This window comes from Hydra vulgaris, chromosome 09 (assembly GCF_038396675.1).
Source record: "Hydra vulgaris chromosome 09, alternate assembly HydraT2T_AEP".
Taxonomy (NCBI): Eukaryota; Metazoa; Cnidaria; class Hydrozoa; order Anthoathecata; family Hydridae; genus Hydra; species Hydra vulgaris.
Genome location: NC_088928.1, coordinates 57121147 through 57261326, shown reverse-complemented (window position 1 = coordinate 57261326; position 140180 = coordinate 57121147). Strand labels below are relative to the sequence as shown.

General features: G+C 29.0%; 1 protein-coding gene and 1 long non-coding RNA gene across 2 annotated transcripts; both read left to right on the top strand.

Moving 5' to 3' along the window:
• The first annotated feature begins 70180 nt into the window (after window positions 1-70180).
• Window positions 70181-70669, top strand: LOC136085606 (uncharacterized). The gene has a single exon (XM_065806929.1). The coding sequence runs from the start codon at window positions 70181-70183 to the stop codon at window positions 70667-70669; it is 489 nt and encodes a 162-aa protein (XP_065663001.1).
• A 7493-nt stretch (window positions 70670-78162) lies between these two features.
• Window positions 78163-124942, top strand: LOC136084884 (uncharacterized). The gene is made up of 4 exons (XR_010640921.1): window positions 78163-79079; window positions 120722-122768; window positions 124350-124434; window positions 124717-124942. It is a non-coding gene; the product is annotated as an uncharacterized LOC136084884 (long non-coding RNA).
• The last annotated feature ends 15238 nt before the right edge of the window (window positions 124943-140180 follow it).

Here is a 140180-nt window from a genome sequence, read left to right as displayed (position 1 = left end):
AATCCAAAGATGTAGATGCACATTCTCCTATATCTTAAAAGTTTCACAGTTTTTTACTATTTGCAAAAGAATGATTGAAATAATTTGTGCACAGTGTTAGCTGGGAGAAAATTACTTGAATTGTCTGAATATTTATGTAGATTGAATACCGTAATATTTATGTAGATAAAACCCTGAACTGAGTAGGTTTTACCAAAATTTTTTTTTTTTTTTTTTTATAAATCGTCGCGTTGGTCTGACAAGGTTCAAGGTTCATGACATTTTTTCCAAAATTGAGATAATGACTTAATCGGACTGTTTGTATCATGAAAAACAAATTAAATTAAAACTTTCTAAATAAACTAAAATTTAATAAATAAACTAAAATTTTCTAAACTAACTATAAAAAAAAAAAAAAAATAGAAGGCTTTTAAAAGGTAAAAATCTTTTTTAAAATCTATTATTTATTATTCAGCCTTCTCAAAAACTTACCGTAAGTCGATGTTAGTACATTTTGCTGTCCATATCCTTAATTGTCAGTCAATGTAAAAGCGTTTAACTGTGTCTAGCCCCTAACGGTCAGTCATACATATTTATTACCCATGGCTAATAAACATGCATGACTAAAGTCATGCATGTTTATTACTCATCTCTAACGGTCAGTATATGAATGTATAATCCCAGCTAACACAAAACGTTCGACGAACGTTCGAGCACGTTCTTCAACATTCGCAACCTTCGTTGAACGTTTTGTGTTAGCTGGGATTTTGAATATAGTTGATAAACAAAATAATATAATTTTAATTTACTACATCGTATACATTAGTTATATTAAAAAAAATTGAACAATTTGTAATTAAATGTTAATTAGCAATCTTTAAAAACAGGCTGTATTATAAAAAAGAAAAGGTTTTTAAAACGATTTAAAAAAACTTTTAAAAGTTCTGTAAATTAAAATAGTAATGTTAGAAACGAAACTATTTGTTTATGAGAAAAAGTAAAGTGTGATTAACTTGGCAGCATATTATACAACAACCTAAAAAAAAATACTGAGCATTATGGACTGAACAAGTGGTGGACAATACCAGCAAGCATTTTTCTAGTGCCTTTTGCAAAATATTGAATGTAGTGATATGGGAAAAGCTATATGAACAATTTAGTTACTTGGTCTGACTGCTGCGTCCCTCAAAATCGGAACAGTATAATATTAAACAGTGTGTTACATTTTTAAAGGGAGATTCCTTGCATTAACAAAATACTTCCTTCCTAGTATTTATGTGTCCAGAAAATGGATTTTGTGCATATCTAAATTTTAAAGCTCACAAGGATAGCTGATTATTATAGTCCACTTGGATTGATGCAAGTTAACGGAAAAAATCCTTATCATTATTAATGTTATTCAAATAAATCCTCAAGACTTCAAGGACTATTATTTAACAGCAAAGCTATTTAAATACAAGTTAGTTCCTTTTTCTAACATTGTTGTAACGTAACATTACTGTGCTAAAATTATCTATCCATAATTGAAATGAACCTATAACTTGTGCTAATGTTAAATATAATAAAAAATCTTAAGAAAAAAAATGCTCCCACTCGCCCATCAACTTCTAGAGTTTTAAATGTTAAACCAAAGGTTTAAACTTGTACAATTTAAGTCTGTACTTTATTTTGTTTCTCCAAGACCGAGATTACTAACCAGTGGTTCTACATCTATAAAATAACAGGATGCGATAAAAAGTTTTTAAGCTTTTAAGCCATAATGTAACGGTTATTAAATATGATAATATGATAGTAACCTTTTTTTATACTATTGCTTCAGTTACAAAATTTGAAAGTAGTTAACAACTCCAATCACAAAATTTAAAGTAGCTGAAATGTTTCTAACTACCGTTAAAAATGCAGTTACAACCTTGTCATAGTAAAGATATGACTTCACTATCACAAGGCTCTAACTTCATTTATTTATTTTTCAATTAAGAGTTAAACATTTTTTAGTTAAATATTTTTTTTTTTTTTTTTTTTTTTTTTTTTTCTTTTTTTTTTTTTTTTCTTTCGCTGCTTATATAAAATAAAATAATAAAATTACAATGAAACTTTTACGTTACACAAAGAATATATATAAGACAGACAGGAGCTCAAAGAAGATACGGATGACTGGTGTCACCACAATCTTTTCATAGAGCCCCTTTACAATAACATTTAAAGCCCACATGGCTTTAGTAAATTTACAATAAAACATTTTTTCTGAAAATTACTACGTGAAGAATAAAACTCAATAACATAATTTACAATAACATTAAATAACATTTAAAGCCCACAAGCCTTTAGTAAATTAACAATAAAATATTTTTTCTGAAAAATACTAGGTGAAGAATAAAAACTCATATATACATCCTCATATATACACATACACATACACAAACACATATGCAAACATACTTACACACACATATATAAACATCCACGCATAAATATCAGAAGTTTAGGAGATGCAATTTCATTTGTCGTTTAAAAGAGGAAGTGCTTTTCAAATCTTTTATATTGTTATTTTTTAACTGATTCCATAATGACGGACCTTGATTAATAATTGAGAATTTTGACACTTGCGATTTTACTCTGCTCAATTGATAGTTATGGTTGCTATTTGATCGAAGATTGTATTTTTGTGAAAACGCCAATGTAAAAATATCAGAAAATACTTTTGGCAGCAAGTTATTCTTATATTTATACATAAATATTAATATTTGAAGCGAATTAAGTTTTGATATATTTAACACATTCATGTATTTCATTACAGGGGAAGGGTTTTCTAATCTTTTTAAATAGTTAACCGCTTTACATGCGTGGTTTTGTAGCCTCTGTAATCTTATTAATTTAGTTTTGTGTGTGTTAGCCCAAACAATATTAGCGTAAGAGAGATGACAATGAACAAGACTGAAGTAAAGCATTTTGCGTGATTTATAATCAAAAAAGGCCCTAGATTTATATAATACACTTATAGCAGAAGATATTTTTGCTTCAATAAGACTAATATGTTTTTTCCATGATAGGTTCTCATCAAATATTACTCCCAAAAACCTTGTATAATTTACTCGATTTATTTCATTTTTATTAATTGACAGTTTTGGCAATTTTAACGGAAGATTAGTTGATTGTCTTATTTTATGGAAGAGAGTAAAACTTGTTTTTTTACAATTTAATGATACCCTATTAGCTATAAACCATTGGTTAAAGCTTTCCAGTTCAGCGTTCATTGTTTCGAACAATATTTTTACATCAGAATTGCTGTAGAATAAATTTGTATCGTCTTCATACATAATTGACGATATTTTATGAGAAGCTTTATTCATATCATTAACATATATTAAAAATAATAAAGGTCCCAAGATCGATCCCTGTGGGACACCGCAATCAATATCAAGAGCTCCTGACTCCTCCAGGACAACAAACTGTTTTCTATTAAAAAGATAACTTTTAACCCACTTATATGTTAGGCCTTTAATGCCGTAATGCTTTAACTTTGAAAGCAAAATTCCGTGATCAACGGTATCGAATGCCTTAGAGAGATCGATAAATACTCCAAGTACTTGTTCCCCTTTATCAAAGCACATAGATATTTTATTAGAAAGTTCAATAATAGCGTGTTCAGTAGAGCAGTATCTCTGAAATCCAAATTGATTTTTGTATAAAAGCGTATTTAATGTCAAGTAATCATAAATTCTATTAAAAATTACCCTTTCAAATATTTTTGAAAAGACAGGGAGTAGTGATATAGGGCGGTAATTGGAAACAGAAGAACAATCACCATTTTTAAAAACTGGGTGAATTTTAGCTAATTTTAATTTATCAGGAAATATACTATTCTCAAATGAAAATGCTATTAAATAAAATAATGGTTTACTTATACTATCCATAACATAGATAGCTACATTACTAGTAATGTCGTCATATCCACATGACTTGTTACGCTTTAGTTCAAATAGTGCTTTGTTAAACTCGTGTTTATTTATTTTTTCATTAGTTATGCTAGTCGCGGGTTTATCTCCCAAGTATTCATCAAACATTTTAGTCGACTGAACAATATTAGATGCAAGAGAGGCGCCTACATTAACAAAATATTTGTTAAATTCTTGACATATATTTTTTTCACTTGTTATAGTTTTGTTGTTAATAATTACTTGTTTTGGTAAGCAAGAGAGTTTCTTTTTCTCTCTTCCAGTTACTTCATTTATAATAGACCAAGTTTTCTTGATATCAAACTTGTTTTTATCCAGCTGATTAGAATAGTACTTTACTTTAGCTTGTTTTAAGTTATTTTGATAAAACTTTTTATACGATTTGTACGCATTTTCGTCAATTTCCTTTTTAGATTTTAGGAATTTTATATAAAGCTTTTGTTTTCTTTTTGATGATTTTATCAAATTATTTGTCATCCATGGGTTTTTAAGTTGTTTATTTTTTATTTCAGTGGTTAATTTTGGGCAGACATTGTCATAAACATTTTGAAAAGTATTCAAAAAATTGTCGAACGCGCTATTGGGGTCTGCTGAGGAATAGACATCTTCCCATCGCTCTTCGTACAACTTCTTTTTAAGTTTATCTAGGCTTTTAATACAAAGATTTCTTTTAGTAACAAATACTTTTTTATTGCCGTCGTTACATGAAACTCCGTGCGCAATGTGATAGATAGGAAAATGATCAGAGAAATCTGAAATAAAAATGCCAGATTCGAAATAAGTATCTAAAAAATTATTAGTTAAAATATTATCAATTGAGGACGAAGTAGTTTTTGTAATACGCGTTGGCTTAAAAATGGTAGATATAATGTTAAATTCAAGTAGTAAATTAAAAAAGTTTTTTGTATTTAAAAACTTTTCATAACACATAGCATCCAAGTTTAAATCACCAGCGAAAAAAATATGCTTGTTCTGAATGCTCATTTGCGATATAATTGCTCTAAGGCTATTTTGAAAGTTAATTTGCTTACCGCATGGTGGTCGATAAAGCGAGGAGATTAAAAAAGGCTTACCAGTTTTATTTAGAATTTCAATACACAAAGTTTCAATATGTTTGTTTGCTTTACAAAATGTTTTTTTTGCTTTAAATACAAACTTGTCAAGAATATAGATTGCAACGCCGCCTCCCATGCTTCCAACACGTGGTTGACTTATTATTTTGTATGATGATAAATTGTACAAAGAATTTTCTGACAAAGGCATTTTTGCATCTTCCCAAGTTTCTGAGATACATATAACATCAAAAAGATAGTTTATAGAGTAATAAAAATGTTTAAAAGCCTCAAAGTTTTTATTCATTGATCTTATGTTTATACTTAGGATACTAAAATCTTTATTGTTTTTTTCTCTATTAAACTCATCAGGTTTATAGTATGAGTTGTCGAGACAACTAATATTTATTTCAGTCAAAAAACTATATTCATTTTTGTTAGCTCTTAAAAAGTTTAAAACTGGAGACTCTAAGTTTTCAATATTAATTGTTATATTATTCTTGTTAGTTGAACTCATTTCTTATTAGATCGTTTAATAATTTTTAATCAAGTCAATAAGTAATATAAAAATAAAAACAATAAAAATAAATTTGTTTTCACTTATCTTTGTTTGACGTCGCATTGCTTATACTCGGCATTTCTCTTACGATCAGGCGGTTGTATACTACCTTCGCATATTTTCCCTGACTTCGATGGATTTTTGCTTGTGCAAATAATTCTTTGCGGATTCTCATAGTTTCTTCACTAAAGTCTTCATTAATAAAAATATTTTTCCCCTTAAGATTTCTTGCCCTAGCCAGAACGTTTTCTTTTTCCTGCCAGTTTAATAATTTGAAACAGATAGTGATACTAATGGTATACTAATGCTTATATTATCATGAGTAAAAAATATTATCAATTGATACTAATAAATTTTTGTTATAGGAACATAACAATTTTTGACATCCATTAAATCAAAACTAATCACGGATCAGTTAAAACCTTGTCAAACCAACGAGACAAAATATATACCTAAATATTTAAATTTTTTTCAAAACATTTGGTTCTTAAATTATTATGTTTATTTTAATGATTCTGAGGTTAACACTACTCATTGTATTTTTCCTCTAAAATCAATTTACAAAATGTTGCTTTGCATCGGGCGGGCATGGCCTTGCATTTCTGAGGTCTTGGTCAAACTATATAAGACCCAGATGTTTTTTTTTTAAATAAATGGTGTTTTTAAGGCAGTTCATCAATGTTCAAAATCTATAGAACTAATTCCTGATGTAAACATCATAAAAGGTTTATAATTCGGTACTTTTCCGATCAGAAAAATAAATAGGAAATTTTATAAAAACTATAAAATAATAAAAACTATAATGCTTTACTAAAAATATAAATAACTACAAATGCTTTTTTGAAAAAATTGTGAAAATCTTAAAAAACGTCACTGGCTGTTTATTTAAAAATAAATAATGACTGTTTAAATGCAAGTCAAAGAAATTATTGGCAAACAAAAACTTTGCTCAAGTTCTCTAAATGAATATAGTTAATAAAAAAAGTTTAGGAATCAAGAACTACAGCAATGAACTTAATATGTTATTTATCAAAATCTATTCAAAATTAGCAAACAAAATTCTTTATAACGATGCTTCTTAAACAATATCTTAGTAACATCAAATAATGGCATTATTTTCAAAGAATTACCTTCAAAATTATTTTATGTAGAATGTGAAAAAGCCCTAAAAAGCCAAATGCTAAAAAAATTTATTTTCAATGAAGTTGCTGAATTCTTGAGCATTTTTCATAAAATTGTTCGCAACGTAATCATCTGAGTTGATTTCTGTCAACATTTTAATTGTTACCACACGACATACTTTAAAACAGGTCACGGCAATCAATACTACAAGCATTGTCTTTATACAAATGGCGTATCTGACTGATGCCTATTTTCTTGACCGCTAAAATCCAGAAAATTAAAAAATAGGTTTTTGTAAGTTTATTTTAAACCCAATAAACGTATAGAAACTATTTTTTAGTTATATATCATAGTCATTAAAATGGGTGATGGGAATAGTCGAAAAATGAACTTCAGAATAGTGTCGAATATATTAAAAAGGTCTAATGTCGCAAATGAACTTTATGAATAGAGTTGAAAACAAAAAAAAGAATAGTTTCGCAAATAATTAAATCCAGCAATTGCTTGTTCGTTTTGCTCATCTTTATAGCATACGTCTTTTAAAAAGAAAAAAAAAAAAAAACAAAGAATAACGAAGGAAAAAGTTGCTACCAGACCCCAAACTCTCAGTCGATGTAGCGGCACTCATTTGCAGCAGAGGCTATAAGGTAGTCAGTGTATTTACTGAAGCTCCCGGCAGCAGACTATTTCAGTATGACATTAGACATTTTATCTAAGCACACATTTATAGTAATTACTAGTTTTTTGTTTGTTACTATTCATTAAACTCCGTTAGAACATTCATTAAGTTCATTTGCGACACTACTCCTTATTTTCGTTTTCAACATTATTCCGATTTTACTATTTACCACAGTATTTATTAAACTCCTTTGCAACATTTCTCCTTTTTTATATTTTTGACACTATCCATTAAATTCATTTGGGACATTATTTTTTATTCTGTTATTCGACAATCAATAATGCGACAATTTGCAGCAATATTTTTTTACATTTTTGACAATCAAATTTGCGACATTAAAAATTTGTGGCAATCAAAATTTTGCGACACTATTCCGCCACACCATTAAAACAAAACAACGATCTTAAAAACTAAGCCATATATTTAAAAACAGTAAAAAACTTTAAATTAAAAAAAAATCTGGTACATACATACATACATACACACATACATACATACATACATACATACATACATACATACATACATACATACATACATACATACATACATACATACATACATACATACATACATACATACATACATACATACATACATACATACATACATACATACATACATACATACATATGTATGTATTTATACATACACATATGTATGTATTTAAACATACATATATGTATGTACATACATTCATATGTGTACTTTTTTAAATTCATTTATTTAGCCGACAGATTTTGAATTTTGAAGAACAATATTGTAAATTACAAAAGTTATGACCTCGCAAAGTTTATACCCCACTTCCCTTATTTTGGGGTGTTCGGAAAATTTGCATGGTCATTACTTATGTAATTTACAATATTTTTCTACGAAATTTAAAATCTGTCAATAAATTAAAATTTAGTTTAAGAGAGTAAAGTTGAAAATTTTACTTCATCAGTTCCCTCACGTCTAAGTTCATAACCAAACATATTTATTTAACAAAAAGAAATTAAAAAAAAAATTAATATGAAAAATAATAAAAATTTAAATTAAAACAAGATTACATTTTTTTTTTCCTCTCTCTCTCATTTAAGAAAAAGAATAAATTTAAATTATCGTTATTAAAATCAATAAATGCTGCGAATTTTTTTTTTAAATTAACCTCCCCAAGGCCCAGAAGGCCACTACAGATGAGGAGGCTATTTAATTGTGGTTGTAACCCTCTCTCAACTCTATTACTCCGAAACACGAACCTTGACGAACAAGACCCCTGCGCGGAGAAACAAGTTAAGCGTAGTATAACCAGGAACGTGATGGGGATCGAACTCGGAACCACTCGCTTGTGAAGGGAGCGCTCTACAACTACACCACTACCTCATATAATCTTTATAATTACTTTTTTATAATATAATTGACTATAATGTATATATTTAAAGACTTTAGACCTTTTCAGACAAATAAAGTATGCATTAGTAGATAATTTTCAAATATAGTATATTTAAAGATAGTTTTAAAAATAATTCTGTTTGTTCATTATTTAAAAATAATAGTTTTAGTTTTTGTTTAAACTGTTCAAGAGTTGTAAGTGTTTTAATATCATTACCAACTATCTTATTCCATAGATTAGGTCCTCTAATAGTTATTGAGAACTCGGTGGGCTCATATGTAGTTTTGGGTTGAACAAAGTTATTGAACAAAATATATTTAGTCATGTATTTGTGTTGAAATTTGTTTATCAATGGTTTAAAGATATTTGGAATTGTATTATTATTAGTTTAATACATAAAAATTAGAATATGATATATAACTATTTGGTACAAATTTAAAATTTCAAGATTGTTAAACAATGGTCTTGAATGTGAGAGGCTGTGTGCATTGATAATAATCTAGTTGCATGTTTTTGTTTGCTAAATAGCTTTTTTGCCTTTATTTTATTGGTGCTGCACCAAGCAATATTTGCATAATTAAGATAGGAATGAATAAATGAATAATATATGTATTTCAAACATGATTGATCTAAGTATGGTTTTGCTTTATAGAGCAATCCGATATTTTTAGAAATTTTAATCATGTTTACGTGGTCTTTCCAATTTATGTTTTTATCTAGAATTAAACCTAAAAATTTCATTGAACATTCTCTTTTTACGATGTATTCTCCAATAACAAGTTTTGGAAGTGCAAGAGGGATTTTATCTTTTTTATGGAGGCGATAAAAAATATTATACTTAGTTTTAGTTAAATTAATTGAAAGTTTATTCATATTTAGCCATTCGGTTAGTTTTAGAAGTTCAATGTTGACCACTTTAAATAATATTGTTATATCACTATGAGAATAAAAACAAGACAGAGTCTAGAATATTAGAGGCTTTGCTTAAGTCATTAATATGAATTAAAAGTAAAAGTGGTCCTAATATAGACCCTTGAGGAACGCCGCAAGTAATATTCATATTGTTACTTTTTTCATTGCCGAATAAAATATATTGTTTTCTATTAGATAAGTAGCTTTTAAACCAAGCCATGTTTATATTTTTAATTCCGTAGTTTTCTAATTTTTTAATTAAAATGATATGATCAAAAGTGTCGAATGCTTTACTAAGATTTATGAAAACATCTAAAGTGAATTTGGTTTTTGTCAAAACATTGAAAATAATTGGAATGAGATGAAGAACTGCATGATCAGTATAGTGCCCTGTTTTGAAGCCAAATTGTTTGTTATAAAAAATATTATTTTTTTCTAAAAATGAGTATAATTTATTATACATAATGTGTTCTAGTATTTTTGAGAAGCAAGTAGGAATAGAAATAGGTCTATAGTTAAAGATATTAGTATCATCTCCAGATTTAAAAACTAGTATTATCTTTGTAATTTTAAGTTTTTTTGGTAGATTCCTTGTTTAAACGAAAGATAAAATATATGCAAAAGAATTTTTTTAATATAGAAAATACATTTAATTATAACATTACTACTAATATTATCAAATCGTTGTGCTTTGAAACTAAGCACAAGGATTTAATAATTGTAATCACTTTGCAAGTGATTCAAAGTGAACTCTATATTTTTTATACCTTAATTCATTTTCATAAGTTCTTTTTTTCAGAAATACTTCATACAATCGTTTTTATCTTATTTTTGATGATTTTGTTATTCCTGGTGTAATCCAAGGGTTTATTGATGTTTTAGTTTTAATAATTCTTGTTACAATCGGGAAAGCTTTTTTTTTTTTTTTTTTTTTATTTACACTTTTGCCGATAAAAAAAAAATTTACAGTCGTAACTTATAAAAAAATAATTACATGACCGGGGCTAGAAGAAGACAAATTTAGTCTTATCATTAAGCTTTATCATAATATTTTTTGAATATCCAAATAAAACGGTTATAAGCGGTTATAATTGTTTTTAAGCGGTATCTGTGGTTTGAATTTGTATAATTTCGCCCAGTTTTCAGAAAATAGAGAATTATCATAAAATTCCATAGAAATGTCATTATACATTTATTTTGTAATTTTTTTTTTTTTGAGGGGTGTGTTCGACGCCTTTATGTGCTAATATAAATATTAGGAAATGATCTGGTATATCGGATGTTATTATTCCAGTTTTTATTTTGTTTTCTTGTATATTCATTAATTATTATTTGATCAATTGAGGTTGCGTTTTTCCTAGTAATTCGTGTAGGTTTATTTATTGTTGGAATGAATCCATTTTGAAATACGATGTTCACAAAATGTGTGTGTGTGTGTGTTTTAGGGCCTTGCGAATTGCTTTGATTCGATTCGCGAATCAAGTGTTGCTTCGATTCGAGATTTGATTCGAAAAAAATGCTTCGATTTTTATCGAATTATTTATTTCCGGATTTTTCCGATCCATTTCATAGACATACGGCACTATCAGAGATATTTATATTTCATAGATATACAGTACTATCAAAATAATTTCATTTATCCAAAAATAGAGTAATCAGAGTAAATCAGAGATAGACGTATACCAAAAACAACTTGTTTTCGTTTTTTTTGAAATGTGTGTTTAAAAAAATGAGTGTTATGAAAAAAAACTCGGATTTCCTTATATTGCTAATTCGACTCGCGATTCGATTCGATTCGCGAATCATGACCTGCTTTGATTCGAGACTTGGTTCGAAATTAAAAATGCCAATTCGCAGGGCCCTGATTTTTTTTTTATTTTTTTTTTTAATGTTAAATTACCTTCTTAAAGCCGAGAAGGCCACTACAGACAAAGAGGCTACTTAGTTGTGGTTATAACCCTCTCTCAATTCTATAACTCCAAAATACGAACCTTGACGAACAAGGTCGCTGCGCGGAGAAACAAGTTGAGTGCGGTATTACCAGGGACGTGGTGGGATCGATCTCGGAAACCTCTCGCTTATGAAGCGAGCGCTCTACTACTACACCACTACTGCATTAATTATATGTTATATGAATAAAGCATTAATTATGTGTTATATGTATTATACAATATACTATATGTATTATACGATAAAAATGATTATATATATACATATTTATATATATATATATATATATATATATATATATATATATAAACCTAATGGTTTAAATTTTTTAAAATTAAATTAGGATTTCAATACAAGGTGATTCAGCTGCTTAGTGAGATAAAATCAGTTTCAAATAACCATCATTTTAAATATAAATGTAAAGTTACTCTAGATGAAAATCTATTACTTATTTAAACACTGTAGAAAAATTTGATGACTTGAGAACAGAATATCTTTAAATGAAAATCTGTTTAATTTACTTGTAAGTATTTTATTTACAATTTTAATAAAATTTACTTGTAACTATTTTTTAAACTGTCAAACTAATTTTATAAAATGTAATTCTGAAAATTGCAAAATCTAAGGTCAACCAAGTTAGTCGGGTAGGTACATGGGACTTAACAGTATTTTATGGGACTAAACAGTATTTTATGGGACTAAACAGTATTTTCTATCTTAAAAATGGTTTCGATGAAAGTCATAAATCCATATATTTCTTTTTGGTTTTATACTCTTAAAGGACGAAAGTAAATAAATTAAAAAATTTAAATAACTTAGTTTTACGTTTACAAACCTCAAACATAGGGCATAATTTTTTTTTGCTAATTAAATTACCGTTAAGGAAGTTCAACACAAAAGTTTTCCAAGGAGGCATGTTATTGTTAAAATGTACACTTTGCAAAAATGTTCGGTTTTTGAAAAAAAATATTTCTGTTTTATTTTTTAAAATTTTTTGTGGAATAAAGAAAACTTCGTTTAAAAAATTGCAACTCTTCGAAAAATTTGGAAACTCCAACTCTTGCGTCAATAGACGACATCGTCTATTAACACAGGAGTTGGAAACATCAAGAATTGGAATCAGTTCATGTTTAACTTCGATGACTTCGACGACGAACTCATCCAAGTTAAACATGAACTGTTTATGATAATGATTGATGGGAATAATGCTCAAGTGTTAACGAACACATCATCAAGTGCTACCTGTACTGTTTACGGAGCAACTCCCAGACAAATAATGATCTATTAAAAATTACAACGTTATCTAGCCACGTTGATTGTTTACGTCGGTTAATACAACGCTGATTTTTAGTTGATCGGCATCGTGACCAATAAAATTAAAATTCCATTGTTAAAAAAACGTTTTCTTTTGACTGTATATAGTTATAATCTTTGAATAAAGCAGGTAAGCACTGGTTAATTCAATATGATCACGGACATATTAAAAATCTTGGTGTTGGCCTCAGATTACCAACACGATGAAAAACTTAAACAAAGTTAAATAACTAAAACTTTGGCTACTACAACTTCATAATTTAAAAAAAGTTTAAATTTTTAAAATAACAACTGAAAACTATTTTTTTTATTAGTAATTGATAATTCTTCCGATTCTAAAATGAAAATGATATTATGATGGCAATCACCTTCAACTTAACAGCCGCTGGCCAAAACAAATATTAAACTAAAACTAAATGCTGTTGTCTGAGTTTTAAAATAAACTAAAATTTGAAAAAAATATACAGATATGGAAATGGTTTTCAACTTTTTTTAGGTTGACTATTGTTTTAAGACCATTAATATGAAATTCTGAATTTCATCAAAATACGAATGAACTTTATTTAAAAAGTTTTGCAAAAGCAAAAATGTTAAGAATTTGGGTTGGATATGAATTTTAACAAACTTATTTACGTAACATGAAGTTATAATAATAATTATTTGGTTTATTTAACATCCAATGTAATTAACAAGGTAAAAAGAAAAGTAAGAAAGTTATTTCTGGTGATTTCACTTAAGAATTTTTTCTTCCAGAATTTGTTTAAAAAATCCTCTTTTCTCTTTTGCATTCCAGCACTCTATTGCATACTTCAAAGTTTGTTCAACTTCGGAGGGAATTTCACTTTTAGAAAGTGCTATTTTAACCTTATTTTTATTTTGAATTAAATTTCGAAAATTTAACATTTGAAAACGGACTTGGATATCATCAACAACCGAGTGTTGAAACAATGGATGTTTCAGTTGTGAAAAGAAAATGTCTGCAGTTGATTTATTATTAAGAAGACTAAGAAACCAGTTTTATTTACTTTTTGGATTACTTTTTGAAATTTCCTAGATTTTAGCAAATTTGTATAGTTCTTACTGTATTTGGAAGCATTTAGAGCACTCCTTTCAATAATATCTAGCCTTTTCATCAAAACAGAATTATTTTCACATAGCTCCATACCATAAGTTAAGGTAGGGACTGCCAATGATTTATATATGTAGTAAATAGAACTTGGGTGGGCAAACCGGATTCCAGATTGAATAAGAGTTTGAACAACAGCTTTAAAGTTTGAGATTTTTTTAATCAACATTTGTATAACTGAGTAAAGCAAAAATTGAATGTTTAGTATCCCATGTGAATCTCAGATATCTAAGTTTATTCTGAATATTTTTTTATTACCAGAAATTGTTATCGTATTGGTCTGTATTGTGCTTTACCTGAAATCAAGAACTTAGGGGACCAGAGAGGGTAGGTTTTAATGTTTAATATAATATTGGTTCATATGCATAAGAAATCATTTGCAATTTTTATTTTATTGTAATAAAATAATTATGAAACAGATAAACGCGTTTTATAGAAGTCTTCAATTGTATCCTATAAATGTTTTAAGTATATATCTTGTTTGTAAAATGTCTTTTTTGCGCAAAAACTGAATCGTAAAAATTAAAATTTGTACCACTTAAAATAACTGAAAATTTCTTATTAAAACATTGTAAATATGATTACTGTGGGTGTTTAATGAAATGCTAAGTGAAAAAAAAAATTATTTTGTGCAACTAAAAAGTTAATTCATATTAAATGTTGTCTGAGGATGAACAATTTTTGTTTGCTTTCAAAGTTTTTATTACACTATTAATGTTTAATATAATACTGGTCCAAACGTTTATATTGCGAATATATACAATATCATTCAATAATATCTTATTTTATTTTTCTAAACGGTTTTATTGATTTCCAATCTGTCTATTATTTTTTAAAACCAAATCTTGTAATCTGTTTTTGAGTCACTTCCTGATTATAGATTTTCTTCAAATTTTGTGAACATACTCTTGCTTGATATCAATTCAATATTCAATTATTAGATTTACAATATGTCAAACAATTTGGTTAATTCTTATTAATTTCCTTTCTATATGGGAAGAAAAATAATAATTTATATATGAACGGGTCATTTTAGAAACACCATATGTCATTTTTGCACAAAAAATGATGAAGCACGGAATCATGTTATGTGAGGGTAGATAAATGTTATATACATGTCAAACATTTCAGTCAATACTTTATATAGTGCTGACTGAAAAGTCTGACTAATGTGATTTCTCAAAGAAACATGTATCTACCCTTAGGAAACACGGTATCGTGCTTGACTCATTTTTGTCTAAAAAAGACTTATGGTGTTTCTAAAATGACCCGTTGATGTGCAGTTTGCTAAACATTTGGGTCTTGGTGATTTAACTGGAAAACGTTTGCCAAGGATACCGGAGGGTCCTGGATTGAAATACAGTCGCTGGGGACTTCTTTTTCTACTTGCTTTTCAAGTTTAAAATAACTTTGCCTCATAAGAATATTTATTGTATGAATTTTAAAATTTATTTAGTTTTGCATATTGTGGATTTAATATAAAAGCAAAAAAGAAATTTTAAAAAATTGATTGCTAAGTTTGAGAATGAACAAAGAAAAAAATAGCATCGGGTTTAAAAACATTGTTTTTACGTAGACTTCTTTTACATAGAATTCTTTTAACTTCATTTTAACAATGCAGATCAGGGCCGACGACGCGGGTTTCGAAGTGGAGGGCACTAGAGGCCTTTTAAATAATCATCAGTAGTGCTGTTTTGGTATTATTGCAAGATTTACCAAAACAGCACTACCGATGATTATTTGAAAGGCCTCGAGTGCTAATAGTTTTAATATATATAAAAAAATATTTTGTATTAGTAAATATTTTTTGGAAATTATACTGTTTTTAATAAAAACAATTTGAGTAAAAAGATTTACTGGATTTTGTTTTTCTTTCACTGTAAAGTTATTAATATACATATATATATATATATATATATATATATATATATATATATATATATATATATATATATATATATATATATGTATATATATATATTAATAACTTTAACGTTTACCTATGTTTTAATATTATATTATAATTTTTAATTTTAATGTGTAAACTATAATTATGAATACGATAATTATTATTATAAAATATACAACTTTGATTTAAATTTTTTTTATATATAACGTTTTAAATCAGAGAAGATATTCTTATCTTTTTTTTTTCTTTTTTCTATTTATTATCGATTATTCGCAATTTTACTAAATAATGGATGAGGAAATGGAGAAGTAGGAGGAGATTTACAAAGTTTGATATAAAAAGTTACGCGAAAAAACAATTTAATAGACTAAATGATATGTCTTTAATAAAAAACGTTTTATAAATATTTTAATAATAAGAAAATGTTGAAGTAGCTTCAAATGTATGTATTATTTCAATTGACATTGTGAGTTATCATTTTGACTTTTTTTGTATTTACAATAAAGTTGTCTTAAATCTAAAACTGGTTTGTAAGTGTTATTTGTTTATGCTTCATAAGTATAAATGTGTTTATTTCTGAAAAATTATCTTATGATCAAATCATCAGTACTTTAATAGTTGCTATTCTTGTATCTTGCAGAATGTATGTTTTTTCAATGGACACGCTGGTCAGTATAATGTTAAATTACTTGTTTTACTCTACTATCAATCTTTAACTATGGAAACCTAATCCACAAATACAGGTGTTGAAGTAGGATTTTATTTTATATTTCAGAAATTGACACTTTCAATTGTAAAAACTCCAAATATAAGTATGCTATTGTTTATGTCAAATTAGAATGTTTTGCAAAAGTTTGCAGTGATTAAAGCCTGAGAGCTAAAACATCCCAAAAAGGTTTCTAGCCCCAACTCTCAATACAAGGGTAATGAGTTAATAAGTTATTTTAATTTAGTATCTTTTATTAAATTTTAATTCATTAACAGGTTTTAAATTTCATTTGATAAAATTAGCTTTTGAAAGTTATGACAATGTAATTTTTCCAACCTCACCAAAATGGAGGGATTGTAAACATAAACTTAAATTATTAGAGATAATTAGTTAAACTAATTTAACTAATTAAATTAATTAGCGATAGGGCGCGAAAATTTTTAAAATACAATTTTTTATATGTAAACCTGGTATCATTATCGCTGTAAAAATCAAGACAACAAAATTTAGCAAAATCATTTTTTTAACAGTAATTAGCAAACAAATGTTCAAAAAGTTTAAAGTGCACTAAAAAATTTTTTTGTTAAAAGCAATAATTCTAATAAAATAACTGTTACTTAAAAGTAATGTTTTTTAATAAAATAATGTTTTAGAAAGTTTATTTAAGAGACCAAACTTCATAGAAAAATATAATTTTGAACCGAAATTACCGACTATTGAAAAAACTTAGTTAGTGACACTAAGCATATTTAGTTTGTTTTAAAAGAATAACACAAAAGTTTGTTTGCCTTTCCACATGCATTTACAACTGCAACACTTTAGATATTGATTGCTGCGTTTGCTCCATTAAAGATGGTGATCCTGATGCTGTTGCTATCAGCTTGACTTAATTTTTATCCATATCTTCATTTATAATTAGTTGTGAATATGTATCACTAAAAAATTTTTCAGTTAACACTGTTATCAAGGATACTGCCGCCTTAGGCAAGTATGAAAGCTCCATCAAATCTTTTTTTGGACAACCGTATTTTGTTCTTTGTTTCGCCGTGCTAAAATTCTTATTTTTAAAGAATCATAAAATTTATTTAATTTATATAAGAAAAATAATTATTGAGAAAATTAGACAAAAAATACTTTAAGTTAGTAGTATGGTTTTTTTTACAGGATTACTTTCGATTTTACTAAAATTGAAAGATTGTTGAAATATTCTGTAAATCTGTAATTTATTAGCAATTGGTAAAAAAATATAAAAATAAATAAAAATGCATTGTTAAAGTTTTTTTTAAATTCAATTTATTAACGATAGTCGAGTTTTCAATGTCAATTGCCAATTTTTCAAAACAAGAAACCTGTGATATATCTGGTAATAACTTAATGCTATTTATCAAACTATTCATCATTTTAAAAATGTATAATTAAAATCCGGTTTTGAAATTTTTTAAGATGAGACAAACCGATGTTCAACTTTTTGATATTACTCTGTTGTAACGCAGTAAACAGCAAAATTTGTCTTATATTAAAGAATTTTCCTCGTCAGTGTGAATATAAGAAAGCATCTTTAACATAAAAAAACTTACGATACAATTTGTTTTACGACACAGTTTACATTTACATACATTTACGATACAGTTTACATACACTGTTAAAAAATCTGCCAAGCCAAGGTACTTCTAGTACATTTTTAATTACCATTTTAGACATCGATTTTTAAAAAAGATTTCTATTAAAGTCTATATATGTGGGCTTGAAATATTATCATCAGAACATATTTCAATATTATCATTAAAACAATTCCCTTAGAATACAATTCTTTTCAATATTCTAAGACTATTTTATGCTCAAGCAAGCTAAGAGCAGTTGCTGCGCAGTGAACCAAAAGGTCAGAGGTTCAATGCCGGCTCTGGACAGGTAAGCGACATTGGCAAGGAAGGAGGCGTAAATTTTTTATGTAAGTGCTCCTTTATGGTGCACTGTGATTTTTATAGCAAGGTAACTCATAAAAATATGCCACTAAATGTTAACAAAATAATTAGCGACTACATATCACAAACAGTTCAGCAATGACAAAAATGAGTTTCCCAAACCCAAATCATTGTCATTGCAAAATGATGTCTGCGTAGAATTGAAAAAAGTTTTCAAAATCGAATATTTGAATTTTTTAATCTTGTTCATAACTAATTTAGAATCAGATTCCATACTTTAAAAAATCTCTAACAAAATTAATCAAAGAAAAAAAAAAGAGCAATCTTTGAAAGAAAGAGCAATCTTCAGTTACAATTTTTAAAAACAGCAAACACTACTGGATTCTCTGTATAACTGTTTGGTAATTGTTAATTAGATATAAATGTTATATTTTAACATATGCAATTACTTATATCCTGTTTATTTTTTTATTTTTTAAAGATTGGTCAACAAAACTTGTTTTCTTATTTTTCAAAACTGTAATTCGAAACTTTTTCGAGACCCTATAGGATTCAAATTCCCTAGAGGATTCGAATGAGTTCAACTGCAACAAATTGTAACAATAAAACTTCTCACTTATAAAATATTATTTATCAAAAAATACATTTTAATGAAGATATAAAAAAGAAACATGAACAGTAATTAGACGCAACAATTTATAATCATAAATAAAATATAATCTAACGACGTCCTGCATCATAACATCTATTTAGTGATAAATTAAACATTGAGATAAAAAGTGTTATGAATAAAAGAAAATATTTTATATATAAATTGAGATAAGACTAATCGTTAATCTTATCTCAATACTCTTCAAGTCTAATCTTCTTCCAGTCTAATGATTCAGAATATAAGTCAAAGTTTTCGAGAGTTAGATTAAATCTAACTCTGTAAAATATTCGACTATATTTTGAATCACTAAACTTGAAGAACTTTGTGGTTTTTTTGAAGTTTCCTGTCAAAAAAATATCTCTGTTTAAAAATTCTACTCAATTACTCTAAACAGACTGTCAATTTTTCTGATTGAGTAAATACAATTAAATATGGATCATTTAATTTTTCAAAATAAAAAAGTTCAGATTTAAACATTTTGAGTGACTGGTGTTTACTATCTTAGCCGGCCTATTACCAACTACTATGATGCAAAGCTTGTGTTGTTTTAAATTTTTTTTAGAAATTATTTACCGCAAAAAAAAACAACAAAAAAAGCTGTAATCTTTTTGGGAAACATGGCAAATTTAATAGTAAATTCTCCTAACGTTTGAGAATAAAACAACACTTTTCAGACGGTCAACAGTTATATGTAAAGCAATTTACAAAAAAACTACAAAGCTTCGGGGTGAATTAAAAACTTTTTACTAAGTTAATATGTAAATAAATTAGTTTTTATTTGGATTCGTTTGAAATATCGATTTAACAATGAATAATCTTACTAGTTATCTTGATAAAATTTTATTTTTACCGTACAGTTGTTTTGTATTAAATTACATACTCATGTTTTTAATTTGATATATGACTTTATTAGTTACATTTTATTATGATATTTGTGCAATTAGTGATAAGTGGAGACCCTTAGAGTCCAAGGCACTAAGCCTAAGAGTCTGGAGGTCCTAAGTAGAGGCCCAAAGGCTTTCTGTTTATCGTATAAACTTCATTTTTAAAATGTAGCACAAGTGTTATCAATGTTTCAGAAATTAAATAACATGATCGGCTTTTTTTGGAGCCACTCAATAGCTTGGGTCCCTCCACTAGCTTGAGACCCCCGTCTTCGCTTTCTTTGCGCACCTTATATTATACCATATAAATTAAAACTTTTTTAAGAATTTAAACCATATAAATAGTTATTTACATTTTTAAATTAAGTGAAGAGTTCGAGGAGCAAATAGTTACCTAAAGCATTTACTCAGAGATTACTGAAACAGGAGAAGAATTAATATGGTAGAGACTTGGAAAAAAAGAAAGAAAGAATGAGCAACCAAAAAATAATGGAAGTGGCCATGTTGAGTGCGTCGGAAGAAAGTTGCAGCTAACTCTATAGTTTGTACAGTTTGTATGCAATGGTTTCATAAGGATGTAGATATTGAAGAGATGTTCTCTAAAGATTGTTGGTTTTGCGTGTAGAAAATGTACTTTTGGTCAGTATAGAGAAGAAGGTAAAAAAGGGATTGAAATAAAAAGTGGAGAAATATAGAGTGTGTTAGTGAATCTTGTTATCTTAGAAATACAATTGGATCAGCTGGTGGAGCAGAGAAAGCATCTAGGGCAAGAGTAAAGCCTGCTTGGGCCAAGTTCCGAGAATTATTTTCACTTTTATCAGCAAGAGGTGCTTCATTAATGGCTAAAGGAAAGTTCTACAGCACATAAGTCCAGAGTGTTATGATGTATGACAGTGAAACCTGGACAATGAAGGTTGATGATGTCCAGCTTTTAGAAAAAACAGATTTAGATGATGATTAGATAGATAGATGGTGTGAATTTAAAATTTAAAAGACTATTGTCTTTTAAATTTAAAATTCATCTCACTGATCTGTCAAACAACTCACAATCGGTGCAAAGAACTGTAAAACATTCATCTGAACCTTAAAAAAAGTTTATGGAAGAGTGAGAAGGCATAGTTGCACTCTGGTTAAAAACTAGAGCAGAATGGAAATTAGGAGAAATGCGACCATTGCATACTTTCTTCAAAGTAATTTTATCATCTTTTATGTTACAAAAATAGAATGAAAATGACAAACATTTCTTTAAAATACAGTTCGTTGTTCCTTCCAATATGAGAAAAATAAAAAGTTTTTGTATTGCACTAATAAATACTTAAAATTAGCCATACGAATGGCGCAAAGGCATGAGATAAAAGTTGTAGCTTCCATTAAACTAACCTAAATTAAATCAAAATCAGAACTCTCTGTGAACACTCTTAAAAAAAAAAGAATCTTTCAAAAAAGAATGGTTATAATTATTTTGAGAAAAGAGACAAATTGTCGAAATTTGAAGTGATTTCCCAAAATTATCTTGAGTTCAATTTAGCTAATTTTTTTGTAACCGTGATTTTATATAGATATATGTATCACATAAATCCCAAAGTGAACCATTGTGTTCAAAAAAAAAATTATGCTTAGATAGTGGCTTATTAGTTATTTTGGCTTGACTGCGACGTTGTTTGGTTTTAGATACCGAGTTGGCAATTATTTGCATAACTTTTTTTTAGGTTCTATTTTTTGTTTTATATAAAAAATTATCATTAATAAATTTTATTTCTTCACAAAATTAATTTTATAAATAACTTTATAATTTTATAAAAGGGAAAAAAAAAAGATCTTAAAAAACAAACTTTTATTTTTTAAAATTAAAAATTTATTCAAATAAAATAATAAATAAAATTTACAAATTATTGATGAAATGCGGCTTGTCAGACCGCTTTATGATAAAAATACAGTCTTTAGCTTTAAAATAAAGATCGTCATTAGCTTTCAAACCATCATTAAGTGATATAATAATGATAGTTCATGTTTAAGTTATTTACGCTCCATGGTATGACCACATGGTTGGTGAAGAAGTTGTTTATTTTCGCGCAGTTTCGAACAAGTTGTGCTTTGAGTTGTTTGGTGTGTCTGTGAGCTCGAAATATGTACTTTGAGGACGTTCAGTTTGGTTGACACTAGGAACCACAAAGTTAATTATGTTAATTTTGCTCCTTGATCTCCTCTTGCTCGTTGTTCGGTTAGCGCTCCCAGGTTTAAACGTTATAATTGCTAAGTGTAGGATAAGTGCATTATGAATCAGATGTGGATATTTTGTAATTGATTATTTAGTAACAGTTATTAACCATTAAATTTCATGCCTTCTCCCTTCAATGACTGGGTACTCACTAAGTTTATTGAACGTTTGAAAGGCGAGTTTATACTCACTAAAGCAAGCCTATACCAAAGTATTTATGTAACTTGTGTTTTGAATATATAAATATTATTAACTTTTAAAATATCCTTTAATTTAGGAATTTTTATTACAAGCAATAGTAGAAATAGTAGGTAAATAAAATGTCATTCCGTTTAAAAATTTTTTAAACGAACGTGACGTAAACAAACAAGTAAAATTAATTATTTTGCACACTCCTACCATGTCGTAGTTGAAATGCAATATTTATAGCAAATAAGGAATAATATCCGGAAAGATATGAATATTTATAAAATCAAGTCGTTTTGATACTAGGGTGTATGAAATCATCACCACCACACCCACCTCTATTGCTAACAAACACCTGTCATATATTTTGGTGGTTTCTATAAATTTAAAACAACTTTTTTGTATATTTGTAATGCTTATGTCTTTAAAAAAAACTTTTTTTCTGAAATATGTGTTCAGTTTTATACGGGCAAGGGGTGGTTTGGTGCCCCCTCTGTCCATGTGAAGAAAAAAATTATTTTGACCACAGTTGCTTCAACAAATCCATAGAAAAATCGGTAATTAAACCGTCATAACTTTTGAACAAATAGTTCGATTTTGATAGTTTTTTCACCTTTTCACCTATATCATTAGAATACTGTAATAATCCTCTTTCTAATGATATATAACACATAATTTTTGAATTTTGCGACGTTTCTCGAGCTCGCTTAAGAGACGATCATGGCATACACCTGTAAACTTTTTTTTTCTAGTTAAATAAAGATTTACCTGTGGTTTCAAAGATTCCTTTGGGTGTGCATATGGGTTTATATCTCAACTCCAAAAAAATTTCAATTGCTACTTTTATTGCAAAACCTATCATTGGTTGAGGATTTTGAGAACAATTTTTGACTAATGGTGTACACTCTCTGCTTAGTTGCCGATTAAAATAATTGTAGTTCATAAGATTGTTTTTAAAGCACTTTATTATTCTCATAATAAAAAATATATGCTACAAGACATGCGACATCAGGAATATTGTAGAAAAATACTAAAAACCATCTTTGAGTTGATCTTTGTAGTATTTCTTCCATTTTATTCGTTGTGTCTACTTTTTTTCAGTCTTTGAGCGAGGTATAAATTTTAATAATTTTAGGTTTTTTCTTTGCAGTATCACGAATCTTTGCTTCCTGGTGCATTGATGAAAGCGTAATTGCTACCTTTCTTTGTGTGGCACATGGTAACTTTTTCATGCAAATTAAACACAGTGGATAATTACCTTTTTGTTTTCAATGCAGTCATTGCTAGTGGAATGCATGGCTCATTTTTATTCAAATTTATCCAATAATTGTTAAATCCCATGAAAGTAAAAAATTTGCCAATGGCAGAGTAGTGAGGTAGTTATCCATTGTCTACCGGATCTTTTTTATGGTGCTGCTAAATCTTCGAAAACTCTTTCACCAATATTTTTTTCCCAACCAATACTGAATTTTCAAGTGCAAAGCTGTCAATTGAGTTTATACAAATTTTCAGCACCGCATAACCACCATACTTTGATTCCATACTTGGCTAGTTATGATGGAATATACTAAATGAATTTAGTTCGGCTCCGGTATGGGTAAAGTTGCTTATAATGTTAGCTTAATTACTATTGAGCATTGTTCTAATTTCTCATATTGGAGCTGCTTTATCACACTGCATACTCTGAGCACGAGTGTTAGCATCATCAAATTAAATAAAACGAATAATATTTTAGAAGAGAATGATGTCCGAGTAATTGAATTGTCAGTATTCGAGTTGTTGGCGTCAGACATTATCAAAATAGTGAGGAATGCATAAAACTCCTAAAGCTCAACATTTTCCCGCGCTAAAGTACTTTTTTCCTGAATTTTTTTCACTATATGCTGAATATGTTATTTTTTTAATTTATTTGTATGACGTAAGTTGTAGCTGTAGTTTGCTTTTTTATATGTATGACGTAAAATGATATCAACCATTTCTAGAGTAAAAACTAATTTCAATGTGTCAAGATTTGACAGTGTGTTGGTGTTCTTAATAGGTCTATTATTCTAATAGATCTCTTTTGTACAATATTAATCATTGCATTTTAATGTTTATTTATTGGTGTCTGAGCCCACTAAGTACAATCTTTAACGGTCATTCCTGCCCCACAAACTGTCACTTCTATTTAATTTTCTTTACCTTCATCATCTTCATCGAGTGCGTTTTCATCTACTCTTATATTGAAGGAATTTGGAAATAGTATAAAAAATTAACTAAGCAGTAAAGCTTAACCTAAATATTTCAAACATAAAAACTGTCGTACAAGCTTACTTTTAATTTTTAAATAAGTAACTTTAGCAAAAGAAACTATTAAAAAAAAAAATTAAAAATATTCATTTAGCAAAAAGAAAAAGAAAATCTATCGAGTTTTCTTGATAGATTATTCACTCGATAGAGTTTTCTCGAAGAGTATGAAGTCTAACGAGTTCATACTCTTATCTTTATATGATAATAAAATGCTTTGAAATGTTAAAAGTAATAAAATACTATTAAAAATATAAAGAAAAATAGAAATTAAACTTTTTTTTTTTCAGAAAAACTGAAAAAGTTAAAAAACATTTAAGGTAGGAACAGTATTTTTCAACAAATCTCTTAAACGGTGCATCAGATTTGCATAAGTTTTTCACTACAGGTGGATGCACCCCAAAAACCAAGACCCCTTAAAAACAACACAATCATTTGAAAGGCTATGAAAATTTAAATCTAAATTTTGAATCAATCGAGGGCATTTTTTTACGACAATTTCAAACTTAAGAAATGAAGGAGAAATTTGAATTTTAACAAAAAATAACGAAACGAAATTCAATCTAGTTTATATTTTATATGGATCTTACAAGTCATTTTTTGCTATTCCATTTATCTTTTTTTTATCAAATCATTTGTATCTGAAGTTGTAGTGCAACTTGTATAAAATATTTAAAAAGATAGAGTTTAACATATTAAAATAACTTTTATTCTAGCAATCGTTGATAAAAATATTTCTAGATTTCATCCATATAATTTGCAATTTGCATTGCTGCATACGAACTTCATTATATTGAGAAAGGTTGGACACAACTAATTGTATTCAACCTTGAAGCATGCTCCAAGCCAAAAGCTTTCCAGTTTATATCCACACAATTTCATTGAAGCATACAAGTTATAATGAGCTTTTTAAATTCATCTTAAATTTTTGTAACATCTTGTTTTTTCTTTTCTTTTTTTTTTTCTTTTTATGCTTTCAACAGTAGAAGCATTATTTTCTGTGATTGGTTTATGTACTTAGGTAATACATATTTTTTTTTTTGAGTATTGTAGTTTAACCTTTTTGTTCGTCAAAAAACGCCAGATATTTCTTCCTGTTGGAAACTTCTTTCAAGAAGTTTATTTATTTGTGCCATAGCTTGTTTGAATTTTGATATCCAATAATTGTTTAAAACACTTTATCAGGTGAAGAGATTAACGAGAAAGAACTTAACAGTAGTAAAGAAATTAACAGAGAGCTCTGTTTTCCTGGTTCATTTTGCACAAAATTACCAATCTATATATTTTTAGCAACATTCGCTTTTCTAGCAGATCTTACATGTCATTCTTTGCTATTCCATTTGTCCCGCATTATTAAAGCATCTTTGTTAAAGGAACAGTTGTTTCCATGTCAGAAATCTGAAAGAGTCATCCTTCTTACGAAACTCGCTGTGAATGCTCTTATTTGCTTTGCCAAGAAGTTGAGTAACTCCTGTTGTGTCTGGTGGAATGAGAAAAAGACGAATTCTTCTGGATTTGAAAAAAAAATATATAAAAGGTCTAGTCTTGTGCTATTTCCATCTGATATTAGGACAATAAATCACTTAACATTTATTCATTTAAGTAGAAATCAAACTCTTTCGAAGCCGTAAAAAAAAAAAAAAATGAAATGATTATCTTATTTTGTGACCGACAAATATGGAATTTGCTTGCTGCTTCTGTTGGAACAATACAACTAATAAAATCTGTACATCTAAATATCACTCTAAAGTAACGATACCAGTAATTGACCATTTAGAAAAAAAATTGTTAAAATAAGCCCTAGTATGAAACAACGTTTTAAAAAACAGCGGGAAAATACTTTCTGACCATTTGGTTGCACATACGTAAACTGAGCAAACATTTGACAGTTTTGAACAAAGATGGCTTGCATTCAAAGTTTATTTGCTATTATTTTATCTATTTTTTTGAGTTTTCTTCTGCCATTTGCTTAGGAGAAGCCGCAAATAAAGTTAATTCTAAAAGGTAAGTACCATTTATATTCAGATTGCATGATTTTATTTTGAAATAGGTATGTTTAATATTAATTAAATGTTATTTATTTTCTGTTTACTGCCATCTGTAGTCAGTTAAGGGGGTGGTAATATATTCAATGAGAAAATTTTAATAATTTAGTAATTGACCAGGGGTGGTTGCAGTGTTTCGAACATTAAAAGAGAATTGGAAGCAACATGTTCATGAGTGACGCACCAATCATTTAGATGACCTCATCTTGAAGAAGATTTAGCTAAACTACTAAAAGAAATAGTAGACACGCATGCTACTCATTCTGTGTTGATCAACGGTTTCCGCAAGTGTAGTCTCACTAAATAAAAAAAATAACATTACTGTGTAGAATGTTGCGTTAAATGACGACATACATTCACATTTGAAGTATGTTAAGCAGAGATTGCAATTCTTGAATGAGAGTACAGAGAAAGAAAAAATTGGAATTATTTAAGCCATCTATAGTTAATTGGAACGGGATCCTTCTGATAGATCACTTTTTCTGTTGTGGAAAAAAACTGAGTTAGAGCTTAAAAGGCTTACTCTCATAGTTGAAGTTGAAGGCAATAAAGATACTGCATTTGTACGACTATCACATGTAGTGTCCCCCATAATTAAAAGCAATGAAGATAACCGGACCAATATTGCAGGACCATTAAATATACTGTCACCTATAGTTGATTTCAATGGAGATACCGCAATTGCAGGACCATCACATGGAATGTCCCCCATAGTTGAAGGCAATGAAGATACCACAATCGCAGACCATCAAATATACCATCATTTCCCATTGTTGAAAGAAACGAGGATACTGTAATTGCTTGACAGTCAAGTATATCATCTCCGTTTAAAAAATATAGATTCTGACCCCCTGTTGTCGGCAAGAAAAAGCCACAGCAGAAAAACCCAAAAGAAAGTATTGTATTTTCAAAAGAACATTGAAAAATAAAATGAAATAGAAAGACTAAAAAATGAAAAAGCAGCTGAAAGGGAAAAAAACAAACAAGAGAAAATGAAGAAGAATAACAGGGAAAAAAAAAAAGATATGAAGTATGATTTAGATTTATCTATTTCTATTCCTGAACTAAGCGATGCTGAAGATTTTGAATGGTATAAATATTCTTCAGATAAATATTTATTTACGCTGAAAACGGATGATTTTGTAATTGAAGAGTATGATTCATTTTCCGGAAAAGTTGTGGCTAATGACTACGAGATAGTCATAATTGTTCAAGTTGTGGCTAATGACTACGAGATAGCCATAATGGTTCAGAGTGGAATTTCTTCTTATCGTTGGAAAAATAAGGAAGATAAACTTGTATATTTAAGGGAGCAAATACAAAGGGAGAAAATCCGCCTTCCAAACTTGTATTCTCGACGTGAATCAAACCTTATACCGGAAATGAACGTTTATTCGTCATTTCATATGTAACAAAATTTTGTATTTGTTGACAGAAAAAAAGATGCATATATAAATTAAAGTTTTTTCTTTGTTATGTTCTTTACGTGGGTCATATCTTATATCAGAATGAACGCTTACTAAACATTTTATTTTTAATAAAATATTGTATTTGTGTTGCATCGCTTAAAAAAGTTACTATATGTCTTCACGATGCTATATTAACTGATTTAAAATAAAAAAACACGGCTTTCATTTTTCTCTTTTTTAACATTTAGTCAACTAAAGCAAAGGACGGTAAATACTGATTATTTTTTTTTTTAGATGGTAAAATACTAACGCAAAATCATGCTTTAAAGAAACAGCCACTTAAGCATGAAAAAATTGTACTTTAGAAAAAAATTAACTAGTAGTATGCTAGAAGATAGTATAGTAAGTTATTAGAACTATTAAGACCATTTCATTGACAAGCAATCTTGAAGATATGGCAGTCATACGGAATTTTTTCTCTTAAGCGGTCACTTACTGGTACCGTTACCTTACGCTTATAAATGTCACCTTAAAAAAAACATTTTCTTTTAATATAAATTAATATTGTATAACTGAAAATAAGCTAAGTGATTGAATTGTGATACATTATCTATTTTCTCTCTATATCTTTGACATGCATCTCCTTTGGAAGCATAAAATAACCCAGAACTGGTATCATCAATCCCATAACTATCATAATGCTCATCACAGTGTTATTCCAAATAAGTAATACGAAGTTATAATACCAACTTTTAATAGTTTTTTAGCAAAGGAGTCTGAAAATATGTTATCACATGCTAAAAAATTCAATTAAATAATAAATTACATTGATATTTCATTTATTTATATTTGTACATTAATACCTTAACTTAATGACTACATGCCATTTGCATTAAACAATTCAGTGCACTGTTTATAGACGCAAGTAGTGAAAATAACCTTTTTAGAAATTCAATTATTCTCTCTGATTTCTATATTTATCATAAAAAAAAACACTAAAAAAATGAGACTAACATGAGCAGAGTTGGGCAATAATTACCCTCGGCAGCACTTTTTGGCCAAATTAGACAAATTTCAAGAATTTTCCATATTTCTACAGTATGAAATTTCTACATTATGACATTTCTACACTATGACATTTCTACATTATGACATTTCTACATTATAGCATTTCTACATTATGACATTTCTACATTATAGCATTTCTACATTATGACATTTCTACATTATGACATTTCTACATTGTGGTTTAAAGGCTGAAAATACAGAATTTTAAGATCTTACAATTTTCTTAGGACTTTCCCATAGAGCCTAAATAGAATCTTGGACCAGATGTTGGTCCGTCTAAATCCGCAAACTAATAACATTGTGGAAGCTCAATTGCATGTAGCAAAGAAAGTACCTATTGTAGTGATGTGATGGGTTATTGAGATAAGAAAACATTGTATTGTAGAGGCCGTTGAAGTTCTAATTCAATCAACTTAACAACACTGCTCTAGTTTTCAGGGTTATCCGCAGTTCCATCACAGCCAAGAGCTTGCAAATAATTAAAAATAATATAGTGTTTTTTAAAATACTGTACAACTTAAGATTTTAATTCTTCAGGTGTTTCTCTTAAAAAAGTGATGAGCCCTAAACCCCTCATCCAGGTTCCGGAACCAAGGTTATATGCTCTACTACCACTATGGTTCTCATATTATTGAAAAACTTTATAGTTCTGTCTCTTTTACAATCAAAGTACAACTCCATTACTTGAAATAACTTATAGGTAGTTCATGGCTTTCATGCGGGATTTCAAACTCTTTAAGTCTTACCTTGCTTTAGTCAGTAACTTGTATTTAGTCATCATGTAAAATAATGTCAATACCCTCCGGTACAGCTAATGCCATAGCTGTTACAGCTCTGTATGAGAACACATAGCGGTTACAAACTAGCTAAAATGAAGAGAGAGACAATTGCATCTACTTTGAAAGTGATAATGATAACACTAATTTGTTTTAAAAGTAATAGTTTGTATTGAAGTTCTAGGTGTAGTAAAAATGACAGAATCAAGTGGCACTGATTCAGCAAGACTTGAGCTTTATTTGCTTTGGATAATCAGCAGATCCGCATGACATCTAGTTCTGTTGGCTGTTACACCTCAATGGATTACTTTGAGTATCCAAAGAATGAATAATATGTTTTAGAAGTTAACACTCTATTTACTTAAATATAAATAGCAAAGTATTAGTATTATTAAGTATTAATTAGTATTATCAAAGTATCAAAGAATAGCATAGCAAAGAATTAAACTCCACACAGAAACATACATAGTTATAACAGCTTTATTATATAGAAATTATTATTAGATATATTTTGATAAACATATTGAAATGATTTTATACCTATAAAATTTTAAATAATACTATTACTTACTATCTAAATATTAACAATAACATTTAAAAAAATGGTTTCTTTTGAAACTCGAAGTAGAGAATGGATTATATTATATGCCTAATATTAAACACAGAAACATACATAGTTATAACAGCTTATAAATAATAATAAACACAGAAACATACATAGTTATAACAGCTTTATTATATAGAAATTATTATTAGATATATTTTGATAAACATATTGAAATGATTTTATACCTATAAAATTTTAAATAATACTATTACTTACTATCTAAATATTAACAATAACATTTAAAAAAATGATTTCTTTTGAAACTCGAAGTAGAGAATGGATTATATTATATGCCTAATATTAAACACAGAAACATACATAGTTATAACAGCTTATAAATAATAATAAACACAGAAACATACATAGTTATAACAGCTTTATTATATAGAAATTATTATTAGATATATTTTGATAAACATATTGAAATGATTTTATACCTATAAAATTTTAAATAATACTATTACTTACTATCTAAATATTAACAATAACATTTAAAAAAATGATTTCTTTTGAAACTCGAAGTAGAGAATATGCCTAATATTTTGTTTTTCCATTGAAAAATATTTCAATTAAACGGGTTTAAAAATTTCCATCACTTTTTTAATAAAAAAAAAGTTACTTTTATTATATTACAAATGGATAATACAAAAATACCGAATACGTTTTCACTTTGAAACTTCTCGTGAAAAGTATATTTCAAAAATGTAAAATTTACGCTATGTTATGTTACTAGCAGGTGATTTCAACTTTCCGGACATCAAATGGCACGATAAAAAAACTGGCGATCGGCGACACTGATTCGTGAATTTAGGAAACTAAGAAACCAGGTGCAGAAAGCTTGAAAACGTCGTTTTCGAGTACTTGAAGCATAACTAGCATCAGATAAAAATAATCTTAATAGGGTGTACGCTTATGCTAAGACGCAACAGAATGTTCATATATCTATTGGTGCTATATCTGATGCAAAAGGTGGAAAGTTAACAGAGGGAATACATATCACAAACAGACTTAACGAACACTTTAAATCAGTTTTTGTTGATGGTAGTAAAAGTAGTCAGTTACCTATTTTTGAGAGAAGGCATTATCAAGAGGACTTAGGCGATAAAATTGTTAATTTTGAAGCGACGCTAGCTTATTTGAAAGGTTTGAACCTAAATAATTCTATTAGTGCTGATAACATTAGTCCAAAGGTACTTAAATAATGCGCAGCTCAAATGACTTACCCTCTTACTTTACTTTACAATAAAGCACTGTCCAAAGAATCAATACCTACAACTTGGAAACAGTCACACGTCACACCATTGTTTAAAAAAGGCAGTCGTCTTGATACCGCTAATCACAGACCAGTGTCTATCACGTCAGTTCCATGTAAAGTAATGAAAAAGATTATCAGGGAACAGATAATTAAAAATCTTGAAAAAACGAGCTACATCTCACATAATCAACATGAATTTATGTACAAAATAGGATGCACCTCTAACTTATCGGAGAGTATCGGCTACATACGAAAGCGTTAAGAAAAATAAATTTTGTCGATATTAAATTTTTGCATTACGCGAGAGCTTTTGATAAAGTTTCTTACCGTAAACTACTTCATAAATTGAAGGCATATGGGATTAATGGCAATGTTCTTAAATAGATTGAGTCATTTTGATTTGTAGAAAACTGCAAGCTGTTTTAGGTAAACACTCTAGCGACATGACCTATTTTCTAGGTGGAGTTCCACAAGGGTCTGTACTTAGTCCAATATTATTCATCATCTATATAAACGACTTAACGAATAAGATAAAATCAGATCATAAAATCTATGCTGATGACACTAAACTGTTATAAAAAATAAGACCTGAGTTTCACAATGCTGATGTCTAGTTCTTTAAAAAAATTTAAACATTGTCATAGAATGGTCAAAGGAATGGTAATGGAATTAAATATTGCAAAGTGTAAAGTTATGCACCTATTTTATGGAAATAGTAATCATAAATATGTAATGAATGATGGAAATCTATCACTCACTCTTGAGGTAACGGATATTAGGAGAGACCTAGAGATGTAATGATCTAGACCTGGGTTAATAATGATCTAAATAGAATCAACGCATACAGGTTGCCACACGTAAAGCAAATATGATACTCGGCCTATTAAAAAAACATTTAGATCAAGAGATATGATACTAAACTATACACTGCGTATGTTAGACCGCCTCAGGAATTCGCTGTTCCGATATGGTGTCCTTAGTTAAAAGGTGACAGCAAAAAAATTGAAAAAATTCAGCACAAAGCAACAAAAGTACCTCATGATTTAATAGGATTACCTTATGATGAAAGGTGTTAGCGTCTCTATTATACTACTTTAGAAACTCGCAGGCAACGTGACGACTTGATCCAGCAGTTAAAACTAGAAAATAATTTTGAGATTATCAATTGACATAATCCACCAATTCGTAGATCACCATCCAACGTCCTAATGCGTGAGTTCACATTTAATAATGCTCATTACAATTTTTTTACAAATCGTATTGGCAATGATTAGAATAACTTACCGTTTGATATTGATAAGTATTTTTTTCTACACCTGCAAACAGTTACTGAAGATAAGCTGCACGTTTATTAACTAATTCGTTCTTTAGCAGCTACTGTGATAAATGTAAACTTTAATTAAATGAAGGCAATCTTTTTTCTCTTTTTCTCAATTTTGATATCAACTTACTTGCTTTGAAATAACAAATGCTTCTTTTTTACTTAAAATTTATTCTTTGCAAACCATAAATTTTGTGTAATTTATTGTTTTTTTTTTTTTTTTTTTTTTTTTATTATTTGTCATGTAATCTAAAAAGATTTATTTAAATATATTATTATTACTAACAATTATAAAAGATATTAGTCAAAAAATGCTGCAGGGGGTAATTTTTGTCCAATTTTGCTTTTCTTGGTCTCATTTTTATTGTATTTTATTTTATGACTAATATAAAAATCAATGAAAGTAGTTGTATTTCTGAAAAAAGTTATTTTCACTCCAACTTAATAGACACTTTTCCTTATTGTTTGATTGTAAGGGTGCTATGTTTAATATCAAAACGAAGCCAGAATAATTAAGTCAAACAATAAAAGGAGAACCTTACATAAAAAAGTCTGATTACCCTATTTACTTATTTTCATAATGTAATTTAAATAATTTTAATTAAAGTTAAATTCTGTTATCTAGATCCTTTCAAGAATTAAATTCCAGATCATTTCCCAGTGGGCATTTAACGTCCTAAGACATCCGACGAAATTAGAGTGGGCCTCCCGACGGTGGAATGAATGTCTGTTGACGTCTTTGGACGTCCAATGCCCACTGGGCTTGAATATTAAATGGTAGCTTGTAAAATTTTCATTTAAGAATTAACTTTTATTAGATCTCTTTGTTACTTATTTATAAAAGTTTATTCTTTCTTTATAAAACAAATAATAGATACCAATTAATTGTTTAAATGCAATTATAGTACAACAACTTTGTTGTTGTCCATTAACTACTTTTTCATCTAATTGGTTCTTGATTGTCTTTCATTTAATGAGAAGGAAAAAACTATTCTTTAGTGCTGCTTGACATAGGGCACATTATTCCTAGAAATGTTTTTTCGAGAACTGGACTTGTGATAAATATATTTTATAAATGCTTTTATGTGCCTTTTATCATAACTAGTAAGTACGTCTATGTTTGAGTTTGCTAAGTTTACTCTGGTTAAAAATTATCGTTAAAAAAATACATATTACTAAAAGCAAGCATTTAGAAAAAAATTTACTCTCATGCTAGTTTATGCAAATTCTTTTCATGCATTTTTTATTCCAGTGCGTTCAGAAAGTTCGTTGGAAGTCCTAAGAACATCATATCGACTTGTGACGTTTATAAGGCGTTGCATAAATGTCATATGGACGTATGTGCCCGCTGGGTTAAAGCAAAATGTTTGTCAATGCTCTCAGCAACCTCAAAATTAATAAAAATTAGTGTCAATGCAAAAAGACGTTGTTTTGTTATTGTTGAGCACAGACAATTTTTGATCCTTAGTCTACTTAAACTTCTCTCGTCATAAACAGATATAAAAGGAAGAGTCAAGCTAATTTTGTAAAGTATAGACAAGTTAGAAAAACATAATTTTATCTGTATTTTATATCAAGAATGGATGAACGCTGTTCATTTATAGTTCAGTCATCATTGCTGGATATATTGATGCATATTTGATGAACGGCCGGCGCAAGTAGGTTTTAAGTCGGGAGGGGATGCCATACGGGTTTTTACCAACATTTTTAACTTTTTAACATATAAAAACGAATCTAAATTGTTTCACAACTTTGATATCAATTAATTTGAAACTTTATTTTTCTCTTTTAAGTCACAGTTGTTTTAATATACCAAACTATGTTAAAAATCCATTAAATGTGTACATTTTGATTATAAGAAATATTTTCTTAAAACAAAGCGTCTATGCTTTGCTTTCTGCCATATTTGCAAGCTAATTTGTAAAACAAATATGTAAACAATGGTTTGATGTTACCTAGTTTTTTATTTTCAATTAAAGAAATGCAGAACTTTGTAATAAGAAATTTATATTTTATGGGCCGCCAAATGACTGACTTAGGAAGCGGGAAGCGTAGGGATGAGGGTGGGGGGGGGGGGAAGCGGAGGGTAGGGAGCAGCTTGATCCATCGCGCTCCATGCTGAAACCACCACTGTTTATCATTATATCAAACAAAGTTCTAATACAATAATAATAATAATTTTAAAAAACATAATAATGATAAAAAACAGAAAGATAGAGTACACCCTAGAGTTTCGCTGTATTTTTTAAAATCTTTTTCAAAAATTTTAAACAACTAACTTGGTTTTTGGAGTGCATTTGATATTGTTATTGTGTTACTTTAAAATATTCTTCAAAATATAAGTTATTCAATCATCCTAAGAGCTATTTAAAAAACATTTCAGTTCAGAACAGTTTAGAAAATATGGCTAATTTAAGTGTGCATGACAAAGTATGTGGTTAATTTCAACTTTCTAGTGACTTAGCATATTCAAGACTTAAGAAACCATATCTACCAGCAAAAATCCCATTAAGGCTTATCTTTCAAAACCAATGCTATAAAGTTGTTATCTGTACCTAGAAAAAGACCCTTCAATTTTTTGCATGGATTTTAGATGCAACCTTCTGTATTAGAAAAATATTTTAACCTACTAAATAATTGGTAAGAAAAGTTTTGTTTGAGAAAAGATTGTTCAGTTTTTAACAAACTAATAAATTATTGCTGTAAGCTCTCTCTGTTTTTTTTCAGGCACTTTTTATTGGTAAATTTTATGCGGTTAAAAAGCATGTGGAAATTGCCGCCCAAGATCTAAATGTCGGTTGAACATTCTCCTTTAACATGACTTTAGAGATTTTAAAAATCCTTTCAAACAACGAAAACGGAAGAATTTGGATTGCCTTTGCAGATTGAGGAAGCATGTTATGAACTTTCAAAAATTTAAAAAAAGATATGGAAATCTGTGCGAGTCACTCTCAGATGCATCTGGTACTTTAAGGCCTTTACTAGTTTGACAGACTGGAAGTGATGTTGGAATGAACTTTTCATTCATTTTCGTTGGTAACAATTTACATTATGGCATTTTAAAATTTGTAAAAAGTTGACTTATTCTTATATTGTTTTTTCACTAATCTTGTCCTAAATCAACAAACTATCTGCCTCAAACTCAGACGCCTTAGGTACACTACTTTGCCACTGTTGGAAAGTAGCCTTTTGTTATTTGTGTCCATACGTCTGAAAACGTTTTGTCAGAGTATTTGATACTTGATTTTTTCTAATTTTTGATCAACTGTTTTTTTTGTCTTAGTGATTCAAGGTGAAGTCCAATATGCTCATAATTTAATAATAACACGTTTGAGCAAATAAGATCCTTTGCAATAGTTTCAAACTCTTCCAATTTAAGCAGCCATTTTGAAACAATAAATCAGTACCAAAGTGCATCTCTTAGAAATATCACATTAAGTGGTAGAAAAAAAGAAGATTTAGAATTTAAACAGGCACACCAGAAATACCACCAAAAAAAAGATCTTTAAACTTACAAAAAATAGTAGAGATTAAAAAACGCAGCAACAAACAACAAAGAAACTTGTTAACTACAGAAGTGTCAAGCTCTACCGGTATGCACGAATAAAATAATTCTTATTTTCAAAATAAAATATTGTTAAATTCTAAAGAAAAAACTGTCATAGATCCAGAAGGATTAAAAAAAGAAGCACTAAAATTTGGAGATTTTTGTTAAGTTTAATATGTATCAATAGTTAACAACTCAGTTTTAGCTTTTTTTTCAAAGAATAAAGAATCAAATGTGTGAAAAAAATTGCACAGATTTAACTGTTGTAAAAGATCTCAAGTTGTCACTGAAAAAAAGATTCTTGATACAAAAAAGCATATTTCAACAAAAATTAGTAACATAAACTTAGAGTTTTTCTACTATTTAAATCTTTCTGTTTTATCTGATCTTAGTTCGGACCAGCGTAAATTTTATGAATATCGCATTGGAATATCCAATATAGAATAAAGTTTTATTTCCACAAAACATTCAATAAAAATACCTGGTCTTGTCTACTATGCTAGGTGGCTGATTCGAACTAGATTCGATGAACGCTTTTATGAGCAGTTAATTACCACTACAAACAGCCGTGGGGTAGTCGTTAGAGTTCTGGCCTAAAACCCCGAGGTCCGAGGTTCATAAAAATTCTGGTTTCCATAAAAATGCTCTTAGACTTCTTCATAAGATATTAAAGCAATTTAAAAATTGAACAGACAATGTACGACGCACATTTTTCATTTTCAAGTAAATTCTTACAGCTGCCTTCGAGAGAACTTTCCTTACTCAATGTTGCAAGATGATGAAAAAGATATAAAAGATCATGCCATCAAGCAAGTTCTACAGACAAGGCAACTAATTAAATTCTGAAATAAAAGTAAGAGTGAAAGCAAGTGCAATTATGCCAATAACCTTAACGCACACACTTGGAGTAGTTTTTTTTTTTTTAATTGAGGTTGAATTTTCAACCTTTATCCTTATTTTATCATTTGAATTAGGAAAAGCTTGTATTAGAGGCGGCAAAGAAAGTTTATGGTCAAATTAAGAGGCATTGCTTTCTTATTACTAAAAACCAGAGCAGAGCAAAAAAATAAGTGTAGTGCATCTAAAACTAATTAAATTATATGTTTTACTTGAGATAATGCTTTGTCTTTTAATTATTATTTGATTCACATTTGTAAGGTCAAGACAAAGTCTCTTTCTACCTTTAAGTCCAAAATTACTCTTTAGTATAAAAACAAACTGAAAGTGTGTTGCTTTCAGTGGCATAGTGTAGCCCTCTACCACAAATCTGCTTCCGTTTGTTTATTACTGTATTAATAAATAACATTGACACAGCACTGTTAATTTTTCATACATAAAGCTGAATCATTGTGAAAAAAAATTTCGAGATCATCTTTAAAAACAATCTTTATACATGTCTTGATAGTCCAGCTGTGTAAAGTTTTGTTTTATTTGTTTATTTTTCTACATTGATGATATGCATACGCTTGTGAAAGTTTCTGATTCCATTGTTTGTGTGTTTTAAAGTACATAATTTACTACGACAGCATTTCTGAACTTTTATTAAAAATGTTTGTAAACAATATCATTCAAAATTCATTTAAAAAAATTTAATATTGGAAATATTCGAATTTCAAATATTAATAAATCAAAATGTCGAACTTCAGTTTTTCTATTTTTAATGTTTATGTTTGCTGAACTTCTTCAGTCTCGGCTTCTCTTTAGTCTGGGGGCCTTGCTATACTTTAGTTAGCATGTACTTTAATCTGACTCTGTATATACATTTCTATAAAATATATTATACTCAAATAAAAATCGTATAGTTGTTATTTTGAAGATATAAGCATGTAAAATTTATCCAAACATTTCTTAAAAACAAATTGCTTTACTTAAATCGAAAAACCAAAAGTTATTTTTGTAAACATTTGTGAACTAAATTTCATTAAATACCAAAAGTTTTGGTTTGGTATTTAACGAAAATACAAATAAATTAATTAATGTAACTATTAACTATACATTCTTTGTGGGATTAGTTTATTTGATATACTCTACTGGTTTATTTTTTTCTCAATATATATAATCTAGGAGACTCTAGTGATGAGCAAATACATAATACAAAAATACAAAACTTAATTGGGAAAGTAAGTTAAATGGTGTGAGATAAAAACAACATTTAGATAATATGATAATTATGAAAAATAAATCAAAAGAAAAGTAAAATTACAAACTTGATGTGCTAACATAAGTGTTAAACGTTGGAAAAAGTTGTACTCACCTACGTTCCGTATAAATGGTAAGGGTATAAAGCGGTCCATAAAATTTATAGGCGAGCTACATGCGCCGATAGAGAGGTACAAAAACACTTCTTGCTTAGTATTAAACACCTATTCTCTTTGAAATTTTACCTATTTAGCAACATGTTTTAACTAAGTTTTTATCAATTTAAAAGTTTACAACTAAAAAATTTAATTCAATGGTTTTGCGATTATATGTTTATTTTAAATAAAGTTGTATTGAAAAAATATAGGAGAAAAACATGGATGATAAGCACTTGCGCCTCAAAACGGTACAAGACAAAACAACGCGAACCCAAAACTTGGGTGGTTGAGGGGGGGGGGATTAGCATTCCCCACCCCACCAGAATCTAAAAGTCCTAAAATATTTTGGGAATTGAGAACCCCTTTTTTTTTCTTATTAGGAGACGCCAATGTGGTGCAAATTACAAAAGTGTTTAAACATTCCCAAGCGTTTTATTAAAATGTTAACTTTGATTGCTTAATTTTGTTTTGCTGGCTGAGTAGAAAGACAACGACTTTAATATTTTATTTTATGTTTTCTTGTAAACCAGATAGATAGGGAGCTATCTGGTTATGGAGAAAATTATCAGTTCTAAATAGAATTGTTAGCATGTGATGAAGCACTGCTTCACTTTTGTTGGACATACATTCTGATACAATTTTCCCTTTTTAACACTTGCATCAGTAAAGCCATCAATGTAAATCGATTATCACTTGGAATAACATCTCGTAATGGGTTTTTATTTAATGCATTTTTTTCTCTAAAAAACATCAATTCATCTTTAAGTTTTAGGATCGATTCCCACCTAAAGAAATTAGAATTCCACCTGATTATGACAAGAGCTATTATTTTAACATAGTTTTACAAAGAATTACACACTATTTTTTAATGAGCATGACAATATTTTAATTGCTTTTATAATAACTTGCTGAGTTTTATTTTAAATAAAAGATTTTTACGATAAATAACACAATCTTATGAAAACAAACTAATCTTACGAAAAAAAAAAAAATTTTACGTTTTTGAAATTTCAAACTCGTTTTATGATGAAAAATTGATTTTTACGAAAATAAATATTTAAGACATAAAAATAAAAATTACTCTACTAATGTGGCAGCCCACAAAATTGTAAAAGCTGAGGATGTTTTTCTTTAGTTCAAACTGATTATTGGAACAATGATGTTTGGATTAAATTTGTTATTGGTTTAATGATGTATTGATATAGTCATGTATGGATCATATGAACTTAAGATCCATTAGTGATGGCTACCGGTTGATGACTGAAACTTCTTTTTTAATTAGCTTTTGGATCGTGTCCATGACTCAGTTATAAAGCAATCACAGTTTGTATCTTTTGCTAACATTTGCTTTACGATTTAAGTGCTCCATTTTTTTCTTATTTTTTGAACCAAGGCTTATCTTATGAATCTATCAGTTAACTGAATTTGGATTAGACTTTTTACACACACCACACTAAGCACCTGACACAGCAATCTTGGTGTAGTAAATCCATAAAATTGCGGTTTTCACAGATACGACTGAAAGATTTGGAATACTTCTATGTTAATCAAAAGAGGGAAACAATCAAATTGATGATTGTAATAAAAACTTTTGTTTTTAAAACAAGTCAAAGTTATATTATTTTTTAAAACTAATATAATCAGTTCAAATTTGTTGACATAACACAGAAAAAAAATTGGTATTTTAAAATTATTTTTAGAAAGTTATTCATTAAACACGGTAAGTTTATGATTTTGATTTCAGGATTTATGATTTTGAAAAGTTAATTATGTTAATTACGCACAACTTTACAAAAACAAAACCGGTACCACTTGACGTTAGATTATAACTATGCATCAAGACGCAAGGCTACATGTTGAACACACAGGATACGCAATCTGAATACACAACACAACAAGCAAACTAACTGTTTGTTTGGAAAACTATTTAAAAATGTTTATAATAAAACGCGGCTATGCTATTACATCTGTTTCCTCATCATCAGTCTGCATGACACTGAACTAACTTAATAGCACCTCATGATTTTGCAATTGCTGACTATGATGAAGTCTTTAAAAAGAGTTACCTGATCAACATTAACAAAATTTCACGCATTACGGAACAAAGAGTCACAAAGTAATACAGCAGGGTGGAGCGTATTTTAAAAAAATGTTTTTTAAAAATTTTGGTGGTCCTACCCTTTTAAGTTGTTCCTTTCAATTAGAAAACACTCCCTTAAAAAATATCAGCACGAAGTATTTATATTTAAGGGTAGCTCAAGTGCTCCAAAATTTAGAAAGTTTTGAAAAACTTTACAGATTAAGAATAAATTAACGATTATTTTTCATTTCTTGTTACATCACAGTAATGATTAATTAATGTTATAATTTTTGACAATCATTGAATAAACATAAACAAATTTAATAAGTTTATTAATTTCACAAACTATATTTTTGAAATAATACAACTTCACGCCGTACGAGTATTGTGTAAAATACGCAATTACTGTCATGTTATGCAATATAAAATTTTTGATTAAAAATATGAACTTTAAAATTAATTAACAATATCTCTTGAGTTTAAGTGTTCTACTCTTTTGCTGGGTTCTTTGCCAAAGTTTGCTTTCGGCTGTCCGGGTCCGGGTCCGGGTAGGCTCGACGATGTTATTTTACAACTCTTAGCAGAAACTGGTGCTGGGATTTATCTCGAGTGATAAGTCCACTATACTCCTGGATTAGTGCAACTCCTCGTTCTGCATGATCGTTAACCACTTTCAACAATTTTACCATCTCTGTTAATTGTTTGAAATTGTCATGTTTATTCCATAATTCATGATCAACATTTAGAAATCCATCTGGCAATTCTATCATTGAAAAGAATTTCATAGATTTGGCAGTTACAAAACCTTCTAAATTCTTGTTTTTTAATACATCCATTGGAACACTAAGATTTTTGGTTTGATCTTGTTCCAAGTCTTTGCCCTTAGTGGAACCAAGAAAGATAATGATGAGTTTCAAAAACTCCCTGTAGTCATCTTTAGGTTGACTTTGTTGAAGATTCTTGTTACAAAAATCGATTGTGCTCACTCGAATATCTTTCACTAGATCAGCTACATCACTTGCCATTCCAGTTTCATATCTGTCAATGTCCATTAATCCCCATATCTCTTGAAATTTCTTAAAGTGAAGAACCTCTGGAGCAGATGTTGACCCCATGCATACTTGGAATACGGCACCAATAATGAGTTCTATAATATGATGTCGGCATGCAAAATACAGAAGCTCATGGCCAAGCTTTTGCTCCAGAAGAACACATGCACCAGCAATTCTGCGTGTGTTGGAACTTGTCGTATCAAAACACATTGCTCGGATGCTATTAAATTCCAATCTTCAATTGCCCCAAAAACGGCAGAAGCTTGAGCCTCCCCAGTTCCAGATAACAGCCGGGCAACAGTTAAAAGTTAAGAAACGTCTTTGCCAGAAACCAATACTGGCAGACAATCCACTTTTTCTTCGCCAGTCAAATGAGGAATGAGTTTGCCGTCCCAAAACTTTTAGTTGCAGTCTGTAAATGCTGCATATCCTGATCCTCTATTTGTTGACGCCTGAAATCCAGTTTCCTTTTTCTTTCGGCTACCCTTTTTTCTTTCATCGTCAAAGTTAAATCCAATCTGGCCATTGATCCTCGCCTTCCTTCTCTAGCTGTGCAAACAAGAAGTCTTTGTCTTCTTGAACGTTAATCATGCTCACAGCATTAGCATGAGCCAAATCAAATAAATTATCTAATCTGGAGATAAAACAACCCTCTCTTCCTTGCTGAGTTGCAGATTTTCTTCCTTTTTTTAAAGAAACGCCATTCTTCAAAAAAATTGTTCAACTTTCGTATGGCAATTTTGATGTTCTCTCATTGGAATTTGAGCTTTCTGCCAAAACTTAGCAATTTCATTAACTGTAACAGACGTTGGTTGTCGAGCAGTTTCTTTCAGGTCTATGTTGTGATACGAAAACAAACCAAGAGCCATAAGCAAAGATGGAAGCTTACTTCCTGTGAGTTCAGCCACAGAATCTCAAAGTAGATACATCAGTGTTTTAGATCTAGATGCTACTGACATTTTTTCATATTCTAAAATAAAAAGAAATTCATAATATTCAAAGTTAGCTTATATTGCAGAATGTATTAATTTGTTTTAAAAAAAAATTTCATTCAGATTACCCTGTGCATTATCATTTAATAAAATACCATTTAAGTTGATGGAACCAACCAATAAATGGGAAGGAATAAAAAATCCAGAAGGGCCAACAAGAGAAAACAAGCAACAAAGTGCATAAAGGACCACGCAGGGTTGTAAAGAGAAAAGAGTTACACATACCCGATAAAAGTAAACACCTTCTACAGTATGCCTCGCTCCCGAAGGGAGCTAGGGAGAATTGAGTTACCTCTAAAATTTGTTCAAATAAGCCCATATTTCGTAGTAATTATTTATATATATAAAGGAATAGAATGGGAGGGTAGGACAATCAAAATTTGAAACCTAAAAAAAAGCTCCACCCTATAATACACCTACAGAAGTTATTATAAAGTTATTAGTTTTATTAAAACTTTAGTTTATTGTTCCCAATTAGACCAGGTGGAATTCAATTTACCTGTCTGTGGAACGCATGAAAAGGGTAATAACTGATAGAGGAATCGATGTAATGAATGGCGTTTAAGTTAGGCTTAATTTGCTACAGTTTTAAAGAGGTGAGGTGAGGTACAGTTTTATGACACTTGTTCAACCGTAAGATATCCTGTCATGTGAAACAAAGATCTATATAGAATACCTGTTACCACCTACAATAACTCTGAAATGGAAAACGCTGTTTCTTATTCGCAACAACTCAATGCATTGCTGCTAGCTAATGGTGCTGAAAATGAATGCTTTCATAGATAGTGGATTCAACCAGTACATGATGAACGCAGAATTAATAACAACAACAGTTATCTATCCATAATTTAAGACAGTTTGAATCAAAGACAACAAACTAAAAAGAATTGATCTAGAAAACCTGCAGAACAATATTCAACAGCAGTAGCAGCTGGGTAAAAACATTAACAGTGCAAGTGCAACTTTAGCATGTCTGAATTTGAAGATGGTTTTATTCAATTAAGATAGCCACAGGACACTAGTGGTAGACATTTTCTAATGACTTTTATGGCTCTCAACTGTTAAAGATTATTTTGTTTGTTCTAATCATTGCATCGCTACCTTGCGCAGCCTGCGAACGTTTTGTTAGTGTAGCAGGGCAAGTGTACATGGCAAGTCACACTAGAATGAAAAATAATTTACAGCAGCTGCCTATGCAATATAAATCTTCTAAAGGTTGAGCATTAATATATAAGATAATGTCGTGATACACATCTTTATCACGCGATACACATGTTTATAATTACAACACATAACTTAAATAAAATATAACTAATGTAATTGATCAGAAATAAAGCTAATTTATAAATCCTCATAATCTAGTGTAAATCTGCCAATCTGTGCAATACAACTCGAAATAAAATTATCCTATTTAGAATAATTGATTATTTGGATAATTGACTAGACCACCAATATAGTGTGATTCTAGTATCTAGACTCTAATTGAGATATTAGAATCTAATTTAGTCCAATTTAGGCTTTTCTTTTATTAAAATAAGCTTTTTACGTATTACGGAGGGTGCTTAGGATCATTTTGTTGAAACTGCCATTTAATTACCATTTAAAACTAATTTTATGCATCTTGGCTTTGCATGATAAACAAGGATTCAATGGTATTGGTATTCATCCACCATCCCTTTTGTCAATGGATCGTGTATATTCGTTTGATGCTTAACAATGATACTTTCCATTGCTTCGCCTCCAAATACAGAATGTTTGCGTTATTAGTTTTAATGTGAAATTCACCGTTATAAGCTACGCGCAATTGTGAACTTTGATAGAAAAGGTTTGCTGACAGCCCAATGAGAATCTAAAATCTTACATTCATTTAAACAATAAATTTATTTTTTTACAAAGATTTTGGCAATATGAGACTCTACTTTTACATCAACTGTAAGAATACGGCAATTTTTAAGAGCAGTTTGGATAATTCGGCTATACCTTTTTTAGTTTATCTTTCTAATTCGGATCAATAGACCGTTTCTACTGTATTCATATACTTTTACAGAAAATCATTACTAGCATTCCCCCCGCATCCAACCTCACTTGAAATATTTTTATGAATTATTTCAAATGATGACGTAAATGATATATTATTTTATTCAAATTTAGACTTTAGCAAAACCTTTAAAATGTTTTATTCGTTTAAAGAAAAAATATATAAGCATAATAAATGCAGAATTGTAAACCGTTTGCAAAAGCCTTAAAAAATATTAGATTCCATTGTTCAATTTTTTACCTCAACTCAATGGTGTTGTTGTAAAAGTTTAGCTAGAGTCATTCTCTTTTTTTGTATGTTCATTAAATAAAAACTAGGTGAAAGTTCGAGAAAAACTTTATTTAACAAACTTTCCAATAATGAAATTTAAAAATAAATTATTATATATAAAGGTTAAACCATTACACAATTTCACAAGTTTTTGAAGTATGACTCACCATATTACAAATAATAAATCTATGTATAAATGATAAATAAATATTTATGAAACTAATAATATAATTTTTTTTGTTCAGGGAAGATGTTGAATAACTCTCAAAGCTTCTCTTTTCAATCAAATTCACCTTTTAGTAGTTTTGAAAATGATGCAACGGTATTCGTATATGTTGTTTTGATTGCTTTGGGCCTTGCAACTAACTTGGTTGTCATCATTATCTTCTATTTTAAAAATGAAAAAAAAACAAAGTTCTGCAGATTCCTTCTGCACCTGTCGTTTATCAACCTTGGTCAGTACATTGGAATTATACCCTACTTGATTATTAACCCACGTAATAGTATTTCATCTCATAAATATTTAGAAAGTTTTATTTGCAGCATTAGCGATGGACACAGTACTATGATGGTTTTTTCAATGGCATCATGCGTTTTATTATTTTTCATGTCTGTTTTAAGGTGCGAGGAAATGATCAAACCATTTCGTAAATTTATAAATAATAAAAACCTTTATAAAGTTTTTTTAGTAACATGGTTCTTTGCATGCGTATCTTTTGTTCCTTATATGCTATCATACAAACTTGATCGTGTATCTGGTATTTGTTTCCGCAGCTGGATAATAAGCAGTTCCTTCGGAATTACTTATATGAGCATCATGTATATCTTTGGGCTTGTATTACCAATTTTAGCAATGATTTTAGCGTGTGTTATTAGTTACATTAAATTAAACTCGAAGCATTTGCAAAAAAAGTTGGTCCAAAAAAAGCGTAAAAGAGTTCTTATTAAGTTAACGTGTTTAATTATTATATTTACATTGACATGGTTTCCATACTCTGTTTACTGGGTGATGACGTATACCACTTTTGCAGGAAGTAATATCGATAAGCAACTTAAAAGATTAAAATTACTTAGATACGTATTAATGCCTAGTTTAGTGGGAGGTATAGTGGGACCGTTGTTTAATTTATATAATTGGCAACCTTTTAGAATGTCAGTTCAACAATTATACAATAGTTGCAGACATGCAGATGAAGAAATACAGCCAGCCATGTTCTACCTTCCTACCAAAACTATATCTCAGACTGAAAGTGAATCAAAGTAAATATTTATGTTACGTTAAACGATTGGTTTTTGGAACGAACGGGAATCTTTTTAAGGATTTGGAGATAAGTCTCAACAATAGTTCATTAAAATAAAACCCATTTGAAATTAAGTAAATTTTTATTCATCTAAACCATATTAAAAATAAGCGATGTGTAACAATAGCTTAGCATATAGTTTTGCTGTTTCAATTTTTTTATGCGGAACGTAGCTTGCGGAACGTAGCTTGCGGAAGTAATAATAACAAGTGTTATAAGCAACCTGTTTACAACGACTAAGAAAAAACCAGAAGTAACCATATGATGAATAAAATTGTTTGGAAGCCTAATACACGAAAAAGCTGCATTAATTTGAAGAATAAAAGATTTAAAGTGATAAGTGAGTTCAAGTGACAAACGACATTATAATACTAAATTGCATAAAAATTATAAACGTAATGTTTGCATTAAAACTAATTCTTTTATATATTTTCAAAGCTTTTAAACTTTATTAAAGCATACAAAACAATTGAATATGAAAAAGCAATACTAATTTAGCTACAATATTTATAGATATTTTAAAATATTGTTAATATTCTTGTCTAACTTATTGGATGGGGAGAAGCTTTGAATGTTTATGTCTAGAGCGAGCAGCATATTTTTCAAAAAATTGCAAAAAAATCAATATCAACATAGATAGTTTGGGAGGGAGACTACGTGGGTTTGCAACATAGCAAGTTTCATTTCAATGCCCCTCGTCTTCAGAAACAAACGAGTTGAAAATTTTATCATTATATGCTGACAGAAATTTATTGGGTCTTTTATTATTTTAACGCCTCCCAATTACTTTTTCTCTGCTATTTGGATAAAAAGAAAAATCAAATTAAAAGACAATAAAATATGCAATACAATATCATCTTTTTGTATTGCAGAAATAAAACAACATACAGTTTTAACCAAATCAGTCCAACTGTGCTGAGAACTGAAGTTAATAATGCAGACACTATCATAAATAGCTGCTTTAAAAAGTTGTGCTTATGATAATTGAATCTCTAAATTTTCGTATGGAAACCAAATTGATTTTTTGTTATCTCGACATGCGTTTTTTAGCGAGAACGTAATTTCTATGCAATTATCCAGATAAAACACAAGGAGTGCTTTGGGGAAAATCTTTATTTTATTTATATCAGTATATATTTATATAGAATAAATTATAAAATTATTAACAAAACTATAAAAAAATGGTTACATAAAAAAATATTTAAAAACATAAAGAAGCTTAAGGAAGATTTGTATGCCTTATGTCATCACCTTTTTTTCGTGAACCCCCTGTGTGTGGGTTTTAAAAGTTAAAAGTAAATTAAAAAAATACAATGTAAAACTTCCATGTAATATAAAGTATAAAATCCTTTATAAGTATATACAATAAATTAACAAAAGTAAATAAATAAATCTATATAAATTTAGCCATCGTCATTTAAATATGTTGCCAAATATTAGATTAGATTTATAAGAAAATGTGATTAATGTTTTAAAGAACATGCCGGTCCATATTGTGGACAATAACAACGTGTTCCAAAATGAATTATGTAACAGCGTACAACATTGCCATAAAACAAATAAAAAAATGTATATGACAAAATAATAATAAAATATAGAGTTAACGCAAAGATAACTTTTCAAAAATGTATAAGAAAATTTTACTCTCGAAAAAGTCAATATTATCGGGATTAACAACATTGAAAAGCAACTGATTCCAAATGTTAACAATTTGGTAAAAGTACCTTTATTTGCAAATATCTAATTGACATTGTTGTTTGAGTACTCTATATTTATGAGCTCACGTGTTAGTTTTGTTGTCAATAAAACAAAACTCAAATTTATCAATTGAGACCAGCTTTTGCAGAATTTTGAAGCTAGTAAACAAGCCATGTAAAAGTAAATAAGCCATTGTCTTATCTCATTGTCTTATCTCATTGTCTTATCTCAAGCGACTCCAAATCAAGCAACTGAAGTTGGCTATAGTAGGTTAATTTGAATAGGTTTGAGATTATTCAAGTAAACCGCTTTTGCGCGTTTTCAACTGCTTTTAGTAGTTCAATATGATATGGCAACCAAATTGGGGAGCAATACAGTCGTCCCCCGGTTAACGAACCCCCCTGTTAGCGAACTTTCGGTTAACGAACCGAAAGTTTGCCCAAAATCCTCCCCCGGTTAACGAACCGGAACTCGGTTAACGAACCGGGACCGCCAAATGGCGTGCACACGCGCGTGAAGGTCGGGCGCGCCGTCCAGCATTTCCCCCTCAGTTTTGTGAGTGTCATGGAAGTCTGGGAGGTGAATGGTTGTGCTGGGTGTGCTTTTGTTGTTTCATTTTTTTCTTTTCTTGTTTCACTAATATTTTTGAGCTTTTTTCTAGGTTTTTTTCCCACTTGCGATTTTTTCGATTTTGCGATTTTTCAAAATGTCGAACCCTGCGAAAAAAAGCAGAAAAGTTTTCACTCTTGAAGAGAAAAAGACAATCATTCAAAGAGTGCAAAAAGGTGAAAAGCAAAGTGACCTGGCTAAGGAGTTTGGTGTGAATAAATCAACCATTGGCACCATCATCAGCTCGAAGGAAAAAATCATTTTCAATTTTTAGTTTTTTCTAAAACTTTGACAAGCAATTTTCATGCACAATTTCAATTTGTTTCAATTTTTAAAAGTGCATAAATCTCAGGTTTCAATCATTTCACCTTTGCCTATTTTATTTATCAAGTTGGACAATTTTTTGAATTTTTCCCCCATTATTTCGGCAAAATCCACCAATTAAAAATTTTTTAATGGCGGCCTATGGGAAAACGCGTTTCGGTTAACGAACTTTTCGGATGACGAACTAGTTCGTACTCCGAATTAAGTTCGTTAACCGGGGGACGACTGTAATCTAATATTAGGCTAGACAAAATGAGACTTAAGCCATTTTAAAATAAGATATGCTCTCGTATTAGCTGAATGTATTACATTTGAATATGTTTATTTCAACTATGGTGAGAACCCTAAGATAAATCGAGATCTTTCGGATCGGAAGACCGAGTTAAAATGTGATATCCTAATATATAGTAGAAATTAATACATTTCTCAACGAAGCAACTGCAATCTTACATACAAAAAAATAACTGCTAGCAATAGGTAGTTGCTCTATTTTTCACTACTGAACAACATTATCAAAAACATTGCCTAGATGCCAACTTTATCAAAAACATAGCCTATGATCTGTAAAGAAACACAAACTGTATAACTTGATATCATCGGCATATAGCTTTTAAAAGCAATCAAAATTTTCAACTATAACATTTAAATTGTTGATATATAGTAAAAATAATGTTGAACCTAACACGCTACCTTGAGGAACTCTGTTAACGAGAGTTAGGCTTAATAATAAACTTCCAACCTTAACTTGTTAATATTTATTGGTAAGAAATGCAACAATCCAATTAGTTAAATATAGTTAGGAAGGAGGCGTGAAATTTCTTTCAAATGCTCTGCGGAGCTTTGTGATAAGACAGTAAGGTTTTCTTGGGACACCTAAAATAAATTTAAAAAAAAGAAAAGATTTTCTCTTATATCAAAGAAAGCAAGTTTGGCTCATATTTATGGATGAGATACAAAATCAAATGCCTTTTAAAAGTCAATAAATACAACATCTGTTGTGAAATGCGCAATTTTTGATCTTCAAAGGATAAATTTTGTTGTTAAAATATTATAATAATTACCAGTTTTCGATTTTTACAAGAATATAATTGTAAGCGTTTATTATTCAACTAGATATTAAGAAATAAAAAACAACTTTCAATTATATGATATTCAAATCAAGAATATTGATAAAGAAGAAAATGAGGTTTTGATTATATACCTTGGAAAAAAGGAATATCCATTAAAATATACCTAAGAGGAAAAGTAGATACTTTGAATAAAAGCAGAATCCTACCAGAATCCTACACGGAGAAATATTTGTTATCAATAATTAATTGAAAATATTATAATAGTTATCAATAAATACTTAATAGGTTTATCTTTTGCAAATAAAAAGACTTAAATAATTATTAAATTTATATTCAATTAAACCTGTAAATAACAAATACTTAATAGTAATAGTAACAGTAATATTTTTTTAATCTTTTTAGATTACATGACAAATAATTAAACAAAAACATTGTAAATTTAAAAAAAAAAGTATAAAAGTTCGTGAAAATTTCAAGTAAAAAAAGCTTCATTATTCCATAGCAAATTAGTTTATATTAAAATTGAGAAAAAAAGAAATAAGATTACTTTTGTTCACTAAAAGTTTAACTTTATAATATATAATATCTAACAATTCAATATTTGTAGCTGCTAAAGCAGAAAGTAATTTACAAACGTGCAGCTCATCTTCAGTTAATACTATATTTTTAATTCTATTAATAGATGTACAAATATAGAAAAATAAAACTTTTTAATTCTATTCTTAAACGCATTAACTTACGGAGCCAATAATTGACAATAGAATTTGTGTAGAAATTATGACGAGCATCTTTTTATGACAGTTCGCGCATTTGGACGTTGGGTGGTGATCGGCTAATTGGTGGATTTTGCCGTTTGATGATTTCAAAACCGTTTTCTAGTTTGAACTGTCGGATTTAGTCGCGATGTCACCTGCAGGTTTACAAAGTAGTAAAATTGAGACGCCGACTCCTCTCACCACTCGGTAATATTAAATCATGAGATACTTTTATTGCTTTATGATGAAATTTTTTAATTTTCTTGATGTCATCTTTTAAGTTAGAAAACCATATCGGAACAGCAAATTCTAGATGTGGCCTCTCTCTATGTCTTTGGATCTTAATACTTTTTTCAAAAGACCAAGTATCTTATATGCCTTACGTGTTGCAATCTGAACGTGTAAACTCCATTTAGATTATTGAATATAATGATACTTAGGTACTTCTTGATTTCCGCTGCCTCTAGAGTTTGTGATTTTTTTCATGAATACTACTTCCATAACCAAGGCGCATAAATTTACACTTCGCGACATTTAATTTCATCAGCTATTCTTTTGACCATTCTGTGACAGTGTTTAAACTGTTTTGAAGAATCGGATAGTCAGTTTCGTGAAACTCGGGTCTTATTCTTTGTAACGGTTTAATGTCATTATAGATTTTATCAGCATAGATTATATGAAATGATTTTACCTTACTCGTTAAGTTATTTATAAAGATGATGAATAATGTTGGAGTAAGTACAGACCTTATGGAGCCCCGTTTAAAAACATTGGTCCAGTTTCTATAGTCTTCACCAAACACAAGTTGCTGTTTTCTATAAATCAATTATGGCTCAACCCATTTAAAACATTTCCATTCATCCCAAAGGCATTCAATTTGTAAAGTAGTCTACCGTGAGAAACTTTATCAAACGCTTTCGCGAAGACTAAATATGCACTAACGATTAAATTTCTTTTAACAAATGTATTTGTAATGTAGTCAACACTTTCCAAAAATTAGACATGCATCCTTTTTCGGACATATATCTGTGTTGATTATGTGAGATGCAGCCCATTTTTCCAAGATTTTTAGTTTAATGTTTCCGAGTCATCTTTTCCATTATTTTACATGGAACTGATGTGAAAGACATTGGTCTGTAGTTGGCGGCATTAAGACAACTACCTTTTTTAAATATTGGTGTGACTGCTTCCAGGATCTAGGTTTAAACCCAGGGCTGCCTAGAGGGGAGGGGGCATTGAGTACATTATAGCTAGACACACGGATAAAGGGGGCACCTGTAAACCTCAATAAAAGATTTCATTAAAATTTTTAATAATCGTAAAGTGCACAGTTCCTTTGGGTAAGTATAAAACAGAATCCAAATCACTCTTATTAGAAATAGAATTTATAACAACAGACTTTAAATATTTAATATTCTAATAGTCTAGTAAATAGAGGCTCGGAGTGGAAACTAATTTGTGCAGAAACAACTTTTACCTGAACATCTTTACTATCCTTCAATTTCTGAAATCTAAAAGCCCACCTGTTTATTCCTTGAGTGTTTTTCTCAATCTGATATCGAAGTGAGGTACCTAATACGATAAATTTGAAAAACAAATGGTTTTCATAGGAAGTCTTAAAACAGCGTCTCTATTGAAATTAAAAATACGAAATTGTCGGTTACTAATTTGATCTCATTTAAGTTTATATTCATCGTATGTAAATGTAAGTTAACAAGAATGTAATTTTTTTCAGAAAAAATAATATCAGGGGGGTCAAAAAAAACTTAAATAGTGGAGTTTTAGCCAATTTTGCTTAAATTAGGCTATTTAAAGGTTTTAAAACGTTATTAATGGCTGTTATCTGACTTATCTTTTTTAATTTAACATGATTGGAAAAAAATTAAACATCAAGGATAAAAGTTAATATTGGTATTTATTTTAAGGGGATAAATATTTAAAAATTGTTGATTTTACAACCAATATTGCATCAATTAGGCTTTTTTATAAGCGGTAAAATGATATAAATGACCGTTGTTTGTCTACTTTATATTGATTTGTCATGACTAAAACAAAACTGAACCTAAACGATTAAGTTTAAAATTGTTATGTATTTAAATTACTTTTTATATCAATATAAAAAAATCAATATTATATCAATATGAGTGAATTTTTATAGACTTGAAATTATATCGATTATGTTTCCGTCATCGAGTGAATTGTCATCAGAAATATTTGTGGAATGTTCTAAAAATATATATTTTGTATATTTGCTTTAGGTGTAGTATATGAGTACCGTAATAAAAATAGATAACTGGTCGGTCATGATGGGTACCAATTTTCCGCTTATGATCTTCCAACCCTATTCCAACCAATTTAAGGTACACTTCATTAATGCTTTCCAATGTCAAAACTAAAGGTATAATCTTAAACTATGATTCCAAACTGCTCTTATTGTAGGTTGTAGCTCTCAAGGTACAATTCTTGAGGCAGATGCAGCCATTTTCATATATGCGTTTTTTTTATCTCTAAAAGTGTGTCATCAGCTTTTCTGTTGTACAGTATGATAAACAACTTGATACCTTCATACTTCTAGCTTCTAGTTGAACGCTAGACAGTTCATGATGCAGTGAAACTCTTTGTGTCTCTTTTGATTTCTGTAGAAGGCGTAATGTTGAAGCTTTACCTATTTCATGTATAGCTGATGTTGTTTTACAACCACCAAATGCATGAATGAAAAGCAAGTATAGTATAGCTGAACTGTCAAAGCTTATTATTGCAGTTTCTATATCCAATTTCTTGCGTTGACTTCGGCCTCTTTTACAATAGTTTGAAATTATGATAACCTAACCTGTCCCCTTTTTAAAAAAATACATCAACATAATGATTACACTTGTATCATTAGCAACCACTGTTACGGAATCTCCATCTTTGCATTGATCTAAAGTTGATTTTACTATCAAGCTGCTTTAACTTGTGTCAACATCATCATTTGCATTCATAACATTGCAGCCAACAATTACAAACTTATCACTGATCAATTTAATTAACTTACTCTTGTTAGTTTGATTTGAAAGGAAAGTGTTTTGGTTGACTGACGCCTTTATGTCTGATCGTACATCAATAATAGGACAACTTGCTAACATCATTGACCGCCTATGATGTTCATGATCTTTTGTTGATGGACTGTTATTGTAACCGTCAAAAACAGTTTTATCTTACGCGACGTTTGCTTTAAACTTTCTGTCCAGATGAACAAAATTTGTGAAAGTTGTATTACCTTTCAAGAAGATTTAAAAATAAAAGTATATATAAATATATATAATATATATATTTATATATATATATATATATATATATATATATATTTATATATATATATAACAATTATATTATATATATATATATTTAAATATTTTGTATATATACATATATATATATATATATATATATATATATATATATATATATATATATATATATATATATACATATATACAAAATATACAAAATATTTAAATATATATATATATAATATAATGTATAGATATAATAATATGTATAATATATATAAACATACATACATACATATATATATATATATATATATATATATTTATATATATATATATATATATATATATATATATATGTATGGATTATATATATATATATAGTATATATATATATAATCCATACATATATATATATATATATATATATATATATATATATATATATATATATATATATATATATATATATATATACATATATATATTTATATATATATATATATATATATATATATATATATATATATATATATATATATATATATATATATATATATATATGGATTGCTCTGTTCTTTTAAGAATATTGAGCACTCCATTGTGTAGAATACTTTTTAAAGTTGTTTATATATATATATATATATATATATATATATATATATATATATATATATATATATAATATATATATATATATATATATATATATATATATATATACATATATACAGAGAGAGAGAAAGAGAGAGAAAGAAAGAGAGAGAGAGAGAAAGAGAAAGAGAAAGCGAGAGAAAAAAAGAGAGAGAGAATAGAGAGAGAAATAAAGAGAAAAAGAGAGAGAGAATAGAGAGAGAAATAAAGAGAAAAAGAGAGAGAGAAAGAGAGAGAAAGAAAGAGAAAGAGAGAGAGAGATAATAATATGTATCAAATAAAGTGAGAGGAGATTTTAGTGGCACATTCTTTTAAACATTCTTTGAATACGTTTAACGAAGATCAAAGATTAACATCAAGAGATTTATTCGGGTTCAAATCTTTTAAATAAACTAGCGTTACTCAAAAATAAGAATTATGTTGTCCAAGTCTTCTTGATCATGCCTTCTCTCAAAAACAAATAAATGACTATTTTGACTTTGATCAACATAAAGTGGTTTCATGTATTCAGATTCATCAGTGTTGCTGATCGCCAGTTTGTTGTAGATATGTATTTCCCTTTTTTTTTTAAATTTACTAATCATCACTAATACTTTTTTATACATCAAACTATTCATCAATATTTTATTCATCGAGTAGTATCTACTTTTTTCAACGGAATGAATTGCTTGCATTGATGCAAGCAATTTATTTTGTTGTAATTATTCATTCCGTTATTGCAATTACTTAACTTATACTAATAAAGTTAGTAACTTAGAAAAAAACTATGTAGCAATGTTTATTTCCATGTTACTAACTATATCACATTTTATAACACTTTTAATCTTTATGAAATATTCGTTTAATGTTTATTAAGTTTTTAACTATGTAAACATATATGGACTGGTTCAACGTTAAGATTGTGATTGTATATAATATCATTCAATAATATTATTCGATATTGTCTTCTTTTTATTATTTTCTCAATTATTTCATCAGCTTTTAAACTCTTTTTATCTGTTAAAATTAAATTTTTGAGTCACTTCCTAATGCTAGATTTCCTTCAAATTTTGTATACATATTCTTGCTTGATGACAATGCAATATTTTCATATAGCAAAGAAAAACAATTTTTGTATGCAACAAGCAAAACACATTTTAGTCTAAGTGACTAGGCGGAAATTCGGCTGCCTAGTATGCTCGAGGGTCATGAGTTTAAATCCAGTCACTAACTAGGTGTTTTTTCACTTTTGTGAGTTTAAAATAAATTTGCTTCATAAAAAAATTTATTGTGCAAGTTTTATAATTAATTAATTTTTGCATAATGTGATTTTAACATAAAAATAAAATAGAAATGTATTAAACAGTGAGCTGAATTTGAGTTTAAATAACAGAAAAGCATTACATTTAAAAACATTATTTTTATAGAGACTTGTTTAAACTTCATTATTACAATGCAGTTTATATATCTAAATTTAAATTTTTCAACAATTTTAATGTTAAATTAAGTTATGTAACACGATAATTATTAGCAAAAATATATAATCTCTAAATATATATAATTAATAATTTATAAAAAATCATTTAGTGTTATGATTTTTTTACGTATAACGTTTTATTTTGGAGAAGAAGCACTTATACTTTTTTATGTTTGTTGTTGATTAGTCACTATTTAATAAAGAATAAAAAATGCTTTAATAAAGAAGAAAAGGGTGAAAAAAGAGGAGTTTTTTAAAGTTTGATATAAAAGTGTATGCAGTAACACTTAATAATAGAGTAAATAATATGTTTTTAATAATAAACGTGATAAAAATATTTTAAAGTAACTTCAAATATGTAGTATTCATTTTAATTCACATCATGGGTTATTATTTTGAATTTTTTTGTTCTTCAACCGGAAGTTATATCTAAAAATGGTTTGTAAGTATTATTTTATTAACACATATGTTTCATATGTTAAACGTGGTTATGTTCAAATCAGCAGCACTTCTGAATTTGCCATATTTGTTACTTAGCTGCATGTTTATTTTTTTCAATGGGCATGCTATTTTTTAAAAACTGTCAAATTACTCATTCCGCTCTACTATTAAAATTAAAGTGTTCAAACGCAATGCATTTTTATTTTCAGGGAAAAAGTATTTTTAGCAGTTTTTGAGAGATTTTGCGTACTTTCAGAAATGTTTTTATTGTAACACTCATTTTATATATTTTGCATTAGAGTGGTGACTTAGAATATACTATAATCTAGTGTAATAATAACAACTTTTACTCGTATTGTTTTATAAAACATACGAAAAACACACAATAATAGTGATATTATAATAAATTATATTAAAACACAAAAATTTTTATTCGCAAAAAAAAAAAAAAGAGATAATCTCAATTATTGAACGTTAGGATCATGGAATGAAAGCAAAAAGATTAGGATTAACGTGAATAAGATAAAAGCTTTTTAATATCAATAATAAAAGCATAAGTGAGTATGAAATGATTTAAAACAGACTTTGTTCAGTTTTTAAGAAATTGATTCACTTTTTTGTACAGCTTTTAAGCAATAGGTTTACTTAAAATGCAGCAGAATACAAGGTGTTTTAAATATTATTGTGTTTGAGTGTAAAAAAATGTACTTTTGATGAATACAGCTTGTCTCTATCTCTTTTTGATGAAGTCAAAAAGAGATAGAGACAAGCTGTAGTGGATAGTGGGTGTTGGTAAGTTTTATTTTCTTGAAAACGTAAGTGGATCAGTCGGTGAAGCAAAAGAGGTATAAAAGACGATAGTAAAGTATGTTTAGGTCAATTTTAAAAAATTGTCATCTAAAACAAGAGGTTGATTATTAAAGGAAAGATAAACACAACATGCACTCAAGTGTTAAATAGTATAGCAGTGATACATAGGGAACGAAAATTGATGATGTTCAACACCTGGATGAGAGGGTTATGAGAGGGTGTGTGTTGTTGGATGTATTTTAAAATTATGAATCTAAAAGAAAAGTAGCAATGACCTTAGACAGAGATCGGGAATAGTAAATGCATCTGATAGTATGCGTCAAGGAAGACGAAGGTGGGTTATATATGATACGTATAAAGATGCAGATGATTGGATAATCAACATTTAGGAAGGTTGCAGAAAAAAGTAGACAACTTATAAATTCTAGTAAAAAATTTTTTTTTTTCTGTTACAATGCAATTAAACAAATCAATAAGGTTAGCATAGTATTTTTAACAGTTAGTATTTTTAGCATAATACTTTAACTAATCGTTAAAGTTTTATGCTAAAAATACTAACTGTTTATATATATATATATATATATATATATATATATATATATATATATATATCTATATATATATGTGTGTATATATATATATATATATGTATATATATATATATTTATTATTATATATATATATAATATATTAAATAATATTTATATATTATACGCATATTCAGAAAAAACTTTATTCAAACTATTTAATATATAGATATAAAAGTATAAAGGAACACATTAGAACCTTTTAAGAAATACTATAAAAAACTGTGACTGTTGCTTTGCGTATTTGTATACATGGATACATACATACATACATACATACATACATACATACATACATACATACATACATACATACATACATACATACATACATACATACATACATACATACATACATACATACATACATACATACATACATACATACATACATAAATACATACATACATACATACATACATACATACATACATACATAAATACATACAAACATACACGCATACATACATACATACATACATACATACATACATACATACATACATACATACATACATACATACATACATACATACATACATACATACATACATACATACATACATACATACATACATACATACATACATACATACATACATACATACATACATACATACATACATACATACATACATACATACATACATACATACATACATGTATACAAAACGTATTTTTTGCCCATCCGATGATGGGCAAAAAATACATTTTATATATATGTATGTATCAATGATGCACAAAAAATACATTTCAATGATCAATGATGCACAAAAAATACATTTTCCAGTTCCTACTCTTTCAGTTTTTACAGAAGAGTGGAAAACACATATATATAATTTTATCAAGATTGGATATTTCAATAAAATGTTATGAACACCTAAGAGACAAAGTGCAAGTACTTCTTAAAAGAACCGTGATCAAGGTTCTTTTAAGAAGCTTGATCACGGTTCTTAAAAGAACCTTGATCACGGATCAAGGTTTTTCACTTAAACTAATTTAACTTAAATGGTTGCATTTTTTATTTCTTATCTAAATGCGCACAAGAACTTAGCTGCTTCCTTTAAAACTAAAATACAAAACTATGTAATTTTGTTATATAAATTTAAAAAAGCAATGTTCTCAATTCATGCTAATAGCGTCGGAGCTTAAAATTGCCGGTCATTGACGTAAATAAAAAATCTTAACCATTAAACTGATCCATCTCTCAGCTCTTGGGAAAAACGTAATAATATAATCAAGCACTGGATTATTAAGGTTAACACTAAAAACTTTAAACTGTAAAATATGTTAGAGGCATTCTTGACAAGAATTTCGGTATAAAATAGATAACATCTTTACCTGGTTAAAGATGCTATCTATCTTATACAAATCTCATGCAGTCAAGTTTGTGACCTTGTGTAAGATAAAAATTCATCCAAGGATCAGGCAATAGTTTGCCCATTAAACCTATAGAAAACAGTTTACGCTAGCTTAAAAATAAATATAAATATATGAAAATAAATAATATACTATTAGAACATTCAAAACCATTAGTGTATCTCTAATAATATATAAAATCTCGTCACTGTCAAATATAAAGTTAAGTAATAAGCTATTTTTTAGTCCTTCATATTAAACTACACCAGAATACAAGAAAACTTTTGTTTCCAACAGCGGTACCACACCAGTGTTAGATCTTCCACCTCATGATAATTCTCTGGATAATGTTCTTTTTTCTTAAGACTCTCTTGTATCTGCTCTTCAAAACCTTCTATCTAAGTCATCAAATTCATCCGACGGTTTTTCGGCAATATTTTTAAAATCACTTGTTACTACTATTGCCATCCCGTTTTCAATCCTTTTTGAATTAGCAATGTTAACCAGTGTAAATCCGAAAATTTGGAAAACCGCTATTGTGCGTCCAATCTTCAAAACAGGTAACCCCTCTTTACTTTCCAACTACAGACCTATTTCAAATACTTGTATTACTTGCAAAGTTATGGAGTCTATTATCGACAAAAGCTTAAAAACTTATCTTCTGCTTAATAACTTTATCTCTATCCATCAGTTTGGCTTCCTAAAACGCAGATCTACATGTACAAAAATGTTAGCTTCTTGAATGAATGGACCGCAGCTGTTAACAAGCATAAGGTAGTTGATAATATCTATATTTATTTCGAAAAGGCCTTCGACTCTGTTTCTTATCCCAAATTATTGCACAAATTAAAATCTTACGGCATTAGGCATGAACTTCTATTCTGGATTACAAACTTTTTAACTGACCGTTCTCAATGTGCTTGCATTAGTAACTCTTACTCAAATTATGTCACTGTCAAGTGTGGAATACCCCAAGGAACCGTATTGGCTCCCACTTTATTTTTAATATTTATCCACGATGTGGATGCAAGCTATAACAAGTGAGAGATAAAAACACAAGCATTAATGCAGACCTTGTAAATTCCTTAAAAAACTTTTCCGATTGGTCAACTTATTGGCAACTAAAAATAGCGTTCAATAAATTTTTTCACATATGTGTTTAAAAGCCTTCATTACCTGTTCCCTCGTACTTATTTTTTCCATGATGATATTGGTATTACTGTATCATCTCATGCAAAAATCTCCAAGCATCGTTCTCGTCCTGCCAAATCTTTCTTAGAATCTTGCAGCTCAGTGTGAAGTCCTTATCTTCAAAAAGATATTCGTTGTATCGAAGTCCAAATATATTTCAGCATAAATACTTGTAAAAGATGCCATATAACTTATTCTGATTATTCATCGAGACTAATTCTTCTAGATCTCAGTTCTTTTGAATAAACCGTAGAACTGGATTCTCTTGCATAAACCGTAGAGTCAAATTTGACCTTTTTATGGTATACAAGATTGTAGACAATCTTGTCGATTTACCTCCAAGTAATTTCTTTACCTTTTCCAACTGTCACTACAGCACTAGATATCACACCAAAAAAATTATATCATGCAATATATGTACAAATGATTCTCGTAGATTCTTCTTCAGCGAAAGAACTGTACAATTATGGAATTCCGTTCCAGCTCACATTGTTGATTCTCCTTCACTATCTATGTTCAAAAGAAAATTAAATAACGTCATGGAAAAATTTAAAGTACAATGAAGTCTTATCTGTTGCGCAGACCCATTTTATTAGTAGATTTTTATTTTATTTTGAATTTGGACAACTTTTAGGGGTTTCTTAAGTGCCTTAAAAGTCATATTTTAGACTTTTAAACTCTTTTTTACCCCATTTTCGGCACGTTTGAGCAAGTTCTACAGCTCAAAAAAAATTTTTTTCTTTTAGCTTCTTCTTAGAAGAACCAAATAAAAGAGCATAGAAAATTTACATCTGAGAAATATTGCATGCAAATCTGTCTACAAAATTAAAAATTTATGCTATTTTAACTTTTTAGATATTATTTAAGTTTTTTGAAAGGAGCACCACGTATATCTTGCATAAAACGTCACGCTAATTCATACAACAAACTTGTTATTAAATTAGTATTTTGAAAAAAATATTTTATTTGTTATTCTTGGTGTCTTGCTTCTTCCTTTAAACTTGCTTTTGTAATTGTTCAAGAACAATAGCAAAACCTGCGTCTTCTCTTTATTTCTAGTAATATTAATGTCGCCCCTTATGAGCTTAACAGTTCTTTCATTAACAAATTCTATAGAACTTGCTAATTGCTTGATTCTATGCTAGTTGCTACATAGCACTTATTAAATATAGATAGTTATGTGTATTTTTTATAAAATAAAGAGTAATATATCACTCTTTATTACACAAAAAATATACATGTGTATACTCACACAAAAAATATACGTGTGTATATTTAATCATACCTATATATTCTGTTTTTCATTCATTTTTTGGGTGGGTTTACAAAGAAGTTTTGTTTTAAGTTAACATCTATGCACATTACAAGTACAAGTTTTGTGCTCCCTAGCAGTCCACCATGCCGCTTCATGGAAAAAAGTATGTATGTATGTATGTATGTATGTATGTATGTATGTATGTATGTATGTATGTATGTATGTATGTATGTATGTATGTATGTATGTATGTATGTATGTATGTATGTATGTATGTATGTATGTATGTATGTATGTATGTATGTATGTATGTATGTATGTATGTATGTATGTATGTATGTATGTATGTATGTATGTATGTATGTATGTATGTATGTATAGAACCCGTCAATTACAATAAAAGTATATCAATACCAAATTTCCTAAGTAAGCTACCACTAAAAAAAATTCATCAGCATTCTGACACATCTTCGTTTTTACACTCCAATGAACCTCTCAATTTTCATCAACAAGTAATGCTAAGAATCAAATTAACAATGCCAAGAAATTACAATCATCTACTCCAAACAATGAATTACCAACGGAAAGATTTAGGAGTTCTGCACAATTATCTTCAACACATAATCAAATACCACTTGCTGTTTATCATTCACCTGAGGAAAAGTCAACTCATCAAAATTTTTAATTTACAAAGCCACCAAGAAAAGCTTCAAATGTTTTAAGTAAATTCCGCTTTCAGAAAATCAAATCTTTTAAGTAATTCCCGCTTTTAGAAAAATGTGGGATTTTTTTTTTTTTAATTCATTTATTTAGCCGACAGATTTTTAATTTCGTAGAAAAATATTGTAAATTATAAAAGTTATGATCATGCAAAATTTACACCCCCCTCATTTTGGAGTGTTCGGAAAATTTGCATGGTCATAACTTTTGACATTTATAATATTTTTCTACGAAATTTACAATCTGTCAATAAATTTAAGTTAGGGAGGGGGGGGGGGATTAAGCATTTAAAGCTTTTTTGTTCCCAGGCCTCCTCCATCCCAAATTTTTATTATTCAAAAATAATAAAAGATCAAATTCGAAGAAGATTACTTTACCCCCCCCCCCCTCTCTTTTTCTCATTTAAGACAAAGAGTAAATCTTATTTATCGTTATTAAAATCTATAAATGCTGTAAATCTTTATAACTACTTTTTTATAATACAATTGACTATATATATAATTAAAGATTTTAGACCTTTCCAGACAAATAAAGTATGGATTAGGAGATAAGTTTTAAAGAGAGTATTTTTATAGATAGTTTAAAAAATAATTCTGTTTGTTCATTATTTAAAAGTAATAGTTTTAGTTTTTGTTTAAACTGTTCAAGAGTTGTAAATATTTTAATATTATTACTAATTAACTAATTCCATGCATTAGGTCCTCTAATAGTTATTGAGAACTTGGTGGACTCATGTATAGTTTTGGGTTGATTAAAGTTGATTCTTAAATATTTACTCATGTATTTGTGTTGAATTTTATTAAGTAATGGTTTAAAGATATTTGGTACATTATATTTTATACATAAAAATTAGAATATGATATATATTTATTTAGTACAAATTTAATATTTCTAGATTGTTAATTTGCATGGTCATAACTTTTGACATTTATAATATTTTTCTACGAAATTTACAATCTGTCAATAAATTTAAGTTAGGGAGGGGGGGGGGGGATTAAGCATTTAAAGCTTTTTTGTTCCCAGGCCTGGTCCTGAATGTGAGAGGCAGTGTGCATTTGATAATAACCTAATTGCATGTTTTTGTTTTCTAAATAGCTTTTATGTCTTTGTTTTATTGGTGCTGCACCATGCTATGTTTGCATAATTAAGATAGAATGAATAAATGAGTAATATATGAATTTTAAACATGATTGATCCAAATATGGTTTTGCTTTATAGAGCAATCTGATATTTTTAGAAATTTTAATCATATTTAGGTGGTCTTTCCAGTTTATATTTACATCTGGAACTAAACCTAAATGTTTCATTAAACATTATTTTTACGATATATTCTCCAAAAATAAGTTTTAGAAGTGCAAGAGGGATTTTATCTTTTTTATGGAGGCGATAAAAAATAGTATACTTGGTTTTACTTAAAAGAATTGAAAGTTTATTCATATTTAACCATTCGGTTAGTTTTAGAAGTTCAATGTTGACCGTTATAAATAATGTTGTAATATCACTATGAGAATAAAATAAATTTGTGTCGTTACCAAATAAGATATAATCTAGAATATTAGAGGCTTTGCTTAAATCATTAATATGAATTAAAAATAAAAGTGGTCCTAATATAGATCCTTGAGGAAAGCCGCAAGTTATTGTAATATTGTTATTTTTTTTATTGCCAAATGAAATATATGGTTTTCTATTAGTTAAGTAGCTTTTAAACCAAGCTATGTTTATATTTTTGATTCCGAAGTTTTCAAATTTTTGAAAACGCCTTTTTTTATTGCCTTACTAAGATCTAAAAATACCTAAAGTGAACTTGTTTTTGTCAAAAAAGTGATAATAATCTGAATGAGATGAACAATTGCATGATCAGTAGAGTGCCCTGTTTTGAAGCCAAATTGTTTTTTATAAAGAATATTATTTTTTTCTAAAAATGAGTATAGTTTGTTATACGTAATTTGTTCTGGTATTTTCGAGAAGCAAGTAGGAAAGGAAATAGGTTTATAGTTAAAGATATTAGAATCATCTCCAGATTTAAAAACTAGTATTATCTTTGCAATTTTAAGTTTTTTTGGAAAGATTCCTTGTTTAAACGAAAAGATCAAATATATGCAAAAAAAATTTTTTAATCATAAAAAAAAATCGTTTAATTATAACATTACTGCTAACATTATCAAATCCTTGTGCTTTGAAACTAAGCTTTAAAAACTAAGGTATAAAAATATAGAGTTCACTTTGAATCACTTTGCAAGTGATTCAAAGTGAACTCTATATTTTTTATACCTTAATTCATTTTCATAAGTTCTTGGAAGGGAGCCAATAAACTTCTACTTCTGGTTAGTATTTAAATTCTGAATGACGTCCTATATGGACGACCCCAAAAAGATGTTTTGAATATTATTATTTTTTGTAATAAATTTTGAAAAGTGTTTCCATAGAAACGGTCCACAGTATTGGATTTGGTAAGAACTTAGTTTTAAATTAGTTTTTGGTATAATAAGTTTTTAATTGAAAGTTTAGTAGGATACTTATGCGAGATATCACTTAAGTAAGATTGAAATACAATAGGAGAAAGCCCATGTTTGGTTTTATTTAGCCCACATTTATCATAATGTTTTTTGAATATCCAAATAAAACTGTTATAAGCGATAACTTTGGTTTGAATTTGTAAGATTTTGTCCCAGTTTTTAGAAAATAGAGAATCATCAAAAAAATCCATAGAAATTTCATTATATATTGGTTTTGTAATTTTTGAGGGGTGTGTTTAACACCTTTATGTGCAAATATAAATTATAAAATAATCCGGTATATCGGATATTATTATTCAAGTTTTTATTTTATTTTTTGTGTGTTCATTAAATATTATTGATCAATTGAGGTTGCGCTATTCCTTGTAATTCGTGTTGGTTTATTTATTGTTATAGTGAATCCATTTTGAAATATGATATTCACAAAATTGTTAACATTTTTATTTGTCGTAATCAAGAGCATTATAATTAAAATCACCCACAAAAAAGATACGTTTGCCAAATAAAATTTTGCTTTTAATTTTTAATTTTAAGAGTGTATAATAATTAATTTTAAGATTGTTTTCCAAAAAATTTGTTATAGATCTTACTTTATTTAGATTACTTTAGTAGTATTTACTATTTATGTGCATAGACATATTTTTTGCGTATATATATGTATATATATATATGTATATATATATATATATATATGTATATATATATACATATATATATATGCAAAAAAAAAACCGCACTCAAATTTTTAATAAAAAAAATAACTAAAAATGTCATAAACTCATTTAATAAAAGTAATACAGGACAATTTTTAAAGAAATGTATATAATATTATTGTACATTACATGTAATGAAAAGAAATTAGGATTTGTATAGTATTTTTCAAGTTTTAGCTGTATTAGAATTTAATGGGCCATTCTTTGTTTCTTATGACTTCTTCGTATCTAGTAGGCATACTATCTACAAGTCTTTTCAATAAGTCATTTGGTAAAGCATTCCAACGAGCAAGAAGAATTTGGAACAGTTCATCTTAATTTGTTGATGGTCTTGCAATTTTCTATCCAATATAGACCATAGATTTTATATTGGATTCAAATGATGAGACTGTGTTGGCCAAACATAACTGGTATCAATTTCGATTCCAGATACCTTTTATTCAACCGTGCCGTATGTTTGGGATTGTTATCTTGTTGAAATATGTAGTCATTATTAGAGAAAAATTCTTCTATACTAGGTCCAAGTTGATAAACTATGGTTTTGTGATACAAATCCTGGTCCATGGTATCCTCCACCCAGTAAAGTTTTCCAACTTTGTGTGCACTAAAAACAAACCCAAATATTAATCTTTTTATCATGTTTAATGGTTGTCTTGCATGTTTGGGGGTTAAACTTTTCCCCAATTAATTTCCAGCAAGGAGATCGATCATTAGATAAAAAAAAGGAGACTCATAGCTCCATATAACTTTAGCCCATTGCTCACATGTCCAATCTTTGCGCTCAATGCACCACTTTAATCTTTTTTTTGCAATTGATTTCACTAGCAAAGGTTTTTTTTATTTGCTTTCTAACAAAAACTTTCCCTGATGCTTTTATTTGACGAGATATTGTCCATTTTGAGATATTAGTAAGGTTCAAATGTGATTTTACGATCTTTTTTGACGGCATTAAGAATATAGTAATCTTCCTTTTTAGATGTTTTAGGCTTTCTCCAAAATACAACAAACCTTTCAGCTGTACCAGTGTGCTTATATTTTTCACCAATTTACTAATAGTTGAGTTTTGTAATTTAAAACATTTTCCAATGCTTCTGTGAGACGCTCCTTGGTCAGCAACTTCAATAATTCGTCCATTTTCTATATCTATTAGTTGTTTTCTATAATTAGATGTGTTTGTATTAATCAGTTTTTTAAAGATTTTATTTGAATAAATATTAGTGTATATATATATATATACATATATATAAACATATTTTTCTGTCTAAGAATTTTTACTACCACATCCAACTTTTTTAGTTTTGCTTCCTTATACATTATATATTTCAAATTAAGAAAAGATGTTAGTGTGGCTTTTTTTGCACCCCATTGAGTGTATATATATATATATATATATATATATATATATATATATATATATATATATATATATATATATATATATATATATATATATTTATATATATATATATATATATATATATATATATATATATATATATATATATATATATATAAATATATATATATATAATATATATATATATATATATATATATATATATATATATATATATATATATATATATATATATATATATATATATATAGATATATATATATATAAAAGATACATATATTTATATATATATATATATACTACTGTGATCAAAAAGTAAGGTGAATTTTTTTATAAAATGAAAAATCTTTATTTATTCTTCCAAATCTGTATCGTCTCCCTCAAAATAATCCCCCCCGGCCCCAATGCACTTTTGCCAACGTTTTTTCCAGTCTTCGAAGCATGCCGAAAAGTCCTCGGTAGGGATAGCCTTCAATGCGCGTGCCGATTCACGTTGGATCTCTTCAATGGACTCAAAACGATTTCCCCGGAGTGGTCTCTTGAGCTTTGGGAACAGCCAGAAGTCACACGGTGCTAAGTCGGGCGAATACGGTGGTTGCGGAGCAACATGGGTAGAGTTTTTGGCGAAAAACTCACGAAGAACCAGTGCTGTGTGCGAAGGCGCATTATCGTGGTGCAAAATCCAAGAGTTATTGGCCCATAAATCCGGTCTCTTTTTGCGAATAGCTTCACGCAAACGTCGCATAACGCTTAAATAATATTCCTTGTTGACAGTTTGGCCAGTTGGAAGGAATTCGTAGTGCACGACACCACAATAAACAAAGAAAACAGTCAACATGACCTTGATTTTTGAGCGACTTTGATGTGGTTGCTTCGGTCTCGGCTCGCCTTTTTCACGGTATTCACTCGATTGGTCGGTTGTTTCAGGGTCGTATGCGTAGACCCAAGTCTCATCGCCAGTAATAATTTGTTTGTAGACGTCTTGATAGTCAGAAAGCATTGCTTCACACGTTTTAACGCGACGCTCTTTTTCGATGTCGATGGTCGTCCGGAGCATTCCAAGTCATCAACACGATCTCGGCCTTCTTTGAAGTCTTTGTACCACTTGTAAACATTTTTTTGAGACATAGTCTCTTCACCGAAGGCCTTTTGCAACATTCGATACGTTTCAGCAGCAGAAATATCATTCCGCAAACAAAATTTAATAGCACTTCTTTGCTCAACAAAATTAGACATCGTGAAAATCGCCGAATGCACTTTTGGTAATTCAGAAACAAGCGTAAACAAAAAAAAAATAATTATGAGTTTGACATGTAATTTGGCGCAAATATTAATGACATTCCTACCAACTAAAAAATAAAAAAGATTGGACGATTCGAATAATGCGGGAAGTTTAAATTAAAAATTCACCTTACTTTTTGATCACAGTAGTATATATATATATATATATATATATATATATATATATATATATATATATATATATATATATATATATATATATATATATATATATATATATATATATATATATATATGTATATTATTAATGTACATACATATATATATATATAAATATACATGTATATATATAAATATATGTATATATGTGTGTGTTTTTACGGCCCTTAAAATTGCTTAGATTGAATTCGATTCGCGAATCAAGTATTGCTTTGATTCGAGATTTGATTCGAAAAAAATGCTTCAATTTTTATCCAATTATTTATTTCCGGATTTTTCTGAACTTTTCCGATCCATTTAATAGACAAACGGCGCTATCGTATTATTTATAATTCATAGATATACGGTACTATCAAAATAATTTTATTTATCTGAAAATAAGGTAATTAGGGGTAAATCAAAGCAAGACGATTACCAAAAACAATTTCTTAAACTATTTAGTATATATATATATATATATATATATATATATATATATATATATATATATATATATATATATATATATATATATATATATATATATATATATACATATATATAGATATATTTATATACATATAAATATATATACATATATACAAATATATATAAATATATTTTATATATACATATACAGTATTGGACAAAACATTTGCAACCAACATCGAATAATGCTAAAAAGTGTTCCTAATTTTACATGTCTTAAAAACGAAGCGACATACATACATACATCTTTTTTTTATAATACAAACTTCTTAAACTTAGTCGAAGCATTTTATGTACATATTTTATCGAAAATGAGTTCAAAACAAATCACTGACGTCTCGATAAAATTAGTTAGGGAAATTTTTCAAGAAATGTTCCAAAAACAACAAAATGATATACTATCGTTAATAAGTGCAAATTTAAAACTGACTAATGATCGAATCGATGGATTGCTGAAAGAAATTAGTACATTAAAGGAAACTTGTGAAATGTCAAAAAAAGATAACGTAAACCGAAATGCTGATCAAAATAAAACTAACAAGCAGTTGATAAAGTTTGAAAAACACAAAAAGACATTGAGGAAAGTCTAACGTTTTATCAAGATTGCAATGACAAAAAAATGAGCGAGTTGGAAAAAAAAAAGTCATCGAATGCAAATATAGGTGAGAATGAAAAAAATAAATTTAGACAGCTGGAAGATCGACAAAGGCGAAATAATCTTCGAATTGAAGGAGTTAAAGAAAATGACAACGAAAGTTGGGATGATACGGAAAAAATAATATTAAACATTTTTGAAAATAATCTCAATGTAAATGGGGTAATCATAGAAAGAGCGCATAGAACTGGCATTATTGAAAAAAAAAATCCAAGAACAATTGTAATTAAGTTACTTAACCATAAAGACAAAGTAAAAATCCTAAAAAATGCCAATAAACTGAAAGGATCCGGAATTTATATCAACAAGGATTTTTCGCTGGAAACTTCCACAATAAGAAAGAAACTTCTTGAAGAAAGCAAATTGCACAGGATAAATGGTAAGTATTCCGTTGTTATATACGATAAGCTTATTGTTAGAGAATTTATAAAAAAAATAAATAATGATAAATGATTTTCTTACGTTTTTATATTACTTTTTGAATTTTAATATTGCTTTAAGTTATTTCTGATTTAAAATGGCTGATGAAACTGTTTTAACAAACATAAATTTTAATTCATTTGTATCAAAAAAGTCAATACTATTAAACAACTATTCAGATCCTGATATTAATTTTTATAATAATGATGAAATAATTAAAAATATTAACCCTTTATATTATGACCCAAATTCTAAAAAAATTGCTAATGGAATGGAGGATAACTATTTTTCAATGCTTCATATTAATATTAGAAGTATTCAAAAAAATTTTGAGTCATTAAAACAACTTTTATATAAAATTGGCATTAAATTTCAAATAATTTGTCTAAGTGAGACATGGTGTAAAGATAAAAACATTGAAAACAATTCTAATTTTCAATTACCTAATTATAAAGTAATTCATCAAGTTAGAGCATCTAATAAGGAAGGTGGGGGTTTGTGTATATACATAAAAAACTCAATATTATTCAAAGTTAAACCAAATTTAAGTTCAACTACTACCGATTACGAATCGTTATGTATTGAAATTATTAACAAAACCTCAAAAAATATCGTCATTCATGGTTTATACAGACCGCCTTCAGGAAGCATTAAGGTATTTGAAAACCACATTAAAAAAATAATTAAAAATAAATCGTCTATGAATAAAGCTGTATATTTTATTGGTGATATCAATCTCAATATATTAGATTATGAAAATAATATATATATTAAAAACTTTTTTAACACCATTTTTCAAAATAGCTATATTCCACTAATCAATAAACCAACGCGAATAACTAAGGAAAGTTCAACATCCCTAGATCAAATTATAACAAATGAATTTATAAATGAAAATATAAGAACAGGAATATTTACAACTGACGTGTCTGATCACTTTCCGATTTTTATCCTATCGCAAAAATGCATATATAATGCCCAAAATGAACGGGAAAAAATAATTAAAACACGTTTAATAACCGACACTTCTATTAGTCATTTTTATAAGCTTCTATCCTGTGTTAACTGGGACACCCTAAAACTAAATCTAAACGCCAATAAAGCGTATGATATTTTTCTAACAGAGTTTCTTAATCTTTATAACAAGGCATTCCCAGAAGTTACTAAAGTAATCAAAACAAAAACACTTTTAAACCCTTGGATCACGAAGGGCATTCTTAAATCTTCAAAAAAACAACAACGCTTATATAACAAGTTTCTTAAAAAAAGAACTCTTAAAAATGAAACTACCTATAAAAACTATAAACGGCTATTTGAGTCAATTTTAAAACGCTCAAAGAAACGTTACTATTCTGAACAATTAATAAAGCACAAAAATGATTCTAAAAAAACTTGGTATATTATTAAGGAGGTAATTGGAAAAAAAAGCTTATACAGAAATTTACTTCCTCTAAATCTTAAATTTAATAACAAACAAATTGTAAATAAATCCTTAGTCGCTGAAACACTTAACCAGTTTTTTGTAAATATAGGTCCTACTTTATCATCTAATATAGCAACTACTCAATCACACTTTAGTTCGTACTTAACCTCAACCAACCTTAATGTTATGTCTAATTATAAACTTACAGAAAAAGAATTACTAGACGCAGTCTCTTTATTAAAACCCAATAAAAGTTTAGGATTTGATGATATAAGTAGTAATGTCATTATCAAATCAATAAAACAAATTACAATTCCATTACTACATATTTTTAATTTATCTCTAAAACAAGGCGTTTTTCCAGATAACCTAAAAATTGCAAAAGTCATTCCAGTGTTAAAATCAGGTGATCCTTCCGATGTTACGAATTATAGACCAATCTCAATTCTTTCTTGTTTTTCTAAAATATTAGAGCGGGTTATGTATAATAGACTATATTCCTTTTTAAATGTTAATAATATTCTTTTTCATAAACAGTTTGGATTTAAATCTGGTCATTCAACTGATCATGCAATCACTCACCTTGTTCATGATATATTTAAAGGGTTTGATGAAGACAAGTATACCCTAGGTGTATTTATCGATTTAAGTAAAGCTTTTGACACTGTCAATCATCAAATCCTTCTATCCAAACTGGAAAGTTATGGTATAATAAATACTAATTTGTCCTGGTTTGATAGTTACTTGTCTAATAGAAAGCAGTTTATTTCATATGATAGCGGAAAAACGGAATATAAGTCAATCACCTGTGGTGTTCCTCAAGGATCAATTTTAGGACCACTTTTATTTCTCGTTTATATTAACGACTTATATAAATTTTCTAACATTTTAAACTTAATTTTGTTTGCAGATGATACAAACTTGTTTTATTCTAGTAAAGATATCAGTAAATTATTTCAAACAGTAAACAAAGAACTTGAAAAATTAACCCAATGGTTCAAATCAAACAAACTATCTTTGAACATCAATAAATCCAAATACATTTTGTTCCATCGTCTTCATAAAAAACAAGATATTCCATTAAAACTTCCTGATCTTTTTATTGATAACGCATTATTAAAAAGAGAGCAATCAATAAAATTTTTAGGTGTGGTTTCTGGATGAAAATTTAACCTGGAGGGACCACATAGGTCTAATTGAAAATAAAATATCAAAAAATATAGGTGTTTTGTATAAAGCCAAGCAGTTTTTAAATCTATCTTGTTTAAAAAACTTATATTTTTCTTTAATTCATTGCTACTTAAATTATGCAAACGTTGCTTGGTGCAGCACAAACGCAACAAAAGTAAAAAAACTGTTTAGTAAACAAAAACAGGCTATAAGGATAATTACAAACGTAGACCGTTTCTCTCACACTCAAACATTATTTAATAAACTTAATATTCTAAATGTATATAAACTAAACCTTTACCATATTCTTATCTTCATGTTTAAACTTGATAAAAAAATATCACCAATGTTATTTAATTCACTTTTTGAAAAAATAAACCACATATACCCTACCAGATTTTCAAAAAACAATTACATTCAATCCAAAACACATTATTCAGCAACCAAATTCTCAATTGCTAACCGAGGTCCTAAGCTGTGGAATACAATATTAAATAATGAGCTGAAATCTAATTATTCTTTAAACCAGTTTAAAACAAAACTTAAGCAATTACTGATGATACATGAAAATGAATTAAAGTTCTTCTAAAAAGCTTTTTAAACTAGCAAACAAAAACAAAAATTAACCTACTAATTACTCTTTAATATTATATTTAATATTCTAAACAATAGTCTGCTATTGTAAATGTATTTCTTATCTTATAAGTTTTGAATTTACAAACGATTTTTTTAAGTTTTATTATTTGAAATACTAATTACTAAAAATATTGTAAAATTTTATAATTTCAATTTTTATTAAAAAAAGTTATTGTAAATTCTTTTTGTAATATTAATACTTATATATCATCTTATTTTACTAATCAGTTCTTAAATATAAATACTCTTTGAATTACTAAATATTTTAAACGTTATATTATTTATTTTTTGCATTTTGTTAAATCATTTTATTTGATGAATATGCATTTTTTTAGGGGGGGCTTAATGATAAGATGAATTTTGTCTTCTTCAAGCCCCAGTCATGTAAATATTTGTTTTTATAAATTACGAGTGTAAATTATTTTCAATCGGCAAATACAATACTGAAAAAAAAAAAAAAAAAAAAAATACAAGAAGTGACATACAACCAGTGTTTCATTACATCAATACAGTCCACATCCAACCAAGAAGTTGTGTTCCACAGGACATTATTGCATCATCACAAGGTAAATGTAACACAGTAAGCCTTATGAAGCGTGATTATTTATTTTTATTATTTTTATGACTTCAAATGCAAAAATGGCTCCCGACAGTCTCGGATTGAAACTAAGAAAGAAAATTATTGGTGATTACATAAGTGGAATGTCACAAAAAAGTATTTGTGATAAATATCGCGTGAAAAAATGGACCGTATCACGGCTATGTTCCAAATATCGTTCTACGGGGAAGTTGGCAGCAGATAACAAAGGAGGAATACCGCGTTCCACCACTTCTAGAGAGGATTCTATGATCGTCAGATCCGTCAAGAAGGATCCCTGGATATCATCAGTTGAGATACAAAAGCAATTAGAGCTGCCTGTATCGGACCGAACAATCAGACGACGTGCTGTTGAAGCCGGATTGTTTTCTCGACGCCCTGCAAAGAAACCGCTGATTTCACTAAAAAACCAGAAGAAAAGACTCCTGTTTGCTACATCTCATATTGACTGGAATGTGCAGAAATTGCGAACTGCCCTGTTTAGTGATGAATCGAAATTCAACATCATTGGGAGCGATGGCATTTGTCGTGTACGTCGACCGGCCGGAAAACGCCTCGATTTACGTTACTGCCATAAGACCGTGAAGCATGGTGGAGACAATGTTATGGTCTGGGGGTATTTTTCGGCTAACGGTCTAGGTCCAATACATCAAAACGATGGAATAATGGACCGTTTCATGTATAAAAATATCCTGAAAGATGTTATGTTACCTTATGCTGAATGGAATATGCCAATAAAATGGGTTTTTCAGCAAGACAACGATCCGAAACACACTGCAAAAGTAGTCAAGCAGTGGTTTCAGGACAACCACCTATCGGTGATGGATTGGCCGCCTCAATCTCCGGATCTCAACCCTATCGAGAACCTGTGGGAGATCGTCAACCGCAGAATTAATCGTGAAGGTGTTCGTAATAAGGGACAAATGTTTGAACAATTCCAAAAGAGCTGGGCAGCGATTCCACAAAGTTTCATTGATCGAATCACCTGATCGAATATATGCCTCTTAGGTGCAAGGCTGTGATCGACAACAAAGGATTTGCCACGAAATATTGATTGCGAAATACAGCTTGGTCAAGATTTTGTCGAGTTGCACTTGTTTTGTCCATAAGGAAATCAACTTTTTATAATACTTTTGATTAATTTAGTTATTTTCGTGTACAAATAATGAACTTTGTGATGAATAAAACTTGAAGAACTTTGTCTCTAAACATTTACATAGTTATTTCTCTAAATTGAAAAAATGCAGCACTTTCATATAAAGAAACTAAATTAGCATTATTTGGTTGCACTTGTTTTGTCCGATACTTTATATACACACATATATATATATATATATATATATATATATATATATATATACATGTTGTTGTTGTTTTATACATACATATAAATATACATATATATATATACAAACATGTATATACCTATATACATACATATATATATATATATATATATTTATATAAATAAATAAATATATATATATATATATATACATACATATATATATAAACTTAATGGTTTAAAAATTTATTAAATTAAATTAGGATTTCAATACAAGTTGATTCAGCTGCTTAGTGAGATAAAATCTGTTTCAAATAACCATCATTTTTAATGTAAATGTGAAGTTACTCTAGATGAAAATCTATTACTTATTTGAACATTCTAGAAGAATTTGATGGCTTGAGAACAGAATATCTTTATATAAAAATCTGTTTAACTTATTTGTAAGTATTTTATTCATAACTATTTTATAAACTGTGAAACCAATTTTATAAAATGTATTTCTGAAAATTACAAAATCTTAAGTCAACCAAATTAGTCGGGAAGGTATATGGGACCAAGCAGAATTTTCCATCTCAAAAATTGTTTTAATGAAAATCGTAAATCCATATATTTCTTTTTGGTTTTATACTCTTAAAGGACGAAACTTACAAATGAATAAAAAAAATTTAAATAACTTTGTTTTACGTTTGTAAAATAAACCTCAAACATAGGGCATAGTTTTTGTAAAAAAATACTTTCATTTTATTTTGTAATATTTTTTTCGGTGAAGTAAAGAAAATTTCGTTTGAAAAATTCCAACTCTTCGAAAAATTCAAAAATTCCAACTCTTACGTCAATAGACGACATCGTCAATTGACACAGGAGTTGGAACATCAAGAGTTAGAATCAGTTCATGTTTAACTTCGATGACTTCGACGACGAACTGATCCTAGTTAAGCTTGAACTGTTAAAGATAATGATTGATGGGAATCTTGCTCAAGTGTTAAAGAACAGATCATTCAGTGCTACCATTACTGTTTGTCGAATAACTCCCTGACAAATGAATGATCTTTTAAAAATTACTACGTTATCTAGCCACGTTGATTGTTTACGTCGGCTAATACAACGTTGATTTTTAGTTGATCAGCGTCGTGACCAATAAAGATTTAAATTTCATTGTTTAAAAAACGTTGTGTATTTGTTAAGTTTTCTTTTGACTATTTATAATTATAATCTTTGAATAAAGCATTAAGTCAGGTAAGCACTGGTTAATACTTTATGATCACAGACATATTAAAATTTTGGTGTTGTCCTCAGATTACCAACACGATAAAAAACTTAACCAAATTAAATAACTAAGACTTTGGCTACTACAATTTCATTGTTAAAATAAATTTTAAACTTCTAAAATAACCACTGAAAACTATTGTTTTTATGAGTAATTATCACTTCTTCCGATTCTAAAATAAAAAACGATATTGTGATGACAATCACCTTCAACTTAACAGCCGCTGGCCAAAACAAATATTAAACTAAAACTAAATGCTGTTGTCTGAGTTTTAAAATAAACTAAAATTTGAAAAAAATATTACACATATGGAAATGGTTTTTAACTTTTTTTAGGTTGACTATTGTTTTGAGACCATTATTATGAAATTCTGAATTTCATTAAAATACGAATGAACTTTATTTTAAAAGTTTTAAAAAAGCAAAATGTTAAGAACTTGGGTTGGATATGAATTTTAACAAACTTATTTATGTAACATGAAGTAATAATTATTATTATTTCATTTATTTAACACCCAATGTAATTTACAAGGTAAAAAGAAAAGTTAGAAAGTTATTACAGGTGATTTCACTTAAGAATTTTTTTTTCCAGAAATTGTTTAAAAAATCCTCTTTTCTCTTTTGCATTCCAGCAGTCTATTGCATACTTCAAAGTTTGTTCAACTTCGGAGGGAATTTCACTTTTAGTGCTATTTTTACCTTCTTTTTATTTTGAATTAAATTTTGAAAATTTAACATTTGAAAACGGACTTGGGTATCATCAACAACCGAGTGTTGAAACAATGGATGTTTCAGTTATGAAAAGAAAATGACTGCAGTTGTTTTATTATTAAGAAAACAAAGGAACAAGTTTAATTTATTTTTTTGAATTCTTTTTTAAATTCCCTAGATTTTAAATAGCAAATTTGTATAGTTCTTACTGTGTTTTGAAACATTTAAAAACGATTTTAGAGCACTCCTTTCAATTATATCTAGCTTTTCATCAAAGCAGAATTATTTTCACATAGCTCCATACCATAAGTTAATGCAGGGACTGCCACTGATTTGTAAATATAGAAAATAGAACTTGGGTGGGCGAACCGGATTCCAGATTGAATGAGAGCTTAAACATTCAATGCAATTGCAATTGGCGGATGCGTTTATTTAACGCTGAAATGGAAAAGAAGAGAAAAGGAAAAAAGAAGGAAATTTTTTTAAAGAATAAAAAAGATTAGTTAAAAATAATGTACAATAAGAAAATTATTGAAAGGTATAAATGAATTAGAAGATTAAAGAAAAATAAAACAGTTTGTTGCTAACTGTTTTTATTGTTCTTCTCTGCTTTTCTATTTTACCAAATTTTCTACACCTTTTTTTTTTCTCCAAAAATAACAAAAGATAATAATTATTTTTTAATTTAATTTAATTTTATTTTGTAGAAGTTCTTGTGTTTGCATTTTCGTTTTGAAGTTTTTGCTTTCATTTTGTAGTTTTTGTGTTTTGCCTTTTCGTTTGTGTAAAGTTTATTTTATTTGTGCTGTTTTGATAATTATTTTTATTTTTGTTTACTGTTGTTATTGAGTGTTTTTGTTTGCTGTTGTCATTGAGTGTGTTCATATTTTTGTCTTATTATTTAACTTATTATAGCTTTATCGTTATTATTATTTTTTTAATTAATTTAGATTACGCATGTTTTAATTTATTATTATTGCTGTTAATTTTGTTTGTTTGTTTGTTTATTTTATTTAGGTGTCACTCCAATGACTAGTTTTTAACTATATGAGAGACACCTAACCTAATTGTGTTAAATAATAAAAAGCTTGTAATTTTTCAATTTTTGGTTGAATAAATGGATAAAAAAAAAAAAAGCAACAGCTCTAAAGTTTGAGATTTTTTTATCAACATTTATATAACTGAGTAAAGCAAAAATAAATGTTTAGCATCCGAATTCAAGATGTTTATGTTTATTCTGAAGATTTTTTTATTACCAGAAATTGTTATCGTATTGGTTTTTATTTGTACTTTACCTGATATCAAGAACTCAGTTTTTTTCGGCATTTGGTTTAATACAATTTAGTTTACTGTAAGTATTGCATGTTTTTATAAGCTTTTTGAGACCAGAGAGGCTAGGTTTTAATGTTTAGTATAATACTGGCCCATACGCATTAGAAATCATTTACAGTTTTTATATTATTGTAATAAAATGGTTATAAAACAGTTAAGCGCGTTTTATAAAAGCCTTCAAACTGTATTCTTTAAATGTTTTAAGTATATACCTTGTTTACCTTGTAATACCTTGTTTGTAAAATGTCTTTTTGCTCAAAAACTGAATCTTAAAAATTAAAATTTGTACCACTTAAAATAACTGACAATTTCTAATTAAAACATTGTAAATATGATTACTGTGGGCGTTTAATGAAATGCAAAGTAAAAAAAAATAATTTTGTGCAATTAATGTTTAATATAATACTGGTCCAAACGTTTATATTGCAAATGCTTACAAAATTATTCAATAACATTTTATTTTATTTTTCCAAACGCTTATATCGATTTCTAATCTGTCTATTATCTTTTAAAACCAAATCTAGTAATAAACTTTTGAGTCACTTGAAAACAATTCGAAATTCAGTTATTAGATTTACAATCTAATATGTGAATATTGAATTAAAAGTCAAATAATTTAGTTAATTCTTATTAATTTCCTTTCTATATGGGAAGAAAAATAATAATATATAAATGAACGGGTCATTTCAGGAACACCTTAAGTCATTTTTTAAAAAAAAATGATGAAGCACGGAATCGTGTTATATGAGGGAAGATAAATGTTATATACAAGTCAAACGTTTCATCAATACTTTATATGGAGTTGAATGAAAAGTCTCAATAATGTGATTTCTCAAAGAAACATGATTCTACCCTTAGAAAACAATATATTGTGCTTGACTCATTTTTGTCTAAAAATGACTTATTGTGTTTCTGAAGTTACCCGTTCATATGCAGTTTGCTAAACGTTTAGAGTCTTAGTGAGTTAACGGAAAAACATTTGCCTAGAATACCGGAGGGTCCTGGATTGAAATACAGTTGCTGGCTACGTTTTTTCTACTTGTTTTTTAAGTTCAAATTAACTTTGTTTCATAAGAATATTTATTGTATGAATTTTAAACTTAATTTTTGCATATTGTGAATTTAATATATAGCATAAAAGAAATGTAAAAAAATTGATTGCTAAGTTTAAGTACAAACAAAAAAAAAGCATTGGGTTTAAAAACATAGTTTTTACATAGACTTGTTTTACATAGACTTCTTTTAACTTCATTTTAACAATGCAGATAAGGGCCGACCACAAGGGTTTCGAAGTGGAGGGGCACAATCCTCAATTTTTAAATCCTTTTAAATTCCTCTATATCTTAATTTTTTTATAAAAATAAAGATAAAAAAAAGGTCCTTCAGAAAAAGAGTGTGTCGGGATGAGGGAGAAGATCATTAGGAGGGAAGGGGGGTAGGGGTACTGCAAATGGTATTTTCTAAATCGAAAACTTTTATTTCAATAACTTTAACGTTGCTAAAGTTATTGAAATAAAAGTTAAAAATTATAATATAATTAAAGTTATTGAAATTAAGTTTAAAAATTATAATATAATATAAAACCTATGTTTTCATATTATATTATAATTTTTAAATTAAATGTGTAATTATGTACATTAATTACACATTAAATTTAAAAATTATGATTATTATTATTATTATTATTATTGTTATTATTAATATACAATTTTGATTTACGATTTTATTTACATATAACGTTTTATATCAGAGAAAATATTCTATCTTATTTTTTCCTTTTTTCTGTTTATGATTGATTATTCGCAATTTTACTAAATAATGGATGAGGAAATGGAGAAGTAGGAGGAGATTTTCAAAGTTTGATATACAAATTTTAATTGGCTAAATGATATGCCTTTAATAAAAAAAGTTTTATAAATATTTTAATAATAAGAAAATATTGAAGTAGCTTCAAATGTATTTATTATTTCAATTAACATTGTGAGTTATCATTTTGACTTTTTTTGTATTTACACTGAAGTTGTCTTAAATCTAAAACTGGTTTGTAAGTATTATTTGTTTACGCTTCATAAGTATAAACGTGTTTATTTCTGAAAAATTATCTTATGATCAAATCATCAGTACTTTGGTAGTTGCCACACTTGTTACTTGCAACAGATTTGTTTTTTCAATGGACACGCTGTTCTGTATAATGTTGAATTACTTATTTTACTCTACTATCAATCTTTAACCATAGAAACCTAATCCACAAATACAGGTGCTGAAGCAGGATTTTATTTTATATTTCAGAAATGACACTTTCAGGCATTGTGAAAACTCCAAAATTAAGTATGTTCTTGTTTATGTCAAATTAGAATGTTTTGCAAAAAATTGCAGTAAATGGAGCCTGCGTACTTAAATACCCCAAAAAGGTTTCTAGTCTCTCAATACGAGGGTAATGAGTTAATAAGTTATTTTAATTTAATATCTTTTACTAGATTTTATTTCATTGACAGGTTTTAAATTTCATTTGATAAAATTAGTTTTCGAAAGTAATGATAATCTGAATTTTCCACCCTCACCAAAATAAACTTAAATTAATAGCGAGAATTAGTTAAATTAATTTAACTTATTAAATTAATTAGCGATATGGCGCGAAATAGATAAAATTTTTAAAATATAAACTTTTATATGTAAAACCTGTCAACCGCATTCATTATCGCTGTAAAAATCTAATTTATCCTACTGAAATTATTATGGCATTGTTTCTGTAAATTAAAGAAAAAAAAAAGTGCAAGAAAACAAAATTTAGCAAAATCATTTTTTTAACAGCAATTAGCAAACAAATGTTTAAGTGCATTGCAAAAAGTTTAAAGTGCACTGCAAAAAGTTGAAAGTGCTCTGCAAAAAGTTTTTGTAAAAAGCAAATATTGTAATAAAATAACTGTTACTTAAAAATATTGTTTTTTAATAAAAGAATATTTTGGAAAGATAGTGTATTCAAAAGACCAAACTTCATAGAAGAACGTAATTTTGTACCGAAATTACCGACTATTGAAAAAACTCTTTCACTTTCTGTTGATATAGGTTGAATTGATGCCACAACATTTAATAAGTTTTGGAAAGTTGTCAATTTCGCGTTAGTAACGCTAAGCATATTTAGTTTGTTTTAAAATAATGACACAAAAGTTTCATTGCCTTTCCACATGCATTAACAACGTGTTCACTTTAGATATTAATTGCTGTGTTTGCTCCTTTAAAGATGGTGATCCTAATGCTGTCGCTATCAGCTTGACTTAATTTTTATCGGTATCTTCATTTATAATTAGTTGTGAATATGTATCACTAAATAACTTTTCAGTTAACATTGTTGTCAAGGATACTGCCGCTTAAGGCAAGTATGAAAGCTCAATCAACATAAAATTTAAACATTGTTGAAATATTCTGTAAATCCATAATTTATTAGCAATTGGTAAAAAAAATATATAAAAATAAATAAAAATGCATTGTCAAAGTATTTTATTAATTCGATTTATTCGCGATATTCGAGTTTTCAATGTCAATTGTCAACTTTTCAAAACAAGAAACCTGTGGTATATCTGGTAATAACTTAATGCTAATAAAAAGTTCTATATATTCATCAATTTAAAAATGTGTAATTAGCATACGGTTTTGCAATTTTTTATGAAGAAAAAAACCGATGTTCAACTTTTTGATATTACTCTGTTGTAACGCAGTAAACAGCAAAATTTGTCTTCTATTAAAGAATTTTCATCGTCAGTGTGAATATAAGAAAGCATCTCTAACATAATAAAACTTACGATACAATTTGTTTTACGACACAGTTTACATTTTTACATACATTTACGATACAGTTTACATTTACATACATTTACGATACAGTTTAGATATGCAAAAAAACTTACGAAACAGTCAGTTTAACGATACAGTTTACATTTATAATTGCTTAGGATGAGATCTCATAGCACAGAAAAACTAACAATGATGAATGCACTTGGGAAAAAACCTTACTTAAAGTATTAGCTAGATAAAAATTATCGGATATTTTCAATGGAGATGAACTTAGTATCTTCTACGAAGAATTGACATCAAAACTTTTGTACTAATAAGTTAAATGCTGTGAATAACACAACAAATTGTAGTTTGCAGGGATGGCTGCGTCAAAAATTCCTAAAAAAATTTATTTATTCTTAGATTATTCTATGCCCTAGCAAGTTAAGAGCAGCTGTTGCGCAGTGAGCCAAAAGGTCAGAGGTTCATTGCCGGCTCTGGACAGGTAAGCGAGATTGGCAAGGAAAGAGGCGTAAACTTTTTGTGTAAAAGCTCTTTTATGGAACACTTTCATTAGTCCTTAAAAACCTTAATACTAATGCACTCGTTGAATTTTATAAGATAAATGCTATATTTTAACATGTGCAATTACTTATATCCTATTTATCTTTTTACTTTTCAAAGATTGGTAAAAATAGGATTCAAATGAGTTCAACTACACGAAATTGTAACATTAAAACTTCTCACTCTTAAAATATTATTTATCAAAAGATATATTTTAAAGGAGAAGTAAAAAAGAAACGCAGCCCATGAATACCTTATTACTGATGCACTCGTTGATTTTTATAGCGAGGTAACTCATTAAAATATGCCACTAACTGTAATAAAATAGTTAACGACTGCATGTCACAAACAGTTCAGCAATGACAAAAATGAGTTTCCCAAACCAAAATCACTGTCATTGCAAAATGATGTTTGATTAGAATTGAAAAATGTTTTCAGAATCAAAAAATTACAAATTTTTAATCTTGTTCATAACTAATTTAGAATCAGATCCCATACTTTGAAAAGTCTCTAACAAAATTAATTAAAGAAGATATGTAAGAGCAATCTTCTGTTACAACTTTTAAAAACAGCAAACACTACTGACTCTCATATATCTAAAGTCTAATTATTTGGTAATTATTAATAAGATATAAATGTTATATTTTAACATGTGATTACATATATCCAATTACTTATATCCTGTTTATTTTTTTATTTTTTAAAGATCGGTCTACGAAACTTGTTCTCTTACTTTGATCAAAACTGCAATTCGAAAATTTATTGAGACCCAAGAGGATTCAAATGCGTTCAACTGCAACAATATGTAACAATAAATCTTCTCACTCTTAAAATATTATTTATCAAAAAATATATTTTAATGGAGATATAAAAAAGAAACGTAAACAGTAAATAGACGCAATTTATATTCATAAATAAGATAAAATCTAACTAAGTCCTGCATCATAACATCTATTTAGTGACAAATTAAACATTGAGATAAAAAGAGTTATGAATAAAGAAAAATATTTAAATATAAATTGAGATAAGACTAATCATTAGCCTTATCACAAAACTCTTCAAGTCTAATCTTCTTCTGGTCAATATAGTATAACCACTCAAAATGTCAAAATCTGAATTTTTTTATTTTGAAAAATTAAATGTTCCATCTTTAATCGTATTTACTCAACCAAAAAAATTGACAGACCGGTTAGAGTATTTGAGTAGAATTTTTAAACAGAGATATTTTTTTGACAGGAAACTTCAAAAAAACCACAAAGTTCTTCAAGTTTAGTGATTCAAAATATAGTCGAATATTTTACAGAGTTAGATTTAATCTAACTCTCGAAAACTTTGACTTATAATCTGAATCACTAGACTGGCCTATTACCTTCAACTACTATCACTAGACCGGCCTATTACCTTCAACTACTATCACGCAAGGCTTGTGTTGTGTAAAATTTTTTTTAGAAATTATTTACCGCAAAAAAAAAACTAAAAAAAATGTCTTTGGGAATCATGACAAATTTAATAGTAAATTCTCCTAAGGTTTGAGAACAAAACAACACTTTTCAGACAATAAACAGTTATAAATAAAGCAATTTACTAAAAAACTACAAAGCTTTGAGGTGAATAAAAAACTTTTTACCTAGTTAATATGTAAATTAATTAGTTTTTATTTGGATTCGTTTGAAATATCGATTTTAAAATGAATTAGCCTACTAGTTATCTTGATAAAATTTTATTTTTACCGTACAGCTGTTTTGTATTAAATTAAAAACTCGTGCTTTTAACTGGATATATAACTTCATTAATTGCATTTAATTATATTATTTATGCAATCAGTGGCGAATCATGATTAGTGAAGACCCTTAGCGTCCAAAGCCCTTAGCTCAAGAGTCTGGAGGTCCTAAGTGGAGGCCTAACGGCTTTCTGTTTATCTTATTAATTTCATTTTCAAAATTTAATACAAGTATTATTGATGTTTAAGAAATTTCATAACATGATCGGCCCTTTTTGGAGCCACTTACTTGCTTAGGTCCCTCCACTAGCTCAGGACCCCGTGTTGGCTTAGTTCGCGTACCTTATAATATACCATATAAATTAAAATTTTTTTAAAAAGTTGAACCATGTAAATAGTTATTTACATTTTTAAATCAAGTAAAGAGTTTGAGGAGCAAATAGTTTGCGAAAGCAATTACTCAGAGATTACTGAAACAGAAGAAGAATTAGTAAGGTTGAGACTTGGAAAGATGGAATTGAAGCAAAAGGATATTTACATAAACATGAATGAGAGAAATGTTATACGTTGTCAAGTCAAGAATGAGCAAGCAGAAAATAATGGGAAGTGGCCATTTTGAGTCTGAAGGAATAGAGTTGCAGCTAACTCTATAGTTTGTACAGTTTGTATCCAATGGTTTCATAAGAAATGTAGATATTGAAGAGATATTTTCTAAAGATTGTTGGTTTTGAGTGTAGAAAATTCATTTTTGGTGAGTATAAAGAAGATGTTAAAAAAGAGATTGAAATAAAAAGTCGAGAAAAGATAGAGTGTGTTAGTGAATTTTGTTAGTTTAGAAATACAATTGGATCAGCTGGTGGAGCAGAAGAAGCATCTAGGGTAAGAGTAAGGTTTGCTTGGCCAAGTTCCGAGAATTATCTTCACTTCAATCAGCACGAGGTACTTCAATAATGGTTAAAGAAAAGTTCTACAGCACATAAGTCCAGAGTGTTACAATGTATAACAGTGAAACCTGGACAATGAAGGTTGATGATGTCCAGCTTTTAGAAAAAACAGAAAAGATGATGATTAGATAAATAGGTGGTGTGAATTTAAATGTCAATAAAAGCCTTAATAATTAAAGAAAAAGATTAGGCGTTATCAGTAAATCTGATTGGGTGCATTTTGAAAGATTTATTTAAAGGATTTGGCATGTAAAGCATATAGATGCAGATGACTGGCTATCAGCATGCATAGAGCTGAAAGTTTCAAAAGAAAAAGCTAGAGGTAGACGCAGAAAAACTTGGAAAGAATATGTTTTAGATAATTTGCTGCGTTTAAGGAAAGAAGATGTTCAGTTATACCCTAGAACTTCAAAGTTGAAGTTTGGAGTTTGTTGATGTAAAAGTTGCTTGGTGTTGATGTTGCTTTATCACAATTTCAGCGTCCTACATCATTTTTTATTACCTTGTGTAAGTTACAACAAACTCAGTTAGATAAATTTTTCTTGCAGATTGAATACAATCTGCAAGAAAAATTTATCTAACTGATCAGTCAAACAACTCACAATCGGTGGAAAGAACTGTAAAACATTTATTTGAAGCCTTAAAAAAAATTTGTGAAAGAGTGAAGAGGCATAGTTGCACTCTGGTTAAAAAGTGGTGGAAATCAAGAGAAATGCGACCATTGCATACTTTCATCAAAGTAATTTTATCATCTTTTATGTTATAAAAATATATTGAAAATGACAAACATTTCTTTAAAATAGAGTTTGTTGTTTCTTCCAATCTGAGTAAAAATAAAGAGTTTTTGTATTGCACTAATAAATACTATAAATTAGATAAACCAACGAGGGCTTGAGATAAAAGTTGTAGCTTCCATTAAACTAACCTAAATTAAATGAAAATCAGAACTCTCTTTAAATACTCTCAAAAAAAAAAGAATCTTGCAAAAAAAAAGGATAAGAGAAAGAGACAAATGGTCGAAAAATTTGAAGTGATTTCCCAAAACTACCTTAAGTCCAATTTCGCTAATTTTTTTGTAACCGTGATTTTATATAGATATATGTATCACATTAATCTTAAAGTGAGCCATTGTGTTCAGAAAAAAAAAGTATGTTTAATCAATGGGTTTTTTGTTATTTAAACTTAACTGCGACGTTGTTTCGTATTAGATACCAAGTTGGCAATTCTTTGCATAACTTTTTTTTAGGTTCTATTTTTTGTTTTATTTAAAAAATCATCAGTAATAAATTTTATTTCTTCACAAAATTAATTTTATAAACAACTAAAGAAAAAAAAAAATCTTCTTAAAAAATCCACTTCTATTTTTTGAAATTACATTTAATTTATTCACAATAAATAAAATTTACAAATTATTGATGAAGAGCGGCATGTCAGGCCGCTTTGTGATGAAAATACAGTCTTTAGCTTTCAAATGAAGATCGTCATTAGCTTTCAAACCTTCATTAAGTGTTATAATAATGATCAGTTTATGTTTGAAGTTATTTATATACGTTAAATTCACTGCATTTTGAGTTAAAGCGCTCCATAGTATGACCACATGGTTGGTGAAGAAGTTGTTTTATTTGTCGCGCAGTTTCGAACAAGTTGTGCTTTGGGTTGTTTGGTGTGTCTCGAGCTCAAAAAATGTAATTTGAGGACGTTGAGCTTGGTTGACACTGAGAACCACAAAATTATTTATGTTAATTTTGTTGTTGATTTCGTATGGTTCAATAAGATCTCCTCTTGCTCGTTGTTCGGTTAGCGCTGCCAGGTTTAAACGTGATAATCACTGAGTGTAGGGTAAGTGCATTAAGGTGGATGCACCCCAAAAATCACGACCCCTCAAAAACAACAAGATCAGTTGAAAGGCTATAAAAATTTAAATCTAAATTTTGAATCAATCGAGGACATTTTTTACAACAGTTTCAACTTAAAAAATGGAGGAGAAATTTGAACTTTAAGAAAAAAAAAAGAAATCCAATATAGTTTATTTTTTGTATGCATAAATCAAACCATTTGTATCTGAAGCCGTATGTGCAACTTGTATAAAAAATTTAAAAAGGTAGAGTTTAACATATTAAAATAACTTTTTTTCTAGTAATTGCTGATAAAAAGATTTCTGGATTTCTTCCATTTACTTTGCAATTGGCTTTGCTGCAAACGGACTTCAGTATATAGAGGAAGGTTGGACACAGCTAACTGTATTCAACCTTGAAATATGCTTCGGGCCAAAAGCTTTCCAGTTTATATCCTCACAATTTCATTGAAGCATACAAGTTACAAAAAGCTTTCTAACTTTATTTTAAATTTTTTCAGCATCTTGTTTTTTATTTTCTTATTTTTTATCTTTTTATGCATTTAACAGCAGGTGCATTGTTCTCTGTGATTGGTTCATATACTTAGGTTATACATATTATTTCTTTTAAATATTGTAGTTTCATCTTTTGTTCATCATACAACCAGATATTTCACTCTGTTGTTGGAAACTTCTTTCAAGAAGTTTATTTATTCGTTCCATAGCTTGTTTGAATTTTGATATCCAATAACTGTTTGAAACACTTTATCAGACAAAGAGATTAACGAGAAAGAACTTAACGGTAGTAAAGAAATAAACGGAGAGCTCTGTTTTTCCTGGTTCATTTTGCATAAAAATACAAATCAATATATTTTAAGTAACATCTGCTTTTCTAGGAGATTTTATATGTCATTTTTTGCTATTCCATTTGTCCCACATTATTAAAGCATCTTTGTTAAAGGAACAGTTGCTTCCATGTCAGCAATCTGAAAGAGTCATCCTTCTTACAAAACTTGCTGTGAATGCTCTTATTTGCTTTGCCAAGAAGTTGAGTAACTCCTGTTGTGTCTGGTGGAAGGAGAAAAATATGAATTCTTCTGGATTTGAATAAATAAAATAAAAAGGTCTAGTCTTGAGTTATGTCCATCTGATATTAGGGCAATAGATCACTTTATATTATTTTCATTTAAGTAGACATTAAACTCTTTTAGTGTCGTTAAAAAAGATTTATTGAATGATTATCTTATTTTATGACCAACAAATATGGAGTTTGCTTGCTGCTTCGGTTGGAATAATAGAACTAATAAAATCCGTATATCTAAATGTCATTCTAAGGTAACGGTACCATTAATTGACCATGTGTCAGTATTTGACCATGTAGAAAAAAATTGTTAAAATAAGCCCTACTGTAGAACAGCGTTTTGAAAAACAGCGAGTAAATACTCTCCTACCATTTGGTTGTTCGTACGTAAACGCGGCAAATATTTGACACATTTGAGCAAAGATGGCTTACATTCAATGTTAATGCTCTATTCTGTTGTCTATTTTTTGAAATTTTCCCGCCATTTGCTAAGGAGAAGCCGCAAATAAAATTAATTTTAAAAGGTAAGTACCATTTCTTTTCATGTTGCATAATTTTATTTTCAAATAGGTATGTTTAATAATAATTAAAAGTTATTTATCATATGTTTACAGCCATCTGTAGTAAGTTATGGGTTGGTCATATATTGGATGAGAAAATTTAAATAATTTAGTAATTGACCAGGGATGGTCAATTACTAAAGTTATTCCTTTGTATATCTTAACTCATTGTAACATGCATGTTTCATTTTTTTTTAGCAAACTATACTTGTTTTTATATTCTTAATATAATAAGTTACGTTTATCTAATAGATGACCAGATGGTCAAATACTAGAACAATGATGTGTCAACTTATGAACCCATTTTTTTTTGTATTGTTTTAGATTCATTATGCCTGCCATAAAAGGTCAATTTCGAAAATACTCAGAGAAAACGCTGAAGAAAGCCATCCAAGATGTAAGAAATAACAAAATACCAGTTCGGATGTCAGCTAAAATCCATGGTGTACCAAGAATTAATTTAAGATATAAATTGGAAGGCAAGTCACCCATTGAAAAAAAAATGAGACCTCAAATCGTCTTAAGATATGAAGAAGAAATAGTTATTGCTAACTGGGTCCTAAAAATGGCCGAAGCAGGATTCCCTATAACTGTAAAACAGCTTCAAGATAGTGTACAACAATTGTTGACTGATCTTACTAGAGACAATTCTTTTACTAAAAATCAACCTGGAAAGACATGGATTCACGTATTTTTGAGAAGAAATGAAAGTGTATCTAAACGTATAGGCCAAAACTTAACAGTTTCTCGTGCATCAGTGACAAAGGAAAACATTTTACCGTGGTTCACAGAAATTAAAGAATACTTAAAAAAAAAGAAGATATTTTCAAGTCCTGTTATACCCCTCATGACTTTTTAATTGCGAAGAGACCACCTTTTCTCTTAACCCAAAAGAAACTAAAGTCCTTGTAAAAATGGGAGATAAGACAATATATCAACAAGTTAATTCAAATGACAGTGAGTGTCTCACAGTTCTGATTACTAGCAATGCCAACGGCAGTGTTGTAACACCATCATTGATCTGCAAATATATGTGGCTGACTATGAAAATAAAGCTAAACTTTCCTTCCAGTTGGGCACTAGGAAAAAGCGGTTGGATGCAGTCGGAACTATTTCATGATTTCTTGAGAAACTTATTTCACCATTGGCTTAAAGTAAATAATATAACACTTTTTTTTTTTTTATTTGTTGATTTTTATTTGTTTTCCATTTAAGTATGCAAACTAGTCAGTTATGCAATCAAAATGAGATTATTTTGGTGGCTTTATATCCAAATGCTACCCATATTTTACAGCCTGTGGATGCTGCAGTGTTTGGAACATTAAAAGAGAATTGGAAGCAACATGTTTATGAGTGGCACAGCAATCATTTAGATGACCCTATCTTGAAGAAAAAAGATTTTGCTAAACTGCTAAAAAAATAGTGGACAAGCATGTTACTCATTTTGTGCTGGCTAAAGGTTTTCGCAAGTGTGGACACTATCCCTGGGATCCAACCGTACCGAGGGTACCAGGAAAAAAAAATAACATTACTGTATAGAATGCTGTGTTAAATGATGACTTACATTCACATTCGAAGTATGTCAAGCAGGGATTGCAATTCTTTAATAAGAGTAAAGAGAAAGAAAAATTGGAATTATTTGAGCAGTCTACAATTAATACGGAACGGGATCCTTGTGACAGGTCACTTTTCCTGTAATGGAAGAAAACTGAGTTAGTACTTATAAGGCTTTCTCCAATAGTTAAAGGCAATGAAGATACTACAATCGCAAGACCATTAAATCTACTGTCTCCCATAGTTGAATTCAATAAATAGGATCATCACATGTACTGTCCTTCATAGTTAAAGGCAATGAAGATACCACAATCGTAGGACCATCAAACGTACTATCTTTCACTGTTAAAAAAAATGAAGATACCTCAATTGCTGGACAGTCAAGCATACCATTTCCTTTTTTATAAAATATAGATTCTATCCCCTTGTTGTTAGCAAGAAAAAGTCACAGAAGTAAAACCCAAAAGAAAGAATAATGAAAAAGACTAAAATAAGAAAAAGCAGCTGAAAGGGAAAGAAAGAAAAGAGAGAAAATGAAAGAGAATGATAGGAAAAAAAAAGAACAAAAAAGTAAGCAAAAGTTAAAGAAAAGGAAACGGTACGAAGGGTCTAATTCAGACTCATCTATTTTTATTCCTGACTAGCGAAGCTGAAGAATTTGAATGGTACAAATATTCTTCAGATGAAGATTTTTTTACGCGGAAAAAAAAATGACTTTGTAATTGAAGAGTATGAAGGAAGTCATTTTCCGGAAAAAGTAATGCAAGTTGTGGCTAATGACTACGAGATAGCCACAATGGTTCAGAGGGGAATTTCTTTTTATCGTTGGTCAGATAAAGAGGATAAACTTGTATATTTAAGGTAGCAAATAAAAAGGAAAACCTGCCCTTTAAACTTGTGTTCACGACGTGGATCATACCTTATACCGTAAATGAACGTTTATTTGTCATTTCCTATGTAATATAAGTTAATATTTTAAATAAATATAATATATAGATATATATATATATATATGTATATATATATATATATATATGTATATATATATATATGTATATATATATATATATATATATATATATATATATATATATATATATATATATATATATATATATATATATATATATATATATATATATATATATATATATATATATATATATATATGTATAACCCCTGGTGACAAAAATTTGGCACAAAATAAACACAGACAGTAATAGTACAACTAAAAGTTTAATGATTAAAAAATATTGTTCAGAATATTAAACAATATATTAGTTTTTTATTTTCGGGACTGCAATAATGATTTCTCGCCATTGCGACGTACGAATCAACTTTTTTGTTTACATGTTCACACATGCCTTGTACAAGATTTTTATCAATTTTTTTTAAACAAGAATAGATTTTTTTTGCAGCTAATCTTCACTTTTAGCTTCCCAATTGTTTTCATACACGTAGCCTTTAAGGATTGACCAGAAATCTTCAATTAGTCGTAATTCTAGGACTCATGCTGGATTATCAAATTTTGTTACATAACGGATATTTTTCTCATCGAGGTAATTGGTCACACTTCTAGCATAATGTGAAGAGGCCAAGTCAGGCCAGAATACATAATTACCATCACTGTGATGTTTGTTGATAAAAGGAATCAATCGTTTGATGATGCAATCATTTTTGTACACTGTTTGGTTAATTGCCAGTCTCGCAGGAACAATAAATGGTTTCGAGATTCCACGAGGGGATATGGTAATCCACACAAGATTTTTTTTTTTAAATTTGCTTTTGCGCTTATATTTTACATTTTTTGGTGCATTTTTTGCGTCATCTGAGTAAAATCCAACATTCGAATTTTTATTTGTATGTTTAAATGTAAAATAAGACTCATCGTCAATGACAAAGTCGCGGTTTCTGAATTTGCGACAAATTCTTCCAGACTTCAGTTGCAACTGCTTTAACTGTTTCTCAGTGCGATCAGGGATTTGTTTTTTCTTAAAATAACAAATGTTTGTTTTGTTTTTTATTGTTTTTACAATGTAGGAATGATCACACTTGAATTTATTTGCAATTTTTCTTGTTAAAGTTCCAGACCGGTTGTTCAAAAGACCTTTCAGGCGATTGATGTTCCCAGCAGTCATAATTTTTGCTTTTCTGCCTGATCCAGGCTTACGAGACTTTGGCTCATTGTTCTTCCACTTTGCCATATAACGTTTAATGGTTCTTTCGGGGTGATTAGAGGCAACAACTTGTTCAATTAATGTAGTCGACTTCAATTTTGGATAACTTTTTTATTAATTAATCTAAGTAAACAAAACTTTCAGTAAAAGATAAGTAACACTTTATAAACAAAATAACAAAAAATTAAGACTGGATAACTAAAAATTCAATAAGTTTTAGCTTATCAAAGATTGTGCCAAATTTTTGTCACCAGTGGTTATATATAAATTGAAGTTTTGTCTTAGTTGTGTTCTTGGCGTGGGTCATAAATTATACCAGAAATGAACGCTTACTCAACATTTCATTTTTAGTAAAATATGGTGTTTGTGTTGCATAGCTAAAAAAAATTACAATATAGCTTTGCAATGTTATATTAACTGAATTAAAGTAAAAAAATTAACACGACTTTCATTTTTCTCTCGTTTAATAATGGTCAAATACAAAAGCAAAGGACGGTCAAATACTGATTTTTTTTTTTAATGGTCAAATTTACTAACGCAAAGGACGGTCAAATACTGATTTTTTTTTAATGGTCAAATTTACTAACGCAAAATCATGCTTTAAAAACAGCTACTAAAACATGAAAAAATTTGTAAAAAATTGATTAGTAGTATGCTAGAAGATAGTATAGTAAGTTATAAGAACTGCTAAGACTATTTAATTGGGAAATAATCTTGTAGATATTACAGCCATGCGGAATTTTTTCTCTTAAACGGTTAATTACTGGTACCGTTACCTTACACGTATAAATGTCACCTTTAAAAAAAGCATACATTTTCTTTTAAACGATATAATAATATTGAATAACTGAAAGTAAGAAAAATGGTTGAATTGTAATAAATTATCTATTTTCTCTATATATCTTCGGCATGTATCTCCTTTGCTAGCATAAAATAATACAGAACTGGTATCATCAACCCCATAAGTAATAAACTGGGATGTCTCATCACAAATAAATAATCTGCTTAAATCAACAGTGTTATTCCAAATAAGTAATACCAAATCATAATACCAACTTTTAATAGTTTTTTAGCAAAGGAGTCTGAAAATATGTTATTACATGCTAATAAAATTCAATAAGGTAAAGTACATTGATATTTCATTCATTTAAATTTATACAATGATACCTTAGCTTAATGATAACAAGCTATTTGTATTAAACAATTAAGTGCACTGTTTACACAAGTAGTGAAAATATGCTTTTTAGAAAATTCAGTTATTCTCCCTGATTTATATATTTATTATAAAAAAAACTAAAAAAATGAGACTAACATAACCAAAATTGGATAAGAATTACCTCTAGCAGCGCTTTTTGGCCAAATTAAACAAATTTCAAGATTATTCCATATTTGTGATTTTTTACTCCAAATAATGATATCATGCATCTTTATATTTGAATGCATTATTTTTAGCTCTTTTAATGTAGCTTAATTTAATTTTAAAGGAAATATAAAGGAGCTAAAACTCCTTCAGAATAACATTATTAAATTTAGCTTTTAGGCATAAGATTTCTGTTCACCTTTTTGACATTTCTACGTTAAAACATTTCTACATTATGACATTTCTACATTATGACATTTTTACATTATGACATTTCTACATTATGATATTTCTACATTATGGTTTAAAGGCTGAAAATATAGATTTTTAAGATCTTGCAATTTTCTTGGGACTTTCCTATAGAGCCTACATAGAATCTTGAACCAAATGTTGGTCCATCCAAATCCGCAAACAAATAGCATTATGGAAGCTCAATTGCATATAGCAAAGAAATTACCTTTTTTAGAGGACGTTGCAGTTCTAATTTAATCAACTTAATAACACCATCCTAGTTTTTAGGATCATCCTTAGTTTCATCACAGCCCAGGACTTACAAATAATCAAAAATGATATAATGTTGTTTAAGAAACTGTACAACTTGAGATTTTAATTCTTCACGTTTTTCTCTAAGAAAAGTGATGAGCCCTAAACATCCACATCCTGGTTCGGAGGTGGATGTTTAGGGCTCATCACTTTTCTTAGAGAAGCACGTGATTTGAGCTTTCTTTGCTTTTAATAGTCAGCAAATCCGCATGACATCTAGTCTTGCTGGCTGTTACACCTCAGAGAGTGACTGCGATTATCCAAAGAATGGATAATCTGTTTTAGAAATTAACACTCTATTTACTTAACAACTAATAGAAAAGTATTAGTATTATTTAGTATTATCAAAATATCAAAGAATAGCATAACAATTAGTATTATCAAAGTATTAAAGAATAGCATAGCAAAGAATTAAACTATACACAGAAACATACATATTTTTGTCAGATCAGGTTATCCTGCTACTGGTAACATGTAACCCAGTACAATCTGCTTCATGTCCTGCTGCCTTGTAGGATACGCCTTTTTAGGCAAAGGCTAGGAGATGCCAACTCCGATATAAAACACCCCCTGCCTTGGGGCTCTTGGTTGAGTAAAGGCTAGAGATGGTGTCTCGATAAAAATACTCATCTTGGGCAGATGTTAAATGCACCCAGCTACTGTCTTGTAGAAGGCCTCCTAGGCAAAGACTTAAGGGGTAAACAGATTCTATCTGTTGACCAGCCTTGCACCCCTTCTTCATCTATTAGGCTGGCGCAGATGTATTTTTAATACATTGTTTCCAGTTTAGGATGTTGAATGCTGGATCTTCTTGACTCAATGCATGGGTTTGCTTGTGTCACTGTTTTTACGACTAGGCAACTCATTCTATTATCTCCTTATGAGGGTACAGCTCTAAAGCTCAGTTTTATGGTTCTGAGGCCGGCTGGTAGTCAGGTTTCCCGAACTCTGTGGTAGCTCTCAGAGAGGCTGATTCCATCAACAGCTGAAAAATATCAAAGTATTAACAGTGCCATGTTGCGCATGGATGGTGTCCCTGTTTGTACTTTTGGTGTGCATTGCGGAGGCCACATTTGGAGCCCTTTGTTACGGCTTAGGGTTTATTAGTAGTAATGAGGCAATTGCTTGGGCTATTAAACGGTGTTCTGAGTACTATCTATGCTTTGAGTCAAGTTCTTCAAACCAATTTAAAAATGAATAAAGTACCAAAAACTATAAAACACAAAAAACCATCATCATCACCAAGTTCTCTAAACCTATCATTCACTAATATTCGTGGTCTTCGAAGTAACTTTTCTTCTGTTGAGTCTTATCTCTTGCAAAGTTCACCAGACCTACTTGCTCTTTGTGAGACTAATTTGAGTTCAGCCGTCTCATCTTGTGATCTTAGTGTTGATGGTTATCTTCCTCTGATTCGTAAAGACTCCAATAGTCACATGCTTGGCCTGGGCATTTACATTCGTAAGAATTCACCTGTTTGTCGTGAAACTAGGTTTGAATCCACAGACTATTCTTTCATGTGCTTTCGTTTAGCACCACTTCACTCTATTGCCTTTCTCTTTGTTCTATATCGCTCTCCTTCATCTCAAGACTGCACTCTTTTTGATGTTATTTCCGATCATATTGACCAAGCCCTCTCTCTTTATCCCTCAGCTAATATAGTTGTTGTCGGTGACTTTAATGCTCACCACTCTGAATGGCTTGGCTCTAGTGTCAGTGACTCTGCAGGCATTAAAGCCCACAACTTTTGCCTTTCTCAATCCCTAACTCAAATAGTCAACTTTCCAACTCGCTTTCCTGACAACCCTAATCATTTACCTTCACTACTTGACTTATGTCTTGTTTCTGATCCTAGTCAGTGCTCAGTTTCTCCACATTCACCCTTAGGTGCTTCTGATCACAGTTTGATCTCTTTAAAACTAATATCTCATTCTTCTTCATCACCTGAATCCCTCTATTATCGAACCTCTTACAACTACAGTAAAGCTGACTGGGATTCTTTCCGTGATTTTCTTCGTGATGGCCCTTGGGTAGAAATCTTTCAACTTCCTGTCGACAAATGTGCTTCTTACATAACTTCGTGGATTCAGGCTGGCATGGAATCTTTTATTCCCTCTCGACGATTCCAGGTCAAGCCTCACTCTCCTCCATGGTTTTCCTCACACTGTGCTGCTGCGATTGCCAATCGAAACCGTTACTTCCATATTTATCAGCAAAACAATTCTCCAGAAAACAGACGTCTGTTTATTACTGCTAGAAACAACTGTAAAAAGGTTTTGTCTTACACCAAAACCCGCTATTCTCAGGTCATGAAATCTCGTATCTCATCTCAAAAATTAGGCTCTCGTGACTTCTGGAGAATCTTTAATAATATCAATAATAAGGGCAAATCTATAATTCCACCTCTCTTGTATGGTTCAGACTTTGTCACCTCACCTAAAGACAAAGCCGAACTGTTTGCTAAAAACTTTTCATCAATATCATCTCTTGACTCCACTAATTGCGTTCTACCTGATATTGCCAACAAACAGGTTGATCCATTGCTTGACATTCATATCACTCCAGCATCTGTATCTAAAGTGATCTCCTGCCTAGACTCTTCTACAGCTTGTGGCCCAGACAACATACCTGTTATTGTCTTGCAGAAGTGTTCTCCGGAGCTGTCGTCTATACTCTCAAAACTATTCAACAAGTGCTTATCAGAGTCTTGTTTTCCAGCCTGCTGGAAAGCCGCATCTATTATCCCTATCTTCAAAAATTCTGGGGAGCGATCTGATTCGTCTAACTACCGTCCCATAAGTCTTCTTCCTATCATAAGCAAGGTTTTTGAATCTTTAATTAACAAACACTTAATTTCTCATCTTGAATCTAATAACTTACTTTCTGACCATCAATATGGATTTCGATCTTCTCGTTCTACAGCTGATTTGCTAACAGTAATAACTGACAGGTTTTATCGTGCATTAGATGAAGGTGGAGAGGTTAAGGCCATCGCTCTTGACATTTCAAAAGCGTTTGATAAAGTTTGGCATGCTGGTCTTCTCCATAAGCTTTCTTCTTATGGTGTATCCGGCAACATCTTTAAGATCATTGAATCCTTCCTTTCCAATCGTAGCATAAAAGTTGTCCTCGATGGACAACACTCTTCTTCTTATTCTGTAACTTCAGGGGTTCCTCAAGGTTCTATCCTTGGCCCTATACTCTTTTTAATTTACATTAACGATCTTCCAGATATTCTCACATCTAAGGTGGCATTGTTTGCTGATGATACTACCATTTATTCTTGTCGTGATAAGAAACCAACACCCTCTGATTGCCTGGATGGGGCATTTGAGCTTGAAAAGGATCTCACTTCTGCTACAGCATGGGGCTCACAGTGGCTGGTGAACTTTAATTCAGATAAAACTCAATTTTTTTCAGCCAATCGTTATCGCAATAATTTAGATCTTCCTATATTTATGAACGGTGATGTACTCGATGAGTCACCTACTCTTCATCTTCTAGGATTAACTCTTACTTCCAATCTTTCTTGGAAACCATATATCAAATCAGTTGCAAAATTAGCATCTGCTAAGGTTGCATCTCTTTATCGAGCTCGCCACTTTCTTACTCTGGATTCTATTCTCTATCTCTATAAATCTCAAATCCGGCCTTGTATGGAATACTGTTGCCATATCTGGGGCGGATCTTCTAATGATGTCCTTTCTCTTTTAGACAAGGTGCAAAAACGCATTGTAAACATAGTTGGACCTGCTCTTGCAGCAAACCTCCAACCATTATCACATCGTCGTAATGTTGCTTCTCTTTCTCTTTTCTACAAATACTATAATGGGCACTGCTCTAAAGAGCTAGCGTCTCTTGTGCCATCTACTAAAATTCATTCTCGTGTTACTCGTCATTCAATTAAGTGTCATCCTTTTTCTGTGACTGTTCCTAAGTGCTCCAAAAACACTTATTCGTCTAGTTTTTTTCCTCGAACATCAGTTCTTTGGAATTCGCTTCCTTCATCTTGCTTTCCTGATTCATATAATTTGCAATCTTTTAAATCATCTGTCAATCGTTATCTTGCTCTACAACCTTCATCTTTTCTCTTACAGTAACTTCCAACTTTAATTAGTGGCTGCTTGCAGCCTTGTTGGAAGCGAAGATGTTTAAAAAAAAAAAAAAAAAAAAAAAAGTTATAACAAATTTATTTTATAGAAATCATTATTAAAAATATTTTGATGAATATAGTAAAATGATTTTATAGCTATAACATTTCATATAATATTATTACTTACTATCTAAATATTAACAATCACATTTAAAAAAATGGTTTCTTTTGTAGCTCCAAGTAGAGAATGGATTTTATTATATCCCTTATATTCAATTTTTCCATTGAAAAATATTTCTTTTAAATGGGTTTAAGTATTTCAAAGACTTTTTTAATAATAAAAAAAATGTTATTGGTTATATTACAAATAGATAATACAAAAATACCAAATACGTTTTCACTTTGAAACTTCTCGTGAAAAGTATATTTTCAAAAATGCAAAATTTGCGCTATTATGTTGCAGAAAGCTTGTAAACGTCGTGCTCGAGTAGAAGCACAACTAGCATCAGATAAAAATAATCCTAAAGGGTGTACGCTTATGCGAAGGCGCACCAAAGTGTTCATGTATTTATTGGTGCTATATCTGATGCAAAAGATGGAAAGTTAACAGGGAATACATATCGAAACAGGGTATACATATTACAAACAGATTTAATGAACACTTCAAATCAGTTTTGGTTTATGATAATAAAAATAGTCAGTTAAACACTCTAGCGACTGCACCGATGTTCTATGCGGAGTTCGACAACCCAGCGGGCATTTGTTTTTAAAAGTTACGTTTTAAACGACTTTTAAGTGTCTTTTAAACGTCTTGTAAACATTCTTACGTAAAGAACGTTTAAAAGACGTTTAAAATACATTTAGAACGTAACTTTTAAAAACAAATGCCCGTAGGATAGGTCTGTACTTAGTCCAACATTATTCATCATCTATATAAACGATTTAACAATTAAGATAAAGTCACTTCTTAAAGTCTATGTAGAAGACACTAAACTGTTTCAAGAAATAAGACCTGAGTTTCAAAATGCTTTTCCGGTATGGTGTCCTTACTTAAAAGGTAACATCAAAGAAATTAAAAAAATTTAGCACAAACAACAAAACTACCTCATGATTTAATAGGATTACCTTATGCTAAAAGGTGTCGGCGTCTCAATTTTACTACTTTAGAAACTCGCAGGCAACGTGACGATTTAATCCAACAGTTTAAACTAGGAAACGGTTTTGGGATAATCAGTTGGCATAATCCACCAATTTGCAGATCAACATCCAACGTCCTAATGAGTGAATTCACATATAATATTGCTCGTTGCAATTTTTTTACAAATCGTATTGGCAATGATTGGAATAACTTACCGTTAGCATACAAAAAGGCTCCGTCAATTAACGCATTTAAGAATAGAATTTACGAGTTTTTCTTTTCTACAGCTGCAAACAGTACATCTTTTACTGAAGATGAGCTGCACGTTTATTAATTAATTTGTGCCTTAGCAGCTACGAATAGTTATTTGTCATTTTTTTAAATTATTTGTAACCTAAAAAGACTTATTTAAATATATTACTATTACCATCAACTATAAATAATATTAGATATTAATTAAATGATATTAGTCAAAAATTGCTGCAGAGGATGATTCTTGCCCAATTTTGCTTTTCTTCGTCTCATTTTTATTGTTTTTTTATGACTAACATAAAAATCAACGAAAATAGTCGTACTTCTGAAAAAAGTCTTTGGACGTCCAATGCCCACTGGGCTCGAATATTAAATGGTAGCCAGTAAAACTTTCATTTAAGAATTGACTTTTATAAGACCTCTTTGTTAGTTATTTGAAAAAGTTTGTTCTTTTTTTTTATAAAACAAATAATAGATACCTATTAAATGTTTTTATGTAACTATAGTATAAAAGGTTCGTTGTTATCCATTAATCGCTTTTTCATCTAATTGGTTCTTTATTGTCTTTTATTGTATGAGAAGGAACAAACTATTCTTTAGTGCCGTTTGACCGCTATGGCACATTATTCTTAGAAATGGTTTTTCGAGAATCAGACTTGTGATAATTATATTTTATCAATGCTTTTATGTGCCTTTTATCAAAACTAATAAATACGTCTAAAACACTGAACAATCTAAAGTTTGAGTTTGCTAAGTTTACTTTGGTTAACAATTATTGTTAAAAAAAAAAGTTTTAAGATATAGCTACAAAATACATATTACTAAAGGCAAGCATTAAGAAAAAATTTTTCTCTCATGCTAGTTTATATAAATTTTTTTCTGCAAAATTTTATTCCAGCGTGTACAGAACGTTCGCTGGAAGTCTTAAGAACATCATAAGGACTTGTGACGTTTATAAGGCGTTGCATAAACGTCATACGGACGTCTGTACCCACTGGGTTAAAGCAATTGACACTAATTTTAACACACTGGGTTAAAATTAATATCAATGCAAAAAGGCTTCGTTTTGCTATTGCTGAACACAGATAATTTTTGATCTTCAGTCTACTCAAACTTCTCTTATCATAAACAGATGTAAAAGGAATAGTCAAGTTGATTTTGGAGAGTATAGACAAGTTAGGAAAACTTGATTTCATCTATTTTTTTATTAGGAATGGATGTACGCCATTTATTTATAATTCAATCTTTATTGCTGGAAATATTGATGCATATTTGATGGAGAGCCGGCATAAGTAGGTTTCAAGTGGAGAGGGGTTGCCATACGGTTTTTACCAAAAACCTTTTTAACATATAAAAACAAATCTTAATTGCTCCACCACTAGGAGATCAGTTAATTTAAAACTCTTTGTTTTTCTCCTTTAGTCCACAGGTGTTTTAATATTCTAAACTATGTTAAAAATCTATTGAATGTGTACACTATGACTATTTTCTTAAAACAAAGCGTCTATGCTTTGTTTTCTGCCATAATTGCGGGAAAATACGTAAAGCAGGTATGTAAACAATGGTTTGATGTCACATAGTTTTTTATTTGCAATTAAAGAAATGCAGAACTTTGAAATAAGAAATTTTTATTTTAGGGGGGGGGGGGGTCAGTTAAGGAGCTTAGGGAGCGCGAGGAGTAGCTTGCCCTATTGCGCCCTACGCTGAAACCACCACTACATATCATTAGAACAAACAAAGTTCTAATACAATATTAATAATAACTAAAAAAGTTATACTTTTTTAACAAAAATTTTTTATTATAACAAAACTCTGATACAAAACTTTTTTTTTTTAATAATGATAACAAACAGAAACTTAGAGTACACACTAGAGTTTTGTTCTATTGTTTAAAATTTCTTTCAAAAATTTTAAACAACCAACTTGGTTTTTGGGGTCCATTTGATGTTATTATTGTGGTGCTTTAAAAAACATTTCAATTCAGAAACAGTTCAGAAAATATAGCTAATTTAGTGTGCATGGCAGAGTATGTGGTTAACTTCAACTTTCAAGTAACATAATACATTCAAGACTTAAGAACCCATATCCACCTGGAAGAATCCCATTAAAGGTTGTCTTTCAAAACTAAAATTAAAAAGCTATTATCTGTGCCTTAAAAAAGACCCTTCAATTTTTTATATAGATTTTAGGTGCAAACTTCTGAATTAGAAAAATATTTTAACCTGCTAAAAAATTGACGAGAAAAATTTTGTTTGCGAAGATATTGTTCAATTTTTAACAAACTAGTAAATTATTGTTGTAAGCTCTCTCTGTTTTTTAGCATGCACTTGCATTGGCCGAATTTTATGCGGTTAATAAACATGTGGAAATTGCCGCCCAAGATCTAAATGTCGGAGAACATTCTCCTTCAATATGACTTTACAGATTTTAAAAATCCTTTCCAACAAAAAAAACTCAATCGAAGGACCAAAGAAATCATAAGGAAGAATTTTGTATGCCTTTTCAGATTGAGGTTGCATGTTATGAACTTTCAAAAACTGAAAAAAAGAGATGGAAATCTGCGCGAGTCACTCTCAGATGCATCTGGTACTTTAAAGCCTTCACTAGTTTGACAGACTGGAAGTACTGTTGGAATGAACCTTTCGGTAATAATCTGTAGCTCCGAATAGTTTGTTAACAATTTATATTTTAAAATTTTAAAATTTGTTAAAATTTCACTTATACTTACATGGTTTTTTCACCAATCTTGTCTTTACCTAGGAAAAAAAGTTTTATAGAATTTCAATAAACTTTTGGAACATATGGTCTATAGAAATTCTATAGAATTCTATGGAATTTCTATAGAATCTTTGTTAATTTCTATAGGAATTCCAATAGAACTTTTTTTCCTACTTTTTTTTTATAGAAAAAAATGTTTTATAGCAATATCTACAGAAATTAATAGACATTCTATAGAAATTTTATAGCATTTCTATATTATTTATATAGGCCATATATTTCAAAAGTTTATAGAAATTCTAAAGAACTTTTTTTCCTGAGCAGCAAACAAATTCTCTGCCTCAAACTCAGACGTCTTGGGTACAACATATTTTGCCACTGATGGAAAATAGCCTTTTGTTATTTGTGTCCATTCGTCTGAAAATGTTTTGTCAGAGTATTTGAAACATGATTTTTTCTAATTTTTGATCAATTGTTTTTTTTGGCTTTGTGATTTAAGGTGAATTTAAGGAGTTATTTTAAAACGATAAATCAGTACCAAAGTGCATCTCCAAGAAATATTACGTTATGTGGTAGAAAAAAAAGAACATTTAGAATTTAAGCAGGCACACCAGAAATACTATCGAAGAAAAGATCTTTAAATATAAAAAAACAGAAGAGATTAAAAAGCGTACCAACCAACAACAAAGAAACTTGTTAACTGCAGAAGTGTCATGATCTAACAATATGCACGAATAAAGTATTTCTAAATTTTAAAATAAAACAACTTTAAATTTTAAAGAAAAAACAGTCATATACTCAGAAGGATTAAAAACAGAATTACAAAAATCTAGTTTAATATGTATCAATAGTTAACAACTCAGTTTTAGCTTTTTTTTTTCCATAGTTTAAAAATCAAATCAGTGAAAAAAATTGCACAAATTTAACTAATGTTGTAAAAGATGCTAGCAGAGGTCCGAGGTTCATAAAAGTTCTGGTTTCCATAAAGATGCTCCTAGACTTCTTCATAAGATAACAGAGCTGGTTAAGAATTGGACAGACAATGTACGAGGCATTTTTTTTTTATCTTCAAGGAAATTCTTACTGCTGCCTTCGAAAAATCTTTCTCTACTCAATGTTGCAAGATGATGAAAAAGATATAAAAGATCAAGCCATCAAGCAAATTCTACAGACAAGGCTATTAAGCAAATTCTGAAATAAAACTAAGAGTGAAGCAAACCCAATTATGTCAATAACTTTAACGCTCATACTTGGAGTAGTTGCTTTTTTTAATTGAGGTTGAATTTCCAACCTCTATCCTTAGTTTATCATTTGAATTAGGAAAAGCTTGTATTAGAGGCAGCAAAGAAAGTTTATGGTCAAAATATGAGGCATTGCTTTCTTATTACTAAAAACCGGAGCAGAGCAGAAAATAAGTGTAGTGTATCTAAAACTAATTAATTTATATGTTTTACTTGAGATAATGCTGTGTTTTATAATTATTTTTTGGTTCACATTTGTGAGGTCAAGACAAAGTCTCTCTCTGCCTTTAAGTCCAAAATTACTCTTGAGTAGAGAAACAAATTGAGAGTTTGTTACTTTCAGTGGCGTAGGGTAGCCCTCTACCACAAATCTGCTTCCGTATGATTATTACTATATTAATAAATAACATTGACACAGTACTGTTAATTTTTTATAATAATCAAAAGCAGATGAGGAATAGATATGTGAAGTTGATGTTTTTGATGCAAATCTAGAGATTAAGTAAAAAATTTCTAAAGATTGGGGCAAAAGACTCATTTATCGCTCATACAAACTTTATCTTAAAGCTGCAACATTAAAGCGGTAATGGGTAATTTTTATTTTTATTTTTTTTAGGTGTCCCAAGAAGACCTAACATTCTACTTACAGAGCACCGCGGAAGAAAATTTAAATGGGAAGTTCACGCCTCCTAATTAATGGCGTGAAATATACCCAGAACTTGCTTTTAACCCGGGATCTCTTGCTTCTGAAACAAGCGTTCTAACCATTGCACCACGGTGGCTTAAAAATTGCCTTAACCACTCGGCGATCTTTACACTAAATGTGATTTAATAATGAAATTTTAGAATTGAATTAAAGTTTATACTCAAGTATACAAATAACACTAAAGCTCTAGAAAAAATGAATGATTTAAAAAATAAGAAAGTACACTAAAAAAACTCGAAAGTTTTAAAACCATTTCTTAAATTTACCTCTTACTAAAATTGATTTGAAATTTTTTGGACAACTTTAGATTTGCATGCGCAACAAATACTAAAGTGAGCCAATATGATCCGACAAAAAAAATATGTTTTGGTAGCGGCCTAATTACCATTAGTCTTACAGAATCGCAACACAACCAAATCATTTTGAAAATAATTTCAAGATGATCTTAAAAAGTTATATTTAAACATGTCTTGATAGTCCAGCTGTTTAAAGTTTTGTTTTATTTATTTATTTTTCTACATTGATGATATTTTATTTACGGCGACAGCATTTTTAAACTTTTAATCAAAATGTTTGTAGACAATATCATACGAAATTCATTTAAAAAAATTTAATATTAGAAATATTTAAATTTCAAATGTTTGTAAATCAAAATGTCGAACTTCGAGTTTTCTTCTTTTTAAGTTTATGTTTGCTGAACTTCTTCAGTCTCGGCTTCTCTTCAGGCCGGGGTCCTTGCTATACTTTAGTTAGCATGTACTTTATTCTGACTCTGTATATACATTTCTATAAAGTATATTATACTCAAATAAAAATCGTATAGTTGTTATTTTAAATAGAAAAATAATATAAGTACTGTGCGACTTTAATATTCAGAAGATATAAGCATGTAAAATTTATCCAAACATTTCTTAAAAACAAATTGCTTTAATTAAATCGAAAAACCGAAAATTATTTTTGTAAACATTTGTAAACCAAATTTCATTAAATGCCAAATATTTTGGTTTTGGTATTTAATAAAAACACAAATTAATTTTATTTTCTTTTTGACGGTAAAAACCAAATACTGCAAATCTATTAAAAATTAAGTAATACTATAGCATTTATACAAAAATTGGACAAATTTCTAAATGTAACCATTAACTATACATTCTATATGGGTTTAGTTTATTTGATATACTTTCCTAGTTTATTTAATATATTCTCAATACAAATAACCTAGAAAACTCTTGTGATGGGCAAATATATAATATAAAAATAAAAAACTTAATTGGGAAAGTGAGTTAAATGGTGTGAGATAAAAACAACAATTGGATAATATGATAATTATGAAAAATAAATCAAAAGAAAAGTAAAACTACAAACTTGATGTGCAAACATAAGTGTTCTGTGAGTGTTAAACGTTGGAAAAAGTTGTACTCACCTACGTTCCGTATAAATGGTAAGGGTATAAAGCGGTCCATAAAATTTACAGGCAAGCTACATGCGCAGATAGAGAGGTTTAAGTTCAGAGTTTTTAGTCGTACCGCAAGCAATATTTAAAAAGTTAATATAGCTATGAATTATTGAGTAATATAATTAAAGTATGGTATGTTTTAACAAAAACACTTCTTGCGTAGTATTAAACACCTATTCTCTTTGAAATTTTACCTATTTAGCAACATGTTTTAACTAAGTTTTTATCAATTTAAAAAATTTAATTCAATGGTTTTGCGATTATATGTTTATTTTAAATAAAGTTGTATTGAAAAAATTTAGGAGAAAAACATGGATGATAAGCACTTGTGCCTCAAAACGATACAAGACAAAACAATGCGAACCAAAAATTTGGGTGGTGGGGGGGGGGGAGAATTAGCATTCCCCACCCCACCAGAATCTAAAAGTCCTAAAATATTTTAAAAATTGAGTAATCCTTTTTTTTTTCCTTATTAGGAGACGCCCATGCGGTGCTAATTACAAAATTGTTTAAACATTCCCAAGCGTTTCATTAAAATGTTAACTTTGATTGCTTAATTTTGTTTTGCTGGCTGAGTAGAAAGACAACGACTTTAATTGCTAATAATACCACCACTGGCACTGAATACTCTCTTGTTACAGCTTGGTGCAGCTGAAATGCAGGCAGATTCCTTTCCAACTGTGCTAACAATGACAATAGAGGCATATTTCTTCCACCATTTCAGCACATCTTTATAATTTTCATCAGCACGAGGAAAGATTGAAACTCCTATCCAATTTCAGAGACATTTTGACTAATGGTATGTTTATCATCATCCAGCTTAATCTCTACATTTTGTTTATCATCATAATTGTCTACAATAGCTCGCACTTCAATCTGATATCCCTTATGAATTTCTTTCTCAGTGATAAAAAAGGCTTTTAACGATGAGTGACTGTTTATGACTTTTATTGTTTCACACGTGCAAAAAAGTATTAATTATTATATGTTTTCTTGTAGACCAGATAGATAGGGAGCTATCTGGTCATGGAGAAAATTATCAGTTCTAAATAGAATTGTTAGCATGTGATGAAGCACTGCTTCACTTTTGTTGGACACACTTTCTGATACAATCTTTCCTTTTTAACACTTGCATTAATGTAAATTGATTATCTATGTAAAGCCATGAATGTAAATTGATTATCACTATCTCATAATGGGTTTTTATTTAATGCATTTTTTTCTCTAAAAAAAATCAATTCATCTTTAAGTTTTAGGATTGACTCGCACATAAAGAAGTTAGAATTCCACCTGGTTACGACAAGAGCAATAATTTTAACATAGTTTGACATAGAGTTACACAGTCTTTTTTAATAAGCTAACTAGCTAAAGCGGGTCTGTGTGTTCTGCTACATGGTTGTGAGGCAATGTGTATGTATTTTTTCCTTTCTTGCAACTTGATTTCTTGTATAAAGTAGGCTAGAGTTTTATATTTGCCGCAGCATCATAAGCAATAACTTTCTTTGGGCACGGCGTACTAAACCGGATATTTCCCTTTCTTTTTTTTTGTATTTCATTTATTTTGCTGTTTAAAAAAAATACTCAATATACTTATATACATGAAAGAAAAAATATGTCCGTATAAATAAAGAAGACAATAAAATTTTTTCAACAAGCACCGTTTTTGTATATACAATATAATTTATAACTCTTTCTTATTACGATGATCTTTATAAAATAAATAATTAAACAGACAGGAGCTCAAAGAAGATAAAAATGACAATACATCATCGCAGTTTTTTTATAGAGCCCATACATATACTTTGAATAGAATATAGATTTTATATTAATAACCCTAATGGGGATAATACTGCTGCACTGATCAGTGAATCAAGTAAAGATAAAAAACTGAAAATATAGAATCGAATAACTTCAGAGTTTCAAGCTATAAAAATTTCTTTTTTGACTTGAAACTTAAATGAACTTAATGACTTTGCAAGGTTTGACGTTGTTAAGGTTTTTAGGAGAGAGATTATTGTTGAATTGATGCATAAAAATTAAATCCTAACAGATATTTATTTCAAAAATATCCATTATTTTCATATCATTCATTATTGGTTTAGCGTGTTCACGCTTATTTTTAGAGTAAATGATTCTGCACGCATGTTTTAGTAAGCTATAAATTTTTTTAAGTTTCGATGGTTGAGCACTTGTCCATGATATATTTACTTTTGGACTATTTTCTTCAGAGAATAAAACAAGCATGACAATACATTAATGGCTTTTACAATAACTTGCTGAATTTTATTATGAATAAAATATTTTTACGATAAATAACACAATCTTATGAAAGCAAACTATTCTTACAGAAAAAAATTTATTTTACTTTTTTAAAATTTGAAAATCGATTTATGATAAAAAATTGATTTTTACGAAAACTAATATTTAAGACATAAAAACAAGTCTTCCCACAAAATTGTAAAAGTTGAGGGTATTTTTCTTTAGTTTAAACTGGTTAATTATATAATGGTGTATGGATCAAACTGGTTATTGGTTTAATGATGTATTGATATAGTCATGTATGAATCAAATGAACTTAAGATTCAGCTATTAGTGGTGATGGCTATAGGTTAAAGACTGCAAACTTCTTTTTTAATTAACTTTTGCATCGTGTCCATGACTCGGTTATAAAGCAATCACAGTTTGTATCTTTTGCTAACATTTGCTTTAGGATTTAAGTGCTCCATTTTTTTCCTAATCTTTTGAACCAAGTCTTATCTTATAAATCTATCAGTTAAGAATCTATCACTTAACTGAATTTGGATTAGTCTTTTTATATACACCACACTTAGCACCTGACACAGTTACCTTGTTGTAGTAAATCCATATAATTGTGGTTTTCACAGGCACAATTGAAAAATTGAGAACACTTCTATGCTGATTAAAAGAGGTCAGCAATCAAATTGGTGACTGTAATAAAAACTTTTATTTTTAAAACAAATCAAAGTTAAATTAATTATTGCAACTAATATAATCAAATCAAATTTTTTGACATAAGAGAGAAGAAAAACTTGGTATTTTAAAATTATTTTAAGAAAGTTATTTATTAAAGGCGGTAAATTTATGATTTTGATTTCAGGATTTATGATTTTGAGAAATTAAAGTATTAAACGACAAATTAATTAGTTTTGCGGAAAATTAAAGTTAATTATGTTAATTACGCACAACATTACAATAGCTATGCATCAAGACGCCTTGCGTCTTGATGCATAGATATTGAACACACAAAATGCGCAATCAAAATACACTACGCAACAAGTGAACTAAATGTCCGTTTGGAAAACTATTCAAAAATGTTTATAATAAAAGGTGGCTATGCTATTACATATGTTCCCTTATCATCAATCAAAATCAATATGATACTAAACTAACATAATAGCTCCTTGTGATTTTGCAATTGCTGACTATGATGGAGTCTTTAAAAAGAGTTAGTTGGTTAACTGGAAATTTCTGCAGAACAATATTCAACAGCAGTAGCAGCTGGCTAAAAACATTAACAGTGCAAGTGCAACTTTAGCATATAAAGCAGGCATGTCTGAAGTTGAAGATGGTCTTATTTAATTTAGATAGCTTCAGGACACTAGCGATAGACAATTTATAATGACTTTTATGGCTCTCCACTGTTGAAGATTGTTTTTTTTGTTCTAATCATTGCATCGCTACCAAGCGCAGCCTGCGAACGTTTAGTTAGTGTAGCAGGGCCAGTGTACATGGTAAATCACACTAGAAAGGTAAAAAAATATTTTTAACAGCAGCTGCTTATACAATATAAATCTTTTAAGGTTGAACATTAATATATAATGTAATGCCGTGATACAATGTTTATAATTACGAAACATGTGTTAAATAAAATAAAACTAATATAATTGATCAGAAATCAAGCTAATTTATAAATCCTCATAACCTAGCATAAATCTGCCAATTTGGGTAACACAACTCGAAACAAAACTATCCTATTTATGTTGGATAATTGACTAGACCACCAATATAGTGTGATTCTAGTATCTAGACTCTAATTGAGATACTAGAATCTAATTTAGTCCAATTTAGGCTTTTCTTTTTTCAAAATATGCTTTATTACGTTTTACGGAGGTGCTTAGGATGTTGAAATTGCCATTTAATTACCATTCAAAACAAATTTAATCCATCTTGGCTTTGCATGATGAACAAGGATTCCATGGTACTGGTATTGATCCACCATCCCTTTTTTGTCAATGTAAAAACAAACCTATACGTGTATATTCGTTTGATGTGATACTTTCCATTAATATTTCTATTACAACAGTGATACTTTCCATTACTGCGCCTCCAAACACAGATTCTTTGAGTGTTTATTTTTGCAATATGAGACTCTACTTTTGCATCATCTTTAGGAATACAGCAATTTTTAAGAGTAGCTTGGATAATCCGGCTATACCTTTTTCAGCTTTTCTTTCTAATTCAGATCAATGGACCGTTTCTCCTGTATTCATAAAATCATTACTAGCATTTGCCCCGCATCTAACCTCATTTGAAATATTTTTATGAATTATTTCAAATGATGACGTAAATGATATATTATTTTATTCAAATTTAGACTTTAGCAAAACCTTTAAAATGTTTTATTCGTTTAAAGAAAAAATATATAAGCATAATAAATGCAGAATTGTAAACCGTTTGCAAAAGCCTTAAAAAATATTAGATTCCATTGTTCAATTTTTTACCTCAACTCAATGGTGTTGTTGTAAAAGTTTAGCTAGAGTCATTCTCTTTTTTTGTATGTTCATTAAATAAAAACTAGGTGAAAGTTCGAGAAAAACTTTATTTAACAAACTTTCCAATAATGAAATTTAAAAATAAATTATTAAATATAAAGGTTAAACCATTACACAATTTCACAACTTTTTAAAGTATGACTCACCATATTACAAATAATAAATCTTTGCATAAATGATAAATAGATAATAATGAAACTAATAAAACAACTTTTTTTTTATTCAGGGAAGATGTTGAATAACTCTCAAAGCTTCTCTTTTCAATCAAATTCACCTTTTAGTAGTTTTGAAAATGATGCAACGGTATTCTTATATGTTGTTTTGATTGCTCAGGGTCTAACAACTAACTTGGTTGTCATCATTATCTTCTATTTTAAAAATGAAAAAAAAACAAAGTTCTGCAGATTCCTTCTGCACCTGTCTTTTATCAACCTTGGTCAGTACATTGGAATTATACCCTATTTGATTATTAACCCACGTAATAGTATTTCATCTCATAAATATTTGGAAAGTTTTATTTGCAGCATAAGCGATGGACACAGTACTATGATGGTTTTTTCAATGGCATCATGCGTTTTATTATTTTTCATGTCTATTTTAAGATGCCAGGAAATGCTCAAACCTTTTCGAAAATTTATAAATGACAAAAACCTTTATAAAGTTTTTTTAGTAACGTGGTTCTTTGCATGCGTATCTTTTGTTCCTTATATGCTATCATATAAACTTGATCGTGTATCTGGTATTTGTTTCCGCAGCTGGATAATAAGCAGTTCCTTCGGAATTACTTATATGAGCATTATGTATATCTGTGGACTTGTATTACCAAATTTAGCAATGATTTTAGCATGTGTTATTAGTTACATTAAATTAAACTCGAAACATTTGCAGAAAAAGTTGGTCCAAAAAAAGCGCAAAAGTGTTCTTATTAAGTTAACGCGTTTAATTATCATATTTACATTGACATGGTTTCCATACTCTTTTTACTGGGTGAAGACGTATACCACTTTTGCAGGTAGTGATATCGATAAGCAACTTAAAAGATTAAAATTACTTAGATACGTAATAATACCTAGTTTAGTGGGAGGTATAGTGGGACCGTTGTTTAATTTATATAATTGGCAACCTTTTAGAAAGTCAGTTCAACAATTATACAATAGTTGCAGACATGCAGATGAAGAAATCCAGCCAGCCATGTTCTACCTTCCTACTAAAGCTATATCTCAGACTGAAAGTGAATCAAAGTAAATATTTATATTACGATAAACGATTAGTTTTTGAAACGAACGGGAATCTTTTTAAAGATTTGAAGACAAGTCTCAACAATAGTTCATTAAAATAAAACCCATTTGAAATTAAGTAAATTTTTATTCATCTAAACCTTATTAAAAATAAACGATGCATAACAATAGTTTAGCATATAGTTTTGCTCTTTTAATTTTTTTATGCGGAACATAGCTTGCTGTATGTATTATAGATTTGTTTTGCATATCACTTATTGCAAGTTATGTATTACGGAACTGATAATAATTTCAACAAGTTAGTTAGTTTTATTTCATCAATAAGTATTTTACAATTTTATTCTTAAGATCTAATAAATATATATAGTCAAAGTAATATTAACAAGTGTAATAAGCAACCTCTTTAGAACGAGTGTTACGACTAAGAACAAGCCAAAACTACCCAGGTGATGAATAAAGTTTTTTGGAAACCTAATACACGAACAAACTGCTTTAATTTGAAGTATTAAAGAATTAAAGAAAAACATTATAATACTAAACTGCATAAAAATTATAAATGTAATGTTTCCATTTAAACTAAAAATTTTTAAATTGTTTTCAAAGATTTAAACTTTATTAAAACATACAAAACAATTTAATATGAAAAAGCAAAGTACTATTTTAAATACAATATTTATAGATATTTTACTATTTAGAAATATTGCTGATATTCTTGTCCAACCGATTTGGGTAGGGAAGCTTTGAATGTTAATATCTAAAGTGATCAGAATATTCTTTTAAGAAATTGCAAAAAAATCTCTATTAACATAGATAGTTTGGGAGGGACACTACGCGGATTAGCAACATAGCAAGTTACATTTCAATGCCCCTCTCCTTCAGGAACAAACTATTTTAAAATTTTATTATTAAGGGCTGACAGAAATTTTTTGAAATTTTTTTTTTTAACGCCTCACAGTTATTTTTTCTCTGCTTTGGCGATAAAAAAAACAAAAAATAAATCGAACTTAAAGACAATAAAATATGCAATACAATATCATCTTTTTGAATTGCAGAAGTAAACAAACATACAGTTTTAACGAAATCAGTCCAATTGTGCTGAGAACTGAGGTTAACAGTGTAGACACTATCATAACTAGCTGCTTTAAAAAATTGTCTATATAATGATTGAATCTCTAAATTTTGGTATGGAAACGAAATTATTTTTTGTTATCTTGGCATACGTTTTTAGCAGGAAAGTAATTTCTACGCAATTATCCAGATAAGACACGAGAAGTGCTAAAGGAAAAAATCTTTTTTTCATTTATAAAAGTATATATTTAAATAATTAAAGTTAAAAAAATTAATAACCAAAACAAAAAAGAAATGTTCACACAATAGAATATATAAAAACATAAAGGAGCTGTAGGAAGATTTGAATGCTTTAAATCATCATATTTTTTTCGTAAACTCCTGAGCGTGGATTTTAAAAGCTTAAAGTAAATTAAAAAAATACATTGTAAAACTTCCATATAATATAAAGTATAAAATCCAACTTTTCGAAAATGTATGAGCAAATTTTACTCTCGAAAAAGTCAATATTATCGGGATTAACAACTTTGAAAAGCAACTGATTCTAAATGTTAACAATTTGGTAAAAGTACCTTTATTTGCAAATATCTAGTTGACATTGTTGTTTGAGTACCCTATATTTATGAGCTCACGTGTTAGTTTTGTTGTCAATAAAACAAAACTCAAATTTATCAATTGAGACCAGCTTTTGCAGAATTTTGAAGCTAGTAAACAAGCCATGTAAAAGTAAATAAGCCATGTAAAAGTAAATAAGCCATTGTCTTATCACAAGCGACTCCAAATCAAGCAACTGAAGTTGGCTATAGTAGGTTAATTTGAATAGGTTTGGGATTATTCAAGTAAACCGCTTTTGCGCGTTCTCAACTGCTCTAACTAGTTCAATATGATATGGCAATTAAACTGGGGAGCAATTATCTAATGCTAGCCTAGACAAAATGAAACTTAAGATGTTTTAAAATAAGATACAATCTGGTATTAGCTGAATGTATATGTTTTTTACATTTATGGTGAGAATCCTAAGTTAAACCGAGATCTTTCGGATCGGAAGACCAAGTTAAAATGTGATTTCTTAATATATAGTAGAAAGTAATACATTTTCTCAATGAAGCAACTGTAATCTTACATACAAAATAATAATTGCTAGCAATAGGTAGTTGCTGTATTTTTCACTATTGTACAACGTTATCAAAAACATTGCCTAAATGCCAACTTTATCAAAAACATTGCCTATGATCTGTAAAGCGAAACAAACTGTATAACTTGATATCATCGGCATATAGCTTTTAAAAGCAATCAAAATTTCTAACTATATCGTTTAAATTGTTGATATATAGTAAAAATAATGTCAAACCTAACACGCTACCTTGAGGATATCTGTTAACGCGAGTTAAGCTTGATAATGAACTTCCAACCTTAACTTGTTGAGATTAATTGGTAAGAAATGCAACAGTCCAATTAGTTAAATAATTTTAGGAAGAAGGCGTGAACTTTCAAATGCTGCGCGGTACTCTATGATAAGACAGTAAGGTCTTCTTGGGACACCTAAAATAAATTTAAAAATAAAAAAGATTTTCTTGTATCGCAAGTTTGGCTAATAATTATGGATGAGATACAAAATCAAATGCCTTTTAAAAGTCAATAAATGCAACATCTGTTGTGAAATATGCAATTTTTGATCTTCAAAGAATAAACTTGGTTTTTAAAATATTAAAATAATTACCAGTTTTCGATTTTTACAAGAATATAATTGAAAGCGTTTATTATTCAACTAGATATAAAGAAATAAAAAACAACTATCAATTATATGATATTCAAATCAAGAATATAGATAAATAAAAAAATGAGGTTTTGATTATATATCTTGGAAAAGAGGAATATCCATTAAAATATACCTAAGAGGAAAAGTAGATACTATGAAAAAAGCAGAATCCTACCGGGTAATGCCCGGGGAAATAGTTGTTATCGATAAATAATTGAAAATAATATTATAGTTATCAATAAAAAAAGTTATAAATTAAAAAGATTTATCTTTTTCAAATAAAAAAACTTCAATAATTATTAAATTTATATTCAATTAAACTTGCAAATAACAAATACTTAATAGTAATAGTAACAGTAATATTTTTTAATCTTTTTAGATTACATGACAAATAATTAAACAAAAACATTGTATATTTAAAAAAAACTAAATATAAAATTTCGTAAAAATTTCAAGTAAAAAAAGCTTCATTATTCCATAGCAAATTAGTTTATATTAAGACTGAGAAAAAAAGAAATAAGATTACTTTTGTTTACTAAAAGTTTAACTTTATGATATATAATATCTAACAATTCAATATTTGTAGCTGCTAAAGCAGAAAGTAATTTACAAACGTGCAGCTCATCTTCAGTTAATACTATATTTTTAATTCTATTAATAGATGTACAAATATAGAAAAATAAAACTTTTTAATTCTATTCCTAAACGCATTAACTAACGGAGCCAATCATCGACGATAGAATTCGTGTAGAAATTATGATGAGCATCTTTATATGAGAGTTTGCGCATTTGGCCGTTGGATGGTGATCTGCTAATTGGTGCATTATGCCGCTTGACGATTTCAAAACCGTTTACTAGTTTGAACTGTCAGATTTAGTCGCGGCGTCACCTGCAAGTTTACAAAGTAGTAAAATTGAGACGCAGACTCCTCTCACCCATAGGTAATATTAAATCATGAGAATAAGTAAGAACACCATATCGGAACAGCAAATTCTAGATGCGTCCTCTCGTACAGTGTATAGTTTACGCTTCATGTCTTTGGATCTTAATATTTTTTTCAAAAGACCAAGTATCTTATATCCTTTACGTGTTGCAATTTGAACGTGTGAATTCCATTTTAGATTATTGAATATAATGATACTTAGGTAATTCTTGATTTCCTTTGCCTCTAGAGTTTGTGATTTTTTTCATGATTACTACTTCCATAACCAAGGTGCATAAAGTGTTGCGAAGTGTAAATACACATCGCAACATTCAATTTCATCAGCTATTCCTTTGACCATTCTGTGACAGTCTTTAAATTGAAGCCCCATTTAGAACATAGGTCCAGTTGCTATAGTCTTTACCTAACACAACTTGCTGTTTCCTATTAATTAAAAAATGGCTTATCCGATTTTGAAACATTTCCATTCATTCCAGAGGCATTCAATTTGTGAAGTAGTCTACCGTGAGAAACTTTATCAAACGTTTTCGCGAAGTCTAAAAATGCAATATCGATTAAATTTCTTTTAACGAACGCTTTTGTAATGTAGTCAACACTTTTCAAAAATTAGACATGCATCCTTTTTGGACATATACCTGTGTTGATTTTGTGAAATGCAGCCCATTTTTCCAAGACTTTTAGTTTAATGTTCCCGAGTCATCTTTTCAATTTTTTTACATGGAACTGATGTGAAAGGCATTGATCTGTAGTTGGCGGCATCAAGACAACTATCTTTTTTATATATTGGTGTGACGTGTGACTGCTTCCAGGAACTAGGTTTTTAACCCAGGAGGGGCTCTGAGTACATTATACCTAGACACACGGATAAAGGGGGCACATGTAAACCTCAATAGAAAATTCTATTAAAATTTTTAATAATCGTAAAGAGCACAGTTCCTTGGGTAAGTTTAAAACAGATGACTCTTATTAGAATTAGAACTTATAACAACAGATTTTAAATATTTAATATTCTAATAGTCTAGTAAATTGAAGGTCGAAGTGGAAACTAATTAGTGCAGAACATCTTTACTATCCTTCAATTGCTGAAATCTAAAAACCCCGCCTGCATACCCAGTGGGCACAGAACCTAAATAAGACGTCTTTTGAACGTTCAAAAGACGTCCAAAACGTTCAAAAGACGTTCAAAAGACGTCTTTTTTACATCTTGTGCCCACTGGGTAATCCTTGAGTGTTTTTCTCAATCTGATATCAAAGTGAGGTAGCTAATACGATAAATTTGAAAAAAATATGGTTTTCATAGGATATCTAAAACAGCGTCTCTATTCAAATTAAAAATATGAACTTGTCGGTTACTAATTTGATCTTATTAAAGTTTATATTCATTGTATATAAATGTAAGTTAACAATAATGTATCTTTTTTCAGAAAAAAAAATATCAGGGAGGTCAAAAAAAAATTTAAATGGCGGATTTGAAAATCTTTGAGTCTAAATCTCAAAAAAATTCAATTTATGGAAAAAAATATTTACAGGAAGTTCTAAACTATTGTAAAAAAATTTTTAATTACTATATTTTTTGGTTAACGGGAAGTTACAGAAAGTAATTATTAAATAAATTTCTTTGGAATGGGGATAGTTTAATTTGGTCATTTGTTTTTATAATTTTTTAAGAGGTATTTATTTTCGTGCCTCCATTTAGAAATTAATTCAGATTTTTTATTTAATAAATTTTCCTCATTTTAATGAGTAATTATTTCAAATTTTTCTTGCAAACATAGCAAACATTTTTTGGAAATGTTATTATAGGCAGAAGCAGATTTTAGAATAGACCATTGGAAATTAAAACTTTTATTTATTTCTTTTAAATCCCAAATTTATTTTGACAGCATAGTCTCTTTTGAATATTTTTTGTGTTTAAACGATTGTTTGTGGTTGGCATAACGTTTTTTCCATTCCCCTCGGTTAAGCCAATAAATTGTTTATCAGGGTTATTTTGTGAGGAAACAATGCACTTGTAAATTACATTTTTCGAAAGGCATTTTCCATTTAGAGGGCAATCTATTTTTTGTTTACAATTATAATAACCAGTGTTTTTTTCTTTTATATGTTCATTTTTATTAATTAACGCGTAGTTGTGGCCTTTTATAATTCTTTCTAAATTTTTTGTACAACTATAACTTACTTTAATGGTATTTCTGTTAAAAATTTTATGTAATTTATTAGAGGGAGGAAAATGTTTGTCTACTAATTTTAGAAAAATTTTAACTATATTTGTTGAAACATTTTTGCTGTACGGGGGGGTTGAACCAAATTATGTTTCTATTTCTATTACGCTTTTTTGCAATTTTCTTTTCAAATTTTAGCTTGAAATTTTAAAAGCCACTTTTTTTATGGGCATCTTCATAAACGCGTTTAGGGGAGTTAAAAATATTTTCATTAGAAGAGTTTTGGTTTAGCCTATTGTTAATTGAAATTGGACTTTGTTTTAGAATTTGAGCGGGATGGTGCGAATTCACATTATTATACAATAATTCGTCATTAGGCTTTTTGTAGGGCTTATAGGAACTTTCTGAGAGGTTAAAGGTGACATCAAGAAAATTCACTATTTTTAAATTTATGTTTATTTCAATTTGGAAGCCAATGTTTTTAATATTATATATATATATATATATATATATATATATATATATATATATATATATATATATATATATATATATATATATATATATATATATATATATATTTAAACAACTTTAAAAAGTATTCTATACAATAGAGTGCCTAATGTTCTTAAAAGAACAGAGCAATTATATATTAGTAGAAAATCACTTGACAAAATTTTTTTTCCATTTTACACTGCGTTTCATCAACAAAGATTCATCAGAAATTTCTGATGAATCTTTGTTGATGAAACACAGTGTAAAATGGAAAAAAAAATTTGTTGAGTGATTTTCTACTAAATATATATATATATATATATATATATATATATATATATATATATATATATATATATATATATATATATGTATATATATATATATATACATACATATTTATATATATATATATATATATATTTATAAATATTTATATATTTATATATACATATATATATATATACATATACATATATATATGACATAATTAAATATATATTATATAATATATATATATATAATATATATATATATATATATATATATATATATATATATATATATATATATATATATATATATATATATATATATAGGTATATATATATATATATATATATATATATATATATATATATATATATAATATTTTAATATATATATTTGTTAAATTTGATTAAAACGGCTGTGTATAAACATTTTGTTTTAAATATATTTCGATGTAATTATATATTTATTTACACAATTTTTTGCTGACCTTTTGCGGTCAGCATCATCAGGTGTAATAAAAAACGTTACAAAATTGTTACAAAACGCATGAACGCATGCACGCAAATACCTATTCAATTCCAAGATCAGGCTATAATCCAGCCGGAAAGCGCTCTAATCTTCGAATTATACGAAAACCGTTAGATGCCATTGTTTTTTGTAACAATTTTGTAACCTTTTTTATTACACCTGATGATGCTGACCGCAAAAGGTCAGCGAAATATTGTGTAAATAAATATATAATTACATCGAAATATATTTAAAACAAAATGTTTATACGCAGCCTTTTTAATCAAATTTAACAAATATAAATATCGTATAGCAAGAATATGATTTTATAATACATATATATAATATAGTATATATATATGTAATACATATAATATAATGTAATTGTTATAAATATATATATATATATATATATATATATATATCTATCTCTCTCTCTCTCTCTCTCTCTCTCTCTCTCTCTCTCTCTCTATATATATATATATATATATATATATATATATATATATATATATATATATATATATATATATATATATATATATATATATATATATTTATATATATATATATATATATATATATATATATATATATATATATATATTTATATATATATATATATGTATATATATATATACATAAAATATTTTTTAAATTCCATTTAAAAAATAGTAATTATAAAGTAAAACAACTTGTCTTTCTTAACAGTGCTCCGCCATCCACTACATGGTGCTTTGTTTCGAAAATATCAGATTCATCCATCGACTGAAAATCCTTTCCCAGGAATGTTTCGATAAGAGATGCTTTGTTCCGCTTTCTCATTTTATTGTCTAAAAATAATAATGTTGGAACTGGAGTCAATTTGAAGTCGATATAACTTTTAATATCATTACATCGCTCGGCAATTAATATCAATAACGTGAAAAATAAAGCAGGATTAATGCCAATCTTTTGATTGTTGATAATAAAAGTAATGTTTAGGTTAGACAAAGGTTTTCTTTGCTGTTTTCGATAGAAGCTTAATTGACAGCTACACCATCCAACATTAATTGTAATTTGATTCCAACACTTTCAATTATGTCACAGTTTATTGTTTCATGTGCAATCAAACCAGAGCTCTAACTTTTTTGAATCAAATGGGTTATTAGATTCAAAAACTAAAATATTTTATCTAAGTAATCATAGTCGTTTTTAATCCGTCTCTCTCCCACTTCTTTATGTTGATCGCTACTGTTGTGTTTGTTGCCAGTCAACTCAGACAAAGTTTTGTGAATGCTCGCACAAAAATGAATAGATTGCAGTCATAGAATGCGCGCTGATAAAGTAAATCGTTTACTCATAGTCAGGGCGCCTCTATTTTTCAATGAACACATGAGTACCAAGTAGAATAAAGATTACAAACTAAAATATATAACTAATTCCATGGAGCTATTAAATATTCTAAAGCCTGACCAATAAGCAATATTTACCAATTTTATCAATACTTATTTGAGCATAACTAACTATAAATTTTAAATCACAAAGAAAGAACATGAACGCATGCACGCAAATACCAATTCAATTTCAAGATCAGGCCATAACCCAGCCGAAAAGCGCTCTAATCTTCGAATTACACGAAAACTGTTAGATGCCAACGTTTGATACATCCAAGGACGAATTTGAGGTACCTTCAAAAAGGTTAAACATTTGATTCAACATGATCAAATAAATATTCCAATACCCTTCAAGCAAAGCACGGATAAGTCGACGCATAATATCAATGTATTCCATATATTGAAGCTATAACTTTGCCGTTCGCGACTGAAGCTAATACAGTTATCGAAAATCAATAATCAAATCAAGCTTTTCAATAGCTGCTTAAGGAACGTCGAGGTGGTTAGTTTATTTTTTTGAGATTTGCCTGCAGAATTTTTCAATCTCGATCAATTCTTCATGTGTTAATTTAATATTCACCAAATCTAAATTTGCATGTTGTTGGAGCTTTAGAGTGAGACCAGCATCAACTAGAATGTGCTATTGTGTTGCCCCTGCAATTACTTTGCGTTTGAGTATATTTTTCACACTGTTCTCTCCATAGACAGTTTGAAGAGTGCACTCTTAGCCTGAACCGTTTATAAATGATCCAATTCTACCGGCAAAAGATCAGTGTATGGAAACCACCTAGATGTATTACTTATAATATTAGTACTATTTAGAGACTTTTCAACAACAATTTCAATTGCCTTTACCCACAATGGTTGGTTTAAACTAATTGAAGGTGTTTCCATATTTAGTATCTTTGATTAATTGATGACGAATACCAACCCAGCTAGCACACATACATTGGGACAACGTTGGCACGACGTCGGAAGCGTTGGTTTATTTTATCACTCAAGTGATAACGTAGAACCAAAGTCGGGCCAACGTCGTAATACGACTGAATTTTTGCTTTTTTGAATACGTTCAGTGTGTTACAGGTTTTAGTGCTGAAAAAAATTTCGGCCATTCTTAATAAAATCCCGTTTTATTAAGAATGGCCGATGTAAAAGAAGATGTAAAGAAATTATTCTAAAACAAACAGATTAAATCACGAGAAGAAGTGGTCGTTATAAAACTCGGAATGAATCACGAGAAAAAGAAGTCGTTAAAGAACTCAAAAAGGTTGAACCACGAGAAGAAGTGGTATTAAAAGAATCAAAAAAGATTGAATCACGCGATGAAGTGGTGGTGAAAAAAAATCCCCTTTGTTAGAATCCAGTTGATTAGAGAGATACAGGTATTTATTTTCATTTTTGTGTTTATTTAACTTTAAACTAGTAGTTTACTAATTATGTAGCTACATAATTTGTAAATAAACTTGTCTATATTACATTAAACATAGTAGAATTTTTTAAGTTTATATCAAGAACTTGCGTACCCCATTTATTATCATGGCCTGAACGAAGTTTGTGCTGCTTCACCAAACTCTCCTCAGAGCAGCACTGATTGCAGGAGAATCTACAAAATTGTGCAAAAAGGCTTCTATTAGGCTACCATATCATGCATTAAGACTTCATTTTATGCTCTTTCGTTTTTATTTTATTCAAAAGATATATATTTCTTAATTAAGATTGAATTGAATTGATGAATCAATATTTGGACTAATCAATATTGATAGTAAATTTCCTAATGTTCTTAAAAACTTTAAGTAATTTACTGTATTTATATATTTTAATAAGATGTAAAATTGATAAAGATGTAAAATGATAGAATGTTATAATAATAACAATAAAAATATTAATAATTTTTTTTTTGCTGTACACATACAATGTGGTGAATCTGACATCTGTAGATGTTAAACTTTGACGGCTTTTGGAAAAGTGCTTATTTTTTATTATTCATTTTTTCATTATTTTTTTTTTATTTTCTTTTGTTTGTTTTTGAAACGATCAAACTTGTTTTTGAAGACATTCACATTATGAGAGTTGAATATGTCTCCTGTTTAATTATTCCAATTGTCCACTGTTCTGTTTGTGTAGAAGTTAAACCTGGTAGAATGCAGTAGAATGTGTGAATTGCTTTTGCATTTTCTGAGTATGGCCTTCAGTTATTGCATATGTAATTATTTTAGGAGGATGATTCCATTTAAATTTATCCATATTTTTACTTGTTTTATAAAATTAAATCAAATCACCTCTTGCTCTTCTAATTTTTAAAGTAGTCAAGTTAAATCTTTTTAAAATTTTGTTTTTTTGTAGTAACAATGATTAATAATATTATGCTATTAATATTATACGGTAATGTAACTGATAAGGCCGCTTCCTAAGCAACAAACAGAAGAAGAGTGAAAATGAAAGTGATCTGGATAGCAATCCTGATGAAAAAGGTATTATCACATCTTTAGCTGAGTGGTGTGTTAATTTTAAAATTTCTTTGGTAGCTGTTGGAGCACTTCTTTTGTTACTAAGTCTGTACTTTCCGTGCTTACCATTTTTTTACTTTTTTTAAAATTATAATATATTATATATCTTCTTGTCTCTGTATAGTATGTTTCTTTCTTATGTTTTGATTTTTGATTGTTTCATTCTTATTTACTAAAACGTGTCATTATTTACTGAATGAAACTTTAGTTTAAATTTTTTTTTTCAGTTATGTCTAGTGAAGCATTTGTTTTGTAATTCGTCATTTGTTACCATATCCCTCTTTAACAGCTGTTAAAGAGGAATATGGTAATGTATTTTATATGCATTTGCAGCATTTTAATGGTGATTGGAATTCATATATTATTTGAATATGAGAATTTTGAAGCATATTACTTCTAGTTTTTGCAGTAAAATACTGATACTATTTTAATAGTTTTCAATAATTTTTTGTTTAGATGTGGTATTAAAAAATGAAAGCGAAATATCAACGAATGTAGTAATTATTGCAAAAAAATTTATTTTGTCGCCATGTTTATGCAGGTAATATATCAAAAAAAAAAATTTTAGGTTTTTATTTATGGACATTTTATTTGTATATATATATATATATATATATATATATATATATATATATATATATATATATATGTATATACATATATATATATATATATATATTTATATATATATATATACTCTCCTCCTCCTCCAGATTTCTGAACAGTCTTTATTGACAAAACTTTGTGTAAAAAAATAAAAACTGATAAGTGTTTAGTAATAATATATATAAACACAAAAATATATGAATACCTATAATTTCAGCAGTAGTTATGGCAACGCCTAAAGCTCATCAAACCAAAGATGCCAAGTCAAAGATTTCTACCATGTTTTATAACGAGGAGCATTCGAACGTTGTTGTTAGTCTCAAGATTCGTAAAGATGCAAGATTCGTAAAGATGCTTAGTAGTCGAGAAGAACATTATTTTGTTAGAACATGTGTTTGTTAGAACAAATATTTTGACATAATTATATTGTTTATTACAACAAATATTGATTTGCTCTCTAAGTATAGTGTAATTTAAATTGGTTCATTAATCAATGTTTTATTTTCGTTTATCAGCGTCAAATTTTATTCAAACTTATTTGGACATTACATTTTGTTCAACATTACAAAGAAATAGTTACGCTTTATTTAAAGAAATAGTTACTCTTTAGTTGAAAAAAGTTACACTTAAGTCAAATAAATAGTTTTAATTTGATTGCAAAAGCTTTTTTTTTGATTGAAAAGATGAGCACACTTTTTGAATCAAAATCAAAGTTTTTGCAAACAAGTAAAACTAATATTATTTGAGTTATACGTTGGACCAACGTCAACATGCGACGTCGGATTTCGCCTAACGTCAAAATCCGACGTTGGGCCAACGTTAGCCCAACGGTTGGTTGCGACGTCGCGCCGACTATCAAACCCACGTTGGCTCGATGTCGGTTGCCGACCATCGGCCAACGAATTTTTCGACGTTGATCCGACGTTGGGCCAACGTCTATATGCTATCTGGGAAAGTAGCATAAAAACATGTCAAATCTGAAGGATTAAAATCAACAATTGGTAACATTGTAATTATGGATTTTGGCGGATCATTACCGATAGATATGTCTTCCATGTATCCCGACCAACTTGGTCTTCACGTTTCATTTTTCGAAAACAGTTCTGCAGCTTTCCAGATGCTATCCACTGACAGATTTGAAGGTAAAAAGTTTGGAAACAATAGCTCAACTTTTGGTAAAAAGAAAATTTTTTTACAATCCAAGTTTTGAATGTGTATAAAGAGAGACAGGAAATTTACTTCCTTTTCTCGTCACTTTGCCTTTTAAAAGAAGTCTACTGGTTCTATGTAATTTTATGTCTATAATTGGATGATCTCTCCTAGATATGGTAGATGCAATTATACTCATTTCATGGAATGTCCCAAGCCCGTCTAATGTACAAATATTATGATCAACATTGTCCGCTATATAATGGGTAAACGCATCCTCAGAACTTAATTTTTTTAACTGTTGATCTATTCATTGTTGCAGTGATGCCTGTTTAAATCTTGTAAACCCCCTGTTCAATATTCCAAACCCTATTTTTAAAAATTCGTCATTTAATCACCTAGAACCATAAAGATGATCTACTTCAACTGCAAGTGCAAACAATATTGGTCGTGTTTTCATAACAGCAAAAGCTTTAACGATACATTGCCCAATACTTTCTTTTTGAATTCTTGGGTTTTTGAACTCTTCAACAATCTTAAACTTTCTGGAATCCAATCACCTTTTATTTCATCGTTTGTTGGGTCAGTGCTGTATACCTTTTCTCGGATATCGGCTTTTATTAAATTAGCTACGGCCTTTATAATTTGTTATATTAAAATTAAATGAGATCAAACTAGTTGATCTCATTTAATTTTAATATAACAAATTATAAAGGCACCTCTATTCGAATTAAAAATATGAACTGACAAGTTCATATCTTTAATTTGAATAGAGGTGCTGTTTTCGGATTTCCTAAGAAAACCATATGTTTTTGAAATTTATTGTATTAGGTACCTCACTTTGACATCAAATTGTAAAAAACGCTTAAGGGATATGTAGGTAGGGTTTTTAATTTCAACAGTTGAGGGTAGTAGAGACTTTTAGGCTAAAAACTGCTTCTGCACTACTTAGTTTCCATTTGACCGATTTTAAGGTCTCTATTTACTAGACAATAAATTTGATTCAAAATAGAAAAAAAAACAAAAAACGTTGTTATATCACTAAATGAATATATCTTATTAAACATTAATGGAGAAAACGTGTATGCATTAATATATATCAGCGCTGGCCAGAATTTTGACGCGAGAGTCGCATATAAATATTGACGTGTGCCAAAGAGCCGCAATAAATATTTTGCAATGCCAACTTCAACTTTTGTCATGGTACTTTTATAAACAAACTTAGTAGGTACACAATTTATGTTGAGTGTTTAGTTTTTGTTACAATAAATAAAGTAAAAACTATTCTTTAAATGTAAACTTGGGCACATAAAATCTGATTCCTTTTTATTCACACTAGAAAACCATTTCTAGAAAAAAATGAGAAAGCATCTCCAGACCATTACTTTTTTTTAAAATTAAGCCAATTCCAGCAACCATAAATTTATAAGAAAATAAGTAGGAGCAATATATAAAAATCTAAAGATAAAAAGCTTTCTTTAAATAAAAGTCGTTTTAATGTATTTGAATTAAACTTACTTTTATTCAAATTGAACTTTGAATTAAAATTCAATTCGAATAAATTTAGTTATTATAATAGCTTCAGTTAGCTATAACTACTTAATAGCATAAGTTACTAAAAACTGCAAAATACCAAATAAATAAATCACCACAGGAAAAAAAAATTTCAACGAACTTCAATTAAGTCCAAATAAATTTTATTTTTTAAATTAATAAATAACTTTTCATCATTCAACAAAAAATTATACATAATAGAAAAAATTCTTTTTATAGCATCAATTGTTTTGTAAAAGGCCATTAGAAAATTCTTCTTGATAATAACTTGCCTAAATAAACATAAAATTTATTAGGCCCTAAGATTTTGAACACTACTGGTAAGTTTTTAAAATCTAGTTTCAAGGTAATAGCTGATATTGTAAGCAACTCGAACAAATGTTTACTAGTTAGATTGGCACGATACTTTAATTTAACAAATTTCATTGTCGAAAATAAAGGTTCATATCTATATGTTGAACCAAAAATTGAAATGAGTTTTATACTATTCCTTTTTAGTCGAGGATACTTAACTTTAGGAACTATTTTACAAAAATCCAATAAAGTTAGTGTTTTATGTAGCATTTGAAGATTTCGAACTTCCTGGAGATCTAATAATTCCATTTCAAATTGAGATGTTTCTTTAAATATGTTTCCTGGAATTGGACAACTGTCACTAATAATATCAATTAAAAAAAGGTTTACTTTAAATCCTAATGATGATTTAAGAGTATATAAATCCCTAAACCTGTTTTAAAGATCTTCAAATAAATTCTGCAGTTTTTCCTACTATTATTCAATCTTATGATCATTATACTGAATTGTAGGATTAGAAATATAAATCATCTTCTTCATTTGAGGAAGATGATTAAAAGTTTTTAAGGCAATATCTTTTTAAAATAGAGCAATTTTTTTAAACTAAATATAGTCTGAGCAAGATCAGATATATTTTTTTCTTTTCCCTGAAGTGACAAATTCAAATTTTGTAAATGTTGCATAACATCAGTTAAAAATAAAAGATCTTGCAAAAAGTTCACATCGTCAAGGTATTCAATGTCTTTTGCTTTTCAAGCAAAAAAGATTTAATTGATTCAAATAGTTTTAAAAACCTATGAAGAACGTCAGTACTTGAAAGCTATCTTACACCACAGTAAAACGACAAGTCACTTGGTTTGTCAGCAAGACCCATTTCACTAATAAAGTTTTTTTAAACTGTCGGTGATTTTTTGCATTAGATTGAATATAATTTACAATCTCTAGCACTGATTTAAAAACAATTAGAAAATTAAAATGATTTTCTGCTAAATGTTCTCAATGAATCACAAAATAAGCTGGAATAAACTCTGGATACGAAGCATGACTTTTCAGTAAATCAATAAGCCCAAAATGCTTTCCAACTATTGTTGTTGAATCATCTAAAGCAACACTATCAAGCTTGCTCTTAGGAGCATTAGCTTTCACAGTGTCAGGGGCTTCCTTTAAATCAGTTCCACAAGTTGTGTCTTTTAGCTCTACTAAACCCAAAAACTCTTCTTTCACAAGTACATCTAATGTAATTTATCTAACAAATACTGCCATTTGAGGTTTATGTTGAATATCTGTTGATTCATCAAACGCTAAATTGAATGGTTCAAAATTTTTTAAGCCATTTAACAAATGCTGATTAACTTTGAAACTAACCTCAGATATTCATCTTTCAGTTGTATATCGAGAAACAGAAATATTTGAAATTAACCTTTGAATTTTTCTATTGTTAGGATCTAAAACTGAGATCACATCAAAAAGAATTTGGTTAACAAACTCTCCATTGGTGTAAGGATGTTTACTTCTTGAAATATTCCAAGCTACAACAAAACATGCTTCTGTTGTAATATTTGATTCTTTGCTAAAAGATGAAATATTCATTTGTTGATTTTTAAATTTTGTTTGAAGCAATTTGATTTTATTTTTTCTGCGACATGAGCTTAATGAGTATTCCCCAAAAAAACACATATAATTTTTGTTTCATAGTGACATTTAACAATACGTGTCTTATTATGAGCAACTTCAGTATTGCAAATTAAACACATAGATTTATTTTCTTTTTCAATAAACGAGTATTTTTCTATCCGATCACCATGAAATAATCTGTTCTCATCTTCAATGTTTCTTTTCTAACTATTATTGTGAAGTGCATTATTGTCACCTTTTGCTATATCCATTATTCAAACGGTATATCTTCCGGGTATGTATAGTTTAAGTTTTTATTATTAGTAAATCAATAAATAAAAGGAAGATTATTTGCATAATTTCAAGCAAAAAATTTAAGACAAAATAGAAAATTTTTTTTCTCTGTAAGATATGCTGTAATGACATGAAATTAAAATTTAGGTCAAGTTGAATGGAAATTTCACAATTTCTATTTTTTCTGGGTGGAAGAACTGACTGCAAGTATCCGAACAAAAGGCTTGTTTTATACTAGCTAAAAACTCTACGTCCAACTAAGTAGTCAAGGTATAGATGTACAGCTTTTTTTTTTTATTCACAATTTTATATTCATAATTTCATTCTAAAACTGTAAAAACAGTTCTTTTTTAGACAAACCATGCTACCAACAGAGTTGATAAATCCATAAGTTCAAGAAAACCATCCTCACCTTCAAATTTTTCAACAATCTCAGAAAAAGAAGATGATATTTGTATGAGTTTGGGATGCAAGCGTATTTTATAAAAAACTTGCAGATATTAAAAACATATCATTTAATATCTGCAGATTTTAAAAACATATCATTTAATATCTGCAGATTTTAAAAACATATCATTTGATATCTGCAGGTTCTAAAAACATATAATTTAGTATCTGCAGATATTAAAAATATACCACAATTCTGAAATGCTTTTTTTTTAAATTTAGGATTACGAGGTGATTCAATTGGGTTATCAAGCAGTTAGAAACGACCCCGCTTTGTGAAAGAGGGTTTTATCCAAAGTTGAACGCAGTCTTGCCATTTTAAATAGACCACCTCAAATTCCGGCACTTTTTCCGAGAGATTTTACAAACAAAAAAGTTCCTGCCTTCATTTTTTACGAAAATTCTCTCAACGGAGAGAAGATTAAAAGAGACTGGTTTATCTGGAGTGGAACTGCAAAAGCTTTCGTTTGTTTTCCCAGCTCTATTTTTAGACAAATGCATAATTTTGGCCATGGATTTCAGCCTTTACTCTTGATGTGGAATGGCGGAATAAAATATAATTAGCTCGAGCTAGGAGAAAAGAATAAAAGCCACCAGTATAATGTTTAACACAGAAATCATTACATCTTTTAGAAGCCAGCCTCAAAAGCCTTAAAAAATTACACCGGGATTGATTCAGAACTTGAAAAAACAATAAGAAATGAGGAATCTAAGTGGTATGAAATTTTACGCTGCGTCCTTGACGTCACTCTCCATTTAGCTTTGAGAAATCTAAGTTTCGAGGTGTGTTAGCAGTTTATGTTCATAAAAAAATGTAATGTTGCTTGGAATATTAATCTAGATGTAATCTTTATTGAAATATTATGTTTACATTTGTGTAGGTTAATCACACATACCGGACGAGCATGATAATGGTAATTTTTTAGCCACCTTTGATGTGTTGAGAAACACAATAAAACACTTCAGTTCCATGTGGAAAAAATTTCTTGACACTAAAAACAAGGATCAAGAACGCACTATTTGAACTGGAGAACTAAAATGAGTTCATTATGACATAAAATGAAACTATTTTTGCTGCTATTACCAAAGAGGTCCACAAGGCCATTTATTTTCCATTATTGTTGATGGAACTCAGGACCTGTCTCATACCGAACAAATCAATTTCGTTCTCCAATTTTTCCGCCTAGGATCTGACAACCAATGGATAATAAATCCGTTTTCTGAAGGTAGAAAATTTGGAGAAAAAAAAGGTTATGATATTGCGACGCTGATTATAGACGTTTTGGTTCAAAGCAAATTTGATTTAAAAAACTGTTGGGTATACACCGTAATATATCCTTTGTATACACCGGACATATTACCCCGTTATCATAACCAGGGTTATGATAACAGGGTAATATGTCCGGTGTATACAAAGGAGTGCAAACTATCATTCTCTAGAAAAATCCTCAAACTTTGTTCATGTCTTGCTGTGCACATAATTTCAATCTATCTGGCGTTTATTCAGCAGATTCCTCTACTGTAGTCAAGAACTACTTTAGCAACATCAATCATTGTATAACATTTTTAGTATTAATCCCATGTGCTGGAAAATTTTGATTGAGGCAACTGGGAAGTCCCTTCATCAAACATCCCAAACAAGATGTAGTGCGCGCATAGAGGCTCTCTGGCCATTGTCGAAACAACCAAAAGAAATACTGAAGTACTTGAAACTTTTTGAAGAACTTGATTTTGAAGATCATCAACTGACTTTAGTTAAGGCGCTCAAAAAGTGGATTCAATGGTTTGAATATATTGTCTTGACTTCTTTATAGTTCAAGGCTGTTTTATGCCTTGAACCATAAAATAGTATGCCTTCTTCTTCAATCAGAAAGCATTTCTTTGGATGACGAGACAAAGTTTCTAAAGACTCTAGTTGATGATCTTGACCAGCTACGTTCTTCTTGTATCCAAATCCTCCAAGAAACGAAACTGTTTGCATCTGGATTAGCTCCGTTTAGGTTTCAAAATGATTTTGTTAAGAAGAGAACTTGGAAAAAGAAAATACTTTACGGTGAGTCGATAAACTTTCACAAAGACGAATCAAAGGTTTTTGTGGTGAACATATTTAATGCTGCTCTTGACACGCTGCTCCAGCAGATAAGATAGAGAATTGAATATGCTTTTATTCATATATTATTTTCCATCTCCTTCTAGTGATGAAGAAAAACTTAGTCAGAAAAAAAAAATTCAATGTCCATTCAAATCTCAATGTAAATGATGTTAAAGTAGAGGTGTGGATTGAAGAAATCCGTCATCTAGATATTCTGAAACGATTGACTAATTTTGGACAAAAAGATTCTCTTTTTTTTATCAAGTTGTTTAAAAGAATCAACCAGAAAGGTCTCCAGCCAATATTACCTTCGATCGCATTTTTAATACAACCCCAATTTCAGTGGCTGAAGGATAGCGCTCTTTCAGTAAGCTTGCTGTCACAAAATCCAAATTGCAATCAACAATGACTGAAGAACGCTATTTTAACGTTATGGTGATTTTAAGTGACAACAACCTTGCCAAGACTTTATTTTTCGAAAATGTCACCTCTAGTTTTTCAAAGAAGAAAGCCCGCAAGTGAAATTAGTGTGATCTGGCTAGTCTTCATAATTAACACTTTAATGATAAAATATATAATTTCATTCATTTTATTTTGTATTTTTTTTTTGTTTTATGATTTATAACCAAGTTCAAGTATTTATGTGCAGTGACAAACAAACAATAACTGTTGTTTTTATTAAATTGTAATGTGGTAGTAGACATACGGATAATAAACAGTGAAATGCATGCTTAACTCAATATATCTAGGAACCCAAAGTTTGGGGCACCACAAATCTCTGATCGGGCCTTGTCAAACCTTTGAAGAAAATATAGATTGCATTCATCGGAAATAAAAATACGTATAAAAGTCACTTAAAAGTAATAATTATGATGTCTGAGTTTTCGTGATCATGCCTTCTCTCAAAAACAGATAAATGACTCTTTTAACTTTCATTAACAAAAACTGGTTTGAAGTATTCAGATTCATCTGTGTTGCTGATTGCCAGTTTGTCGCAGAAATGTAACTACTTAGTTTTTTTTTTAATTTACTTATCATCACTAATACCTTTTTATTCATCCACAGTAAATTACGAGTGGTATCTACTTTTTTCTACGAAATGAATTGCTAGCAGACTTCATCATATTTATTGCAGAAAAATTCATAGCACTCTTTAGAGTTCTTATTTTCAAGTAATTGCTGCCAGTTAGTTTCCACAACCTTTTTATCAAAATTTACATAGTCACCTTTGTTAAAGTCATATTTCTTGTTTGAGGAAATAGTCTCATTTTTAGAAATAATAATCCCAATTCAATATGCAATGACCTTGCGACAAATCAACTAGCGACTAAGAGCTATATAAGTTAAACATTCTTGTTGAAGAGTCTGTAATAATTAAGTCCAAAATGTTTTTTGCTTTTCCATGACATGCTTTAAGTGTAAAGAAAACAAATAATTATTCTAAGTTATGATCAGCCAAAGTATCAAGAAAAACAATCCATCATTATATTGACCGCTTAGCCATTCAATCCTTAAGTCAATGTGCCATTTAATATTCGGAAAATTTAAATCACGTACTTGTAACATACAACTATGAGTTTTTCTATCAACAGCTTGGTTAGCAAGTTGTTGATAGAAAAACGTATTATTGTTTTATTTATATCATTTATATACAATAAACGCATTATTGTTTTATTTATATCATTCATAAACTATAAAGGTGGTCTATAGACGCAACCAATAAGAACAATTTTGTAACCAATTTTATTTTCACGGACCGATTATATTTGCTCGGAGTTGCTGTTGAATAAAGTCTCTCTTAGATAACAATCAGAGACCTCATTTGCAACTAGATCACGCTTAATGTAACTAGCAACGCCTCCACCATGACTTATTCGATTTTTCTTGACTAATAAGTAGTTATTCTATTGGGCGGCAGATGTTTCGGTGAACCAAGACTCAAAGATAAAGATCAAATCAGGTATGTTTATCTCATATAGTGCTGATAATTTTTTTTATTTTAGCTGGATTAAGAGAAGTTGCGTTTGTATAAAAACATTTTAAAAAGGATGTATTTTTACGGTTAGATTTAGCAGATTTTGTATTTAATGTATTTAAACAAGTATTCGCGAAGAACATTTTGATTCATAGTGTTTTTGCAACTCTGGTTACTTTTTGCATCTCTCAATTTGATGCAAAAATGCTTTTTACGCCCATTGATTTCAATTTCCAGGGAGGCATCAATGCATCGCAATTTATTGTTATAGGATATTTCAGTATGTGTTATTTTTCCGCTATAATTTTTCCTCTTTGAAGATTTATAATATTATTATACTTGAATATAATTACATTATAAATCGTCTATTCAAAAAAAAAGATAAAAAATGCAAATTTTGTTGATAATTAAAACTGTGCTAACACTAGAGAATAGCCATGAGTGGGGAAGGAGAGTAACCATGAGTGGGGGTGGGGGGGGGGGGAGATAGGCATTCTTGTTTTCCCACTTACTTAGGAGTTTCAAATTGATTATTAGAAACTTTTTTTAGTAATCCTGTTCATGGAATGTATGGAAGCAAAAGAGATGATAATGGTACTCAAGGATATTTAGTTTTACATTTAATAAAAAAAAACAGAGTATCTTTACCAGAAAGTAGGGCGTAGAGAGTGAGTTTCATCATAAAAGATAAGAGTGTTTCAGGAAAAAAATATAAATATAAATATGTATAAAAATCGCAAATGTAGTAACATTATGGGATATCATCAAATCTGTAATTGCAGACATTAAAACATCAACTAAACAGTTATCATTTAGCATATAATTACAAGCAATTTAAAAAGTCTTGAAATATATTTTGAGAACCCTAACTCGAACACCTTGAACGAATGCAAAAGCCATTTTCCAGTGGTATCATTTACTTAAAGATATCCAAAGAATTTTTTGAAAATGTTGATAGCTACTCCAACATGTTACTGATCGCAATTTTTTGAAAATGTTGATAGCTACTCCAACATGTTACTGATCGCTCTAACCACTGCGGCCGTGGCGCAGTGGTTAGAGCGCTTGCTTTATAAGCAGGAGATCCAGGTTCGAAACGAACTCTGGACAAATTTTCGCGTCACGGTAAGGAAGGAGGCGTGAACTTCCTGGTTAAATGCACTTCCGCGGTGCTCTGTGACAAGACCGTTAGGACTTCTTGGGGCACCTATTATAAAAAAAAAAAAAAAAAAAAATTATGCTTATTAGGTTTTTTTGATAAGCCTTTCCAAGCATTTATTAATTTTCTTAATTGTGAAAAAGTTATCCTAAATGTTTTAAGCAGAAGCAAAATACTTTATCACCATCTAAAAAAATACAAGCCCTGTTCTTTCAAAGGTTTCCTTGTTCTTTAATTTGTGTTTATAACAGTTCAAGGTTTTTGTCTAAGTTCTATAGAAAATCGATCTCAATCAACTTTGAAAGCGCGTTCAAACCATTGTGCGTCATGTCAAACCATTGTGCGTCAGAAACGTCAATTCGAAAAATCATCACTAAAAAAAATACGGGGATTGTGGCATTTAACATAATCTCACAGATTAACTCATCTGAATCTACACTACCATCGAAACAATGTCAGCCAGAATATTTAGTAATTTTTGTTGCTATCAAAATGCGGCCTGACTGAACTACTGGTTTTAGAAAATATGTTTCCTAAGTTTATCTTGTGATTGACTGTAGCTTTTTATTTTCTTCTAGTGACACTAATTTTATGCCAATATTTGAAGGGTCTAAGGTAATAAACTGTAAAGAAAGATTTTTTTATTTCTTGAGTTTCCCATACGATGCGCTAAGGAACTGCTCAGTATTTACTTTTAATTTAGCCTTAAACGTCAAAATCTGTGAGGTTACGCAGTAGCAATGATTTTCCAAATGACGTACTATTGAACAACCTGTGCAGTACAACTTCCCGTTATTCATTTGTTTAAACAATCAAACATGACTCCACAAACCCTCGGATCCTTCAATTATAGCTTAAAAACTAAACATGATATGATAGATAATTATATATTTTTGCAATTATTTAATTATCTTTTATCGTAAATTTTTTATGATAAAAAACGCTACCCCTTTTTCTTTTAATTGGGATGTGTGTAGGAGGCCAGCCACGACCTTTTATAAATATAGTTATTTCTAAATCAATTATTTAACTTATACTAGTAAAGTTAGTAACTTAGAAACAAACTATGTAGCAATGTTTTTTTCCAAGTTACTAATTATATCACGTTTTATAACACTTTGAATCTTTATGAATTATACGTTTAATATTTACTTAGTTTTTAACTATATAAACTTTTATGGGCTGGTTCAACGTTTAAATCATGATTGCGTATAATATCATTCAATACTATCATTCGATATCGTCTTCTTTTTATTATTTTCTCAATTTATTTATTAACTTTTAAACTCTTTCAATCTTTTGAAATCAAGTTTTTGAGTCACTTTCTATTGATAGATTTCCTTCAAATTTGTATGCTCATTCTTGCTTAATGACAATGCAATATTTTCATATTGCAAAGAAAAATAATTTTTATATGCATCAGGCAAAACACAATTTAGTCTAAGTGACTTAGCGGAAATGTGGTTGCATAGGATGCTTGAGGGTCATGAGATTAAATGCAGTCACTGACGACGTTTTTTTTCACTTTTGTATGTTTTAAATAAATTTGCTTCATAAAAAAATTTATTGTGCAAGTTTTATAATTAATTAATTTTTGCATAATGTGATTTTAACATAAAAATACAATAGAAATGTATTAAACAGTGTGCTGAATTTGAGTTTAAATAACAGAAAAGCATTATATTTAAAAACATTGTTTTTATATAGAGTTATTTTAGCTTCATTTTTATAATGCAGTTCATTTATCTAAATTAAAAACTTTCTATTCAATAACTTTAATGTTAAACTAAGTTATGTAACACGATAAATAATAACATTAATATATAATCTCTAAATATATATTATTAATAATTTATAAAAAATCATTTAGTGTTATGACTTTTTTACGTATAACGTTTTATATTGGAGATGAAGGCTCTTATCATATATACTTTTTTATGTTTGTTGTTGATTAGTCACGCTTAAATAAAGAAGAAAAAATGCTTTAATAAAGAAGAAAAGGGTGAAAAAAGAGAAGTTTTTCAAAGTTTGATATAAAAGTGTATGCAGTAACACTTAATAATAGAGTAAATGATATGTTTTTAATAATAAACGTAATAAAATTTAACTAACTTAAAAATATTTTAAACTAACTTAAAAATATGTAATATTTATTTTAATTCACATCTTGGGTTATTATTTTGACTTTTTTTGTTCTTCAACAGGAAGTTATATCTAAAACTGGTTTGTAAGTATTATTTTATTAACACATATGCTTCATAAGTATAAATATGGTTATTTCCGAAATTTAATCTTATGTTCAAATCAACAGTACCTCTTGTTGCTATATTTGTTACTTCCTGCATGTTTATTTTTTTCAATAAGCACGCTGTTCTGTAAAAGCCATGACAAATTACTCATTCCGCTCTACTTTCTCTTCTTAATTATATCCACAATTTAACCTAATCAACGATCATAAGTAAAAAAAATAGGTTATAAACCTCTAATCAAATCAGTAATATGTAAGCTCAAACATGTTAAAATACTTCAAAAATCTGTGAAATATTATTGTAAATTATAGTAAATATTATTGTAAATTATAGTAATATTTTTTAATATCAAGCTCAAGGAATGTACAGTATTGGACAAAACGAGTGCAACCAAATAATGCTAATTTAGTTTCTTTATATAAAAGTGCTGCATTTTTTCAATTTAGAGAAATAACTATGTAAATGTTTAGAGACAAAGTTCTTCAAGTTTTATTCATCACAAAGTTTATTATTTGTACACGAAAATTAATAAATTAATCAAAAGTATTAAAAAAGTTGATTTCCTTCTGGACAAAACAAGTGCAACTCGACAAAATGTTGACCAAGCTGTGTTTCACTATCAATATTTCGTTGCAAATCCTTTGTTGTCAATCACAGCCTTGCATCTTAGAAGCATAGATTCGATCAGGTGATCAATGAAACTTTGTGGAATCGCTGTCCAGGCCTATTGGATTTGTTCAAACAGTTGATCCTTATTACGAACACCTTCACGATTAATTCTGCGGTTGACGATCTCACACAGGTTCTCGATAGAGTAGAAATCCGGAGATTGAGGCGGCCAATCCATCACCGATAGATGGTTGTCTTGAAACCACTGCTTGACCACTTTTGCAGTGTGTTTCGGATCGTTGTCTTGCTGAAAAACCTATTTTACTAACATATGCCATTAAGCATGAGGTAACATAACATCTTTCAGGATATTTTTATACATGAAACGGTCCATTATTCCATCGTTTCGATGTATTAGACCTTGACCGTTAGCAGAAAAACACCCCCAGACCATAACATTGTCTCCATCATGCTTCAAGGTCTTATGGCAGTAACGTAAATCGAGGCGTTTTCTGGCCGGTCGACGTACACGATAAATGCCACTGCTCCCAATGATGTTGAATTTCGATTCATCACTTAACAGGACAGTTCGCCATTTCTGCACATTCCAGTCAATATGAGATGTAGCAAACAGGAGTCTTTTCTTCTGGTTTTTTAGTGAAATCAACTGTTTCTTTGCAGGGCGTCCAGAAAACAATCCGGCTTCAACAGCACGTCGTCTGATTGTTCGGTCCGATACAGGCAGCTCTAATTACTTTTGTATCTCAACTGATGATATCCAGGGATCCTTTTTGACGAATCTGACAATCATAGAATCCTCTCTAGAAGTGGTAGAACGCGGTCTTCCACCTTTGTTATTTGCTGCCAACTTCCCCGTAGAACGATATTTGGAACATAGTCTTGATACGGTCCATTTTTTCACGCGATGTTTATCAAAAATACTTTTTTTGTGACATTCTACTTACGTAATCGCCAATAATTTTCTTTCTTAGTTCCAATCCAAGACTGCCGGAAGCCATTTTTGCCTTTGAAGTCATAAAATACCGTGTTACATTTACCTTGTGATGATAGAATAATGCTCTGTGGAACACATCGTCTTGGTTGGATGTGGACTGTATTGATGTAATGAAACACTTGTTGTATTTCACTTCTTGTATTGATGTTCTTTAATAAAACACTTTGATAAAACTCACTTCGATAAACTGTCTTGATAATACTGACTGATTGACTTCCATATACTGACTGAATTACATATCGATTTACATGTCTCTTAAATAGTAAAATGAACTTGTGTGAACCTGTTCTGGAAGTTTCTAGATGCTTCTTTTCGATTCTTCTGAAAGCTTCTGGATGCGTCTGGATGCTTCTGAATGTTTCTTAATATTTCTGGATGCTACTGGATGCTTCTTCTGGAAACTTCTGGAAGCTTCTGCGTGCTTCTGGAAACTTCTGGATACTTCCTTTAATTATTAAAATACTTCCGTGACGTTGACACGGACCAGACTTAAAAAAATGAAACAAACCAAAAAAGTTGCACTTGTTTTGTCCGCTGCAAAATGGCACTTGTCAACGATATATATATATATATATATATATATATATATATATATATATATATATATATATATATATATATATATATATATGTATATATATATATATATGAATATATATATATATATATATATATATATATATATATATATACTATATATATATATATATATATATATATATATATATATATATATATATATATATATATATATATATATATATATATATATATATATATATATGTATATATATATATATATATATATATATATGAGCTCAAGATGTATATATTATATATATATCTTGAGCTCATATATAAAGCAACATTTCTGAACAAAAATTGGAGTTTATAAAAATTTTTATTTCATAAAACTTTAGTTTTTATTTGAAAATGTCATTTTATTCTGTTTATTCAACAGATTTTTGTAAATTTTCAAATAATTATTTAGAAACTTTATAATTGCTATAAAAAAATTTAAACCAAAAATTAAAGTGTTTAAACGCAATGCATTTCTATTTTAAGAATTAAAATTTTTTTTAGCAGTTTTTAAGAGATTTTGCGTACTTTTAGAAATGTTTTTATTGTAATAATTCATTTTATATCTTTCGCATTGTGACTGGTGACGTAGAATATGCTATTATCTAGTGTTATAATAGCACCTTTCACTCCCATAGTTTTATAAACCAT

Coding starts and splice junctions, on each gene's coding strand:
- LOC136085606 (XM_065806929.1), top strand. CDS start 70,181: ATGAGCGAGTTGGAAAAAAAAAAGTCATCGAATGCAAATATAGGTGAG.